At 41.4% G+C, this 102095-nt stretch overlaps 4 protein-coding genes across 4 annotated transcripts; 1 reads left to right on the top strand and 3 right to left on the bottom strand.

Annotated features, from left to right (window-relative positions):
- Window positions 1–1674: 1674 nt before the first annotated feature.
- LOC139468448 (alpha-L-fucosidase-like) lies at window positions 1675–12217 on the bottom strand. The gene is made up of 8 exons (XM_071250413.1): window positions 11831–12217; window positions 8604–8710; window positions 6855–6985; window positions 6160–6293; window positions 5767–5864; window positions 4396–4528; window positions 2860–3030; window positions 1675–2452 (listed from the first exon to the last, which is right to left on the bottom strand). The coding sequence occupies exons 1-8, from the start codon at window positions 12166–12168 to the stop codon at window positions 2197–2199; spliced, it is 1368 nt and encodes a 455-aa protein (XP_071106514.1). The 5' UTR covers window positions 12169–12217; the 3' UTR covers window positions 1675–2196.
- Window positions 12218–16446: 4229 nt separating this feature from the next.
- On the bottom strand, window positions 16447–17439 carry LOC139467772 (trace amine-associated receptor 4-like). Its single transcript, XM_071249279.1, has one exon. The coding sequence runs from the start codon at window positions 17437–17439 to the stop codon at window positions 16447–16449; it is 993 nt and encodes a 330-aa protein (XP_071105380.1).
- Window positions 17440–23571: 6132 nt separating this feature from the next.
- Window positions 23572–55119, bottom strand: LOC139468447 (uncharacterized). The gene is made up of 20 exons (XM_071250412.1): window positions 54859–55119; window positions 53237–53344; window positions 50389–50449; window positions 45165–45216; window positions 43908–44015; window positions 41045–41093; window positions 40460–40518; window positions 38553–38588; window positions 37156–37208; window positions 35748–35808; window positions 35175–35246; window positions 34946–35002; window positions 34564–34775; window positions 33775–33820; window positions 32392–32460; window positions 31712–31771; window positions 30561–30643; window positions 30304–30370; window positions 29766–29790; window positions 23572–27132 (listed from the first exon to the last, which is right to left on the bottom strand). The coding sequence occupies exons 1-20, from the start codon at window positions 54893–54895 to the stop codon at window positions 27098–27100; spliced, it is 1350 nt and encodes a 449-aa protein (XP_071106513.1). The 5' UTR covers window positions 54896–55119; the 3' UTR covers window positions 23572–27097.
- Window positions 55120–70769: 15650 nt separating this feature from the next.
- Window positions 70770–94049, top strand: LOC139467771 (uncharacterized). The gene is made up of 3 exons (XM_071249278.1): window positions 70770–71771; window positions 72107–72173; window positions 93610–94049. The coding sequence occupies exons 1-3, from the start codon at window positions 70770–70772 to the stop codon at window positions 94047–94049; spliced, it is 1509 nt and encodes a 502-aa protein (XP_071105379.1).
- Window positions 94050–102095: the final 8046 nt, after the last annotated feature.

The following is a 102095-nucleotide window of genomic DNA, read 5'->3' as shown; positions in this document are numbered from 1 at the left end:
TAATAATACGTTTGTGATTTATGTTAGTAATATACGTGAATGAGGAATGAGCTTAGAAAGGATGGCATTCGTTTATTATTATTTATGGACAAATCTACCTTATTTTTAAAAAGTTGTTAGTTATTTTATGGACATACGTTATTTCATGAAAATCACTGTTTTGTTTAACCTTTTTGGGAAGAAACTACAAATGGTATCTTTACCAAGAAATATCGGACCATTGTGTAAAATCAACAACATTGAACTGTGATAACAGCACTCATTAATCAAATACCAAGACATCCATTGGCGACTGTTGAGCCAAGAGTTCCTGCAGATGTTATTGCATTTTTTTATTTTTTATGTTTCCATGGCAACAAGATGCACTTAGGTTCTGTGAGGGTTTGTTTCCGTAGCATAACTCGTAAACCGTTCAATATTTTTTCATGAAACTTTGCAGGTTTGTCAGGTACATGCTGAACTGGTGCCTTTCGCTATTTAGAAACTTTTTACGTTTCCATGACAAGAAGGTTCCAAACTCTTCTTTTTTTTACAATTTCCATCTTGGTTAAAAATGGTTAGGGTTTGTTTAGATTTAATTATGTCATAAATTCTGCAACAGGGGCGGGGGATATAGGCACGTTAGTGGCAAACTCTTATTCTTGTAATGAACCATGTACACAAACTGTAGACTACAATAAACTGTGATTCAAGTATTCCATGTTTGTTTATCAGATAACCAGGAACATGTACGAGGCATAGACTAGTGCATATACACTGGACACCAGTAACACACATCCTGCATCGACAGAATATTGTATGTATAACACCGGACATGGGCTACAGACATTACTACTGTACATCACAGAAGGCTGTCTTGTCTGTGTAAGGGAAATGGTTGGTTGCTGGACTGAGACGATTCCACCCTCTCCAGGGGCACTGGTGCAGGTTTAGTCTGACCACCCTCTCCAGGGGCACTGGGGCAGGTTTAGTCTGACCACCCTCTCCAGGAGCACTGGGGCAAGTTTACTCTGACCACCCTTTCCTGGGGCACTGGTGCAGGTTTAGTCTGACCACCAACTCCAGGGGCACTGGGGGAGGTTTAGTCTGACCACCCTCTCCTTGGGCACTGGGGCAGGTTTAGTCTGACCACCCTCTCCTTGGGCACTGGGGCAGGTTTAGTCTGACCACCCTCTCCAGGGGCACTGGGGCAGGTTTAGTCTGACCACCCTCTCCAGGGGCACTTGGGCAGGTTTAGTCTGACTACCCTCTCCAGGGGCACTGGGGCAGGTTTAGTCTGACCACCCTCTCCAGGGGCACTGGTGCAAGTTTAGTCTGACCACCAACTCTAGGGGCACTGGTGCAGGTTTAGTCTGACCACCAACTCCTTGGGCACTGGGGCAGATTTAGTCTGACCACCCTCACCAGGGGCACTGGGCAGATTTAGTCTGACCACCCTCTCCAGGGGCACTGGGGCAGGTTTAGTCTGACCACCAACTCCAGGGGCACTGGTGCAGGTTTAGTCTGACCACCCTCACCTGGGGCACTGGGCAGGTTTAGTCTGACCACCCTCATCAGGGGCACATTTAGTCAAGTCTGACCACCCACTCCAGGGGCACTAGTGACTTCCACATGGGCAGATTGAGAAATGACATTCACAAGCAGACATCAAGTAGTGAAAGATGAACAATTCAATCACAGGAAGGCAACAAGGTTTATTCAATATACTTCATACAGAAACATGTAAACGTGGGTGAATCGAACAGTTTCCCAGCCTCCCTTCAAGGTACCACAACACCACCAGCATCACAGAAGACATCCACTGCTGTGTGGTGCAGCTCTGTCATGAAGACAAACTACGACCAGGTACTCAAGTCAATTAAACTTCTCGTGACATGATACATACTGCCATGGAATGAAGTGATTGTGTATCATATCCCTGGGTTTAATATTGCATGAATCAGCCTTCCTCATCCAGCTGCTCCAAGTGCCAGCACTACTTGAACCATAAGTGGCCCAACATCATAAGGCCTTCGAAGAGTTCATGTAAAACAAATAAATATGTACAACTTTTATATCTGTACAAAAACATATTTATCAACTTTGATTCATCAAAACATGTAAAAAGATAAGATCATAAACAAAATACTAAAATAGTTATAAAAGTTTTAAAGATGTGGATGTTGCGTCCTGAGCTATGTCCATGGAGCCAGTTGATCAGTTGGCTAGCCCCACCATCTTGAAGGTCCACCCCCACTGGCAGGGTATCCTGTTGAAAGGAATGGTCGGCAGGGTGATGGTGATCCCCCCTTGGGGGTTCTTGGTGTACTCAAACTGCCCCTCATACCCCAGCAAGGTGATGTTGGTGGCTGCCGACGGGATCGGGGCACCCAGCACCAACTGGGAGGTCATCGGCCACTTTAGGAGGATAGCGTACACGTCTAAACCAGCGGCACCCTTCTTGGCAGTGTACCTGGAAAACCATTCAAGTCAATTCTGCACCGCAGTTTCAAATAGGGACAAGAATCTGTAAAGAACAATGGTGGCAAATGGAAAAAGATTGTGGCCTTTACAAATGTACTTTGTTCTATTATGGGGACTGTCAGCCATGTTTGTTGTTTGTGAGATGTGTTTATAAAGTGGGGTAGACTCAAGGGGTCACCACAGTCGGTCTCATTTGTAACAATAAAGAGGTTGGCTAAAATTGGTTTTAAACTTGAGTAGCCTCCTTTGCCTTGGGTCATGGTCTTCACAGTCGGTCTCCTTCTAGTGCATGTCTTCTGTCCCCTGCCGTGATATTGCTGGAATATTGTTAACAGCGGCTAAAACCACACTCAATCACAGTTAACCGGTACATGAGCCACAAATCCATATACTGACCAGGCATCGGGGTTGACGGTATCGTTCTGGTACTGCCAGGTGGTTGTGCCGTAGATGCCCTCGCCGTTGACATCCAGCCACTGTCCCATCTGCCTCAGCCGCTCCTCATAGATGGGGGCGATCATCCCGTAGCTGGTGGGGCCCACGTTCACCAGCAGGTTCCCTCCACAACTACAGGCAGACAACACACCTCCATTGTAGCAATACTTGTACGTACTACAGGCAGACAACACACCTCCATTGTAGCAATACTTGTACGTACTACAGGCAGACAACACACCTGAATTGTAGCAATACTTGTATGTACTACAGGCAGACAACACATCTCCATTGTAGCAATACTTGTACATACTACAGGCAGACAACATACCTTAACTGTAGCAATACTTGTACGTACTACAGGCAGACAACATACCTCAACTGTAGCAATACTTGTACGTACTAAAGCAGACAACAGAGCTCAACTGTAGCAATACTTGTACATACTACAGGCAGACAACACACCTCAACTGTAGCAATACCTGTTTGTACTACAGGCAGCAACACACCTGAATTGTAGCAATACTTGTATGTAATTACAGGCAGACAACACATCTCAATTGTAGCAATACTTGTACATACTACAGGCAGACAACATACCTCAACTGTAGCAATACTTGTACGTACTAAAGCAGACAACAGAGCTCAACTGTAGCAATACTTGTGTGTACTACAGGCAGACAACACACCTCAATTGTAGCAATACTTGTACGTACTACAGGCAGACAACACACCTCAACTGTAGCAATACTTGTACGTACTACAGGCAGACAACACAATTCAACTGTAGCAATACTTGTACATACTACAGGCAGACAACACTCCTCAACAGTAACAATACTTGTACGTACTACAGGCAGACAACACACCTCAACTGTAGCAATACTTGTATGTACTACAGGCAGACAACACACCTCAACTGTAGCAATACTTGTATGTACTACAGGCAGACAACACACCTCAATTGTAGCAATATTTGTATGTACTACAGGTAGACAACATAGCTCAACTGTAGCAATACTTGTACGTACTACAGGCAGACAACATAGCTCAACTGTAGCAATACTTACTACATCCAGACAACATACCTCAGTTATAACAATACTTAGTAAAGATAAGACAGTCATATGGATGAACAACTTCTTTATTACAATTAGAGCGACATTTAGGTGTAGGTTCTTACACCGTTATCAATCACTGCCTGATAACAGTGTTAGGACCTACACCGCAACATTGCACCTAATTGTAATAAAGAAGTTCTTCATCCATATATCTTATCCTTACTTAGTACTCCAACTTCTAAATGCCTCTCAAAAGAAGTTACAGCAATAGTTATACTTACAGCAGTTGTTAATCATCACTATATTAGTGCATCACAGCATTATAGTATGTTTTAGTTTCTGGGTGTTTCTTGAATAAACCTTCTCAAGTCCATGGACATCGTGTGTGTCATACTAAACACCCCATAACTATACCCACACAAGGTTCACTACAAACCTGACAGTTTCCACAAGCAGTGAGATGAGTTCCTGCATACTGTACAGCTGGGCGATGTCCGCATCGCGCCGGAACCCCCACGACCCCTTGTCAATACTCATACAGTTCTCCCACTTGTGGCTCACTTTCTTCCCTGCAAACAAAGGAAACCATGATGTGAACCTTTGGACCTGTACTGTACCTTAGGACCTATACTATACTTTAGGACCTACACTGTACCTTAGGACCTGTACTGTACCTTAGGACCTGCACTGTACCTTAGGACCTGCACTGTACCTAAGACCTACACTGTACCTTAGGACCTGCACTGTACCTTAGGACCTGCACTGTACCTAAGACCTACAGTGTACCTTAGGACCTGCACTGTACCTTAGGACCTGCACTGTACCTAATACCTACACTGTACCTTAGGACCTGTAGTAATGAATGCTATGCTTCACAATCATTGGAAAATATTGATTAACAAGTATTTGTCACAAAGTGACCAAATGCCCCCCGCCTGTATATACACCATAGTACCAAATATAAAGACAATCCAGCGATTAGTTCTTTAGATATTGCGGCAACACCGTTTTCCAACTCCAAAAGCAGATTTGCCTGCTGTGACCTTGAAAATGTGGTCAAGGTCACCAAAACCGACTGGTGTCTGCGGAGTCTGTATATACACCATAGCTCCAAATATGAAAACAATCCAGTGTTTAGTTCTTGAGATATCGCGGCAACAAACAGGTGGGACGTACGGACGTACGTACTGGTGGTCGTAAATACTATATCCCCCGCTTCGCGCTATCGCGCGGCGGGGGACAAAAATCGGACTTATCAGGTCTAACCATTCAAAAATTAATAACATAATGAGTCATCCTTCACTCGATCCAACAGATGGGAATGTCAGAATTACTTCAACTGGACAGCATTATCAAGGCTGGCTTCAGGACGTCCTAAGTAAGTTCAATATAGCTGCCATCCATCTTACCTTGGCTGGCTGTCTCACCTGGGTTGTACTTGTCTCACCTGGGTTGTATTGGTCTCACCTGGGTTGTACTTGTCTCACCTGGGTTGTACTTGTCTCACCTGGGTTGTACTTGTCTCACCTGGGTTGTACTTGTCTCACCTGGGTTGTATTGGTCTCAGCTGGGTTGTACTTGTCTCACCTGGGTTGTATTTGTCTCACCTGGGTTGTACATGTCTCACCTGGGTTGTACTTGTCTCACCTGGGTTGTACTTGTCTCACCTGGGTTGTATTGGTCTCACCTGGGTTGAACTTGTCTCACCTGGGTTGTACTTGTCTCACCTGGGTTGTACTTGTCTCACCTGGGTTGTATTAGTCTCACCTGGGTTGTATTGGTCTCACCTGGGTTGTACTTGTCTCACCTGGGTTGTACTTGTCGTTGCAGTTCCAGAATCCCCCATGTTTGCAGCGTGTGTTGCTGCCCCAGCGATCGTTGACAACCACAGAGTCCTTCACTGGGCTGATTTGGTAAAACATACAATGGGAGAAGTGTTTACCTTTAGCTCTTAAAATAAATGAAATAGTCCAGGGATTTAATTGTTTATGACTTAATACCTTTTTTGCTATTTGGAGAAACTATGTAAGAAAGTTTCAGTATTATGACAAAAATATTATCAGGCAGTTCCATGTTGGGTTCATCTTTCTTGAGCTCATATACTCTGTCATCATTGTGATGCCGAGTAACAACAGCAGCCTTATCCCCCTGTCACACATCTGTGACCTCTCATACCCTACACACATCTGTGACCTCTCACCTCTCGTTGTACAGCCAAGCCAGGAAGTCAGTGGAGTTCCAGTACCAGTCGGGGGCCTCCCAGTCTCCGTCCGACCACACCACCTCCGGCTTGTACGCCTTCACCAGCTCATACAGCTCTGGCATGGCCTTGCTCTGTCACAGAAATAATCTTACAGCACCACGTGATGGGGTCACAATTACATTCCTACAGCACCAAGTGATGGGGTCACAATTACATTCCTACAGCACCAAGTGATGGGGTTACAATTACATTCCTACTGCACCAAGTGATGGGGTCACAATTACATTCCTACAGCACCAAGTGATGGGGTCACAATTACATTCCTACAGCACCAAGTGAAGGGGTCACAATTACATTCCTACAGCACCAAGTGATGGGGTCACAATTACATTCCTACAGCACCAAGTGATGGGGTCACAATTACATTCCTACAGCACCAAGTGATGGCCAATACGTCAAGCTTAACATGTCACCAGAGGTCACAAGGTTACACTGCCTGACCTTGGCCCTGTTTCACATGGTGACCTCAGCACCAGATGATCATGTCTGTGTTAGACGGTGGGAGTGTGTTTTCTCGTTCCTGCTGTCAAACACTTAGGACACAGCTGTTACAATACAGCTATAGTATGGTTAACTGCAGTATGAGAACACATCGCCTTATCAGTTCTGTGGTCAGCCTGCGGGGCACTCACCATGACGAAGTTGTTAGTCGTCCAGTTGTTTGCCTTGTCCTGGAGGTAAAGGGGGTGGAACCACTCCAGCAGGGAGTGGTAGATGCCAAAGTGGAGATCTGTGCTCTTCCTCACAGCAGCGGCCAGGTCACCTGACACCACATCATAGCTTACAGTGTTAACATAAACAACATGTCACAAAGTTCCAGTCTAGCCTTACAATAATTACAATATTTTTTGTATTTTTTATGAAAGCTGAATTATTGGGAACAAATTGGTTCTATATTCATCCAAACATCACTCCCATTCATGCTTTATGGACCTACTGACCTATTGATATGAAGCAGAACTAAACACAGTATCAATTCAAGTTTTAACTGGCAAAACCAATTTCTAAATAAACCCATCCCTTCAGTAAACCCATCTCCACAGTAAACCCATCCCCACAGTAAACCCATCCCTACAGTAAACCCATCTCTACAGTAAACCCATCCTTACAATAAACCCATCTCTACAGTAAACCCATCTCTACAGTAAACCCATCCCTACAGTAAACCCATCTCTACAGTAAACCCATCTCTATAGTAAACCCATCTCTACAGTAAACCCATCACCACAGTAATCCCATCTCTACAGTAAACCCATCTCTACAGTAAATCCATCTCTACAGTAAACCCATCTCTACAGTAAACCCATCTCTACAGTAAACCCATCCCTACAGTAAACCCATCTCTACAGTAAACCCATCCCTACAGTAAACCCATCTCTACAGTAAACCCATCCCTATCGTAAACCCATCTCTACAGTAACCCATCCTTACAATAAACCAATCTCTACAGTAAACCCATCTCTACAGTAACCCATCCTTACAATAAACCAATCTCTACAGTAAACCCATCTCTACAGTATACCCATCACCACAGTAATCCCATCTCTACAGTAAACCCATCTCTACAGTAAACCCATCCCTACAGTAAACCCATCTCTACAGTAAACCCATCCCTACAGTAAACCCATCTCTACAGTAAACCCATCCCTACAGTAAACCCATCTCTACAGTAAACCCATCCCTACAGTAAACCCATCTCTACAGTAAACCAATCCCTACAGTAAACCCATCTCTACAGTAAACCCATCTCTACAGTAAACCCATCTCTACAGTAAACCCATCCCTACAGTAAACCCATCTCTACAGTAAACCCATCCCTACAGTAAACCCATCTCTACAGTAAACCCATCCCTACAGTAAACCCATCTCTACAGTAAACCCATCCCTACAGTAAACCCATCTCTACAGTAAACCCATCCCTACAGTAAACCCATCTCTACAGTAACCCATCCTTACAATAAACCAATCTCTACAGTAAACCCATCTCTACAGTATACCCATCACCACAGTAATCCCATCTCTACAGTAAACCCATCTCTACAGTAAACCCATCTCTACAGTAAACCCATCCCTACAGTAAACCCATCTCTACAGTAAACCCATCCCTACAGTAAACCCATCTCTACAGTAAACCCATCCCTACAGTAAACCCATCTCTACAGTAAACCCATCCCCACACTAATCCCATCTCTACAGTAAACCCATCCCTACAGTAACCCATCTCCATAGTAAACCCATCCCTACAGTAAACCCATCTCTACAGTAAATCCGTCACCAGAGTAATCCCATCTCCACAGGAAGCCCATCTCCACAGGAAACCCTCACTACAGTTTGGCTGACACAGGTGCCCCTGGCTTGGAGTCTGTTTAGTAATGGCCTACCAACAAGGTCTCTGTTGGGTCCCACATCTTTTGCGTTCCAGTTGAATGAGTAGTTAGATGGCCAGTTGGTGAATCCCTCATGATGCTTGGTGACCAGAACAAGGTACCTGCAACAGGAACACTGACACTAACACCCATCAACACTGCATGGCACTCACTTATCTGTAACACCTGTAACGAGCTCCAACACTGCATGGCACTCACTCACCTGTAACACCCTTCCACACTGCATGACACTTACCTGTAACACCCTTCCACACTGCATGACACTCACTCACCTGTAACACCCTTCCACACTGCATGACACTCACCTGTAACACCCTTCCACACTGCATGACACTCACTCACCTGTAACACCCTTCCACACTGCATGACACTCACCTGTAACACCCTTCCACACTGCATGACACTCACCTGTAACACCCTTCCACACTGCATGACACTTACCTGTAACACCCTTCCACACTGCATGACACTCACTCACCTGTAACACCCTTCCACACTGCATGACACTCACCTGTAACACCTTTCCACACTGCATGACACTCACTCACCTGTAACACCCTTCCACACTGCATGACACTTACCTGTAACACCCTTTAACACTGCATGACACTCACCTGTAACACCGTTCCACACTGCATGACACTTACCTGTAACACCGTTCCACACTGCATGACACTTACCTGTAACACCCATCAACACTGCATGACACTCACTCACCTGTAACACCGTTCCACACTGCATGACACTCACCTGTAACACCGTTCCACACTGCATGACACTCACCTGTAACACCCTTCCACACTGCATGACACTCACTCACCTGTAACATCCTTCCACACTGCATGACACTCACCTGTAACACCCTTCCACACTGCATGACACTCACTCACCTGTAACACCCTTCCACACTGCATGACACTCACCTGTAACACCCTTCCACACTGCATGACACTCACCTGTAACACCCTTCCACACTGCATGACACTTACCTGTAACACCCTTCCACACTGCATGACACTCACTCACCTGTAACACCCTTCCACACTGCATGACACTCACCTGTAACACCCTTCCACACTGCATGACACTCACTCACCTGTAACACCCTTCCACACTGCATGACACTTACCTGTAACACCCTTTAACACTGCATGACACTCACCTGTAACACCGTTCTACACTGCATGACACTTACCTGTAACACCGTTCCACACTGCATGACACTTACCTGTAACACCCATCAACACTGCATGACACTCACTCACCTGTAACACCGTTCCACACTGCATGACACTCACCTGTAACACCGTTCCACACTGCATGACACTCACCTGTAACACCCTTCCACACTGCATGACACTCACTGACCTGTAACATCCTTCCACACTGCATGACACTCACCTGTAACACCCTTCCACACAGCATGACTCTCACCTGTAACGCCCTTCCACACTGCATGACACTTACCTGTAACACCCTTCCACACTGCATGACACTCACCTGTAACACCCTTCCACATTGCATGACACTTACCTGTAACACCCTTCCACACTGCATGACACTCACTCACCTGTAACACCCTTCCACACTGCATGACACTCACCTGTAACACCCTTCCACACTGCATGACACTCACCTGTAATACCCTTCCACACTGCATGACACTTACCTGTAACACCCTTCCACACTGCATGACACTCACTCACCTGTAACACCCTTCCACACTGCATGACACTCACCTGTAACACCCTTTAACACTGCATGACACTCACCTGTCACACCCTTCAAAACTGCACGACACTCACCTGTAACACCCTTCCACACTGCATGACACTCACCTGTAACACCCTTCCACACTGCATGACACTCACTCACCTGTAACACCCTTCAACACTGCATGACACTCACTCACCTGTAACACCCTTCAACACTGCATGACACTCACTCACCTGTAACACCCTTTAACACTGCATGACACTCACCTGTCACACCCTTCAAAACTGCACGACACTCACCTGTAACACCCTTCCACACTGCATGACACTCACTCACCTGTAACACCCTTCCACACTGCATGACACTCACTCACCTGTAACACCCTTTAACACTGCATGACACTCACTCACCTGTAACACCGTTCCACACTGCATGACTCTCACCTGTAACACCCTTCCACACTGCATGACACTCACTCACCTGTAACACCCTTCCACAGTGCATGACACTCACTCACCTGTAACACCCTTCCACACTGCATGACACTCACCTGTAACACCAATCAACACTGCATGACACTCACTCACCTGTTACACACTACATGACTTTCACTCATGTGTAACAGACTTAGCTACAACGTCCATGGTAAGTGTCACTGAGGCGGATCCGTTCCCATCATCGACTTAAGAAAACCCTGGGTATAGTATAGGATAAAGCATGCCCAAAGGGTTTGAATTTTTAGCCAAAACCGAGGAGCCGTGTTTTATTCAACTAATGAACCAACTAAATGCAAGAAATTCCAGAAAAAATAAGAAAACACTGACATACCTTATAGTGAAACAATACAGTGTATCGCAGTATAAAAGGAATTCGCTCAAAGTGTGCGAGAGAAAACCCACGTGCAAACATGGACTAGTTGGACTCATGGCATGATAAACTTAAAAAAACTTAACACGATATGTGAGGATGCAGGTTTCGATTCACATCATGGAATTTTCATGTTAAAAATAATTTTGACTTTTAACCAATCATCAAACACAATTTTGATTCAAGTTAATGAAATATTAATTGTAAAATACTAGGTATTACAAGTGAAATGCATTCATCAGGTCCCCGGCATTACACCGGAACACCCCGGGCATTGTTGATATATTGCCTGCCTTGTAAGTTTATCAACATTTAGAAGAACCTTCTGCTACTGTTGTGTGACGTTATAAGAGGCCACTAACAAGATCAGGTGGTCAGAATCGCTGACTTGGTTCATGCATGTCATCTTATCATAATTGCGTAAACAGATGCTCGTGATGTCAATCACTGGATTGTCTGATCCAGACAGTATTATTTACAGACCACCTAATTTAGCTGGGATATTGCTGAGTGTGGCGTTAAACAACAAAGAAAGAAAGAGTTCACACCATCGAGTATGCAGCTAGGGTAGACAATGAAGATGTATGCAGCAATCACAGTCACGCATCACTGAGCAGACGTTAAGCAGATATACCTACTTCGCACCCGATGCCTGGAATATGTCCGCCCAACGCGATGGGCTGTAGAACTCTGCCTTGAACTGTGGGGCGAAGTCAGCGTACGTGAAGTCTGGCCTGTAGTTCTCCATCATGAACAACACAACGTTGTACTGTTTGGCCATCTTCCATTGCTCCCAGAACCACTCGCTGCTGTAACTCGGTACGGAAAACACTCCCCAGTGGAGGAAAATACCAACCTTAGACTCATCGTACCACGACGGCAGAGGTCTGGCGTCAAGAGATTTCCAGTTGTTTTGGTATTTTACCCCTGCACACCCCGCGATTAAAAAAAAGCTCAGCAAAATCCACCTGGCCATTCTTCCTTGTTTCAGTGGTCGCGGTGTTGTACAAATCGCGGTCACATGATTTTCGTCAGGTGACACAGTCACGTGCGTATTATGAAAGCGTCTATAGAGATATAAACTGGGCTCCTGTCTTCTAACTGTAACGGATGATTATGCTTCGCACACGAACAGTGGAACCAGTTTTCTGACAATAAAAACCGGTTCCATGATTTGTTAGCGCAGCAAGCTTAGCGCTTTTAGGTAGACGCGAGCCCAGTCAATCTCCAAAACTTCGGAGTCAATATATCAGCGTCTATTATGCCATGTTATGTACTTACTATCAGCCACAACATTTGCCAGTTCGGACATGCATATGTTCTCGCAGAGGCATGGGTAATGACCTTCTGTAGTTTCTGGGCTCCGTCTATATATATCAAGTACTCGCAGCCAACTGGGAGCAATGAATTAACCAACTTATATTTAGAACGCTACTTTTCGACAGTCAAAGTATTTTTATATGCGGTAAAGATTTAAAATTTAGAATTGTCCGTTGTAAATACGGTGTGTTCAAGATTATCAAAGGAAAACCAAACCCCGAAAGGTATCCAGAAGTGAGTTCAAATTTAACTTCACATGGGAGTATCTCCGCCATATGCATGGTGACGTGAACACTTATATAGATAAACACCTGTCACAAAGGACTGTAAAATGTTAGCACAATATCACAAACTGAAGTCTAAAAATAAACTATTTCAAACATTAAAGCTGTAATCAACAAAACAGTCAGCATTAAAGTTCCTAACATATGCATGCGAGCTATAGGCCTCAAGCAACTCAAGTCAGACAACTACTGGGGACCATGGCATGACTGGAGCCATCACTCTAGTGACTGGTAGTTGTGGACAATAGTGGACTTTAATTAAAACATTGTTTAAATATTAAATGAATTAAAATTCCAGGGTTTTTTTGGCAGTGTACTTTGATACTACTAGGATTTACCTTCATCGTCACAGAAACATGTTTTCTCTAACAACAGTGATGGGGACAAAACGGCCATTTGGAGTGTCCATGTATCCTGCAAACTGTCCGAGTTTAAACTCATGAAAATGTCCCGAAAAGCTGTACCATAGTTTAAGTGTTATCAGGGTTGTGATCATGTAAAATAAAGCTGCTGTTTAAGCCCATTTGAAATACTAAGTCTAATTTCATTTCTTAAGACAATATAACTTATCTTGTTCTATCTGTATTACGTTTTGAACAGCGGTTAGAACACTTCATCAGTTTACCCGCAGTTTATGCACGTGAGAACCACCTACTGAATACTACTGTCCGTGTGTCTGAATGTCTTCTAAAGACGCAGCAATTTGTTCTGGCCATATCCTGCAGGTTGTAAATAATCGAGTCTGGGCCAGACAAACCAGTGGCTGAAATCATGAGCAGCGTACCACGTAATCGGGGCATCACCGGGAAGACTGTTTAGTGGCAGGATGTTTCACGGCCAACGCTTCGTTATGTTATCGATCGTTTAATCATTTGCGCATTCTGTCTGCTTGTCACGTCTTGCTATATGTGGGTACTTCCCTGGAAACGCATGTAGTTACTTCCTTGTATTGGGTGCTGGTATATATTACACAAGACAGTACCACCCCCTGATAGTAACGACACGCAGTATTCCGATAACCCCTTGCCTGGGAGATACGGAGGTCACCTGCGGGTCGCAGATAGAAGTCGGATAACGTGCACGGACTCTGGTCAGTGTGCTTCTACAATGTATCCTACATTTATCTTAGATATTCACGAATCTTGTGTCTGATGTGTGAAACAATTACCTAACTACTTGCCTTTGTCCCGTGCGGAGATAACTGACAGACAAGGAAAAGCACGTGGCTCTGGGATAAACAGAAATTCATCAAAATCGTCACAAACGTAACGCAACGCATATATGCAGGAAAGTGTCAATATTGGAGGCTAAGGACGAATCTAGGGAGTGGTACGAACGCAGTGGGGAACTACGAAAGCCCATTAGGACCAAATTGGTATTTTATGTTTTCTTTTAAAAGTCGTAATTACGACAAAAATGTCTCATAATTACAAATTTAGAAAAAGTCGTATTTTCGAGTTTTGAAAAGTCGTAATTACGAATATTTTCAAAAATTGCGAGTTTTGAAAAGTCGTAAATACGACTTTTTTCTCGGAATTACGACTTTTAAAAACAAAATACCAATATGGTCCTAATGGGTTCGAAGCTTTAGGCAATTGGGGACGCACAAAACGGTGACGTCATTATTGTAAGTGCACATGGATGCAGAAAAACCTGAGCAATAATTGAGCATGTAGACAAAGGATCCAAAAATACAGATTTGGCACATAAAACAAATCCTATTCTCACCTTGCATCTTTTAATATATCATATTTTTCACACCATTCATATACCATTCAAATACACTTATTCTCGAATTGTTGACGTCACTGCTGCTTACTGTGGATTTTAGTGGAAACAATAATTCACTGGGTACATGGTCCCTATGTGACGTACGCTCATACAGACTGTCTTATGCTACATCCCTAACGCTTTGGGAATAATGTGGCTGAAGAGCCGTCGTGACGAATAAGTGCAAGTATATCAATGACCATGTTAAAATTACACAGAGACCATGGACAGATTACACAGACCATGTACCGATCACACGGAGCTGGACCCTCGCCACCATTGCTTCGTTTCGTGAGTAACGTCCCGGTTTCCTTCTCTCGTATTCGTAACTGACCACGGAATACCGCTGGCTCAGGAGAGTAATCTCACAGTTTGCCTCAGCGTCTTTACATGCAATTCGGGCTGAAAACGAAACTGTGGCAGCGAATGGGTCCATGGTATTTATCGTAATGGAACAGAGTGAGTGAGTGAGTATGGTTTTACGCCGCTTTTAGCAATATTCCAGCAATATCACGGCGGGGGACACCAGAAATGGGCTTCACACATTGTACCCATATCGGGAATCGAACCCGGGTCTTCGGCGTGACGAGCTAACGCTTAAACCACTAGGCTACCTGACCGTCCCTTAATGGAACAGAGATATAACATCGTTGACACTGTGGTCTCCCTGGTGCCACCACACTGAACGCTATAGTCATATAACATCACTTGGGTTGTGCTGGGGCCAACACACTGAGCGTTATAGTCCTATAACATCACTTGGGTTGTGCAGGAGCCACCACGCTGAGCGTTATAGTCCTATAACATCACTTGGGTTGTGCAGGAGCCACCACGCTGAGCGTTATAGTCCTATAACATCACTTGGGTTGTGCAGGAGCCACCACGCTGAACGTTATAGTCCTATAACATCACTTGGGTTGTGCAGGAGCCACCACGCTGAACGCTATAGTCCTATAACATCACTTGGGTTGTGCAGGAGCCACCACGCTGAACGCTATAGTCTATCACATCACTTGGGTTGTGCTGGTGCCACCACGCTGAGCGTTATAGTCCTATAACATCACTTGGGTTGTGCAGGAGCCACCACGCTGAGCGTTATAGTCCTATAACATCACTTGGGTTGTGCAGGAGCCACCACGCTGAACGATAGAGGACTATCTATAACATCACTTGGGTTGTGCAGGAGCCACCACGCTGAACGCTATAGTCTATCACATCACTTGGGTTGTGCTGGTGCCACCATGCTGAGCGCTATAGTCCTATAACATCACTTGGGTTGTGCTGGTGCCACCACGCTGAGCGCTATAGTCCTGTAACATCACTTGGGTTGTGCTGGTGCCACCACCCTGAGCGCTATAGTCCTATAACATCACTTGGGTTGTGCTGGTGCCACCATGCTGAGCGCTATAGTCCTATAACATCACTTGGGTTGTGCCGGTGCCACCACGCTGAGCGCTATAGTCCTGTAACATCACTTGGGTTGTGCTGGTGCCACCACCCTGAGCGCTATAGTCCTATAACATCACTTGGGTTGTGCTGGTGCCACCACGCTGAACGCTATAGTCCTATAACATCACTTGGGTTGTGCTGGTGCCACCACGCTGAGCGCTATAGTCCTATAACATCACTTGGGTTGTGCTGGTGCCACCACGCTGAGCGTTATAGTCCTATAACATCATTTGGGTTGTGCTGGTGCCACCACGCTGAACGCTATAGTCCTATAACATCACTTGGGTTGTGCTGGTGCCACCACCCTGAGCGTTATAGTCCTATAACATCATTTGGGTTGTGCTGGTGCCACCACGCTGAACGCTATAGTACTTATAACATCACTTGGGTTGTGCTGGTGCCACCACGCTGAACGCTATAGTCATATAACATCATTTGGGTTGTGCTGTGCTTTGGCCACCACGCAGGTAGGCCGCCAGGGGGGCGGGGGTAGCTAGGTCGTCCAGGTCACTCTCCCCGCACCACATCTTCCTGGCAGCATCTCTGATGGGGCGGAAGGTGGCCACATACACCACCGGGTTGAGCACGCAGCTGATGTAGAACAAGAACCCCGCGGTCTGCCAGGCGACGGACGTCGAACTCCTGCCTGGGTCAGTCATGGAACCCACACACACTATTGGGAGGTTGCTGAGGAGGAATATTCCGGTTACTATCGCCATGGTAACTGCCAGTTTCACCTGAGGACGATATTGGGGGAGGTCGCCGAGCATCGACGGAGCGCAGCTCACCTTCCGACGCCTACGGACATCTCTGAGCATGAGGCAATACAAGACCACAGTACAGAAGAGAGACACCCACGGGACCACCACGTAGATGTAGAAGAGGTAGGACTTCCGCTGCATGTCGTACAGGATGCCGTCTTTACCGGTCTCAGTGACAAGGAAGGACAACGCGTACAGCAGGGAGATGAACCAGGAGCCAAGTTCAGACGCCATCACTTTAGTTTTTGTCACCACACGAACGTAATGGAGAGGCCGACATACGGCGAAATAGCGGTCAGTGGCGACAAACATTATACTTATGACTGATTTTAGGAAACACGTTAACGTCATCAGCATGAACAGCCTAAGCGCAGAGATGGTGAACGGGAAACAGCTCAGCGACACCATGGGGGTGACGAAGACGATGACTGTAACGGCTCTGAGGCTGTCACTGGCGGCCATGTTGAACATAATCCAGCCGGCGGGGGATCGCAGCTTCCGGTGCCGACACAGCAGCAGCAGCAGGATCCCGTTAGCCAGAAAAGACAGCACCCCAAGGAGCAGGTAGCTACCCCCTCCGGCCACGCGCTCCGCCAGGGGTGCCACGAGGAAGGTGGAGTTGCATGGGAAGCACCGGACGATGAAACCAACGCTGTCGTTCATTGTCACGGGTAGACGAGGAGGCGTGGCAGGTGAATCGGGTATTCCAAATTGTTCAGGGTGCATGTGCAGGAATGGCGGAGAAACAAGAGCGCGTGGTGTGGCGGCCTGGGTGCGCCGTGCAAGAAGGGAACCTCGTGAAGAACTAACACCCCTTGTGTTTTTCTCACTAGGCAGCAAGCATTGCGTTATTGGAAGCAACAGACGTAATTTGCATTGTTTTTCAGACGTGTCGTTACAATTGTTGGGGGCCAATGTCGATAGTTAACTGGGTGTTAATAATGAGACTCCTCTTTGACGCTACCTGTGAATAACTATGAGAAAATAGACGGTCGAGAGGAGACATTGCTCGTGGTATCGCTTTATCGCTCTCTTGCGGCGGTAACTGAAGGCGAGAAAGCGATGTTCCCTCCCAGCCATCATATCACTCTACGTGGAAACTCGGATCTGATGCACGTGAAGGCGTGGAAACATGATAACACGGCTACTACCAAGTATTGTCACGAATCCAATGCCGTAGTATTTTACTGAATAAATAAAATGTGAACACCTGTGTTAAAATCTGTGAGAGCTGAAAAAATCAATAATTTCTTCACATATAATTCATCTCTTATGCATTCAAGATAAAATGAGTGATATATTCAGCCCAGCAATATGACGCCGGGTTACACCCGGAATGGGCTTCACACATTGTACCCATGTAGGGAATCTAGCCCGAACGCGTAAGGTCAAAGGCAGGGTTATGTATCTTTTAGTTTACTCATGCTCCATCTTCAGACAATGCATGATGTTTGACATCCCGTCAGTGTTTGACTTCGTAGACGCGGTCACCCCAGTCAGTACATGTTTGTACACAAAATTCACTAGTATTTTTAAGTTTGTCATAATCGAAACATTTGAGAGGTATGTGGTCCCGTGCAGAGCGCGGTCACAAACCAGTGACGTCACGCAGCGCTGGCGGCGGAGAGTAGTGGAGGGGTGACCGCGCTCGGCAAGCTTGACCCCGAATTGAAGCTAAGGTTTCGGTCCTGACACACTCTGAAATACTTGGTGGATACGTGTATTAGTTGTGGAATTGCATGACTGAACTCAGCATGACGGCAGCATTGTGTGACTCTACACAGCTTTACCACATTGGGGCATGGATACCGTCAGATGTACACACTTTAACCAATCACAGCTGATGCATGAAACACGAGCTTTCAACGAATGTGATCGGGAAAGAGTAAATGAGTGTTCTGTTAAAAACGTTGTTTTCTTCAATGTATGCATCTTAATCTTTACTCTCAGGTGTAAATATACTCTAAGTGTTTCTGTATTAGAAGAGATTATCGACTACACGTGCCCGACGCCCAGGTAATGGTGGGCAAACTGTCGTCCGGATGCAGCTGATGATGTGTAATGAGTGGTTGATGGACTGTTTCAGCGGCTGTAACAGTCACTGGTTCCACACCTATTACCTGACATGAGTTGGTATGTAATGTACGTAAATCAATGAATATATATATAATGTAATTCAGATGACGTATCATGTTCTGGTGTATGAGGTGTGCTGAAATTGTGTTTAACGTCGCGTCCAAGATTAATGCACTTATATTGCGACGTGCATGCGCGAGTGTGTGTGGCTGCTTGTACTAGTCCGAACTGATGCCGATTTATAGTGCTAGCTCACTGAGATACCAGTTTAACATGAATACCCCACTCAGACACAGTATACTGACTCCGAGCCGACCAGTCCTTGTTTTAGCCCCTTAATGCCGAGCGCCAGACAGGGTAACGTCTTTTGGTATGACGCGGCTGGGGATCGAACCCCGGACCTTCCGCTCTCCGGGCGGATTCTGGTGTATGAATATATTAAACATATGGGATATTCTGGTGTATGAATATCCTCTATATATGTATAATGTAATTCAGATGACGTATGTTCTGGCGTATGCATATATCCTAGACAGATGTATAATGTAATTCAGATGACGAGACTACACTAGCTCCGCCAGGTGAGGACATAGTGCAGGAAGAAGTGGAGCCAGACGACCTGTGTCCCAAACGGCCCTCACTCCAATACACCACCAGGAAGGTTAACTACAATCGCCAGTGGAACAGGCCCGAAGAACCAAAACATACAGGGGAGTGTACCTCAATGCTAAAGTAGATACTGTCTGTGTGGTGATACTGTGTCTGTGTGTGGTAATACTGTGTCTGTGTGTGGTGATACTGTCTGTGTGTGGTGATACTGTGTCCGTGTGTGGTGCTACTGTGTCTGTGTGGTGATACTGTGTCCGTGTGTGGTGATACTGTGTCTGTGTGTGGTGATACTGTGTCTGTGTGTGATGATACTGTGTCTGTGTGGTGATACTGTGTCTGTGTGGTGATACTGTGTCTGTGTGTGGTGATACTGTGTCTGTGTGTGGTGATACTTTGTCTGTGTGTGGTGATACTATGTCTGTGTGTGGTGATACTGTGTGTGTGTGTGGTGATACTCTGTCAGTGTGGTGATACTGTCTGTGTGTGGTGATACTCTGCATGTGGTGATACTGTGTCTGTGTGTGGTGATACTGTGTGTGTGTGTGTGGTGATACTCTGTCTGTGTGGTGATACTGTCTGTGTGTGGTGATACTCTGCATGTGGTGATACTGTGTCTGTGTGTGGTGATACTGTGTCTGTGTATGGTGATACTGTCTGTGTGGTGATACTCTGTCTGTGTGTGGTGATCTGTGTCTGTGTGTGGTGATACTGTCTGTGTGTGGTGATATATACTGCCTGTGTGGTGATCTGTGTCTGTGTGTGGTGATCTGTGTCTGTGTGTGGTGATCTGTGTCTGTGTGTGGGGTGATACTGTCTGTGTGTGGTGATATATACTGCCTGTGTGGTGATCTGTGTCTGTGTGTGGTGATCTGTGTCTGTGTGTGGTGATATATACTGCCTGTGTGGTGATACTGTGTCTGTGTGTGGTGATACTGTCTGTGTGTGGTGATACTGTCTGTGTGTGGTGATACTGTCTGTGTGGTGATACTCTGTCTGTGTGTGGTGATACTGTGTCTGTGTGTGGTGATCTGTGTATGTGTGTGGTGTTACTGTCTGTGTGTGGTGATATATACTGTCTGTGTGGTGATACTGTGTCCGTGTGTGGTGATACTGTGTCTGTGTGGTGATACTGTGTCTGTGTGGTGATACTGTGTCTGTGTGTGGTGATACTGTGTCTCTGTGTGGTGATACTGTGGTTAGTTCTGTGTGGTGATACTGTCTCTGTGTGTGGTGATACTGTGTCTGTCTGTGGTGATACTGTGTCTGTGTGTGGTGATACTGTGTCTGTGTGTGGTGATACTGTGTCTGTGTGTGGTGATACTCTGTCTGTGTGTGGTGATCTGTGTCTGTGTGTGGTGATACTGTCTGTGTGTGGTGATATATACTGCCTGTGTGGTGATCTGTGTCTGTGTGTGGTGATCTGTGTCTGTGTGTGGTGATATATACTGCCTGTGTGGTGATACTGTGTCTGTGTGTGGTGATACTGTCTGTGTGTGGTGATACTGTGGTTAGTTCTGTGTGGTGATACTGTCTGTATGTGGTGATACTGTGTCTGTGTGTGGTGATACTGTGTCTGTGTGTGGTGATAGTGTGTCTGTACGTGGTGATACTGTGACTGTGTGGTGATACTGTGTCTGTGTGTGGTGATACTGTGTCTGTGTGTGGTGATACTGTGTCTGTGTGTGGTGATACTGTCTGTGTGTGGTGATACTGTGTCTGTGTGTGGTGATACTGTCTGTGTGTGGTGATACTGTGTCTGTGTGTGGTGATACTGTGTCTGTGTGTGGTGATACTGTGTCTGTGTGTGGTGATACTGTGTCTGTGTGTGGTGATACTGTGTCCGTGTGTGGTGATACTGTGTCTGTGTGTGGTGATACTGTGTCTGTGTGTGATGATACTGTGTCTGTGAGTAGTGATACTGTGTCTGTGTGTGGTGATACTGTGTCTGTGTGTGATGATACTGTGTCTGTGTGGTGATACTGTGTGTGTGTGGTGATACTGTGTCTGTGTGGTGATACTGTGTCTGTGTGGTGATACTGTGTCTGTGTGGTGATACTGTGTCTGTGTGTGGTGATACTGTGTCTGTGTGTGGTGATACTTTGTCTGTGTGTGGTGATACTGTGTCTGTGTGTGGTGATACTGTCTGTGTGTGGTGATACTGTGTCTGTGTGTGGTGATACTGTCTGTGTGTGGTGATACTGTGTCTGTGTGGTGATACTGTGTCTGTGTGTGGTGATACTGTGTCTGTGTGTGGTGATGTATACTGCCTGTGTGGTGATACTGTGTCTGTGTGTGGTGATACTGTCTGTGTGTGGTGATATATACTGCCTGTGTGGTGATACTGTGTCTGTGTGTGGTGATACTGTGTCTGTGTGTGGTGATATATACTGCCTGTGTGGTGATACTGTGTCTGTGTGTGGTGATACTGTCTGTGTGTGGTGATCTGTGTCTGTGTGTGGTGATACTGTCTGTGTGTGGTGATACTGTCTGTGTGTGGTGATACTGTCTGTGTGGTGATACTCTGTCTGTGTGTGGTGATCTGTGTCTGTGTGTGGTGTTACTGTCTGTGTGTGGTGATATATACTGTCTGTGTGGTGATACTGTGTCCGTGTGTGGTGATACTGTGTCTGTGTGGTGATACTGTGTCTGTGTGGTGATACTGTGTCTGTGTGTGGTGATACTGTGACTCTGTGTGGTGATACTGTGTCTGTTTGTGGTGATACTGTGGTTAGTTCTGTGTGGTGATACTGTGTCTGTGTGTGGTGATACTGTGTCTGTGTGTGGTGATACTGTGTCTGTGTGTGGTGATACTGTGTCTGTGTGTGGTGATCTGTGTCTGTGTGTGGTGATACTGTCTGTGTGTGGTGATATATACTGCCTGTGTGGTGATACTGTGTCTGTGTGGTGATACTGTGTCTGTGTGTGGTGATACTGTGACTCTGTGTGGTGATACTTTGTCTGTTTGTGGTGATACTGTGTCTGTGTGTGGTGATACTGTGTCTGTGTGTGGTGATACTGTGTCTGTGTGTGGTGATAGTGTGTCTGTACGTGGTGATACTGTGTCTGTGTGGTGATACTGTGTCTGTGTGTGGTGATACTGTGTCTGTGTGTGGTGATACTGTGTCTGTGTGTGGTGATACTGTCTGTGTGTGGTGATACTGTGTCTGTGTGTGGTGATATATACTGCCTGTGTGGTGATACTGTGTCTGTGTGTGGTGATATATACTGCCTGTGTGGTGATACTGTGTCTGTGTGTGGTGATACTCTGTCTGTGTGTGGTGATACTGTGTCTGTGTGTGGTGATACTGTGTCTCTGTGTGGTGATACTGTGTCTGTGTGTGGTGATACTGTCTGTGTGTGGTGATACTGTGTCTGTGTGTGGTGATATATACTGCCTGTGTGGTGATCTGTGTCTGTGTGTGGTGATACTGTCTGTGTGTGGTGATACAGTGTCTGTGTGTAGTGATACTGTGTCTGTGTGTGGTGATACTGTGTCTGTGTGTGATGATACTGTGTCTGTGTGGTGATACTGTGTCTGTGTGGTGATACTGTGTCTGAGTGTGGTGATACTGTGTCTGTGTGTGGTGATACTGTGTCTGTGTGTGGTGATCTGTGTCTGTGTGTGGTGATACTGTCTGTGTGTGGTGATATATACTGCCTGTGTGGTGATCTGTGTCTGTGTGTGGTGATACTGTCTGTGTGTGGTGATACTGTGTCTGTGTGTAGTGATACTGTGTCTGTGTGTGGTGATACTGTGTCTGTGTGTGGTGATACTGTGTCTGTGTGTGGTGATACTGTGTCTGTGTGTGGTGATACTGTGTCTGTGTGTGGTGAAACTGTGTCTGTGTGTGGTGATACTCTGTCTGTGTGGTGATACTGTGTCTGTGTGTGGTGATACTGTCTGTGTGGTGATACTGTGTCTGTGTGTGGTGATACTGTGTCTGTGTGTGGTGATACTGTGTCTGTGTGGGGTGATACTGTGTCTGTGTGTGGTGATACTGTCTGTGTTGTGATCTGTGTCTGTGTGTGGTGATACTGTCTGTGTGTGGTGATACTGTGGTTAGTTCTGTGTGGTGATACTGTGTATAAATAAAACAGTGACATGGAAGCTAAATGAAATATTTTTATTTCAACAGTAACAACCAACAGTTCCAGACAGGTGAGACTGAGAGCACGGTTGCTGGAGTAGATATATGAATACATCCAGGACAGTCACAGGACCAAGTCTACGAACATTACACTAGACAACGCTGGCTTCTGTGAAAGAGTTCTAACAAAGAACTAACAGATCAATACAGTCAACGTAGGGTATGCCTTTGATGGCTGCCAAACATCTCTGCAAATGTTGTTCTGTTTGACAACAAGCTGAATGAATACAAAGCTGAGAAAACTTATTCCCCGTGCTTGCCACTGGAATATGAAACTGACAACTCAATCAAGTACAAATACCTGTGTGTGCCAAGCTGTTGGAGATATTGTTTTGTAGTTTCACCCTCCATGCATACAATGAGACGATGCAGGCTGACAGCGTCAACAACATGGACCCACACAAAACAAACCCTCATTACACCAGCATCATAGCTACCAAGAATTCTTCACAATATATTTGTAAGTTCAAACTTACATTTATGAAGGAAACAACCCAAAATATGGCAGAGACACACAAGGTGATGCCAGGTGAGGGATCCCCACACTAGAATGGAACACCTACATATGTACAGAAACATTCTACCAAAAAGCAGCAGAACCCAAAACATAAACTTAACTCATTCCACATGTATGTGCTTCTCACAGCTGTAGCATACAACCAACAATAAACATTACCTGTACAAACTTTTCACTTCCACAATGTATCAATGACTTCATTATGAGCTGCCGCCTGCCTTCACTGATAACACAATAACACAGCTGTAGGGAATTATAAGTGAGTTACATCACACAGTAACACAACTGTAGGGAATTACCAGTGAGATACGTTAAACAGTAACACACAATATCACAGCTGTGGGGAATTACAAGTGAGATACATCAAACAGTACCACACACTATCACAGCTGTAGGGAATTACAAGTGAAATACATCAAACAGTAACACAACTGTAGGGAATTACCAGTGAGATACGTCAAACAGTAACACAACTGTAGGGAATTACAAGTGTGATACGTCAAACAGTAACACAACTGTAGGGAATTACCAGTGAGATACGTCAAACAGTAACACAACTGTAGGAAATTACAAGTGTGATACGTCAAACAGTAACACAACTGTAGGGAATTACCAGTGAGTCACGTCAAACAGTAAAACACAGTAACACAACTGTAGGGAATTACCAGTGAGTCACGTCAAACAGTAAAACACAGTAACACAACTGTAGGGAATATCCAGTGAGTCACGTCAAACAGTAACACAATATCACAACTGTAGGGAATTACCAGTACACTATGTCAAATAGTAACACACAGTAACACAACTGCAGGGAATTACCATTGAGATACATAAAACAGTTCCAGTAATAACAACTACACAACAGCAAAAAAAGGTATAACAGAAAAAAATATTGCACATATCATGGAATGCACAAAATGCTAGAACTTGTGTCAACTTTGGATACACAAGGTGAACTAAATAATTAGATCAAAATAATCATCAGAAATTCATTATAGAAACACAAAGTAACCAAAATGTTTGTGTCAAGTGTATATACATCATGCATATTGCCCAGTACAGAGTGACTCACATCCTCATCCTCACCACACAACTGAGATCCGATACAACCACTGGACAACACTGAAATCTTCACACACAGATAGCACACCAAAACGTACAGACATAATGCCAATGTGCTGGTGGGAATGTTGGACTGGAAATGGTTTGACATCAATGTCAAATTTTGCAAATATGGCAATTCCATGTGACTTCACTACACTAACACTGTCTCCACATACACCAGATCCAGGTACATCAGATCTATGTACATTGTGCCAATGTACACCAGCTCCATCGGTCTCATCTATGTGTATGCACATGTATTTACCTTTATTGTTTACTCCAATATCCAATCTGTGTTGTTGCCAACTTTGTTTTGTTTGTTTGTTGTTTAACGCCGCACTCAGCAATATTCCAGCTATATGATGGCGGTCTGTAAATAATCCAGTCTGGACCAGACAATCCAGTGATTGACATCATGAGCATCAATCCGCGCAATTGGGATATGATGACATGCATTAACCAAGTCAGCAAGCCTGTCCACCCAAACCTGTTAGTCGCCTGCATGGACTGCTGAAGACCTATTCTACCCGGATCTTCGGGGATTGTCTGCCAACTTGCTACTATTGCCAGCCATATGTACATATGGAGAGACCCACATAACCCTGCACCATCTGTGTTCTAAGATAGCATGGTCTCCACCCACCCCGAAACCATGCTCATCCGGGAACTAACCTCAGGGTGTGTGTCCTTCTTCTAACAGCATCAACACAGTAAACACTGCCCCACTGACAAACCTAGAAACATCATCAGGGTGAACCAGAATTCAAACCCAAGGGAAGCAACTGTGCACAGAGAACTGTAGCTCCATAGACAACTTTGCGCCCCCCTTGCCAAATTGTAAACTCCATTAGCACGATCAACATGGTGTTGATGAAATAAATAACTTGTGACACAAACTATGATGTCACCTTGACACTAACTATGGCGTCACAGTGACACGAACTATGGTGTCACAGTGACACGAACTATGGTGTCAAAGTGACCAAAAATATGATGTCACCGTTACACAAACTATGATGTCAGCGTGACACCAACTAGGACGTCACCGAGACACCAATTAGGACGTCACAGTGACATGAACTAGGATGTCACCGTGACACGAACTATGGTGTCACTGTGACACAAACTATGCTGTCACAGTGACACTAACTATGATGTCACAGTGACGCTAACAATGACGTCACGGTGACACAAACTATGATGTCACCGTGACACGAACTATGCTGTCACCGTGACACTAACTATGATGTCACCGTGACGCAAACTATGACGTCACGGTGACACAAACTATGGCGTCACGGTGACACAAACTATGGCGTCACCGTGACACAAACTATGATGTCACTGTGACACAAGGTATGATGTAACTGGCTTAAACATACCAACATTTTTTTAGATAAACATATAATATTTTTCACTTTATCATTGTAGTGGAATTTGCTGGAAACAGGTAATGAATCCGTCCAAATCATAGTGGTTGGCATCTCTGTAGACAGTTGATGTAAATCTGATGGTGCGCCTGTAATAGCCTGTTCAATGGTGTAGAGTAAAACTGATGCATATCCAGGAAAAATGACATGGGTCCTGCAATAACATCAGCAACATCTAGGCCATGCTGACTAGGACTGCAATAACGTCAGCAACATCTAGGCCATGCTGACTGGCACTGCAATAATGTCAGCAACATCTAGGCTGTGCTGACTGCCACTGCAATAACGTCAGCAACATCTAGTCTCTGCTGACTGAGACTGCAATAACGTCAGCAACATCTAAGCCATGCTGACTGGGGACGGTGGACAGAGTGGCAATCCGTGGCATGTTGTTCCTCACATTTGATTAGATCATTTTATATTCCATGATGAGTCCATCACAAGAACCAATGTGTTCTTTCAAAGCCTTGAGCTGAAATACAAGCATGTATCCATAATGTGCTGACATAACATACAACACACGACACACAACAACTTGAAAGCTGCCAGATTCAGATTTGTCTGTTGTTTCAAGTTGCACTCTGCAACACTCTATCTAAATAACAGCAGTCTGTAAATAATCAGGTCTGGACCAGGCAATCTAGTGATTGACATCATGGGCATCGATCCATCCAATTGGGATGCGATGACATGTAATCAAGTAAGTCACTGAGGCTGACCATCCGGTCCATAAAGTCATCTTTTATGACAAGGACTGGTCGCTGGGAACCATATTCTAACAGGTCTCACACATCAACTTGCTTTAAATATGAGGATACAATGTGATGACAATATACTTTACTATTAACATGATGAATACATCAAACAAAAAGTAACTGTGCTTCACATAAAGTTCAATAAAAATTAATATATTCCGAAATTAAAAGCATCTTTCAATACATATTTATGAAGTTATCAGCTTTAAGGTCGGGATTCCCAACTTGCACGTGTATGTTAATGCATGACGCACATTTTGGATGTTTGCTTGTTTGTTGGGAGCATGATACTCATAAACATGTTCTTGAAAGCTCACAATGATTGTTTAGCTATCAGCTCACAAAAACACTTTTGTTTAACTGTAAACAACGCTTATGCGATGCCATGGCTTGCTAAATATCAATCTGTACTTGCCGTGTGTATGTTGCAAACAGGAATGGCAAAAAAACCAAGTTGCAAGACATTTTAATGTTTATTGAAACACGATATTATCACTTTGGAGACGTTATTTGCAGCAGGGCAACACTCATCACTTGACATGGCTGGTTGTCCATGTGTGACGTCAAGTCAACAAGACAGCCATGTTCCGTTGGTGCAACCACTGAAGCGACACTCAACTTCCATATTAACAGCAAGGACAATTCCTGATTTGAGACCAATTAGAGGCAAAACCGTATACAACCAGTTGAAAGAGCTCAACATCCAGCCCCCTATGTCCAGTGATAAGCCCAATTGTGCTTCGTCACCATCAGGCACGCTTGGTGCAGACAGCATCTGAGGTTCAGACGACAGGACTGGGACAGTACACTGTTCACAGCTGAGTCCAGGTTTCATCTGGTATGGGGTCACATCACAACTCATTGGAGAACATAACTCACTTTTAATGGCAATTAATGGCATATGCTACCGGGACACCATTATTCAAGATCATATTCTACCCTTTGTGCAAATGCAGGGATATAACGTCCCGTTGCCCAGGATAATACACGACCATACATTGCACATGTTGTAACAGGCTTTTTAAGGCAACATAACATTGCTGTGCTGCCACGGCCGGCTGTTTCTCCAGACCTCTCTCCAGTAGAACACATCTGGACAGAGATGGAACAACTACGACAGGACCAGAACCAACCGGTAACATCAGCTCAGATGTGCCAATCTTTGATTGACATTTGGAACAACATCCCCCAGGCTGTTTTTAATTATCTGGTGTCTTCAATACACCGCCACTGCACCCCTGTATCAACGAAATGGTGGTAACATCCAATATTGGCATTGTTGAGTTGTTACACCACCCCTGTTTTAGGGCCTGTCGGTCTGTCTCCTGTTACCAGGTACGGGTCTTGTCAACACCCCTGTTTTAGGGCGTGTCGGTCTGTCTCCTGTTACCAGGTATGGGTCTTGTCAACACCCCTGTTTTAGGGCGTGTCGGTCTGTCTCCTGTTACCAGGTACGGGTCTTGTCAACACCCCTGTTTTAGGGCGTGTCACTCGGTCTCCTGTTACCAGGTATGGGTCTTGTCAGCACCCCTGTTTTAGGGCGCGTCGCTCTGTCTCCTGTTACCAGGCATGGGTCTTGTCAACACCCCTGTTTTAGGGCGTGTCGGTCTGTCTCCTGTTACCAGGTACGGGTCTTGTCAACACCCCTGTTTTAGGGCGTGTCGGTCTGTCTCTTGTTACCAGGTATGGGTCTTGTCAACACCCCTGTTTTAGGGCGTGTCGGTCTGTCTCCTGTTACCAGGTACGGGTCTTGTCAACACCCCTGTTTTAGGGCGTGTCACTCGGTCTCCTGTTACCAGGTATGGGTCTTGTCAGCACCCCTGTTTTAGGGCGCGTCGCTCTGTCTCCTGTTACCAGGCATGGGTCTTGTCAACACCCCTGTTTTAGGGCGTGTCGGTCTGTCTCCTGTTACCAGGTACGGGTCTTGTCAACACCCCTGTTTTAGGGCGTGTCGCTCTGTCTCCTGTTACCAGGTATGGGTCTTGTCAACACCCCTGTTTTAGGGCGTGTCGGTCTGTCTCCTGTTACCAGGTACGGGTCTTGTCAACACCCCTGTTTTAGGGCGTGTCGCTCTGTCTCCTGTTACCAGGTACGGGTCTTGTCAACACCCCTGTTTTAGGGCGTGTCACTCTGTCATGTGTTATGATAAGACATTGATCAGACGAATGACCAAATATCATGTTGTTATTTTCAGTAACATAAGAATTACACCACTTTATATGAAGCACAGTTTCCCCTAGTATATAGGAATAAATGCACTGAGCGTGTCCTGTTGTATGATACTGATACTTGATATTCACAATTTAAATTAGATTAAGTTCAGTCAATGAAAATAGTGGAAATATCTCACCTATACTGCATAGAATTACTTTGGTCTGAAAGAAAATGTACATACATTTATTGAGATAAGAAGTTTGTTGTGAGGAAATGTGATGTGGGAAGAGGGAGAGTGACCAACATCACTGGAACAAGGGGAGAGCCTGGTCACTGAGTGTGTTATTTCCTTTGTTGCTCACAACCAACACAGACAGTAAGTCCAATTTGCAGTGTAACTTTAATCTCACAAAAGTCAAAACTGAATTCTACTGTGGCAACATTAGGAGCTGCAAGGTATTGGTGTTTGCACATGAGTTTAACATTAGGAGCTGCAAGGTATTGGTGTTTGCACATGAGTTCAACATTAGGAGCTGCAAGGTATTTGTGTTTGCACATGAGTTTAACATTAGGAGCTGCAAGGTATTGGTGTTTGCACATGAGTTCAACATTAGGAGCTGCAAGGTATTGATGTTTGCACATGAGTTTAACATTAGGAGCTGCAAGGTATTGGTGTTTGCACATGAGTTGTACATTACGGCAAACCACTTATTAGTGATTTGCCTGCCACTCACCTCTTCTGCTGACGGCGAGTGGAACACGTGGCACACAAACCTCTTGGCCAAGTTACAGGTGGTCTCTCTGGAACACACCAAGCATACATGATCCAGCTGACGTCAGTGAGCAGTGTCAGAAGCAGACAACAGTTGAGTTTACCCATGATAAATTGTTTGTTTATAAAAACATCCAGGATTCTTAAATCGTACTTTATCTTGTATCTTCTTTGACAGAGTAAAGCCATGCTATGCTCACCCCGCTACATGCTACTCACCCTGCTATGTAACCAAAGTGCTGTAAGTAGTCTGTCCTCCGGCCGCATGCTGACACCTCTGTGTACGAGTGGTTGAGTAGTGCCTTCAAACATGATACAAACACAAGAATCAACCTGACCTCACATCAATGATACAAACACATCAATCAACATGACCTCACATCAATGATACAAATGTGACAATCAACATGACCTCACATCAATGATACAAATGCGACAATCAACATGACATCACACCAATGATACAAACGTGACAATCAACATGACCTCACACCAATGATACAAACATGACAATCAACATGACCTCACATCAATGATACAAACACATCAATCAACATGACCTCACAACAATGATACAAACACACCAATCAACATGACCTCACATGAATGATACAAACGCGACAATCAACATGACATCACATCTATGATACAAACACACCAATGAACATGACCTCACATGAATGATACAAACACAAGAATCAACCTGACATCACATCTATGATACAAACACACCAATCAACATGACCTCACATCTACGATACAAACGTGACAATCAACATGACCTCACATCTATGATACAAACACACCAATGAACATGACCTCACATGAATGATACAAACACAAGAATCAACCTGACATCACATCTATGATACAAACACACCAATCAACATGACCTCACATCTACGATACAAACGTGACAATCAACATGTCATCACATCTATGATACAAACACACCAATGAACATGACCTCACATGAATGATACAAACGCGATAATCAACATGACCTCGCATCTATGATACAAACACACCAATCAACATGACCTCCCATTTACGATACAAACATGACAATCAACCTGACCTAACATCAATGATACAAACGCGACAATCAACCTGACCTCACATCAATGATACAAACGCGACAATCAACATGACCTCACACCAATGATACAAACGCGACAATCATAACACTATACTATTGCAAGCCATCACTATTTTGATCAATCGTTTCACCCAATAGATATCCTCAGGACACTACTATAGGCAGTATCACTGTTGCAAGGTATCAATGGCTGGATCAGTCTTTACACCCTACTCAAAATCATCCGCCCATTTTACACCAGCAGCCCAGAAGTATACATGCCACGACCTACCTTCCCAGTCTCTGTGTCCGTCACAACGATGCCGGTCTCTGATGTCTCCACCGTCACTCCCTGGCAACAGCAGGAACAACATGTCATCACTTGGCAGACCTGACCATTATAGAGCCCTTGCAATCAGTTCAACACAGAGCAGGTATATTGGCTTGTGTGTGAGTGTCACATTTGCCCCAGCTAGGGCTTGATAACCTTACCAGGATTGTTCCTACACCTCCTCCATCAACTCCACCCCCACATTATTCCTCCTAGGGTTTGATCACCTAACCAGAACTGTTTACCCAAGCCTGTCCACCATCCTCACTCACTCCCCCTCACTAGTTCCTCCCTGGGGCTTGATCACCAATCCACACCCAGTTCCTCTAAACACCCCCAATCTTCCTCACGCTCTCCATCACCACACTAGTTTCCCTTCCCCTCCCCTCCCACCCCAACAGTAGCCCCTTCTGGGGCTACATCACCATACCAGAACTGTTGCCACCAACCTGTCCACCACCATCAGACACCCCACACAAATAGTCCAACATAGCTTCAATACTCTGGCAGTCCAATCTACACAATCTCCCATTACTGGAAATGAGTTTCAGAAACTTTTGTAACTAGAAATAATGTTTCTTAATTTCTTGATGAATGTTGACTTAAATTTGTTCACAGATAACAAACTTGTGGGCACCGACCTTCGGGTTCTTCCTGGAGGAGTTGATGATGTTGACAACAGCATCCTCTATTCTGTCAACTCTGCCATCCTGCAGTCAGAGAAAACACACTTTTAGTTACTCACTCATCATACAGCTCGTCACTCACTCATCACACAGCTCGTCACTCTCACATCGTACAGCTTGTCACTCACTCATCACACAGCTCGTCACTCACTCATCACACAGATCGTCACTCATCACACAGCTTGGCACTCATCACACAAGTCATCACTCACTCATCACACAACTCATCACTCACTCATCACACAGCTCGTCACTCATCACACAGCTCGTCACTCATCACACAGCTTGGCACTCATCACACAAGTCATCACTCACTCATCACACAGCTCATCACTCACTCATCACACAGCTCGTCACTCATCACACAACTCATCACTCACTCATCACACAGCTCATCACTCACTCATCACACAGCTCGTCACTCACTCATCACACAGCTCGTCACTCACTCATCACACAACTCATCACTCACTCATCACACAGCTCGTCACTCACTCATCACACAGCTCGTCACTCACTCATCACACAACTCATCACTCACTCATCACACAGCTCGTCACTCACTCATCACACAGCTCGTCACTCATCACACAACTCATCACTCACTCATCACACAGCTCGTCACTCACTCATCACACAGCTCATCACTCACTCATCACACAGCTCGTCACACACTTATCACGGAGCGCATCACTCACTCATGATACAGCTATCACTCGCTCATGTAAGGTGTATGTCAGTATCACAGCATGTCAGCCTACATTGTTTGATAGGCATTCCTTATGCATTATCTTGTTTAACAACAGTATAATAATCTATACGTATACCAACCTGTCACAATTACAGCATATAACAGCATTGTCTTATACATTTCCACTTTGTTGAAACCCACGGGTTTGGTTCTGACAAGTAGTTAACCTAGAAACATCATGAGGGAAAATCCCTGATCATACATTTGTGGCTCACCTTTAGAAGGGACATAACGCTGCACAGTGAGTGAGTGAGTTGGGTTTTATGCTGCTTTTAGCAATATTCCAGCTATATCATGGTGGGGGATTGACCATGAGTTTGGAATCTGTTTCAGCAGGTAATCGAGACTGATTATTCTGTGGTGGTGATGTTTTTCTGTGTTTTGTTTGGGGCATATGATGTTGTGTATGTTCAGTTCTTCCGTGCATGAAGTGAGGCAGCTAGTGTGGTTGCTGAAACAAGCCTGTTGCCAAGCCAATGTTTTGTACATAAGGAGAATGGTTTAACCTAGAACAGCTGACTTCACCCTCAAAGACATAACAACATTAAGAAATTAGCATAATGAAAAATAGCATAATGATGACTTACGGTTCCAAGGAATACCTCCCCCAGGTAGGTGACGGTGTACACAGCTCTGAAATAAGGACACAACACATGTAGTAGTTGCAGAATTATATCTATATAATTATGCAAAACAATATGTAACATGCACCGAAAGGCTTGCATCAGGCCTGTCTGTTCTTATTTCAGAATAAGTGCATTTGTTTACAAACAAGAAAAAGTCTGGTCACATGATAAGCCTACACCCACGGTGTGAAACTTCTCTCATGGAATAAGGCGATCAGAGTCAATTCAGCTCGGGGGTTATCAGCTATTGTTTGCAAACAATGCTGTAGAATGGTCAACATACTGGTCCTTTAAGTTTAAGCTTCATGGGGATTATGCTTTTAGAGATGTCATATACACATCAAACCTAGACAAACAATAGGTTCATATATCACAAAAAAGTATTAAATTTGTTATTACATTAAAATGAATACTTAATACTTATCCTGTCTAACACATTGCATTTTGTCTCTTTCCCTCCCTCCCCCTCAAAAAGAAGAAACTTTGCAAACACAACTGTCTGCAACACATTGCAACACATTTCACTTTTAATCAGCAACTGTCTGATCCGCATACAAAGTTTCAGGAATAAATATTTAAAGGTTCATGTGTTATGTTCCGGAAACATGGAGGCTGTTTCTAGATGTAAACTTTTGGTGGGAGAAAACAATGCAATGACAAGGCAAACATGCAATAATTTCCTTGGTATGTTATTCTCCTTCACTGGCATTGTCTCAGGAGAAGTCTACAACAGACAGGGGATGGTCTCACCTGCCATCCGGTCCGTGCACTGGTATCTCATCCTTCTCATCCTCTGGGAGGAGAGCATGGGCTGGCATCCGATGGTCACTGTTGTCGCTGTTCTGTTGCTGCTGCTGTCGTTGCCGTCTCAGTGTTTCATTGAGGATAGCTTGTGGATCCATGTCAAGCTGACGAAGCAGCTTTGTAATTGGACGAAATATCTGACCATGGGCATCCACACTCTGGCAAGAAATTAAATGTTTACATTCATTATTGCCATCGTGTGTTCTGGAGTGTCACTGGGGTTCTACATGTGTGAAGCCTGGGGAACAGGATGCAGGATTATCAGGCAACATTTCTCAGTAATTATATGTGGACTGATGATCTCCATCTAGGAGTGGTTGTGTCTTACCTTGACAAATCCTGCATATACTGGCAGTCCTCGGTACTGGTGAAACAGGTCTTGTACCTGCAGGAAACAAGCGTTGTATCCAATATTATATAATAAACAGATGGCAAACACATCATCTGTAATTTACCTTCCCACTCAAAATAGATTTTCGACTGAACATTGATGAATAATTCACTTTAATTACAATAGTTGACAGGATATGGGAAGCTGATAGAGAGGTAACACTTACCTTGCCCCTTTTGACCCCGCGCAGGCTCTCTCCAAACATGTCATCCATCACATCCCCCGGGGAAACCTTGCCCTGGACACAAACCAGCATCACATAGGGTTTCGCTTTGTAGTCAGCACTACTACATGTTACAGGTGTCACTAGCAGGGTGTTCAATGAGTTACAGGTGTCACTAGCAGGGTGTTCAATGAGTTACAGGTGTCACTAGCAGGGTGTACTACGAGTTACAGGTGTCACTAGCAGGGTGTTCAATGAGTTACAGGTGTCACTAGCAGGGTGTACTACAAGTTACAGGTGTCACGAGCAGGGTGTACAGGAGGTAAACGACAACAATAGGTGCAAGTTCAGTGTCAGAGTGTTTTACACTCATGCATATCACTTGGTATATAGGCCAGTGGCCAAGAACATAACAAACTGCCTGACTTCACAGCAAGATTTAAGCACAGGTAATGATAAAGACCATCACAATCTGACAACCTCAACACAGATAAAGTTTATCAAGATATATTGTTTGTTGCATAAACTTTATGCTAATCCTTTTCTTAGGATAAACATCTTGCTATGATGACTTACATCTTCTCCAGCAACTCCCTCTGCTTCCACATCCACCACAAGTAGGTAGCTGTTCACCTCCCTAAATAAACACAACACTTCGCAATTACTTGAACCTCCCATCAATAAATACAACACTTCACTGTTACTTCCTCCTCCCAATATAAATACAAAACTTTGCTATTACTTTTACCTCCCCAAATAAACACAACACTTCACTATTACTTTAACCTCCTTAAATAAACACAACACTTCACTATTACTTTAACCACCTTAAATAAACACAACACTTCACTATTACTTTTTAACCTCTCTTAATAAACACAACACTTCAATATTACATCCAACCTCCCTATATAAACACAACACTACACTATTACTTTAACCTCCCTCAATAAACACAACACTTCAGTATTCCATAGTTTCTATCATTTTCGCGCCCACACTGTCAAGGGGGTCTAAACGAGGCTTGTTAGGAACCACTTCAAAAGTTCTATGTTGGATAAAAAACATAATTCCTTGAATTATGAGATATAATCCCCACCCCACCCCTCCAAAAACACTTCATTCTGAACATGCTGAACTCCTGAGTTTAGTCATTTGAAGTTTATTTATTAGGTGTTGAAAATCATTTGCAGGATTTTTATAGGTCATATCTGCCATTCTACATTATGCACTGCACTGGAAGGACTAGTGAGTGAGTGAGTGAGTTGGGGTTAACGCTGCTTTTAACAGTATTCCAGTCATATCACGGCGTGTCAGCTTAATGTGGGAGGAAAGCCCCAAGTGATGCAGGTCCTAGAAGTTTACCACTTTGGTGAAACCCACGAGCACGGGTATGGTGCTGAGAAACCTAGAAATATAACCGGGGCGAACCGGGGTTTCGAACCCACAATCATAGGTTCCTGGCGTGTCCAAGGGACGTAACTCTGCACAGCGAATTGTGGCGCCTTAGACGACTGGACCACCCGTGCCCCCTCTGGAAGGACTAACCACTAGTGCCAGCACCCACAAAACTCTACCAGGTGTATTTAATGACAACTCCTAACAACATTTTAATAAAAATATGGTCAATGAAATAGGATTGATGTTTTTATTTTGTGTAGTTACTCTATAAAACAGAGATTTAAGTTGATTTTGTTGGATGAAAAACCTTGCAAGGCGATCAACTTCCCCACATCTCTAAACTTAAGGAATTAAGATTTTATTCAGACATCAAGCTTTTGAACTGGTCCCTAACAGTGACCTTGGTCAGTGCATCATCATCAACAATTCTGAAATCATGTTTCTAGTTCTGTCCAGGATTTCCAAGTTCCATGCCAAGTTTGAAGGGAGTGATGTAAACAGTGAACTGTACAAACACCACCACCCTCCATGGGACAGCATCACCATGGCATATCTAAGAATAATCTGACAAGAAGTTACTCACTGGAAATGGATTCCGAGGACATCACACGGGACAAACTCATACTCCCTGTACACCTACAACAGAGAGAATCAGTAAAGTATTGGAGGAATTACTGACCCACCCACAACACAGAGCATCCTTAAAGTATGGGAGTAATTACTGACCCACCCACAACACAGAGCATCCTTAAAGTATGGGAGTAATTTCTGACCAACCCACAACACAGAGCATCCTTAAAGTATGGGAGTAATTACTGACCCAGCCACATACAGAGCATCCTTAAAGTATGGGAGTAATTACTGACCCACCCACAACACAGAGCATCCTTAAAGTATGGGAGTAATTACTGACCAACCCACAACACAGAGCATCCTTAAAGTATGGGAGTAATTACTGACCCACCCACAACACAGAGTATCCTTAAAGTATGGGAGTAATTACTGACCAACCCACAACACAGAGCATCCTTAAAGTATGGGAGTAATTACTGACCCAGCCACAACACAGAGCATCCATAAAGTATGGGAGTAATTTCTGACCAACCCTCAACACAGAGCATCCATAAAGTAGGGGAGTAATTACTGACCCAGCCACAACACAGAGCATCCTTAAAGTATGGGAGTAATTACTGACCCAGCCACAACACAGAGCATCCTTAAAGTATGGGAGTAATTACTGACCAACCCACAACACAGAGCATCCTTAAAGTATGGGAGTAATTACTGACCCACCCACAACACAGAGCATCCTTAAAGTATGGGAGTAATTACTGACCCACCCACAACAGAGCATCCTTAAAGTATGGGAGTAATTACTGACCCACCCACAACACAGAGCATCCTTAAAGTATGGGAGTAATTACTGACCCACCCACAACACAGAGCATCCTTAAAGTATGGGAGTAATTACTAACCCAGCCACAACACAGAGCATCCTTAAAGTATGGGAGTAATTACTAACCCAGCCACAACACAGAGCATCCTTAAAGTATGGGAGTAATTTCTGACCAACCCACAACACAGAGCATCCATAAAGTATGGGAGTAATTACTGACCCAGCCACATACAGAGCATCCTTAAAGTATGGGAGTAATTACTGACCCAGCCACAACACAGAGCATCCTTAAAGTATGGGAGTAATTACTGACCCACTCACAACACAGAGCCACCTTAAAGTATGGGAGTAACTACTGACCCACCCACAACACAGAGCATCCATAAAGTATGGGAGTAATTACTGACCCACCCACATACAGAGCATCCATAAAGTATGGGAGTAATTACTGACCCACCCACATACAGAGCATCCATAAAGTATGGGAGTCAGTTGTTCTTCACATGACTGAACTTCAAACCCATGTGATGAGCACACTAACATTCCTACTCTCAGTGGCAAACAGTTACAAGAGGAAGACTTACTGGCATTTCCCAGCTGATGTCCAGAAAACTTGCATTCTGAAAATAGATAATTACACTTAAAAACATTAAAAAGATTGATTTGGTAAAATCAACGTACCAATGCAAACAAAGTCATTTTAAATGAAAATGAAAAACAAACTGTTAGGTATTGTAACTCGGGATCACATGGTACCCAAACTGTGGTAGGTGAGGGAACAGTATTTCAGTTACATCACAGTATGTCAGCCTAATGTTGGAGTATTTCAGGATCATATACAGGGATTATCCTGCAAATGTTTCCTATGAGAGAAAATCTCCCCTGGTCCAAAAGCAATGAAATATTTTGGCATGTGATGAGATTTTGCTAATTATCAGAGATTTTTTGCATTCAAACAGTGGAAACTGTATTTGATTTTCAGTATTTGTGACTCGAATTAGGTTGCAATTAATGATACTAGATTATGTACATTTATCCTCGCATTTCCTATTCTGGAACATGAATTATTCTACTTCAAATATTAAAAAATATGTGATTGTTACTGTATTGTCAAATGAAATCAAATACCAATTACATTATTATTTATGTATTTCTGTTCATGTCAACTTAAGGAGGTATTATGAGCAAGTTCAATTACAGACCGTTTAGCAGATATGTTCACCACGATCAGAGCTGTTTATTTCATTGGCATGCTAGAGATAACAATCTGCAGTTATCAAATTTCTTAGTCTTCGACAATGTGTGTTTAGATCATAATTTAATATATTCTAAGTGACGACCTGAAATAGCAACTCTTGTAAAAGGTGTAACAGTTTGTTGGTAAAAATATATCATTTACATTCAGGAATGAGATGAAACATGCTGCTTTTGTCAATTCCTCTGTCTATTACATACTGTAGTGTATAACGGTATCGAAAATCTTCCACCAGCGCTGTCAACAGGCAAAGTGAAAATCATCTAAAATATGATTGTTTGTGATCTGAAACTTATATATTATAATGGAGAAAAGAGTTGTAGGTATATCTATTTAGTTTTTTTTAGTTGTCATTCCAAAATCAAAATTTGCCTGTGTTTTGAATTTTCCACCCATGATTGTATTTTTCTCTTGAATTTTTCTCAGATTTAGGTGACAAAAGATGTTTCATAACTTTGGTGTTGTAGATCACTGTTTCAAATGTAATAAAATGTTTGTGTGCTTCCAAAGTCTTTATGTTGTAAAAACAAACACCCGTTTTGCAATCAGAGATCAACAATGTTGCACAATCCACCATTATCAGCTCATGCAAATCTCCATGCAGCGATATATTAATCGTTAAGCACAGTAAGAGTTTGCATGCAGTGTTGTGAGTATGCAACTTGCTGTTTCAATTGAAAACTTTTGACAATTGTAAATGCTATCGTGAAAGTTTAGATTTTTAGGTATGGTAGATAATATTATCCAAGCAATACAATATTTTCCATTTTTGAAGGAGAAGAGGAGAGAGCCAGTTGATGCAGTTGAACTATTAAAAGTGTAATAGTTTGATGTACGCGATTCTTAATCACGTTGAATGAATGTTGATGCGATATATAAGACAACATTATGATAAATATCAAAGAATCGCGGCCTAAGTCAATCCCTGTATATATCAAAGCCTGTCAGCTTAATGTGGCAAAAATGCTTGCGGTGACATCACTACAGCGAAATCGATTAGCATGGTGTTGTCTTACTGACAGAAGATCATAATCAGGCAATATTTGAGTTGAAGCAATGACCAGCATATCCTGGCAAAACAAAGGGACACAACTATGAACAGAAAACTGTGTCGCTGTAACCGATTGGGCAACCTGTGCCCTCAACACCTATTACATAAACTACATGAATGGATTAATGGAAAAGTTATCTATTCTTGTCTGAAAAGATTCCTGAATCAGGGTCAAATATTCCAACCTTCAGTAGAAGCCGGAAGGTCATGCCTTTCACTTCTTTCAAAAGTGACATCAGAATTTCTGTAAAACAGAAAAAAGCAACAAATTTGATTCAGAGATGAATGATGAAACTTACAGGTCAGTATTGGGCCAGGGTGACAACTTTATTGAAATCTACATGTCAGTATTGGGTCACAGTGACAACTTTATTGAAACCTAAATGTCACTATTGGGGTACAGTGACAACTTTATTGAAACCTACACGTCACTAATGGGCCACGGTGACAACTTTATTGAAATCTACATGTCACTATTGGGGCACAGTGACAACTTTATTAAAACCTACATGTCACTATTGGGGCACAGTGACAACTTTATTAAAACCTACATGTCACTATTGGGGCACAGTGACAACTTTATTAAAACCTACATGTCACTATTGGGGCACAGTGACAACTTTATTAAAACCTACATGTCACTATTGGGGCACAGTGACAACTTTATTAAAACCTACATGTCAGTATATGGGCGAGGTGACAGCTTTATTGAAACCTACAAATGTCTGTCCTGACCAGCTGAGATGCACATGAGTACACCTGCAACATACCTGCAAGTATTTCGTTTCCCAGGATGGATCTGTGAGGGTCATACCACATCTGTCAATAACAAAACCACATGTCAGACATATTCTGTAGACAGTAGGTGATATGTAATCTTTTTGCATGCAACAGGATGTTTTAGGGTGCCATACAATTTGTAAGAGTTCAGTGACATCCAGATCAGCCTATTATAGTCTGTATCACCTGGTATCATTTGTTACTATTTGCACAATATTTCAGTCATGCTTCGTAGATCCAAACCAAGGCATCTGTGGATGTCAAGTCCTCACAGTGACATGCACCCTGTCCAAAGTAGTTTTAATATATTGTTATTTCAACTGTAAATTATGATCGGCTAACAAGACAGCGCTTATTTTAATAACACTCCCTACATAGAAATCAGGTAACAAAGATAGTCAAGGTGTATACATAATATTTACACAAAAAATACCTTGGTGGTCAGGTATAACGCATGATCAGCTGTGTCTGGTCTTGACAGTCATAATGATGGGATTACACATAATATATGAAGCACTACATAATATATCATATGTAAGGGTTTGGTGTATTATTTAAGTTTAAATCAACCAGAATTAGCGATGAAAGTATGGGCAGACAGAAGAATTTCTTGATAGGCCTTAACATCTGTAAAGCACTGTATGAATATCATATCCTTTTATGTAATATAATAAATTGCTTCTAAATTGATCGTAATTGCAACAAACAAAGAAGTAGCATAGTAGTGACCACATGGACATCCTGGGCTGTCAGTTATGACTCTGTCAAATCTATGTCCGTGTAGGTCCCTGTCTCTGTGCCATATACCATACTCCCAGGTGTTCTCACAACGTAATGGAACAATCATGCCATCTGAATAGTGACAGCGTCGTCAGTGCAACAGAAACACCTCCATGGCGTTGTGCTCAACAGTGGGTGTGTGGCTTTGGGGTCTCAGTCCCTAGTTATCTGGCTATCAAATTTAACCAGTTTTAAATCTGAAGTTTTTCCTAATCAAATGTGGTCACAAGTTTTAATTGTTTTAAGTCCATTGATATTTGTTGAAAATATCATTCAGAAAGTATTCTCAGGCAACTTTGATGGTGTAAATGTAAATCCAGTAATAAGCCAGCCAGGCTAATCTGTTTAAAAAACACATTACTCCAAATTCCCTTGTCAACTACAACACATGCATCTATAGTTTAAAAAAGTCACAGACTGACACTGAGTTACCATTTCACCATGCCGCTTTCTACCTATCAAACATAACGCCTGCAAAAGTAGCTTTGATAATTGGTAATCTTTAACATGGCGTCGCAAAACTTTCCAGATGCAGTTAAGGCTATCGTTAGCTACTTGCAGGAATATCATGGCACAGAACCTTCCCTATTTACAGTATATATACATGCTACACTGTAAGTATTATGACATTTATCAGATGATGGCCTCCAGGTTATAACAATCAGAGACATTTCACTTGTCTGGGGGACATGTATCATCAAAGGTTAGGCTATAACTCTAGGTTTGATGTGGTGATTGTCTCACATGGGATGTAATATACGCATGGCCACTAGGATCTCAATACAGTGTACTGTTAACCTTACAGAACATGGTTATGATGAGCAGCCATCGTGTAGGGCATCTCTGCATCTGGTTAAGGAGTTCCTTAGATGTTTTCACAACATTGTCAGAACGGCCAAAGTGCAGATGATGGCACCTAAAGAAACTGACAATCATTATCAACTACACAAAATTTCAGTATACCTTCTGTCACATTCTAAACAAAGTTTATTTTATTTTCAATTTTAAGAAAATTAATTGTAATTGTTTTTTCTTGTGTTTAATAATCATGAGATTCACAACTTTCATGTTGATTGTAAAAAATCTACAATGTGCAGTAGCAAATGGCCTAGTTAAGCTTCCATTTGTAGGATCTTGGCTTCCAAACTGGTGATTCAGTTCACAACATGTCGATACCTCAGTGGTTTTAAATGCAATAATATAAAGAAAATCTACTGTCATTATTCTCCCTAAAACACAAACAGTTGATAATAATAATAATCCACTTGTCATGCGCTAATCCATCTACTAAGTAGTTGCACACAGCGCAACATGAGAGTTTATTTACAGTACATTATTTTGAAGAGATTTGTTTTGAGATTTGATTTGAAGGGTTGGAAAGAAGAAGATAGGTTACCATGCAAGTGTTTGGTGATGTTGAATATTGTGTGGCAGGAATAAAACATTGTTATTGTATTAAGCCTCTTTACCACATAAAGTTCTTAAAATCATCAAGCACTCTCACAAACGGTATCTACACATTGCAAGTTTTCATGGTCACACAGTCAGTGGTTAGTCAGTCGCACAGTGACAATAGTCGATCTAGTTCCCATTGAAACTAGTGGCGTAATTTCCATATGAACAAAATGACAATTGACTACTGATAACATTTCACCTTTGTCACTGATCACTGATAACTTTTTGTATCAGGATTACAAAATGCAGTCAGATATCCCACACAGCAACAGAATGTAGCAAGGTAAAATTTCTAACACATTTCGGCCAAATCCAACTGTTAACTCCAGAAGGCAAAAACCGTAGAGGTCTACAGGCAAAGGTATGGGAACTGATATCATGACTATCTTCGCTAAATTTCTTCACAATTTATATCTCCAAAATTGCCTTCACTTGTGAAAGGCCTCAGTTATGGTCCTTTTAAACACCAATATTCGGTCTTACACTGTTATTTTGATAATGATAACAATTACAGCCAAGCAATTTTTCAAGGTCCCTGATCGTTAATTCCAATTCCATCGAAACCAGACAAGGATGATAAGGTAAAGACAAGTAAATCATTAGCGTATAAACACTAACCTGCAACAACTGCTTGTCACGGCAGATGTGATGTACGATACCATCAAGTTTCTTTTTGACCAGACCCGCTCTGATGAACAAGCGTCCTTTCCCCTCGACTGTCTTGACCTGTAACAAACAAACCAGCATTCTACAACGTGAGCAAAACATTAAAACAATATGTACCTGAAACTATTCCACACAGTTATGAATTACATAATTACCTGGTACACTGTTGCTACTCTAGCACTATTACTTCATGGTAGGTCACAGACTTAAAACACTTCAAGTCCATGGGCATCTTTCAGGTTCGGAAGACATAATTCCAAGACAGCACCATTTTGAAACAGACAGTCCTATGGAATATCTTTGTTTGTTTGTTGTTTAACGCCACAGTCAGCAATATTCCAGCTATATGACGGCGGTCTGTAAATAATCGAGTCTGGACCAGACAATCCAGTGATTGATATCATGAGCATCGATCCAGGCAATTGGGATCGATGACAAGCATAGTTGCCTTTTACGTCAAGCATGGGTTGCTGAAGACCTATTCTACCCCGGATCTTCACAGGAACCTTTGGCCTATCTACATGAAGTTCAAGTTATAAGCACTTCCAGTTTAATGAATCACTTCTGGTTGCTGTTCAACTGAAAATGTGTTTCAGTGTATGAATGTCCTTTGCATTTGACATGACCTAGAAGAAAGTGCTTATGTTTTATTAATCAATCAAAAATGTTTTGTATTATGACTTAAAATCAAATATTTCATGACAATGTGGTTTCTGGTGACCTTAACTTTCATCAGAGGTGACCAAGAATCTTATCGAAATAAGTCCTTACTCAAGAGATCATATATTTAAATTTTGAAAAATTCCAATCATAAATGACTTAAATGACTTCCAGACACATGTTTACATAGCTTGTTGATTCTGATCAACTGGGGAATAGTGTACAGGTTCCAATGTTTACTGTTTGCATGGGTAAAATAGCATTATATTTACCAGCTTATAGATGACAACACCTGATCAGATGTGCAAATGAAACATGAAAAGTTAACCTGAATATGCAATCATCAATTACATGATACATCTGTCCCAAACTTCAGTCCTGAAGCCCCGGTGCAGGAAGTCTGGATTAGGCTGATTAAACTTGATGAAAAATCATGAATGTGGGAAACTGGGATGCAAATATTTTGAACATCCGAGGTTGAGACTGATCCCACTCTTTGTAAAATCAAAAACAAGGAAGAAGCCAGGCGCCTTGTTATGAGATATTTACCTTCTGGCAGTTGCGGACGTAGTCGATCACTTGTTCAAGTACTGGGTTGGCGCTGGAAGGAACACACAAGCAGCTTCATATGAAGTCATAAAAATATATCTCATTACTAATAAGAATCTCATTACTTCATCTAAGTAAAATCTAAATATGTTTTACATTTGTATACTTATCCTGCATTACTTCTTAATGCATTCACTGCTTTCTTTTCACAGAAAAATGAAGCTGTGTGATGTCCAGCTGAAGGAAAAGTTGTTCAAACCAGTAGTGAGGGTGACCCCCTCAAACAGAGCCCATGTGACTACGGAAATGATGACATTACAATTTTCACATTACCACTTGAATCTTAACAAATGAAGACATCTTGGGCAGGCAACTCTGAGACAGGCGAGCATTTAGACATAGTAATGCAGAATAAGTATACAAATGTAAAAAATATTTAGATTTTACAAAAATGTTTAACTTATTCTGAATTACTCCAATATGCATCTGTCCAGAGAAAGGATGAAAATATGAAGACGTCCAGCTAAAATGTAGCAATAGAAAATAACATGCTCTAGAGTCTAAAAACTGATTTCCCGAGCCAATGCTGGCAGCATTGAGACACTCCTATCGGGTGTGCAAACACTGCGCTAGTCAGGTAAAGCCGGCTCTGGACAGCTGGAGATGTTCTTGGTGTCCAGGATTGCTGACCTGCTGGACGATGACCAGAGGGCCCAAACTGTGTACATCTTCAACGTCTTCCAAGGCCACGTCCCTCAGGTAGCTTGCAAAGACCATGTCAGATCTCAAAAAGCATCCATGATGGCTCTTATGGAGAAAGAGCCATCGTAGAGGCGACCCTCAGGATCTCATGAGGATCGTTGTCTATAGGAGGATCAACATCACCAGCTTCATATGCCCGAAGAATGATGGCGCATAACCATAAGGATATGGTATTGCAACTGACTTCAGCCGTGGATGTCTTGGAGACAAGACTGAAAAGTCGTTTAATAGCACCATATAGAGTCTTAGAGCGACGCATTAAAACTCTCAGTGCACGCATCGGGTCCCGGGCACAGAAGGAGTTCCTCCTCATCTTCAACGCCAACAATCAAGGAGAGAGGAGGGATGATGAAGGACCTGTCAGGCTGTCCTGGGAGTTGATTCTTGGCAATGAAGTCCCAGCACAGTCAACTGCTCCCTGAGCCATTCCCTCAAACCGGACATGGGTAATGTCGAGTGAGTGTAGCTCGCTGACCCTTGCCACTGTAACCAACACCAAGAGGAAGATCGTCTTCTTGGTGAGGTTATAGAAGGAAGCTGCATGGAGAGGCTCGAATGGAGGTCAACGGAGAAACCAAAGTACCACATTCAGATTCCATGCTGGTGGAAGAAACTTGGTTTTGGAACCTTTTTTTTTCATATTCTCCGGAACTGCCAACACCGAGTTAATGGCCACCAGGTAGGTCATGATGGTGCTGCCCTTAAAGTGTCGCTTACTTCTCAGATACAACAGGAATTCAGACAAGAATTGAGGGGATGCTGCAGTGGGTTCTTGATGATTTTCCTTCAAAAAGATTCAAAAGTACGCCACTTATCATCATAAAGGCCCTGGGTCGAGGGTCTATGTGCCATGGCGATAAATGGCTTTCACTGCCGTCGTCGAATAACCGTAGCCCCCAAAGCCCTTTTGTAATGCACTAAGCATGCAGATGAAATCTGCTTGGCGTTGGGTGCATGGACTAGGAAGTTCGGCCACCCTGGTAGTTCTAGTGGATTGTTTTCTTGGTCAAAAATATGTTAAAGTTGGCCACCAGAAGTTGATGTTGCTCTCTGGGGAAGACCCATGGCGGGGGAGTTTGGGTCAGAGAAAACCTGATGACGAGGAGAGGCGATACCCGTAGTGCAAGATGTTTGTGATGTATGGGTCTACCAAGATAGTCCAATTCTGCCAGAAGGGATCTAATTTCCTACCTACAGGCGTGTCGACAACTTGGACAGCAAGGGATGGGAGGACCCAGTCGTTGTTGTCCCTTCCTTGGAACTTGCTACAGCCGGATTGATAAGAGCCTTGGGACTTCCCTCTTCCACATCCTTTCCCTCGAAAAGAAGACTGGTCTGGAGCCTGGTAGTGAATATATCCTTTGATCTAGAGGAATGAAGGTGGGCTGTGACCATATCGTGTCATTCTTGTCAACTCCTGCACCTAGCGAAGGAACCACTGCAGCAAGTCACTTCTGACAAAAGCTCCGATGTGTGCCCCTCTCAGGTGACGTCTCATAATGAGGCACAAACAGTTCCTCTGATGAGTCGGAGTGGTAACCCTGGGAATGACAGACGAAAGAGTGGCTCCTGGAACGTCTCTTGGATCCGGAGGACTTAGAAGTACACCTGGAGAAGGCTCCGGGTGAAGCTGAGCCATGGGAAGATCGAGCCCTACAAGATTGGTGTAGGTACAGGAGGCACTGGTAGAACAGGAGGCACTGGAGTCGTGGGAGGCGCCGGTGGAGCAGGAGGTGCCTGAGATGCGTAAGGAGCAAGAGGCGCTGGCTCATACTAAGGCCGTCGCCAAAAAAACAAGTGAAGCCAAAAAAAGGTGAAGGCAGGTGGAGCAGGAAGACCATAACCCTGTTGTGCAGCAGGCCCATTGGTGGGAGGCCCGGAGACACAGGCATTGGTGGGAGGCCCGGAGACGCAGACATTGGTTGGAGGCCCGGAGACGCAGACATTGGTGGGAGGCCCGGAGACGCAGACATTGGTGGGAGGCCCGGAGATGCAGACATTGGTTGGAGGCCCGGAGACCCAGACATTGGTGGGAGGCCCGGAGACGCAGACATTGGTGGGAGGCCCGGAGATGCAGACATTGGTGGGAGGCCCGGAGACACAGGCATTGGTGGGAGGCCCAGAGACACAGGCATTGGTGGGAGGCCCGGAGACACAGGAGGAGGTGGGAGGCTCGGAGACACAGGAGGAGGTGGGAGGCCCGGAGACACAGGCATTGGTGGGAGGCTCGGAGACACAGGAGGAGGTGGGAGGCTCGGAGACACAGGAGGAGGTGGGAGGCCCGGAGACACAGGAGGAGGTGGGAGGCCCGGAGACACAGGCATTGGTGGGAGGCCCAGAGACACAGGCATTGGTGGGAGGCCCGGAGACACAGACATTGGTGGGAGGCCCAGAGATGCAGACATTGGTGGGAGGCCCAGAGACACAGGCATTGGTGGGAGGCCCGGAGACGCAGACATTGGTGGGAGGCCCGGAGACACAGGCATTTGTGGGAGGCCCAGAGACACAGGCATTGGTGAGAGGCCCGGAGACACAGGCATTGGTGGGAGGCCCAGAGACACAGGCATTGGTGGGAGGCCCGGAGACACAGGCATTGGTGGGAGGCCCGGAGACGCAGACATTGGTGGGAGGCCCGGAGACACAGGCATTTGTGGGAGGCCCAGAGACACAGGCATTGGTGAGAGGCCCGGAGACACAGGCATTGGTGGGAGGCCCAGAGACACAGGCATTGGTGGGAGGCCCGGAGACACAGGCATTGGTGGGAGGCCCGGAGACGCAGACATTGGTGGGAGGCCCGGAGACACAGGCATTGGGGGGAGGCCCGGAGACGCAGACATTGGTGGGAGGCCCGCAGACACAGGCATTGGTGGGAGGCCCGGAGACACAGGCATTGGTGGGAGGCCTAGAGACACAGGCATTGGTGAGAGGCCCGGAGACACAGGCATTGGTGGGAGGCCCAGAGATGCAGACATTGGTGGGAGGCCCAGAGACACAGGCATTGGTGGGAGGCCCGGAGACGCAGACATTGGTGGGAGGCCCGGAGACACAGGCATTTGTGGGAGGCCCAGAGACACAGGCATTGGTGAGAGGCCGGGAGACACAGGCATTGGTGGGAGGCCCAGAGACACAGGCATTGGTGGGAGGCCCGGAGACACAGGCATTGGTGGGAGGCCCGGAGACGCAGACATTGGTGGGAGGCCCGGAGACACAGGCATTGGGGGGAGGCCCGGAGACGCAGACATTGGTGGGAGGCCCGCAGACACAGGCATTGGTGGGAGGCCCGGAGACACAGGCATTGGTGGGAGGCCCGGAGACACAGGCATTGGTTGGAGGCCCAGAGACACAGGCATTGGTGGGAGGCCCGGAGACACAGGCATTGGTGGGAGGCCTAGAGACGCAGACATTGGTGGGAGGCCCGGAGACACAGACATTGGTGGGAGGCCCGGAGACACATGAGGAGGTGCTGATGCTCAAAATTGGTGCAGTCAGAGGTGCCTGGGATGGCGGAGAAAGCAGCACAGTATCAGGTGCCCATCCCGATGTAGACAGCTGGGGCGTAACAACAGGGGTCTCTGGAGTCTCTTGTAGAATGGATTCCTGAGAGACTGACATCCTCCTTGTGTGTCCTAGGGTTTCCTGTGCAAGGCGCTTCCTGGATGCCTGGAGACTTTGCAAAGCTTGAGAGGGAAGAGGGGAAAAACAAAAGTAACACTTCTGTCCTGTCTAACAGATACCAGTGCAATCAAGACACCATGGACACCATGTCCTAAACTGACTTTTTTCCATGGCAACGGACACAATAGGCAAGCACAAATCTGCAATTTAAGTACACAAATATAACAGATAATGATACAATTATGCTAAATAACTGTATAAAGCAGAGGACAGGCTTCAGGTAACGCAATATACATGATTACCAAGCCATAAACAAGAATAAAAAACGTGTGCTCTGATGTATGAGACCACGCAAAATATTATAAATAGTGAGAATTACAGTGACTACAAGTCACCCTCACGTGCAAAATATTAATGCTATAGTAAATATAAATGGTAGACCTTGAAAACACTACTCGGATAATAAGAGATAATCATATATATTTCATAAACAATGAAAAACCACCAGGTTACATAAATTGACTGAACAAATTTACTGAATACAACTTGTAAGTCTGGTGACAAGTAGTAATGTGAAGATACGTGACATCATCACTTCCATGGTCACATGGGCACGGTGCGATGGGGTCTTCCTCACAACTGTATGGAAATTTTGTTTCTTCAGGTGAACCTCACACAGCTTCGTTTTTCTGTCAAACGAAAGCAGTAAATACACTAAGGAATGATGCATGATAAGTAAAAAAAATTATGTTTAGGAAATCTGTTATGTTTTGTGGTCATTGCTTAACTCAATTGCTCAAATTATTGGCAGTCATTTTAACGAATTGGGAAGTGCTGTGCTAGTTACCAGTGAGATATTCTGCTGATCCATGTCCAAAAGTCACACCGACTGAACCATCCGCTGTTATCTGGAACAACAATAACACAGATACAATGACTAGGATACAATGACTAGGATACAATGACTAGGATACAATGAATCAATGCCTATAAAATCAACCAGTATTTCAGCAGCTCACGATATAAATTGAGAGGTTTTCAAAAAGACTGATGACTAAAATATCAATGCTGACTGATATACCTATATATACATATATACATACATATGTGTTTTGGGAAGGTATATATCCTGTATTAGAAATAAACATTGTATATAGAGAGCCTCTTTATCATATTAATGTGATTGTCATTTTTTAATTCTGTCGTCAAAAACCTATTATCATCCTTCACAAACATAACCCAATTAAAATTTGCAAATTTACCTGGAATGTGCACATTAATATATATTATGTGAGAAGGTAAGTGATGTGTCAGTCAGACAATGACAACAGTCAATATATTTCCATCTGCAACCTGTTTCTGAGACCGTGGCATAACAACATAAAGGCAAAATAACAATTACCATGGTTACCACACATATTGTTTCTACCCTTTCGTGGTAATTCATCGGTCCTCTTGCTTGAGTAACTGCCCTTTATGAAAGGGAAGCTACTCTAACCCTAACGTAATGTTTGTCTAGAGTCTGCCTGGCCTTTGATAACGTTAGAGTGCAGAGTCAGAAGTACACACATATCTCCACATCTGAGCTGCAGGCAAGGCAGACTGACACACATATCTCCACATCAAGGCAGACTGACACACATATCTCAACATCAGAGCTGCAGGCAAGGCAGACTGACTGACACACATATCTCCACATCAAGGCAGACTGACACACATACCTCCACATCAAGGCAGACTGACACACATATCTCCACATCAAGGCAGACTGACACACATACCTCCACATCAAGGCAGACTGACACACATATCTCCACATCAAGGCAGACTGACACACATATCTCCACATCAAGGCAGACTGACACACATACCTCCACATCAAGGCAGACTGACACACATACCTCCACATCAGGACAGACTGACACACATACCTCCACATCAGAGTGACACACATACCTCCACATCAGGACAGACTGACACACATACCTCCACATCAGAGTGACACACATACCTCCACATCAGAGTGACACACATATCTCCACATCAGGACAGACTGACACACATATCTCCACATCAAGGCAGACCGACACACATACCTCCACATCAAGGCAGACCGACACACATACCTCCACATCAAGGCAGACCGACACACATATCTCCACATCAAGGCAGACTGACACACATACCTCCACATCAGGACAGACTGACACACATACCTCCACATCAGAGTGACACACATACCTCCACATCAGAGTGACACACATATCTCCACATCAGGACAGACTGACACACATATCTCCACATCAAGGCAGACTGACACACATATCTCCACATCAAGGCAGACTGACACACATACCTCCACATCAGGACAGACTGACACACATACCTCCACATCAAGGCAGACTGACACACATATCTCCACATCAAGGCAGACTGACACACATATCTCCACATCAGGACAGACTGACACACATATCTCCACATCAAGGCAGACTGACACACATATCTCAACATCAAGGCAGACGGACACAGATATCTCCACATCAAGGCAGACTGACACACAAACCTCCACATCAAGGCAGACTGACACACATATCTCCACATCAAGGCAGACTGACACACATATCTCCACATCAGGACAGACTGACACACATACCTCCACATCAAGGCAGACCGACACACATATCTCCACATCAAGGCAGACCGACACACATACCTCCACATCAAGGCAGACCGACACACATACCTCCACATCAAGGCAGACTGACACACATATCTCCACATCAAGGCAGACTGACACACATATCTCCACATCAAGGCAGACTGACACACATACCTCCACATCAAGGCAGACCGACACACATACCTCCACATCAAGGCAGAGTGACACACATATCTCCACATCAAGGCAGACCGACACACATATCTCCACATCAAGGCAGACCGACACACATACCTCCACATCAAGGCAGACTGACACACATATCTCCACATCAAGGCAGACTGACACACATATCTCCACATCAAGGCAGACTGACACACATATCTCAACATCAAGGCAGACTGACACACATATCTCCACATCAAGGCAGACTGACACACATACCTCCACATCAAGGCAGACTGACACACATATCTCAACATCAAGGCAGACTGACACACATATCTCCACATCAAGGCAGACTGACACACATACCTCCACATCAGACTGACACACATATATCCACATCAGACTGACACACATACCTCCACATCAAGGCAGACTGACACACTTATCTCCACATTAAGGCAGACTGACACACATATCTCCACATCAAGGCAGACTGACACACATATCTCCACATCAAGGCAGACTGACACACATATCTCCACATCAGACTGACACACATACCTCCACATCAGGACACAGCTCAAGGCTCTGGGCATATGGGCTTATGTTTGTCGAGTCACATGGAGTACAGATGTCAAGATATTGAATTCCTACAAACATACTTTATACAACAGTGCAGCATGTTTCTCAACATTTTCACGAACACCTTAGCAGTATCATGAGTATGTTTCTGAGCCCTAAGTAGAAAGTCCTGTCTGTGCAAACTGCTAACATCATGCATTGAGAATATATGCAAATCAAGAAACACATGTGCATCACCATATAAGAACTACAATTAAACTTTTGCATGGTTTCATTTACTAACTCATTAATCCACATCGAAAAATATCTTCCAGTGCTCGACAAAATGTCACCAGTTTGATATTTGAATCCCTGATGATGCTCTGCTCATTGTGAAGATCCAGCAGGGATCCTGAAATGGAGAAGAATATTTTTGATCAGCATATTCTTGAAATTATCCTAAAGGTTTTGGTGATGTTTCCATGGTTGCATACTTCATAAGAATTTAGAAGGTAGACCTTTGCTTTTACAGATAAACAGTTTAGTTTGCTACATCCTGAATATTGTGCAGCATTCACAATTCAGGGGATCCCCTGGTTCTTGAGATTTCTCTTGGATGGGGTCGGGTGGTCAGGCTCGCTGTCTTGGTTGATGCATGTCATCGTATCCCAAATGCGTTGACTGATGCTTATCAACGCCATCATATAGCTGGAATATGGACACTTATAAATACTCATTACATCAATCAGTACAGAGTAACCTATCAGTCAGTGATCATTCACTGTAACACCACAAAGTCAAGCATTATGTACAAGCAAAAAGGTCGTCCTATGCCTGGCATGATGCACCACACAACATTAACTGTGTTCTCTGCTGTCCAACTACTTTATGCTGAATGGGAGCTATTGAAAAAAAAAAATTAAAGTACAAAGTACATATTTACACACACAGACAAGTCATATGTGATTTCATTGTTATCTAAAAAGCAACAAACAACTGCCCTGATCCCACAATCAGTGTGTATGCATTTTGAAATCCCAGCTAGAGGACAAGCTATAGCTGTGACGTCATAGTGTAAAGACGTCCGACGTTTTATTGTTTATTGTTTTATTGTTTAACACCAGATTGTGTTCCCTAGTCTTTCCATATTGTTTTGTTTGTTTGTTTATTGCGTAACGCCGTACTCAACAATATTCCAGCTATACGACATCAGAATGAATGTCTCGATGGTAGATCTTCCTCGCTTTCTTGGCATCTGTCAATACTATTTTGACTAACCACTGTCTCATAACCATAGGGACGAATATGTTTAAAGTCATTGAGCGCAATTCAGCTTTAAATCAGTGGCATAATCAGGTGATGCCATGGCGAAAGCTAGTAATCTACCAAACACAATACAGTAACAATGGTCGTCTAAAAGTCAAATCTCAACTATGACGTCACGTCACGTGATGACAACTCTGCTTATTAACTCTCGCTAGTTTCTGAATACGAAAAGGTTTTAACGTTTCTTTGGTCACAAATACTGCCTTTAAAAAATGTTCCTTCAAGATACTTGTTTTAATATGCTTCATAAATGATTTAATCTCATATCTATAGTCTCCTTTAAGTAGAACATATTTCAAAGAGCTGATATTCAAATCTAGATCACACAGTTCACTGTACATCTATCTCATAATTAATGGATAATGTTCAAAGCAGAATCATCCATGGTTGATAAAGCAATATCACAAGCATCCCATTCTTTTAATGTGTAGCCCGAATGCTTGTGTCATGGTGCCCTGTTAGTGTTGACCAGTGCTGATGCTGTCAACCACTCGCTTGCCTGGTCAACGTCCAAATATTTACACGCAGCCGTGATAAACCCTGACTATTGCCGACAGCAGCGTAAATTACAAATTAATTTAGTTACAGATAATTACAAACCTTTTAATATTTTCAGAAGAGGATGAGAGACAGACATTTTCCTCAAAACACTCGGCCTGATTGTAGATGATTTATGCCATACAGACGAGTTGGCATAGATGTATAGTTTGTCCCTACACCAGAAAAGTTGATTGAACAACGGGCAAATATATTTCAAATATGGTATCAATACATTTAGTAAAGAGCACAGCAAAATAGATGACAATGATTTTGTTCATTACAGTTTCTGTAAAATATTCGATGACCGATCAACAGTCTGCCATTTATAATCAAAGGGGGGTAATTCTTGCACACAGGGGAAGTAATTCTATCCTTTTGCAGACCTCTAATTACGACAAGCGTCAACACTTTCCCCAGTCAACTGTGGTTCAGGGCTGGGGCTATTGCCTTTGATGATGCCTTTGTACCTAAACATCTATCACCCACGAGTCATGTGCCCATCAGGTAATATCATTTAAGTTTGTTAATTGTATTTTAGAATAAACCAGAATAAAAAAGCAATAGGAAATCATAAAACAAATCTAGGAAGGTTTTATATGAAGAAAACAAAATGTAAACATGATATGGTTGGATTGCTTTTACTATGAATTAATGTTTCATACGACAGCTTGATTAAGATGCATTTATGTGGGGGAGGATATTTTAGTCCAGTAAAGACAGTGTTTCGGATTAGTGAGATGTGTGCAAGTGTTACGTACGTCTCTTGGCGTCATACGATGACCACACAGGATCGAATACAATCTTCATTTTAAAATATTACAAGAATCAATCAATCAATCAATCAATCAATCAATCAATCAATCAATCAATCAATCAATCAATCAATCAATCAATCAATCAATCAATCAATCAATCAATCAATCAATCAATCAATCAATCAATCAATCAATCAATCAATATTTATTCAAGTACTTAAGAGGCCCCAGGCCTATAGTACATGTGACAGAGATGTTGCACACAATTTTAACAATTATTTACAGTTTTGGTTCTATATAACAGTGCGTGGAATATGTACATGGCTAAGTTTTGCATTATTAATTTATCTAGACTGTTTAACAATTGTCGGAATTTCACAATATTTGGATCGTTAAAGTAGTACACAGGAATATATTTTTTCTCACAGTGGAGTACAATGGACATACAAGTAAAAAGTGATATTCATCTTCTATATCGTGCCTATTACACATTTTACAGAATCTTTCTGACCTTGTTTTTTAGGTATCTCCCACTCTCGGTGCATAAATCATGGGATGAACATCGAAATCTTGCCAATGAATTGCGGTATTTCTTTATATTTACATAAAACAGATACTGTTCAGTGTATATATGAGTTTTCAACATTCTATAATATATACATTTATTCGATAATGTCAACGAAAATGACCACGATTGCAGATAAATATCTTTTAACCTCTGTAGAAAAGACTTGGTAAATACACTTTCAGATTGTACAAATTGATCATACCAAACATTTCCAAAACCACTATTGAATAACATATTTTTTAAATAAGTTACCCAGTTAGTCTTTCCGTTCGTATCGTATAACATCATCATATTGTAACATTTCTTAGGGTGAAATTCTCGATGAATTCATTTTATGAAGTGTCAGCCAGTACTTTATGACTTTCAGCTGTGAATATATAAATAGTGAGTGAGTGAGTGAGTGAGTTTGGTTTTACGCCGCTTTTAGCAATATTCCAGCAATATCACGGCGGGGGACACCAGAAATGGGCTTCACACATTGTACCCATGTCGGGATTCGAGCCCGGGTCTTCGGCGAGACGAGCGAACGCTTTAACCACTAGGCTACCCGACCGCCCCGAATATATGAATAGAGGAAATCTACCACGTTCTCCATAAACCATTGCGCTAGATGTGTTGGGTTTTACACCGAGCAATCTTTTACATGCAAATAAGTGGACCTTTTCGATATCATTAAATTGTTTTAATCCCATATTTCAGCACCGTGAAGTAATATTGGGTTAATTCTAACATCAAAGATCTTTAAGAATGACTTATAACTTATATCACCAAGGATATGCATATTCTTTAGTATACCAATTAAACCTTTTTGGCCTGAACTGATGCTTCTCTTACATGAATAGGCCAATTTAGATTGTTACTGAAATAAACACCCAAATATTTATAGTGTGTAGTCACATTCAAACTCTCACCTTTAAAGGACCATTTGTCATTTTTGGCAAGTTTGCAACCATTTTTGAATACAATAATTTTGGTTTTGACCCTATTAACAGTGAGTTTCCATGTATCACAGTCATTTTCTAAGACATCAATTGGCTCTTGCAAGTCACCAGCTGTGCTTGAGCACATGATAATATCATCTGCAAATAGAGTTGAACGACATCTGGATGTAATTGAATGCCGTTTGCACAATTGTTATGGATTTCCGATACTAATTCATTTATGAAAAAGGAAAATAAAAACGGACTCAATATACATCCTTGGCGGACGCCAAATATGCATCAAACATATCAGACATCAAACCCTTGTTCCGTACACACGTTTTAACATTTTCATACATACTAAATAATAACTTCAACATTTTGGAACCGAGTCCACGTGAGGTAAACCATCTCCATAGTTTACACCTGTGTATAGAATCAAATGCTTTAGAGAAGTCAACAAATAATCCGTAAAACTTCCCCCCTTTTTTTGCTGATATAGCGCTGTATCAGAGATTGCAATATATAGACATTATCAACTGTTGACTATCCTTTCCTAAATCCAGCCTGCGATTCCGAAATTTTATCCATGGTATTGGCCCAACACACAAGTCTCTTGTTAATAATACAAGAAAATATTTTACTGAAGATACACAAGAGAGTTCTCCCTCTGTAGTTGTTGACATCATAAGAAGCACCTGCTTTATGAAGCGGAATTAAAATACCAATAGACCATGTTTCCGGGAAGTATCCCTCTTCAAACATCACATTAAATGACAATTTTAGGTATGGGACAAGTAGATCAGCCGAATGTATAAAGATTCAGAAATGGTGTCATCTATTCCGGGAGATTTGTTGCATTTTAAATGATGGATGCTGTTTAATGTTTCCTCTTTTTGTATAGGCATATTGAGAATATCCTCTGTAATATCTTTAGTGACATCATCATTGGCACAGTCATCTTGTAAGATTCTCGGAAAGTCGTCCGGAACAGTTGATGTTTGCTCTCCAGCAAACAAATCTCTAAAATGTGCAAAAAAGTCCGCAATCTTAATATTATTTTGAACATAATTCTTACAATTCAAACTTTTTATCACAGACCAGAAATTCTTTGAGTTCTTAATATTATTCTCCATATATTGCTTTTTGTGTTCAAAATATGCATTCCGTTTTTGCCTGCATACAGCATTATATTTGTTTCTTGTGTAGTTCTAATCCTTGTGACTATCCTTATATTTTCTAAACCTATTCAATACTCCACATCTTTTACGTTTCAACAGTTCATATTCAGTATCAAACCATTCATTATTGTATTTACTTCTTCCAGCTGGCTTCTCCATATCATTTGCCGCGACACATAATGCATTTGTAATACAATCTATACTTCTATCAATGTCATTAAAATTCATATCCACAGATTTATCAAGTAATTCTTGTATATAGCCGGACAGCATATTTTCCCTAAATAATTCTAACTTTTTAGAGTCCCATTTAAATCTAAATGAATTGTGTAATACCAGTATTATTTACATTTTCGCAAGCTTCACTAGCTTTTAGCTTCAGGGTGAGCGGGAGATGAGGTGACTCTGCACGTGATTGAACAGAAAAGTCATTGGCAAGCTTAAACACTGCCGCAGATGCAATTATATAATCTAGTACACTTGCCCCATGTTGCCCAATGAATGTATAATCCCCAATTTCACGGTCAGTTCCTGATCTTCCGTTCATGACATGACTGTTGCGTAACGACACAACTCTAACAAACATTTACCAAAGTTGTTTACATTCTTATCACTTGAGAAACGATTTAAACAAAAATAATCGGACATAAAATGCCAGCTTGTGTGTCCTTGCCCCAGCGCTTCGATATATCCAATAATGTCATCTTCTACAAAATCCGACTTCGTTCCTGTTCTGGCATTATAAAAGAATCATTTCCGTCTATCAACGACGTTGGCAGATCAATTGAAAAACAACAACACTTTAATAAATGTTGATAAAATTCGCAATCATCAATCTTTCTAATTCAAACTACACTGCGTGTGCGATGCCTCTGACTTGGTATACACTGAGTGTGCGATGTCTCTGACTGGGTATACACTGTGTGTGCGATGTCTCTGACTGGGTATACACTGTGTGTGCGATGTCTCTGACTGGGTATACACTGTGTGTGCGATGTCTCTGACTGGGTATACACTGTGTGTGCGATGTCTCTGACTGGGTATACACTGAGTGTGCGATGGCTCTGACTGGGTTTCCACTGTGTGTGCCATGTCTTTGAGTGGGTATACACTGTGTGTGCGATGTCTCTGACTGGGTATACACTGTGTGTGCGATGTCTCTGACTGGGTATACACTTTGTGTGCGATGTCTCTGACTGGGTATACACTGTGTGTGCGATGTCTCTGACTGGGTATACACTTTGTGTGCGATGTCTCTGACTGGGTATACACTGTGTGTGCGATGTCTCTGACTGGGTATACACTGTGTGTGCGATGTCTCTGACTGGGTATACACTGTGTGTGCGATGTCTCTGACTGGGTATACACTGTGTGTGCGATGTCTCTGACTGGGTATACACTGTGTGTGCGATGTCTCTGACTGGGTATACACTGTGTGTGCGATGTCTCTGACTGGGTTTCCACTGTGTGTGCCATGTCTTTGAGTGGGTATACACTGTGTGTGCGATGTCTCTGACTGGGTATACACTTTATGTGCGATGTCTCTGACTGGGTATACACTGTGTGTGCGATGTCTCTGACTGGGTATACACTTTGTGTGCCATGTCTCTGACTAGGTATACACTGTGTGTGCGATGTCTCTGACTGGGTATACACTGTGTGTGCGATGTCTCTGACTGGGTATACAATGTGTGTGCGATGTCTCTGACTGGGTTTACACTGTGTGTGCGATGTCTCTGACTGAGCATACACTGTCAAGCTCCTCACAGAAAGGAAATAATTTATTTATTGTGCATTTCTTGATAACGCAAAGGCATTTGATAGTGTATGGCTTCCAGTTTCCACCCTTACCGACCTAGGCTGGTATTATGGAGTTACATTTTGGCTGGACTAACGAGTCTATGCATTGTCCAATCAAAAGCTCGCAACGATTCGTAAACTGTCTTGCAGATTTCGGTTGATTGCATTGCAGGATTTGCACCGCCAACCCGTTGTCAACAGATATTTTCCAAACCTTTTCATGTTTTTAATCAAGGTGTTCGCGTGATTTGATGCACTTCGCGATGTAAGACCCGTTTTATCACAATGTAGAGCTTGATCATCGATCAGATCGTCTTGACTGGGCGCCGCCATTTTGGTTGAAACAAATGCAAGTGACGGAATCGGATTGGTCCATAGGTGAGGCTCAGAAGGGACATAACTCATAATAACCACTGGTACGATCGAGCCCATGAATTCCAGCCTAGTTCGGCAAGGGTGGAAACTGGACTTTTAAAGTCAGTTGCCGCTCTTGCCTCGGGAAGATGGTAGAGAGTATGAATTGCTGGAAATACCACAGGGCTACTTCAGTAAAAACAACAACAGGGTCTACCAAGACTTACATCAAGCCAAGTTGTATTGGATAGTCTAGATCTTATAACATTTCAGGCATACATTGATAAACAAGCTCTGCTCTTATTTGGTAAACGGTGTCGATCTAGCTGTGACTTCTGTGGCAGGATGTATATATTTGGGATTATTTTAAAAGTAGTTTAGTGTAAACTTATCCAAAAAATAGGTATTTTATTGTATTTATTAAATTAGTTTACTTAGTCCACTAACTCACACCTCAGTAACATAATCTAACATGTGGTGATTGATTCTTTGTGCTAAGGCTACTGCGGTCTCAGCCTAGCTTATTGTTCTCTGCCGGTCAGCTTGGCCTGGCTTTGTATTTCCCGCGTCACATGACCACCTTGGTCATGTACTTCATACCTTTACTATGTGCACCATTTCTAGTCACAACTCTCACTGGTAAAGGACAGTTCAGTTTGGGGTGAGTTAAATATATTTATTATCATTGTACTTAGGTTTCTAGTATATATAATGTATTTTAGTACACTCATATTAAGTCATTTATGTTCCATAAGAACAGTATATCATGTATATGTTATAAACATGAATTATCAGTATATTCATGTTAGTGCAATATATATTTAAATATTGTAAGATGTTACCATTGAGGTATATGCAAAATGAGTGTACTAGATTTAAGCATGTATTGGTACTATTTTATCATGAAAGTGTAAAATATCAAAACATTATAATTGTTGATTTTATCATACATATGAAATGCCTAAAAATGTTGATTGTTATACTGCTAGATGAGTTTCACATGCCATGTATACAATGTATGTGATGTTTACCATACCAGCCTAGTGGTTAAAGCGTTCGCTCGTCACGCCGAAGACCCGGGTTCGATTCCCGACATGGGTACAATGTGTGAAGCCCATTTCTGGTGTCCCCCGCCGTGATATTGCTGGAATATTGCTAAAAGCGGCGTAAAACAATACTCAGTCAGTCAGTCAGTTTACCATACCAGTAAGATTCATGTAGTTATATATCATTTATCAGGTCACGTAAGATACTGGATGACCAGTTTTGATGACATCTGGTGGTTTGGCCTCCGTCCCTTAGACGAGGTGAGGGTTACTTCCCTTAGTTATACGTATATTTATGTCAACATGTCATGGCATAATTGTCTATACTATTGTAATGTTACATTGCTTAATATAGTATTATTTAATTGCTTTGTAGTGTATTCAGTGATATCATCCTCACTGAGGAGATATCCGCCATAACATGCTTTACCGTACTAAATGTAAAGTAAGCGTTCACATTATATCTTATTGATTGGTAAATCAAACACATGTAATAGATATATAATGGCAGTATTCTTTTAATGATCTATTGGTTATGATGTTTGCCTACATTTTGTAAATATTGTGTTTTAGGGTTTCTTCATCATCATCATAACCACTGATTGTGGACCATCATTGGAATAAATCCAGTTGTAAAAACAGCATGCTTTTGTGTCTCCATTACCCTGCAGAAGCCTCTGCGACACTTCTATTTCAGACAACTATTTATTGGAAGACTTGGGCAATACAAATGTCTACCGAATGTTTCAACATGCTGCGCCTTGTTCACAATTCGATCTGTTCCATGTCGTGAATGATTAAATAGCTAATTGTAATGTTCCCTGTAAATGTAAATGGACTAGTCTTGTAAATGAAAAGATATCAAATGAAGATTATTTAATGCTTGTGAAACATTCACTCAACATCAGTCAGGAATTCAGTTGATGTTATGAGTGAGAACAGTCCATTAGTTATACAAGATTTGATTACCACCATATGCTCATGGAATTTTAAACGGCTTGAAATAAAACAAAATGCGGATTCGGAAAATTATGACATATTTTCTGTTTAATAGAGACAATGTGTATGAATGCGCATGCTATTTTGCAAAATCTATTTACCGACTATGATATCTTTAGTTGCAATCCAAAACGTTATAAATCTCGTGGAAGGTTTTCAGGAGGAATATCAGTATGTATTAAACATAGTTTATCTACTTTTCTAGAGTGAGTTTACGGCCATAGCGATAATGCTCTATTCTTCAGGGTGAAGAATGAGTTGTCTACCATACATATTATCCTTGTGTTTGTTTACACCAACCCTGAGGGTTCACCAGCATATGCAAACAGTGCAGAGTGTGGAATTGACACGCTTGATTGTGAACTTACTGACATTCTTCATGATTATGGCGATTTATGCGAATTTATTTTATGTGGAGATTTCAATGCCAGGACTGGAAATCAGGTAGATTATATAATAAATGATGATGTTGATTATTTACCTATTGACATGGACTATAAAACCGATAACTTCTCTCGTCCTCGACAATCTCTAGATAAAGGCATAAACAACTATGGGTTATATTTATTAGATATGTGTAAGATACTTGGCATCCATATAGTTACTGGAAGATTTAAATCAGATATCGTAGGCAATTTGACTTATGTATCACGTTCTGGATGCAGCGTTGTTGACTATTTTATTATTTCTACTGATATTTTCATAATATAATGGATATGTCGGTTCTTCAACAAACTGAGTCAGACCATTTGCCAATCCTATGTACTCTGAAAAACATCCTGCCTTCAACTTGTCAACCCAATAAGAGGCCTGAAAATACTCATTTGTTAATAAGTCATACAGTTAGACACAGACTCACTGAAGATAGGATCACTTCGTATTAAAAATATTTATGAAGCACTGCGAGTAATGAAATGTTTAATGAATTTTCTATATTATTAGAAAATAATGTTGATACTGCTGTAGGAAAATTATGTGATATTTTAATTCATTGTGGTAAAAATGCAGGAGCATATGTTCCAGTAGCTACAAAGCACGATAAGCAACAACCGCCCTGGTTTGATATAGAGTGTACTAATCTAAAATCTAGAAAATATAGGTTGCTGAACAAGTTTAGAACATATAAATGTGATGTCAATTTACACCTTTATCTCAAGGCGGCTAAACATGGAGACTGTAAACGTTTCTGGACCTCAATAAAAAGGGTGATACGAGGTAATACATCTAGTTACTCCTTGTCACTAGAGTGAGTGAGTTGGGTTTAACGCCGCTTTTAACAGTATTCCAGTTATATCGCGGCGTGTCAGCTTAATGTGGGAGGAAAGCCCTAAGTGATGCACGTCTCAGACGTTTACCACTCCGGTGAAACCCACGAGCACGGGTATGGTGCTGACAAACCTAGAAACATAATCGGGGCGAACCAGGATTCGAACCCACAATCATAGGTTTCTGGCGTGCCCAAGGGACGCAGCTCTGCACAGCGAATCGCGGCGCCTTAGACGACTGGGCCACTTCTAACCAAAGGATGTCATGGGAAATTGACATCCTTGTACTATATTTGACGGCAAAATCGCGCCAATCGTGTTATATGCAGCAGAAATATGGGGCACAATATATAATGACGCAATTGACAAAGTAGCGTCGGTGTAGCGCCAGCGCAGCATACCCAGGGAACCAGGCTGTGCTGGCTGTACCACACAGATAAATAATGATATATAATTCCATTTGTATTACCATAAATGTATGATTCTTATTATTTTCTGTAATGTTATGTTAATTGTACCATATAGATATTATACGTGTAAATGTATAAATTATGTCAAAGTAAAATGACATGCCTAAGGTTATGATTGCTGAATATTTATCATGAATATAATCAAATGCGCACCATGTGATGATCAGTTGTAAGCTTATTATTATATTCAGTGTTTCAGGGTGTCAATTTGTCCTCAGCAACAGTCAACTATGAACTATTTGGATGCAGAATGTGATCAGCTTGTACAGAGATTCATCGACTCGATCAAAGCCAGCTATAGTTCTCTCATTTGAAGGGTGCATTTGTTCTGTTGGTGGCGAATAGTCATAATTGCATTATACTCTCCAGTAGATGCATCAAACATTTCTTTGAAATTTCAACTGATGTTTTAGTTATTTACTGAAGGTCACAGTAAAATGTATTTTGTATTCAGTAGTGTTGACTACATGCATCGTTATATAAGTGCATTGGCTCTGCGCGGTGTTTCATTGTGATGTGTATGAGTGGTGAGCTTTTTGTTTACATAAAGCTTGGATAAAACCTAAATCTTTCCTGAATCAATAACGTGTGTTACTCTTAGGCATCATGCATTAATATAAAGCATCATTCATTTATCTTAGGCAACATGCATTAATCCTAGGCAACTTGCATTAATCTTAGGCACCATGCATTAATCTTCGGCACCATGAATTAATTTTAGACATCATGCATTAATCTTAGACACCATGCATTAATTTTAGACATCGTGCATTAATCTTAGACATCATGCATTAATCTTAGACATTATGCATTAATCTTAGACATCATGCATTAATCCTAGGCAACTTGCATTAATGTTAGGCAAGATGCATTAATCTTAGGCAACATGCATTAATCTTAGACAACATGCATTAATCTTAGGCAACATGCATTAATCTTAGGCACCATGCATTAATCTTAGGCACCATGCATTAATCTTAGGCACCAGGCATAATTCTTAGACATCATGCATTAATCCTAGGCAACTTGCATTAATGTTAGGCAAGATGCATTAATCTTAGGCACCATGCATTAATCTAAGGCATCATGCATTAATCTAAGGCAACATGCATTAATCTTAGGCACCATGCATTAATTTTAAGCACCATGCATTAATCTTAGGCAGCATGCATTAATCTTAGGCAACATGCATTAATCTTAGGCATCATGCATTAATCTTAGACATTATGCATTTATCTTAGGCACCATGCATTTACTTAGGCATCATGCATTAATCTTAGACATTATGCATTAATCTTAGGCACCATGCATTAATCTTAGGCATCATGCATTAATTTTGGACACCATGCGTTAATCCTAGGCATCATGCATTAATCTGAGGCACCATGCAATAATCTTAGGGATCATGCATTAATTTTAGGCATCATGCATTCATTGTAGGCATCATGCATTCATTTTAGACATCATGCATTAATCTTAGACATCATGCATTAATCTTAGGCACCATGCATTTACTTAGGCATCATGCATTAATCTTAGACATTATGCATTAATCTTAGGCACCATGCATTAATCTTAGGCGTCATGCATTAATCTTAGGCACCATGCATTAATCTTAGGCATCATGCATTAATCTTAGGCATCATGTATTAATCTTAGGCACCATGCATTAATCTTAGGCATCATGCATTAATCTTTGACATCATGCATTAATTTTAGACATCATGCATTAATCTTAGACATCATGCATTAATTTTAGGCATCATGCATTAATCTTTGACATCATGCATTAATCTTAGGCATCATGCATTAATCTTAGGCACCATGCATTAATCTTAGGCATCATGCATTAATCTTAGACATCACGCATTAATTTTAGGCATCATGCATTACTTTGAGGCATCATGCATTAATCTTAGACATTAATCTTAGACAGCATGCATTAATTTTAGTCATCATGCATTAGTTGTAGGCATCATGCATTAATCTTAGACATCATGCATTAATCTTAGGCATCATGCATTAATCTTAGGCACCATGCATTAATCTTAGACATCATGCATTAATTTTAGACATCATGCATTAATCTTAGACTTCATGCATTAATCTATGACATCATGCATTAATCTTAGGCATCATGCTTTAATCTTAGGCATCATGCATTAATCTTAGACATCATGCATTAATCTTAGGCACCATGCATTAATCTTAGGCACCATGCATTAATCTTAGGCATCATGCATTATTCTTAGGCATCATGCATTAATCTTAGACATTATGCATTAATCTTAGGCACCATGCATTAATCTTAGGCGTCATGCATTCATCTTAGGCACCATGCATTAATCTTAGGCATCATGCATTAATCTTAGGCATCATGTATTAATCTTAGGCACCATGCATTAATCTTAGGCATCATGCATTAATCTTTGACATCATGCATTAATTTTAGACATCATGCATTAATCTTAGACATCATGCATTAATTTTAGGCATCATGCATTAATCTTTGACATGATGCATTAATCTTAGGCATCATGCATTAATCTTAGGCACCATGCATTAATCTTAGGCATCATGCATTAATCTTAGACATCACGCATTAATTTTAGGCATCATGCATTACTTTGAGGCATCATGCATTAATCTTAGACATTAATCTTAGACAGCATGCATTAATTTTAGTCATCATGCATTAGTTGTAGGCATCATGCATTAATCTTAGACATCATGCATTAATCTTAGGCATCATGCATTAATCTTAGACATCATGTATTAATTTTAGACATCATGCATTAATCTTAGACATCATGCATTAATCTTAGACATCATGCATTAATCTTAGGCACCATGCATTAATCTTAGACATCATGCATTAATTTTAGACATCATGCATTAATCTTAGACTTCATGCATTAATCTATGACATCATGCATTAATCTTAGGCATCATGCTTTAATCTTAGGCATCATGCATTAATCTTAGACATCATGCATTAATCTTAGGCACCATGCATTAATCTTAGGCATCATGCATTAATCTTAGGCATCATGCATTATTCTTAGGCATCATGCATTAATTTTAGGCATCATGCATTAATCATACGAAGGTTATTCATATCCAGAAATCAAGAATGACTAACTGGCAGGACTCTCTCCTTTTCGCGAACAAATACACCCGTATGACATTGTCGGAAGCGTCCAACCGACTCTGCTTTTGGCAAAAAGTGAGTGAGTATGGTTTATCGCTGCATTTAGCAATATTCCAGCAATATCCTCGCCGTGATATTGCTGGAATATTGCTAAAAGCGGCGTAAAACCATACTCACTCATTCACTCGTCACACCGAAGACCCGTTTTCGATTCCTGACATGGGTACAATGTGTGAAGCCCATTTCTTGGGTCCACCACCGTGATATTGCTGAAATATTGCTTAACACGGCGTAAAATAATACTCACTCACTCATTCGTAGCCACATACATACACGTACTTGGTCATAAAGGTGACAACAGCGCTGACGCCACATTGCACTTGATCCTCTTCGTCTTAGTGACACTTGTTAATATGAACTCTACTCAGAACATCTGTCCTTGATTATATCTACTCTGTCCAAAATGGAACTCAGTAAGTTGGGTGACATGATGGAACTGTTTAGAAAGATGGGGACGGCTCCCTCAGATGATACTGCGGAGGATTTGTAGGCTTGGCTACACAGCATGTCTATCAGGAAGGTAGTGCTAAAAGATGGAAGACTCATCTGATACCGCCAACAAGCCACAGCCATCTGACATCCGTGTCTAACCAGCATTTCCCAGATTGCCATTCTTCAGTGGAGAACACGGGAAAGAAGCAAAGTACGATCTCTGACTATTTGAGAGGGATTGCCTTCTAGAGAGTAAAACATACAGCCCCAAGGTAATACTGCAAATCCTTCGCAAATCAATACATGATCTCAATGCTACTGTCGAAGCCATTCAAAAGGTGCATAGTCAAAGGGCACCCCCAAATGAAACTCGCAATAACTGTTCAACGAGTAGGCTTTGCGTATCTTTTAAGTTACGTGTGGTATGCATTAATGCTCAGCTTGCAAAATATCAAACTTTTCAGTAGTGTATTTACCGACGTCGAGGTGAACGTTACGTCAATCATTGTGTCATGGCAGAAGATCGGTTCGGGGCCGACAGCGTTATGGTATGGGATGGGATTACAGCAAGACAGAGGACCCGTTTGATAGTGGTAGAGGGAAATCTCAATGGACAGCGCTACCGCGACGAGATCATCGGCCCTGTTGTTCTACCGTTTTTGCGTCGTCATGGCCCAGGCATTACCTTTCAACATGACAACGCCCGGCCTCATATTGCTCGAATTGTTCAGGATTCTCTTCAACAAAACAACGTGAATGTCATCCCCTGGCCGGCTCGCTAACCTGATCTCTCACCAATCGAGCACATGTGGGATTAGATGGATGGCCGCCTTCGACGTCAACCACGTGTTCCACAGACACTCCAGGAACTTCGAAACATGCTCCAGCAGATATGGACAGATATCCATAAGGCCTGGTCCATTCCATGAGACGAAGATGTGTTGCTTGCATCGCAACCAGAGGTGGACACACGTGCTATTGATTTGTAAATTGACATTTTGGCATGTTCATGTTTTTGGGTGTGTTTTTTTTTTATGAAATCACGCATTTTCTGAAGTCAGTATGGCAATTTAAACCAAGTATATCATGAAAATCACATTGTTAATTCATATAAGTCGTGATTATTCATACTATCGTCGTGGTTTGTGTTTATTCTGTATGTAACAGCCGAAATATTTTCATTTTTCATTTACTGTTATTATTTTCTTACAAATGATTATCAGCACACTGTCCCTGTCACATTTGGTGACCTTTGCACTTACTACAAATTTTACTATCACATTTCACAATATTTATTTTCGTTTTTCTCTGGTCATATTTAACCGAAAATGACAAATGAAACATTCTTCGATTAAGAAGATCGCCAACCTTTGCCAAGGCATATATATGAAGGCAATGTAAACCTTGTTTATATTAAAATAGCAATAAGTTGTGTTGAGGTCGGGCGAAACGCGCCATGTTTGATTTTCGAACGTCTGCTAGCATCATGACACGGGATTTGTTTTATCGAATATGGTAAATAATCAACGAAACCACTTGAAATTAGGATTGGTGAATAGTTATAAGTCTTAAATTGTTTCCTGCAAATGTTATAACATGACACGTTAGATTAACCCGGATGTCCGTATTTCTGCATCTGCATCTGCATAAATTATTAAATCGAATTTGTCCTCAATTAAAATTTAGATATCGCAGATACGAGTATTGAAATCAATTTGCATTAATTTAACGATTTAAAAAGGTTCCTCACATGAAACGCAAACCACCTTCAATAACCTAATTCAGGTAAGTTCAAGAAAAGGTACAAATTTTGTGTTTGCTTTAGTCTTAACCTCGATATGATTGAACATATCAGGATATTTTTACATAGTTATTTGCCATTTCCTAGCAGGAATAAATATGCCAAATATTTCTTCAGTTGTCCCATGTTTAATGAAGCAACGACTGTTTAAAAATCTAAAACAATTCAGCACGCTAAAGGTTAAAGGGCAAGCAGCTTTGGCTTCCATGGAATTGTTGCTTTTTGGAACATTACGTTGGAGTTCATCCTTACTATCAGAGTTCTACAGTACCACTCAACACGATGACGAGGTCGTGGGCAACCCAGAGTTGCTGGTTGGGGAGGTTGTTGTTCCATCTTACTGAACTGAAGCACATCTCACAAGAGGAACAGACCCGTGAAGATCCGGGATAGAATAGATCTTCAGCAACCCATGCTATGCTTGTGGTAAAAGGCGCCAAACGGGATTGGGTGGTCAGGCTCGCTGACTTGGTTGATGCATGTCATCGATCCCAATTGCGTGGATCGATACTCATGATATTAATCACTGGATTGTCTGGTTCAGACTTGATTATTTACAGACCGGTACATGGCCTACGGTTCACTGATGAACATGACATACGGTACATTGGTGAACATGGCCTACGGGCTACTGATAAACATGACATACAGTCTACTGATGAACATGACATTCGGTCTACAGAAGAACATTATATACGGTCTACTGATGAACATGACATACGATCTACTGATGAACATGACATACGATCTACTGATGAACATGACATACGATCTACTGATGAACATGACACACGGTCTACAGATGAACATGACACACGGTCTACTGATAAACATGACATACGGTCCACTAATGAACATGACATACGGTCTACAGATGAACATGGCATACGGTCTACAGATGAACATGACATACGGTCTACAGATGAACATGGCATACGGTCTACAGATGAACATGACATCCGGTCTACAGATGAACATGGCATACGGTCTACAGATGAACATGATGTACGGTCTACAGATGAACATGACATACGGTCTACAGATGAACATGACATACGGTCTACAGATGAACATGACATACGGTCTACAGATGAACATGATATGCGGTCTACAGATGAACATGATATACGGTCTACAGATGAACACGACAAAAGGTTTCACTGATGAACATGACATACGGTCTACAGATGAACACGACATCCGGTCTACAGATGAACATGATATGCGGTCTACAGATGAACATGATATACGGTCTACAGATGAACATGACATACGGTCTACAGATGAACATGACATACGGTCTACAGATGAACATGACATACGGTCTACAGATGAACATGATATACGGTCTACTGGTGAACATGACATACGGTCTACAGATGAACACGATATACGGTCTACAGATGAACACGATATACGGTCTACAGATGAACATGACATACGGTCTACAGATGAACATGATATACGGTCTACAGATGAACATGATATACGGTCTACAGATGAACATGATATACGGTCTACAGATGAACATGATATACGGTCTACAGATGAACATGGCATACGGTCTACAGATGAACATGATATACGGTCTACAGATGAACATGACATATGGTCTACAGATGAACACGACATACGGTCCACTGATGAACATGACATACGGTCTACAGATGAACACGACATACGGTCTACAGATGAACATGATATGCGGTCTACAGATGAACATGATATACGGTCTACAGATGAACACGACATACGGTCTACTGATGAACACGACATACGGTCCACTGATGAACATGACATACGGTCTACAGATGAACACGACATACGGTCTACAGATGAACATGACATACGGTCTACAGATGAACATGATATACGGTCTACAGATGAACATGACATACGGTCTACAGATGAACATGACATACGGTCTACAGATGAACACGACATACGGTCTACAGATGAACATGACATACGGTCTACAGATGAACACGACATACGGTCTACAGATGAACACGACATACGGTCTACAGATGAACATGACATATGGTCTACAGATGAACACGACATACGGTCTACAGATGAACACGACATACGGTCTACAGATGAACACGACATACGGTCTACAGATGAACACGACATACGGTCTACAGATGAACACGACATACGGTCTACTGGTGAACATGACATACGGTCTACAGATGAACTTGGCATGGCCTTTCGCCGATATAAAATGTCACTTTTCCCCGACGCCTATATATAATGTCACTTTTCCCCGACAGACTGTGTTGTTTGCCATTGCTGGGCCACATGAATCTCACACTTACGTCCAAGCTGTCATTTGGTGTTAAATCTGCCAAAAGCATCTGTTTGACTAATGGGAAAATGGGTTATATTACATTTCGAGGTTTGCGATTTATTATTTTCGTAATATATAAATTAGACCTTGTATTAGCATTACCTCAAGTTTCGCTACTGTTTAGTGATAATAATGTGGCATGTGTTCTGACAGCTGTTGTGTTTTATTGATGTATCCCGGTCCCCGACGACGACCCTCATCTCCTCATCAATGTCTGGTGGTCAGGAGGATTTGTCCCCACAACACACCAGGAAAACATCCGGGCATAATGGTTTACCAAGACACCCAATTTGGCGAAAATCGCGTGTTTCTCTTGAAGGCATTCTGAATTTGTGTGTGTTTCCATTCAGACAGAAGAATCATATAACGAAAGCAGAATGGCTTTGCCATTTTAGAGAGGTTTTTGCAAATGACAATGTTTTTCTCCTCACTTAGATGATGAAAATGAACTCAGTTCTAATCAGTTTACAGATATTGATGCATTCATACTAAATTCTACAATAACTGAACCTGAAATTACATCATCAATAAATAAGTTAAAAAAAGGAAAATCTGCCGGGCACGATCAAGTGCTGATAGAAATGCTTACGTGGTCCCGATTGGATATAATGCCTTTTCTCCAGAAATGTTTCAACAAACTCTTGATAATCAAATATTTCCAAGCAGTTGGTCTTGTTCAGAAATAGTCCCTCTACAAAAAAAAAGCGACCCGAGAAACCCTGACAACTACAGGGGGATCTCATTAATGAGTATTCTGGGGAACATTTTTACCTCTGTTTTGAATAACAGGCTGACTAACTGGGCGAATATGAGAGATAAGATACCGGAAGTTCAAGTGGTTTTACATTATATGCTGCAATTCAAAAATGTCAAACACGTCGTCAACACAAGGTTTACGTTGCTTTTATTGTTTTTAAAAAGGCATTTGATACAGTTGATCGTTATAAATTATGGTGTTGTTTAAGAAAAGCTGGACTACAAGGGAAGATGTTTAATATACTACAATCAATGTATTCAAATATCAAGTCATGTGTACGTAGTGATTATGGTGTTACTGATTTTATCGATTGCCCATCTGGTTTACGTCAGGGATGTATATTGAGTCCTCTGTTATTTTCGATTTTCATTAGCGAATTATATTATGAAATCTCAAGTAACGGTAAGCATGGTATACAGATGTATCCTGACATCCTTGAACTTCTTATGCTCTTTTTTGCCGATGATGTTATTTTACTAGCTGAAAGTGTTATTGGTCTACAGAATCAGTTGAATGTATTAGATAAATATACTAAGGAATGGAATTTATCTGTAAATTTAGATAAGACAGAAATTATAGTATTCAGAAAAGGGGGTCCTCTAAATTTTAAGGAAAGATGGTACTTAAATGGACAACAAATTAATGTAGTTATTGGTTATAAGTATCTCGGCATAATGTTTAAATTCAACACTGAATATGGACAAAAGTGTATCTGACTTATCACTGCGAGGGAAACGAGCTTGACTTAATATAATGTCTGTTTCACATAAACTTGGAGTTATTACACCAAAAGTATTTTTCAAATTATTTGATTCTCAAATACAGCCAATTCTATTGTATGGATCTGAAGTGTGGGGTTACCGAAGATATGAATGTTTAGAAAGAATTCACCTACTGGCATGTAAAAAGTTTCTTCGCGTTGGAATAGCAACACCAAATAATGATATATGGAGAATGTGGAAGATACCCACTGTACATTAATTCGCAAATAAAGTGTTTAAAATATTGGTTTAATATCATCCGTATGCCAGCACATCGGCTTCCGAAAAAAGCTTATAACATGCTCTTTCATTTAGATAGTATCGGTAAGGTTGCATGGGTATCGCATATTAGGACACTATTATTCTCACATGGATATGGGTATATATGGCTTAACCAATCTGTTGGTGATCAACATTTATTTCTAAATGATTTTCGTAAAATAGCAATAAATATGTTCTATCAAGGGTGGCAATGCAACTTGGAAAACAGTTCACGTTATGATTTGTACAGAACATTTAAGACTTTTTTAGAGCCAGAAAAATATCTATCAGTTTTAACAAATAGTCACCTAAGAAATGCATATATTAAATACAGACTTGGCTTGTCAAAACTTATGATTAATTATGGGCGGAATATATCACTTGAAAGAATACAAAGATTTTGTCCATTCTGTTACTCTGCTATAGAAGACGAAATACATTTTACCTTCGAATGTCCTTATTATGCAGAACTACGGACTAAATATATACCAGAATGTTTCTTATCTAAGACGAGTAGAATAGCGTTTGTTTCTATTTTGTCATCGAATGATGCTGACGTAATGTTTAAACTGTCTTTATTTGTAAAACATGGGATGGAACTACGAAATAACATGTTGAGTGGAAATTCAGAATTTTAATTACCTTACCCTAGAAAGTCCTGATGATTATCACCGATTGTTTAATGAATGTTATATTTTTATAAGTTTTGTTGTATCTCACAATCTGTAAATTCTGACCCACTGTATTTATCTGAACTTGTATATGGGCCGATGGCCTTTGATACAATAAACGTCTTTGACTTTGACTTGACATTCTTTCATAATATTCCCTATTATCAAATATCAAAATTCAAATACCTGCGGTGGATTTCGATGTGATATGTCGGCACTTTCCATTAATTGCAAACACATAATCACACACTTGAATGTACATCATATATCCTATTGGTGGCAGCAGCCGGATGGATAAATTACACATCTTCCAGTGTTAAATACAAAGTAGACACAATAAATGTGAGGGCAGACACCTGCTTTGCTTTATTGTAATGGCGACGTTTTGGCATAGATCCTTGTACCGTTGTCAAGCAATAATGAATAATGAACATGGTGCAGAATATATATGTTATAGTAATCGGGAAACTCCGATGTTAATGGCCACCCTCCACGGATAACAGTATGAAACGACCACTGTCCCTAAAGGTAACAGTATGAAACTGTCATTGTCCCTGAAGGTGACAGTATGAAACTGTCATTGTCCCTGAAGGTGACAGTATGAAACGACCATTGTCCCCGAAGGTAACAGTATGAAACGACCATTGTCCCCGAAGGTAACAGTATGAAACTGTCATTGTCCCTGAAGGTGACAATATGAAACGACAATTGTCCCTGTGGGTAACAGTCTTAAACTGTCAATGTCCCTGGGTAACAGTCTTAAACTGATAATGTCCCTGGGTAACAGTATGAAACTATCTCTGACCCTGTGGGTAACAGAATGAAACTGTCAATGTCCCTGTGGGTAACAGTCTGAAACTGTCAATGTCCCTGTGGGTAACAGTCTTAAACTGTCAATGTCCCTGGGTAACAGTATGAAACTATCTCTGACCCTGTGGGTAACAGTATGAAACTGTCAATGTCCCTGTGGGTAACAATCTGAAACTGTCAATGTCCCTGTGGGTAACAGTCTTAAACTGTCAATGTCCCTGTGGGTAACAGTCTTAAACTGTCAATGTCCCTGGGTAACAGTATGAAACTATCTCTGACCCTGTGGGTAACAGAATGAAACTGTGGGTAACAGTATGAAACTGTCAATGTCCCTGTAGGTAACAATCTTAAACTGTCAATGTCCCTAGGTAACAGTCTTAAACTGTCAATGTCCCTGTGGGTAACATTATGAAACTGTCAATGTCCCTGTGGGTAACATTATGAAACTGTCAATGTCCCTGTGGGTAACAGTCTTAAACTGTCAATGTCCCTGTGGGTAACAGTCTTAAACTGTCAATGTCCCTGGGTAACAGTATGAAACTATCTCTGACCCTGTGGGTAACAGAATGAAACTGTGGGTAACAGTATGAAACTATCAATGTACTTGTTTGTAACAGAATGAAACTACCAATGTCCCTGTGGTTAACAGTGTGAAACTACAAATGTCTCTGGGTAAAGGTGTGACACTATCAGGGTCCCTGTGGGTAACAGTACGAAACTACCATTTTTTTCTGGGTAACAGTATGAAACTATCTCTGACCCTGTGAGTAACAGAATGAAACTATCAATGTCCCCGTGTAACAGTATGAAACTATCAACTCCTTGTGGTTAAGATTATGAAACTATCAATGTTCATATGGCTAACGGCGTGAAACTGCCCATGTCCCTATTCCTAATCTTATAAAGCAATCACTGTCCCTGGGGAACAGTATGAAACTATCCCTACAGGTCACACGAGGGGGAACGTTGGGACTGATTGCAGTAGAACCAAATACACAACCAGACAGCAAATGTCTGTGAAAGATGACAAGACTGTATGACAAGAGGTGTAACAAGAGGTGTGACAGGAGGTAGAACAAGACTACATAACAAGACCCTATGACAAGACCGTATGACAAGACTGTATGACAAGACTGTATGACAAGAGGTGTAACAAGAGGTGTGCCAGAAGGTAAAACAAGACTACATGACAAGACTGTATGACAAGACTGATGACAAGACTGATGACAAGAGATATGGCAAGACTGTATGACAGGAGGTATGGCAAGACTGTATGACAGGAGGTGTAACAAGAGTTGTGACAGGAGGTAGAACAAGACTACATACCAAGACTCTATGACACGACCGTATGACAAGACTGTATGACAAGACTGTATGACAAGACTGATGACAAGAGATATGGCAAGAGGTATGACAAGACTGAATGACAGGAGGTATGGCAAGACTGTATGACAGGAGGTGTAACAAGAGTTGTGACAGGAGGTAGAACAAGACTACATAACAAGACCCTATGACAAGACCGTATGACAAGACTGTATGACAAGACTGTATGACAAGACTGATGACAAGAGATATGGCAAGAGGTATGACAAGACTGAATGACAGGAGGTATGGCAAGACTGTATGACAGAAGGTGTAACAAGAGTTGTGACAGGAGGTAGAACAAGACTACATAACAAGACCCTATGACAAGACCCTATGACAAGACCGTATGACAAGACTGTATGACAAGACTGAATGACAAGAGATATGACAAGACTGTATGACAAGACTGATGACAAGACCGTATGACAAGACCGTATGACAAGACTGTATGACAAGACTGATGGCAAGAGATATGGTAAGAGGTATGACAAGACTGTATGACAAGACTGTATGACAAGACTGATGACAAGACCGTATGACAAGACTGTATGACAAGACTGTATGACAAGACTGTATGACAGGAGGTATGGCAAGACTGTATGACAGGAGGTATGGCAAGACTGTATGACAGGAGGTGTAACAAGAGGTGAGTGAGTGAGTGAGTATGGTTTTACGCCGCCTTTAATAATATTCCAGCAATATCACGGCGGGGGACACCAGAAATGGGCTTCACACGTTGTACCCATGTCGGGAATCGAACCCGGGTCTTCGGCGTGACGAGCGAACGCTTTACCCACTAGACTACCCGACCGCCCCTTAACAAGAGGTGTGACAAGAGGTAGAACAAGACTACCTAACAAGACCATATGACAAGACCGTATGACAAGACTGTATGACAAGACTGTATGACAAGAGGTGTAACAAGAGGTGTGACAGGAGGTAGAACAAGACTACCTAAAAAGACCGTATGACAAGACTGTATGACAAGAAGTATGACAAGAGGGATAATAAGATGTATGACAAGAGGTATGACAAGACTGTGAGAAAAGACTGTGTACCAAGATTGTGTGCCAAGGTTGTACAAGACCGTATGACAAGATTGTATGACAAGAAGGGTGACAGGACGATATGACAAGACTTTAGACAGGACACTATGACAAGAGGGGTGAAAAGTGGGATCGGGGTTAATCATTAATTGTTTCCTTGATTGGCAGCATGGATTACAGACAACCTGAGTGAATCATGGATGGTGCATCCAGCCATAAAACTCTGTCTAACCCGACAACTGTCTAACCCGACATCTGTTTAACCCGGAATTTGCCCCGATCCCAAGCGTTGTCAGATTGCAGACTGTCTACTGTATTTCGTGAAGAAGGGTGACACCATAACTGGTCACACTATTGATAAGTTGTTATTATTGCTTTAAGTGTTTAAGAGTTCTCCTTCTGCCTTAGCAATTTCGGCTGACCTGTCCCTCTTTGGGACTCATGTGTGTGAGTAGGGTACACATATCTATTGTGAGTTTGGTATTCACATAATTTCTGTTTTTGTATTGATATGATTTCTATTGTCGTATATTAATATAATTTCATTTTTATCTTTGGCTGCTCTGTTTATATACGTTTGAGTAGCTGTCCATCTCTCAGAAATAGAGTTAGTTCGGCCTTTGCTATTGCATCTCTTGGCTTTAGGAGATCTATGACAGGTAGCGGATCTAACTGCTGTTCTTGTTTTAACCGAGCCCGGGCTAGGGCGTGGTCTTGCCATTCCAGTAACAAGTGAGCAATGGATTCAGCCTGATTGCAAGATGAACAAACCATGTCATAGTGATTTTTGTGACCGAGTCTGAGGCGCGAGATGGCAATTTCAACTTTCATTTCATTTGAGTATGATTTTGGCTTTGTTGGATCCTCGGTTGAATTTTGTATAGCCATCTGCCGATCTTACTTGTCCCACTGGGCTTGCGATCTTTGTGCTATAGAGGCTTTGATCTCCGCTTTGTCTAGAGCTAGCTTCGCCAGTGTGTCTGCTTTTTTATTTCCATGAATATCTATGTGAGAGGGGATCCAACACAGCTGCACCTGTTGCATTGGTCTGATAGTTTTGTTCATTCGTATTGAATATTATTGACTATGTTTGAGTTCCTGCCGTTGATGGCTTAAAGTGCACTTAGCGAGTTTGATAGGACGACTGCCTTTGCTTCCGGAAGTTCCAATATGAGTTTGAGTGCATGATGAAATGCCTCCAATTTAGCAGTGAATGCTGACTGATCGTCAGGCAGCTGAACCGAATGTGCTTGGGGTTTTGATAGTGATCCCCTAACCGGCACTGTTGTTGATAGGATTCTTGGATCCATCAGTGTATATATGGGCCCAGCTGTCCCAGGTACTTTGAATTTTAGTGATAGCTACTGATCGTAGTATGGTTGGGTTTTCATTTTTAGTGACTTCTGGTGTTAGAGCAGTGTCAACTTTGGGAGTTGTTAAAGTCCAGGGAGGGTGTAACCCTTTGTTATGACATTTTGGTGGCTGAATGTCATCACAATTGTGACTTCGAATGAGTTCTCGTGCTAATATCCCAGATGGCTTTAGTGAGGATTTTTCCGAGCTAGGGCTTCATCTCGGGTGTTTTTGTCTTGCCATATCTTTTTGACCAAAGGGTTTGATGTTCGTTCCCAGAACGATACCATTGCCTGCTCTCTTCCTAGTTTCAATGTGAGTTGTCCCGTATCTACTTGTAGTGCTTCTAGTGAAGCGCATGTGGTCAGCATTAGGGGCTTTGTCGAGGCAGCTCAAGACAGTATTAGATGCTGCGTGAAAGGCCTCACAACCATAGTCTATTTTTGATCTGATAAGTGATATGTAGAGGTCCGGCTGAGTGTCCCTCGGGTGTTCCTGAAATTGCCCGTAATATGTTCAGGTCTTTTTGACAGCTGTTTTCCACATATTCTATATGTTTGCGCCAAGTGAGGTATTGGTCAAGGCTCACCTCAAGAAATATTGCAGATTTTTCGAATTTGATTGGTTTGCCTTTTATGGAGACACGGGACATCATAGCATCTTTCCCACTGCGTTTGAATAGAACTTCAACAGTTTTTTTCATTTGAAAGGGTAAATTCCCATTTATTGCACCATTGATCTACTAGAAGAAGAAGTCTTTATTTGTACCAAGGCCACTGGCCCATATACAATACATACATTTGAAATAGTGTGGTACATGAAAAAAGGTAATGTCAGGTACAAATTTACAGGTTTACAGGCTTTTCATAATTACGTCTTCTTTCATAGCTGTAATACAGGTATTTACATAGTTTTCCAAGTAATTGTTTACACGAAGATGACAGTAGCGTTTTAAATTTATGCATATTTGGATTATTGCAAAATGTTGTTGGTAAATACAGATGTCTAATATCGTTGTAATATTCACATTCTAAAGTAAAATGATATTCATTCTCTATACTTGTTTCACATATGGGGCAGAGTCGTAAACGTAAGTCAATATCAGCCCATCTACCTTCGTTTACCTTAAGTCTTAGTAGCCCGGCTCTAAGCCTTATCAAAACATTTCGATATTTTATTTCAGTAATAATGGAAAGGTATTTTTCTGGTTCCAGGAGACTTTTAAATTCTTTATACAGAATGTACCTAGAACTAGCCTTGATAGAACTATTCCATGATTGGTAGAACATATTTATCAAAACGTTTTTAAAACTATTCATGAATGATGGTTTGTCGCCAACAGCTTGACTGAGCCAAACTACTCCGAATCCGTGAGAAAATAATATGGAACGAATAGAAGAGGCATAGTTATGACGACCACACTTGTCGTTATATACAAGCATATTATAAGATTTTCTTGGTATCCTATCTTCGTCCAGGACTGACTGGAGTTTTTTCGGATTTGTAAAATATCTCTGTGCTTTACCCATATTGCTCTGTCATCAGCGAATTTAGAAGTTTGGGTAGGAGAGTTGACATGATGAAAAATATCATTGATCATGATGTTAAACAGGGTTGGGCTTATAGTGCTGCCTTGTGGCGTGCCATTGTCCAGTGACATAGGATCAGATCGATTGTTCCTTACTGTAACTGATGGCGACCTGTCTTGCAGGAAGCTGTCTATGAAGTTTGCCATGTTCCCTTCTACTCCATTTTGTGCTAGTTTTGTGAGTCCTTCATGCCATACCACATCAAAGCTTTGCTGAAGACCAGAAATAGTGCGACTAGATATTGTCTGTTTAATTGAGCTTTTTTTATTTCATTTTCCAGTCTTAGAATATGATCTAGACATGAGTGTCCCTTCCTGAAGCCGCTTTGGTCATGTTTGATGTGGTTGCCAGTTTCAAGGAGATGCATAAGCCTTTTTGTAACCATGGCTTCCATAGCTTTGCACATGTTTGAGATCGGTCAATAAGGGTTTGGTAGGGCTTCGTCTTTCCATGGCTTTAGAAGCGGGATAACTGCCATATGTTTCCATGCTTTTGGGACTTCTCCTTTGGACCATATCGTGTTATACAACTCAGTGAGTAAGCTCTTGGTTTGATCAGGTAGGTTTTTCAATATCTCGTAGCTGGTTGTGTCAAGACCAGGTACTGTGCCTATTCTATGTTGTATCGCGTCCTCAATCTGCCTCAGTAAATATTATATTGTATACAAGATGCTTGCTTTGCGGCTGTTTTGATATCTTTAGCATAAGCATTTTCCTCTTTGAAATCCTTGCTTCAATTTTTGTTGCTGCTGACAGATGAGAAGTGCTCGTAGAATCTTGGCGTTCTCTTTGACTGTATGGGCGTTGGCTAACTGGGGAATTTTTGTAGGTTTACGCTACCCATGATTGCGTTATTTTGCTCCAAACTGTTTTAGCATTTGTTTTTTCATTTAGAGATTTGCAGAAGGTCTGCCATGCCTCTTTTTAGAATGGTCTATGAGGTGTCTTACTTTTGTCCTGGCCGCTCGGACTTTGGTGAAGGCTTATTATCCTTTTTTACCTATTTAGGGCTTTCTTTCTCACTCTCTTAGCTTTTGTTATTTCCCTGTTCCGCCACGGTACCGGAGTTTTGCCAGTTTTATGGTCTTTTTAAAAAAAAAGATTTTTCAACTGCGGCAATAATTGCTGGGGTGAGATGTTGGCAAAAAGAAATCAGGATTATCCGAGGCAATTTCTGAGGATTCGAATGATATACATTCCTTCCTGAATGTAGGCCAATCATCCTTTGTATAGTCCAATGTGGGCAGAGGATTTGGCTGTTTCTTTACTTGTGGTGGGCTACCTATGAAGGTGACCGCTTCCCCAAGTGTCATCATGGACGTGTCATTGGCAATGTGAGGCGAGGTTGTGGGTGGCAATTGTGAGATCCATTGAACTCCACCTGTTGTGGACTTGGTCATAAGGTGCGTGACTGCCGTTGTTCAGAGTTATGAGATCGTAGTCTTCAACCCATTTCTCTGACATTTTGCAATATTTGCATGAATCATTCGTGTCTTCCAATAGAGGACTGTGGGCATTAAATTCACCAAGGATTATCCCGTTTTGCCTACTATTTGAGCTAATCTCGTAAGTTCTTCCATATTTGTTTCATGGGTAACCCTGTGGTATATGCCAGCCATGCGTAATTCATTGCCATTTGCCAGTTTTAGGGAGATTTGTTTTAGGTACAGCTTTCGTGGACAAGGGTGATTAGTCCTCCTCCCTTGTTGCCAGGCATCAGTCATTTTCTATATTGGGTGTACCCAGGTAGTGTGAATTTCACTGCGTGTAGTCTCCTGTATGAGACTGACATGCGGCTTTATCACCTGTTGTTTTGACGAGTGCAATCAGTTCATTAACGTGGCTCTTAAGGCCATTTGCGTTCCACTGTAATAAAATCAAGTCCATGATTGTTTAGATGAGTGCTTATTGAATTTTATTTTATCCTATTTAGGAACTGGTTCTTTGTTCCTGTGTTTTACGGTATTTTGGAAGCCAGTTTGCAGGTGGCTCTGGTTTTGGCACTCTAGTTTCTGCTTGTAATTTGGATCAATGCCGTGGCAATGAACTCTACAACTTTGTTTTTACTATGGATTGACGAGCATCAGGACATGAAGAAAACCGTTAAAGAGTTGTACAAATCAGCCAGCCGTGCTTTGTCTTCGTTAATATCTAAGTTTTATTCTGCTGGGGGTATGTCTTATGATGGTTTTATGAAACTGTATGAAAGTCTTGTTGTCGGTTTGAATGTCGGTAATGTTCTATGGCTCTGGTATATGGGGATTGAACGTTTATAGAGAAGTTAACCTAATCCAAAATAGAGCCTGTAAATTCTGTCTTGATGTTAATACACGTACCTCCAATATAGCCACTAATTGAAACATGGGTCTCTCCTTCCCGTTTGTGAAATTACATGTTAATTTTTATCAGACTGTACATCAAGACTAACAACAGTACAGTAACGATTTGATTAAGAAAACGTTTACTATGTCTAAGTCTTATAAAAGTTCATGGATTACTAAAGTTGTTTAAATTGCCTGTAGTCTTAATATCTATCATGTTTTAACTGCTCCAATGTCCCGACAGAAAAAAAAATTGCCCATATTAAAAACGTTTTCATAAAAAATATGAACTGAGATGGAGAAGAGAGCTTTGGAATGATACGCATAACGTTAATCGCAAAAAACTAAGAACTTACAGGCAATTTCATGATCGTAAAGTTGTTTCTCCTAATGTTTTAAATACAGGGACCACCGTCGCATTTTAGCTAGTTTTAGATCTGGATCTTTATCCCTTGCAATGGAAACAGGACGTTTTACAACTCCACCAACCCTTTTAGAAAATAGAATCTGCCCGCACTGTTTTAAATTTGTTCACCAAAAGTCTGTCGAGGATGAATTTCACTTTTTAATGTTATGCCCATTATATATGATGATCTTAGAAGTATTTTACTTAGAGAATGTATTGTTTGAAACCCGTTATTTGAAAATATTAGCGTTGATGACGCTTTCATTTATATTTTAAAATGAAAAGAAATTCAGCCTTTGTTAGCCAGTACACTTTTAAAGATGTTTAAACGTAAGCAATCATTTGGTTTAAACATATTTATTTTCACAAAAGTGTGAAAATGGATTGGTAAACAAACGAAGCGCATATGTTAATACCGCTCCATTACACATAGGACAAATTACAATGAATACATAAATGAAGGTTAGATGTAACAAATAAATTGTACATGCCAAGCTAGATGTGTTTATATAATAAATATATTTGCAGTTTATTTTAAACAATCATTTAACTGAAAATCTGTCAGTTTTTAATATAAAGTGTTGAATAGAATCTAATATCAGCATTTGCTCTTCCTTACTCAAATCTGAATTTCCGCATAGCACTGTTTGTAAAGAATAACCATGTTGGCAAAAAATACATTTCATTTCGAAGAGCATAGTAATTTGTTCACACAAGCAATCATTTAGCTTTCAGTGTATGCAAATTTTATTGTCAATGTACTTTATAGTATGTAATGTATATAATGTTTTATCGTGTCATATAAGCCTAATGGCTGGGTGTTACTTTAAAATATGCCAAAGAACATGCATATGCTCTTTTGTAACACATGACACGTTAATAAAATAACTCTCTCTCTCTCTCTATGTTCTGAGCCTTCTGTTTAGCATGAGCTGGTGTTTTCTTTGCCTGACTGATTCGTTGGCAGTGTGCCTCAGTTTGAGAATTAGAAGGCATGGGGTTTGATTTTGGGGCTTGGATCTTTTTCCCCTTGCATTTTGCACTGGCTCTGTGTCTGTGAGCAGGCGGATCAGTGCTCACTGATTCGATTGTTTGCTCAGTGCTCACAGATTCCATTGTTTGCTCAGCAGTGATCAGTCGTCGCTTGGGATTTTTCGACCTCAGTGGGTTAAATAGATTTGGATTCGGATTGCTGAGTAGGTATTTTATTTATGCGTTTGCTTATGATCAAACGTTTTAGACATTTCGGCGCCAAGGATGAATGATCCTCTTTCCTGCAGTTTGTAAACCATGTGTTGCAGTTTTCTTTGCAAGAAACTCGGGATCAGTCATTGCAGTTGGGTGTCCTGTCAGTTGCAGCCAACGGCAACGGTGTATTCCAGCAGGACAACTCTCGACCGCATACAGCACAGATCACAAGAGCCTACACAACAACAACGTTGATGTTCTCCCCTGGCCCTCCAGGTCACCGGATTTGAACCCGATGGAGCACCTATGGGATGAATAGGATGGACGGCTACACCGACGTCAACCACAACCCCAGACGTTGCAGCAGTTGGCTTTTGCGTTGCAGGCCAAGTGGGCTACCATTTCCCAGGATTTGATTCGCATTCTCATTTCTTCCATGGGCAGATGTCAGGCCGCTATCGATTCCAACGGGGGACATACACGTTATTGATGGTAGCTGACATTCACCTTGGACTTTTCCTATGTACTGATAACTGAGATGACTACAATCACCAAGTGTTCTCTCCACATCGTTTTGGCTCAATACCTTGTACGGTTCCTCGTACAAATGTATTTTCCTACCTCGCACAAATCTGGTTTTTCGTTTGGTTTTTTTAAGAGTATATATGCATGTCAGTTCAGTTCAGTTTGAAAATCGAAATGAGTTATTCTCTAGCAGTAAAGTTTTATATTTCTACAATAATGATTTGTTTACGAAATGAGTAATGGTTGATGACAACATCTGGTGTTACAAAATATCAAAAAGAATGTTGAAAATGCTGCAGAAATAATTCTCGGGTTTCCAACGAAACATATTACATTGGGCGTAAATTACAAAATGGCGGTAATGTTTGAGTTTTGTTTGTTTGGTCATATTTAATATTGACCCGGCCACATGCTTTAGTAAGAGGTAAGATAGTGCGTATAAACATATTTTATTTAGGAAACAATAGTTAAAACTAGTTAGCTGAACAGACAACTTAATATTTATATTTCCCTTCAAAATAGCACGCGTTTTAATACACAATTGATGTGCTTGTGCTTGCTTGCTCTACTTGATCTGTTTGCATCATTGGATACTATAGACCATATCAAATTTTTTCACACTGGGTCAGATTTTGGTCATATCATCTCTAAGCGATTACTGAGCTATCATTGCTACGCCGATGATACGCAACTGATGAAGGCTTTCATGCCATCTGAAACTGAAACAGAGCTTCAAAGATTGGAAGATTGCACCAGAACCATTAAGTCGTGGATGAATGAAAACTAACTAAAATTAAACGACAACAGGACAGAGACTGTATTGATTGGTAGTAGAACAAAGCTTGAGAAAATGGGAGTTAGCAACATACTAGTTGGTGATTCCAACATCCCATTCTCAAAATCAGTAAAAAGTTTTGGCGTTTATCTGGACAGTGGACTAACTATAGAACAACACGTAAGCCATGTCTCAAAGTCCTGCTTCTTTCATCTCCGCAACATTGGAAGCGTTCGACATCTACTCACAAAAGAAGCTGCACACACATTGGCTAGATCTTTAGTCAGTTCACGGGTTTTATATTGCAGCATTCTCACGAGTAACATCACAAATGATCAACTCCACAGGCTCCAACGTGTACAAAATACAGCAGCACGTATCGTCATGAAGACATCAAAATGGACTCCAGTAACACCTGCTCTGACGTCGCTGCACTGGTTACCACTCAAAGCCAGAATGGAATTCAATATTCTAACTCTGGCCTTCAAATGCTACATGGAAACAGCCCCATTATATCTTACCGAACTACTGCCTATATACAAGCCTTCCAGATCTCTCCGTTCTCGAATAACCACCTGTTACAAGTCCCGGAAACCCGTCTAAAAACCTTTGGTCAGAGAAGTTTCCAGTTCTGAGCTTCTTCGCTATGGAACAAACTACAATCTGATCTTAAGCTGTCGCCATCGCTTTCATCCTTTAAGGCTCATCTGAAAACACACCTTGTCAGACAACACTATCAACTCTACTCGCCTTTCATTAGCATTATTTGCTAAAACTATGTAGCGCCATGAGCATTAACTTGGTGCATGGAATCTGGCGCAGTATAAATGGACTTATTACATGTTATACTTGCCTCCAAGACAGACGAGCTTTGTTTTAAATGGTCCATGGAGCCGTCGTATACACGTGGAATGGATAAATGCTGTGTACAGTACTGTGTGGAATGGAATACGATATTGAAATAATGATGTGTTCATTTGGCGAGGCATTTCAAAACATAGTGCAAGAGGAGGCGTTGAAGATCTTCTTTAGTTGACCACAAAGTATACTGAAAGGCACTGTACACGTGTACCACGTGCTGTTCATGCATGATGTGATATTTCATTGTGAAATTTCACATTTTGCGCACCGATGCAAAGCGCCAGTGCTGTAAATGTAAAAGCTTGACGTACTTTTAAACACATTCTTGAAAAAAAACAGTCTCTATATATTGACACATTTCACATTTATCCAAATGTCCATAAGTTTGTAGATCTTTTAACTTCATCTAATGATACTAAGTTATGTAACCTGTGAACATATGTTTATCACGCGATATCCCATAGAAACGGAATTGTTAGTTAACAACCACGTCACCTATATGTAAATACGTATTGTACTATAGGCCTGTGGCCTTTTAAGTACTGAATAAAACTGATTGACACATTTCAAAAAGAAAATTGATGGACCATATGATGACGTTATATACATATTGTAAGTGCTGTGTAAACATTGGACACTGGATATATCTTACCTATATACACAGATGTGATATGAGGACCAGAAGGTCATAAACGTTCCATATTTGCATTCTGAATAGGTAGTGAACTTGTTGAAATGAGAATAATTTAGCATAGTCTTGAGACCATTCAAATTAGTTTTTGTAGATGTATAAATTTGTTAAAATTAAAATTAAGTTGAGTACGTCATTTCGTTTTTCCTTAAATTCAAATATGACATTTTGCTGATCTACTTCCAGTTTTGTTCCAGAACTGTTACCTATCCATTCCTTCAAGCTGTGCTACAACGGTTTTACATGAGTACAGTACATTCCAACAACAGGTAGATATTCAACTTCAACATCGCAAATATTGTACAAAATAGTGATGGTTTTATTTTAGTGATGTATAAATTGTTCTATGGAACACTCGGTATTGAAACCATTTAATTTGATGCTATCAATTGCTCGAAAAGCAATGAAATTACATGTTTTCAATAAATCCACCGTTATTTCGGGGTTAATTTCATTTCCCTTCTTGTTTCACCGCGAATTTTGTCTTTTAAATTAAGATTATTCACTAAATTTGAATAAAATTTCTTTCATCCTTTGTCTTCATTATATAGTATCTTTAAAAAATAGCTTATTTTCTAATTTGATATTATCATTTACTTGTAGATTTAACCGTGCTAAAATAAATTTGGAACCGAACGCGCAGCGTGAGTTTTCAAATGTTTAATTTAGTGCGGTTAAACCTTCAGGTAACCTAGCTCTACTTTGAAAACACCGTATGTTTATCTCCATTCTACCATGACTAAATAAACCGAGAACTCTTTGGTGTTAGCAAATATTTTGAGCTAAGTGGCATGGGTTGTGCCTAGTTTTTTGAGTGGGTTGTCGATTTGAAATACGGAATCACCGACAACAGCCTGTGAATAAAACATGGCGCTGTGTATGCTCAAGCAGTTTGTTGACACCTTAATATTTCACTCGAACACATGACAGGCGTTGAAAGCATATAAGCAGGGCAACTTGGTAAGGTAACATGAAGTGGGCATCCCTAGAGAAAACTAAGTTTGCACAAGGCTTTCATGCTACACCACACGTCACCATTATATCACGTCATATCGCTCAATTTGACGCAAGTGTTGTGACGTCACAGTTTATACAGAAAAGCGCCAGATGTCAAGCTCTGGGCCCACTAGCACAAAGCGATCTTAGCGTTCAGACTATTGACCTTTTTCACACTTCGCTACTTCCGGTTTGAAAGCGAGGCTTGGAGAGCAGAAGGTGAAGGCTGGATAGCACATGAAACACATGGAGATGTCAACAAGACACGCAATCGGGACAAACTGTGACATTTTAACCATCCCGGTACATTTATCGTAAGTATTGAACATTATTCTTATTCTTATCATTGACAAACTATTCTATTGTTATCTGGTCTCCTTACTGATATAAATTTGAGTCTGGCCGTTCTGTTGTTGTTTCAATTTAAAATATCCATAACCTCCTGGTAACTCCCAGTGCAGTTTATGGTACCTGAACAGACTTAATACAAATGCTCCTGAGATCTTGTAAAGAATAATTCATTGTTTACACACCATTAAGCCAAACTATTAATTGTTAGTTTAAATAACTTTGCGGATTGTATTTGAAGTCGAAATATTGACCTTTTGACCAAATCTAGATATATGTCAGAACTAACTGAATTGATATGTTGATATAATGTATCAAATTGTAACCTACTGAGAATTTACATTCGTAACAAATCAGAATTTTGCATCCGTTGCGTATTTGATGTAAATTGTGATGGACTCAAATGCATCCCAATAAAATATTAGACCTCTAGATCTACTGTTATTTTGATTGTCAATGTTGACAGATTAGAAAGCATGAGGTGTAATATTTCAACTGAATTATTACATAAAGGGTGTGTTAATATTTGAAGTACAGTAGAGTTTGATCTGCAATTTTGTAAACAATATTTCTTCCAAAATGATATCAACATTACTGTACCAAATTAATCATGTCATGAAATGAACAAAAACCCAACTAATTAATGGCCAGTAAATGTTCAATCTACATTTGATCTTTACATAATTTACAGAAACAGATAACTCTTTAACAGTCTGTATTCAAATATTTCAAATGCATGAATTGATATTGACATTACTATAAACTTAAAGTATAAACAGAATTAATTTTAATTCCCATGCGTATTACAATCATAACTCATTTATTCCCTTTGTTTAATTGTGAAACCCATCTGATTTTATGTCTACAAACATGTTTTGAAACTGTTAAAACAAAATAATTTCTTTTGTGCAAACAATTGCCATGTATTATTGATTATTAATCATATTAATTTATATGTAAGAATATAGTTGTGCTTACTGTGTCATTTTGCAATAATTATATTGTTATGATGTAATAGTTTACTATTGTTAACAATCTTTAGAACTTTAGTTTATTTCAATCAAGTCAAGTGGTGTGATAATTTTTATAATTTTTATAATTCAATCAAAACGAGAAATATAAAAAAATATAAATACATGGAAGAAATTTGTTTTCCTTGTCAAATAACGATGATAGCATGAGTTTATCTCATCTTGTGATCTGACAAAGTTAATATTTCCAAGTCAAGATATCAACTTTAGTAAACCACAAGAAGAGATAAAAATTTGATCTGACCAAAAAAATTCAAGTCTTATATTTTCTTTGTGATCTTCATGACCTTACTCAGAAAACCATAGTGTCAATAAGGCACTCTAGCGAAAGTATGTTTTCAGCATGGTCAGACTAAATAAAGTATTTCATGATAGATACCGGTAATACAAATATCAAAACGTGTTTCTTTATAACAAGAGTGAATTTCTGTGTGACATTGATATAAAGAGCTGTAGTACACTGCCATTAAATTGATGCATCTGTTGTGTTTACTGTTTACACAGAATATACTGTTTGAGTTTTAGACATATCAGATGAATTGATGCCTTCAAGATTGTTCTAAAGTAGCATGTAATGTCACACTGTGATTAATTTTCCTTAAATTTCTCTATTTCAGAAGAATGTTGTTTTCTAAATAAGCAATATTTTGAGAGAAGGTGAATATGCATTGTTTATAAACAAATTATGGAAGTAGAAATATTCTTACAATATTATTGAATTATTCATTTCAGGCTTTGAGTTCAGCGAGTAAACACAATGAAGTACTAGTATCCGGTGATGGATGTCTGGAGGAGCTTTCTGCTGACAGAAATACACTGGTTACAAAGTGCGTCCTGTCAAAGGACGATGAAGTGAAAAGCCATATTCATTCAATCAACAAATGTGCTTCCTTTCACATTTCACTTAAGTAGGACGAGGAAGTGAAAAGCCTTATTCACTCACAAAACAAAATGGCCAATATTTATCAGACACTAAAAAAGCACATTGTACCATTTGTTTACAAGCAAGAAAAATATTTTCTCCTGGAATTTAATTAGGTGCTTTTGCCTGACAAAGAGACCCGGTCCATGTTATGTTTGTTTTTCTTTATTAAACATTAGAAATCCAGATTGTTCCATCAACATAATTTGTACCGATACATATATTTTATCTTGGCTTGATTACCAATTGAAGTTGATTCCTTTGTTTCTTTTGTTATTTTATCTGTACTCATATCTGATCAAGACATTTTCAAACTATTCAGGATAAATGTATTAGTAGCTTCCTTTTGATATACAATTACCTATCATCATACAGGATTAGGTCAGGGTGTTCAAGAAGTTGGTGTTTGTATCAATTCTTATATTTCTTCAATTTCATGCATTATTTATATTTATCAATTTTAAGTTTCCTTTTAACCTATTTTAAACAGTTCACACATTATTACTTTTGTCGTGCACTGTGCAATCTCAATCGGTAATAATCGGTTACATAAGTGATGTTTGAAGAACAAGTAAAGTATCATCTGTTATTGTACACACTGAATAGAGTTATCGCCCTTCTGAATATTTATTTTGACACACGAGTTATTTTGTGAACTAATTTCATTTACATCGTAATATGTTTAGATGAAAATCATAGCTGAAAAAGTGTTTTTTTCATGGCAAAACAACAGTGCGTTGTGCAGCAAACACCACTATGAAACGTGAAATAAACATGATCGACGATCTCGAGTTCGCCAAACCACGCATTGACTGAGCAAATTTGCAAAAGTACACTGACGTGTTTCATGTAATGCAGTTGATTTACGATACAAAACTTCTGTCATTGAATGTACTGTCACATTGTACCTATATGCCGACGAGGTAACGATAAAGCAATCGATTTCTGAAATACGTATCTCGACATGCACCTTTCGATTCACTTCCGGGATCCTGACAGCAAAATGCTAATTCCAGTGTATTACAGGCATATTTTAGTTGGACCTCAGGATTAAATGTGAAATATCTTCTGTATTAGATACAGAGGATACCATTTTTTGTTTGTTTGAAATGTCCATCAGTGAAATCCAAGATTGCGAAAGTGTGAAAAAGGTCAATCGTAAGACTATGTCAAAGCATGGGACTTACGATCACCTCAGTGTCAAGATCACTTTGTGCAAGTGGGCCCTGTTGTCCCCAAAACTAAAATACATTCTCTTTGTATACTCAATAACAAAAGTTCCTGTAACACCAATATTTCAGTGTATTTTTCAAACAAGTAAAGTTTGGCTTTCAAAATTGTAGTACATGTATGGAATCAAGTCACAAAAACTCAACTGCCGCAGAAAAGCATGCATTTCCATGCAAAATTGACTTTTATGCAAGCCCCATGCATTTTACTACCCAAAAATGGGTATAAAAACATGTGCGTTAACGGGATTCCATTTGCATTGTTTAGCATCGTGCTGACACCAACCACTTAGAAAAACAACAAAATTAGGCAATTATTCAACATTACGAAATGCCACGCCTGTCCGAAAATGAGCGTCTGCGAGCTATTGGTATGCTTGAAGCAGGATCGAGTCAACGTGATGTTGCAAGACAATTTAACGTCCACAGAAACACCATTTGGTGTTTATGGCTACGTTGGCAACACACGAAAGCAGTCAGAGACCATCCTCGGAGTGGCAGGCCACACGTAACCAATAATCGACAAGACAACTGGATTCGAACAACACACCTACGAAATCGATTCCAGCCAGCAACAGTGACTGCAAGAAGCATCCCTGGCCTTCGACGAATATCTTCACAAATCGTACGTGCTGCCTCAGATGTGAAGGGATTGTCGCCAGAAGACCCGCCAGACGTCCAATTTTGACAGGAAACCACCGTCAAGCACGTCTAATGTGGTGCAGACAGCGTTTACGCTGGACGGCCATGCAGTGGGGACAAGTTCGATTCACTGACGAGTCTCGTTTTCACCTCAGCCACAGCGATGGACGGATTCGAGGTGAACGTTACGTCAATCATTGTGTCATGGCAGAAGATCGGTTCGGGGGCGGCAGCGTTATGTTAGTGGGTGGTATTACAGCAAGACAGAGGACCCGTTTGATAGTGATAGAGGGAAATCTCAATGGACAGCGCTACCGCGACGAGATCATCGGCCCTGTTGTTCTACCGTTTTTGCGTCGTCATGGCCCAGGCATTACCTTTCAACATGACAACGCCCGACCTTATATTGCTCGACTTGTTCGGGATTCTCTTCCACAAAACAACGTGAATGTCATCCCCTGGCCGGCTCGCTAACCTGATCTCTCACCAAACGAGTACATGTGGGATTAGATGGATGGCTGGCTTCAACGTCAACCACGTGTTCCACATACACTCAAGGAACTTCGAAACATGCTCCAGCAGATATGGACAGATATCCCACAGGACTTTGTGCGACGCCTGGTCCATTTCAGACGAAGATGTATTGCTTGCATCGCAACCAGAGGTGGACACACACGCTATTGATTTGTAAATTGACATTTTGGCATGTACATGTTTTTTAATGAAATCACGCATTTTCTGAAGTCAGTATGGCAAATTAAACTATTTGAACACTTACAGGAGTATTTTATCTGTTGCAAAACGAAATTGTTTCAGATTTGGAAAAAAACAGAACTTTGCATTAAATCATATTCAATGTCAGAGGAACTTTTGTTGTTCAGTATAGATTTCTATCGTGTTTTCGGCATGAACGGTTTTGCCACACATCCGCTTTTTTGTAACCTGTATTTATAGACATTATCATTTAAATATGCCTACTGACAATGACTGAAAAAAGTACTATTCTATAAAACTAGATGTTTCAATCTGAGGGGGTTTATTGTGATTTATTGGCTAATCTGGTGATGGGAGGAAGAGGACCCTGCACCGGAATCACCTCTTGCCTATAGGATCCATCCCTATTTTCATCAAGGCATCTGCTACGCCAAAGCAAACACCAGTGCCAAGTTCCAAAAGACCAATTCCAATCGAACCAGCCACTGGATTATCAAAATCACTAGACCAAGAGGACACTGAGGACAGTGAGTCAGTAGAGGAAGCTCCATTGATCATTCCAGCATTTCCTGATGAACACACTTTCATCAGTAGGAGTACTGTTGAAGAGAATACATCTACCTCACAGACAACTGGTGACGACCAGGTGTCTACTGAGGCAGATGGTAATGCTTCTGGTGGTGACGACCATGTGCAGGTCGACATGGATGTAGAATGCACAGAACCTGAAGACATTGATTCAGAACAAGTAGACTCATCTGGAGGTGAATCACTTCCTGTAAATCCTGATTTGTCCAAAGACCAATACCACTCCCACGACGCTCTGGACGCGTAACTAGGAAGCCTGCCTGGCAGACGTCTGGAAAATATGTGATGCGCCAGACTCCTGATCCAGATTGGCAGCAGAAGAGTCGACACATAGAACAGCTAGTGGCTACAGGCGTCATTGGTCACATCAGCAGTGGTATATCCAAAGCACTACTTTCTCTCGTTGATGAACAACCAGAATGACGTGGACGTCATTTTCACAGGAGGGAAGAATGTGGCAGTTACATATTTTGAATATTTCTTGTATTTTACCTTTTAAGTATAATTCATGTACATTACTAAATGCAGTTGTAGGAATTTTATTTTATTGCTCAGCGTACTTTAAACACTAAACTATTAGTCACAGCACTCTTACTAAGCGTGCTTACTGCATGGTTTGTTTGTGAATGTCACACCCCGTGAACTAACACAATAGCCTCAGCCCTCTCCCTACTCAAGCCTTTTGTCTATATGGCCAGCTTGGGTACTCAGCCATGCTGGGTGCTGGACACCTAAGGTCTGTGGTCACTCCAAATATACCTCTCCAAGGATAAAGATATATATTCACGTGGTTTTTTTCACAAGGATCGTTTTGGGGAACCTTAGATCAAATTCCAAGTTTAGTATTTTATTATTGAATTTAGGATTTTATTCATTTAATTGTATTTGCAATATTGTAGATATGGTTAGTTATATGTGTGTTTAGACACGAATACACGGAATGTGGATTCGTAATTATTATTGAGTTTAACAACCAAATAAGTATCCTACATTCTTTAAAACCTGTATGAGCATTAAACTAAAAAGTAAGATTAGTAGTTTTAGAAATAATAGAGTTTATTTGTGATATAAGAGGTAAGGCTGAGCAAGCATGCATAAATGAATGAAAGTAAGCCTAAATGAATGAATGAAAGTAAACATAAATGAATGCATGCATGAATGCATGTGGCATTATAAAGTATTACTATTGTGTATTGTTATTTCCTCTGCAGACGGGTTTTGCACTACTGTGCAGAAACTTAGCGCGGCATCGTCCCTAGGTGTGATATCAACCCAGGCCCACACACCTGGTAGGTTTACATGTCGTTTACATGTCGTTATCTAGTGTATGCATTTGATCATATATCAAGACAGAATACTTTTCTAATTAACATGTACGTAATAGTTATCACCACACTTTACGAGGTGTAGTGGCCAATATCCCTACACTTTTGCTGTAAGGGTTCCAAAGGCACGTGACGGAGAAAACGTGAGGTATTCTCACCAGAAGTTTGGCGTGCACACGTTTGAGAAGCTGTTTAAGAAAATATGCGACAAAGCTGGTATAACAGGACATCACACTGGTCATTCTGGCAAGGTAAATATTATTACATTAACATCTCATTTAACCGTTGTACTGCTGAAATAATCTTTAGTGTGACGTAAAACTCCAACTCCTCCTCCACTCCTCCGTTGAATACATTTTACTCTGAATTTAATAAGAGTAATTCAGCCTTCAGCATGACAAGGAATATAAATGTATTTGCATGATCGTATTATATAGCGCCATAAATGCGTATATGTCCATTTTTCACAATTAATCTTAGCGTTTCATGTAACAAACAGCAACTCGCCTGATTCACAACAAACTGGACGAACAGCTGGTTCAAGAAAGGACGGGCCACAGAAGTCTAGCTGTGAAAGCGTACAATCACACGAGCGAAACACAGCAGAAAGAAATATCGGATCTCCTCCAGCCGCCAAAGCCCAAGGAATCAGAGATTGAACCGAAGACATCGCCTCCGAAGTCTCCAGTTGCAACTTGCACTTTGCCTGACAAGTCGATGCAAAGCCTGTTACCATTAAATGTACGAAACGAAACGGTGACAGTTTTGAAATTATGTTCTAATTTTGGGACAATGCTAATGAAAACCTTGATGACATTTTTTTCTACACACAATGGGAATGGTCAAAAGTGGAGTGATATCGCTGATATCACTACACTTTGGAATAAAGTGGAGTGATATCGCTGATATCACTACACTTTTGGGAATGTATTGGGAAATGAACCGAGAGTTTTAACAAAAGAAACTATGGCAACGAGACCGGAAGTGGGGTATAAATAAATATATTCTACCCAGTGCATTTACAACAATACTTTGTACTGTATCTCATCATACTAGTATGCATATGAATTATATGTTTATATCTGTGTTTATGATATGTGTATATTGTTTTATATGTGCTATATTGTATACCTGATTTTTTCAGGGTGGTTTCCTTTTAAAATACATTCACAATTTCTGCAAATACATATTGGCCATTGACGAACACCGTAGTGTCTGTGGTCTGTGGGCATCGGACCAAGTTCTGCTACACATGTAGTTTCTGGAAAAAAAATAGACGTACAATTGACCATTGGGCTCGTTGGGAAACGTTTAAAATTAGAAATAGTTGACATCTAGGAATGGCAAAGTTAAAACAAACGTAATTTGGCCAAGAAGTTTAACTTCAGCCTCCGTTATATCGACGATCTGATATCGTTCAATAACAATCAAATAGCCAATTCCCTTCCACTGATTTACCCACCTGAACTAGAAATAAAGGGAGACGAGTGAGATCACCTGATATGTTCCATAGTTAGATCTATGCATAAAGATTCAGAGAGACTAAACACTCTCCACAACACTGTGTGACAAGAGGAATGACTTAAACTTTTGAATAGTTAACTTTCCGTTTATGTCGAGCAATATTCCAGCAGCCCCAGCCTTTGGTGTTTACATTTAGATCATTTATCATTTGGGCTTTGTAGTTTCTTGTTCGTCAAAATCTTAGGTATTTCTGAAACAGACTCAAAACATGACATTGGCAGTTCGCTGATTAGAAAGACTTATATTTTGATACGTTATATATACAACAGTGCCCAACACTTGTATTTCTGGCATAACAATGGATGCGGTACATCCATTCCTCCAATGACAGTTCTCCGTGTGAAAGAAAAACCACACAGCGGCTGACGTACAGGTGTTGCCAGGCATTTAGAGTCTGCAGCTTTGGCTGTGTGGACGTGAGGAAGGCGTTTTTCCACTGCAAGGTGAGATTGAAAGTGTGATTGGTAACTTAAATGTAAAAACACGCTGGGCCTGGGGAAAATGTGTGCTTTTGAAGGTGTGATTATTAACACAATCATAGAACCATTTACCCTGGGTCAAAAGTGTTCGCTTGAAGGTGCGATTATTAACGCAGTCATAGAACCACTTACCCTGAGTCAAAAGTGTGGGCTTGAAGGCTTTATTGTTAACATAAACATAGAACCACTTTACCCTGGGTCAAAAGTGTTCGCTTGAAGGTGCGATTATTAACACATTCATAGAACCACTTACCCTGAGTCAAAAGTGTGCGCTTGAAGGTGCGATTATTAACACAATCATAGAATCACTTACCCTGGGTCAAAAGTGTGGACTTGAAGGCTTTATTGTTAACATAAACATAGAATCACTTCACCCTTGGTTAAAAGTGTGTGCTTGAAGGTGCGATTATTAACACAATCATAGAACCACTTCACCCTTGGACAAAAGTGTGTTTGAAGGTGCAATAATTTACGCAGTCATAGAACCACTTGACCCTTGGTCAAAAGTGTGCGTTTGAAAGTGCGATTCTTAACACAATCATAGAATCACATCACCCTTGGTCAAAAGTGTGCGTTTGAAGGTGCAATTCTTAACACAGTCATAGAATCACATCACCCTTGGACAAAAGTGTGGACTTGAAGGTGCGATTCTGAACGCAGTCATAGAACCACTTCACCCTGGGTCAAAAGAGTGTGCTTGAAGGTGCGATTATTAACGCAGTCATAGAACCATTTACCCTGGGTCAAAAGTGTGCGCTTGAAGGTGCGATTGTTAACGCAGTCATAGTACCATTTACCCTGTGTCAAAAGTGTGGGCTTGAAGGCTTTATTGTTAACTTAAACATAGAACCACTTCACCCTTGGTCAAAAGTGTGTGTTTGAAAGTGCGATTATTAACACAATCATAGAACCACTTCACCCTTGGTCAAAAGTGTGCGTTTGAGGGTGCGATTCTTTACACAATCATAGAATCACATCACCCTTGGTCAAAAGTGTGGGCTTGAAGGTGCGATTATTAACACAATCATAGAATCACATCACCCTTGGTCAAAAGTGTGCGTTTGAAGGTGCGATTATTAACACAATCATAGAATCACATCACCCTTGGTCAAAAGTGGTGGCTTGAAGGTGCGATTATTAACACAATCATAGAATCACTTACCCTGGGTCAAATGTGTGGGCTTGAAGGCTTTATTGTTAACATAAACATAGAACCACTTCACCCTTGGTCAAAAGTGTGTGCTTCAAGGTGCGATTATTAACGCAGTCATAGAACCACTTTACCCTGGGTCAAAAGTGTGGGCTTGAAGGTGCGATTATTGACCTAAACAAGAATCACTTCACCATGGTTCAAAAGTATGCGCTTGAAGGTGCGATTATTACCATAAACAAAAACCACTTCATCCTTGTTGAAAAGTGTGCGCTTAAACGTGAGCTTATTGACATAAACAAGAACAACTTCACCCTGGGTCAAAAGTGTGCGTTTGAAGGTGCGATTGTTAATACAAACATGAAGCACTTCACCCTCGGCCAAAAGCGTGGGCTTAAAGGTGCGATTATTAACACAATCATAGAACCACTTCACCCTGCGTCAAAAGTGTGCGCTTGAAGGTGCGATTATTAAAGCAGTCATAGAACCACTTTACCCTGGGTCAAAAGTGTGGGCTTGAAGATGCGTTTATTAACATAAACAAGAATCACTTCACCGTGGGTCAAAAGTATGCGCTTGAAGGTGCGATTATTAACATAAACAAGAACCACTTCACCCTTAGTGAAAAGTGTGCGCTTAAAACAGCGATTATCAACACATTCATGGAACCACTTACCCTTGGTCAAAAGTATGCGCTTGAAGGTGCGATTATTGACATAAACAAGAACCACTTCACCCTTGGACAAAAGTGTGCGCTTGAAGGTGCGATTATTAACACAATCATAGAACCACTTCACCCTTGGTCAAAAGTGTGTTTGAAGGTGCAATAATTAACGCAGTCATAGAACCACTTGACCCTTGGTCAAGAGTGTGCGTTTGAAAGTGCGATTCTTAACACAATCATAGAATCACATCACCCTTGGTCAAAAGTGTGCGTTTGAAGGTGCAATTCTTAACACAATCATAGAATCGCATCACCCTTGGACAAAAGTGTGGACTTGAAGGTGCGATTATTAACGCAGTCATAGAACCACTTCACCCTGGGTCAAAAGAGTGTGCTTGAAGGTGCGATTATTAACGCAGTCATAGAACCATTTACCCTGGGTCAAAAGTGTGCGCTTGAAGGTGCGATTGTTAACGCAGTCATTGTACCATTTACCCTGTGTCAAAAGTGTGGGCTTGAAGGCTTTATTGTTAACTTAAACATAGAACCACTTCACCCTTGGTCAAAAGTGTGTGTTTGAAAGTGCGATTATTAACACAATCATAGAACCACTTCACCCTTGGTCAAAAGTGTGCGTTTGAGGTTGCGATTCTTAACACAATCATAGAATCACATCACCCTTGGTCAAAAGTGTGGGCTTGAAGGTGCGATTATTAACACAATCATAGAATCACATCACCCTTGGTCAAAAGTGTGCGTTTGAAGGTGCGATTATTAACACAATCATAGAATCACATCACCCTTGGTCAAAAGTGTGCGCTTGAAGGTGCGATTATTGACATAAACAAGAACCACTTCACCCTTGGACAAAAGTGTGTGCTTGAAGGTGCGATTATTAACACAATCATAGAACCACTTCACCCTTGGTCAAAAGTGTGTTTGAAGGTGCAATAATTAACGCAGTCATAGAACCACTTGACCCTTGGTCAAGAGTGTGCGTTTGAAAGTGCGATTCTTAACACAATCATAGAATCACATCACCCTTGGTCAAAAGTGTGCGTTTGAAGGTGCAATTCTTAACACAATCATAGAATCACATCACCCTTGGACAAAAGTGTGGACTTGAAGGTGCGATTATTAACGCAGTCATAGAACCACTTCACCCTGGGTCAAAAGAGTGTGCTTGAAGGTGCGATTATTAAAGCAGTCATAGAACCATTTACCCTGGGTCAAAAGTGTGCGCTTGAAGGTGCGATTGTTAACGCAGTCATTGTACCATTTACCCTGTGTCAAAAGTGTGGGCTTGAAGGCTTTATTGTTAACTTAAACATAGAACCACTTCACCCTTGGTCAAAAGTGTGTGTTTGAAAGTGCGATTATTAACACAATCATAGAACCACTTCACCCTTGGTCAAAAGTGTGCGTTTGAGGTTGCGATTCTTAACACAATCATAGAATCACATCACCCTTGGTCAAAAGTGTGGGCTTGAAGGTGCGATTATTAACACAATCATAGAATCACATCACCCTTGGTCAAAAGTGTGCGTTTGAAGGTGCGATTATTAACACAATCATAGAATCACATCACCCTTGGTCAAAAGTGTGCGCTTGAAGGTGCGATTATTAACACAATCATAGAATCACTTACCCTGGGTCAAATGTGTGGGCTTGAAGGCTTTATTGTTAACATAAACACAGAACCACTTCACCCTTGGTCAAAAGTGTGTGCTTCAAGGTGCGATTATTAACGCAGTCATAGAACCACTTTACCCTGGGTCAAAAGTGTGGGCTTGAAGGTGCGATTATTGACCTAAACAAGAATCACTTCACCATGGCTCAAAAGTATGCGCTTGAAGGTGCGATTATTACCATAAACAAAAACCACTTCATCCTTGTTGAAAAGTGTGCGCTTAAACGTGAGCTTATTGACATAAACAAGAACAACTTCACCCTGGGTCAAAAGTGTGCGTTTGAAGGTGCGATTGTTAATACAAACATGAAGCACTTCACCCTCGGCCAAAAGCGTGGGCTTAAAGGTGCGATTATTAACACAATCATAGAACCACTTCACCCTGCGTCAAAAGTGTGCGCTTGAAGGTGCGATTATTAAAGCAGTCATAGAACCACTTTACCCTGGGTCAAAAGTGTGGGCTTGAAGGTGCGTTTATTAACATAAACAAGAATCACTTCACCGTGGGTCAAAAGTATGCGCTTGAAGGTGCGATTATTAACATAAACAAGAACCACTTCACCCTTAGTGAAAAGTGTGCGCTTAAAACAGCGATTATCAACACATTCATGGAACCACTTACCCTTGGTCAAAAGTGTGCGCTTGAAGGTGCGATTATTGACATAAACAAGAACCACTTCACCCTTGGTCAAAAGTGTGCGCTTGAAGGTGTGATTATTAACACAATCATAGAACCACTTCATCCTGGGTCAAAAGTATGCGCTTGAAGGTGCGATTATTAACATAAACATAAAACCACTTACCCTTGGTCAAAAGTGTGCGCTTGAAGGTGCGATTATTGACATAAACAAGAACCACTTCACCCTTGGTCAAAAGTGTTCGCTTGAAGGTGAGATTATTGACATAAACAAGAACCACTTCACCCTTGGTCAAAAGTGTGCGTTTGAAGGTGCGATTGTTAACATAAACATAAAACCATTTACCCTGGGTCAAAAGTGTGCGCTTGAAGGTGCGAATATTAACACAATCATAGAACCACTTCACCCTGTGTCAAAAGTGTGGGTTTGAAGGTGCGATTATTAACACAATCAAAGAACCACTTCACACTAGGGTCAAAAGTGTGCGCTTGAAGGTGTGATTATTATAAAATTAATCATATTGCTGATAAATGCAGGGATTAAAAAGAAAATAGAAAAACGAGCTGATTGTAAACTCTAGGAATTCGGGGAAACCCTGGAAAATAGGTCCAGCAAACGTTCACACGATCAATTTCACCAAAACAATTTCAAATCGTGTGAACTTGTGTCCGTTCATGTGTGTGAACCCCAAATATCCGATCACGTGACTACCCATCAGCATACAAGAAACAGTGTAAACTTTAAAGTATTATCGCGAATCTATTATAAGGTCAACGCCAGAGAAAAACCAGTCTCGACTATCCAACGGAACTGATTCCTTTGA

This window comes from Haliotis cracherodii, unplaced genomic scaffold (assembly GCF_022045235.1).
Source record: "Haliotis cracherodii isolate W230 unplaced genomic scaffold, xgHalCrac1.p SCAF_2, whole genome shotgun sequence".
In the NCBI taxonomy this organism is placed as follows: domain Eukaryota; kingdom Metazoa; phylum Mollusca; class Gastropoda; order Lepetellida; family Haliotidae; genus Haliotis; species Haliotis cracherodii.
The sequence above is the reverse complement of the archived record's forward strand: the minus strand, read 5'-3'. Positions and strand labels throughout refer to the sequence as shown.

Excerpts from the sequence above, each read along its gene's own strand:
- LOC139468448 (XM_071250413.1), bottom strand. The coding sequence starts at position 12,168 with ATGGCCAGGTGGATTTTGCTGAGCTTTTTTTTAATCGCGGGGTGTGCA. Across the intron at positions 6,986-8,603 it reads ACCCAACAGAGACCTTGTTG|GTGACCTGGCCGCTGCTGTG; the intron begins GTAGGCCATTAC and ends ATGTGGTGTCAG. Across the intron at positions 6,294-6,854 it reads CGACTAACAACTTCGTCATG|AGCAAGGCCATGCCAGAGCT; the intron begins GTGAGTGCCCCG and ends TTTCTGTGACAG.
- LOC139467772 (XM_071249279.1), bottom strand. The coding sequence starts at position 17,439 with ATGAACGACAGCGTTGGTTTCATCGTCCGGTGCTTCCCATGCAACTCC.
- LOC139468447 (XM_071250412.1), bottom strand. The coding sequence starts at position 54,895 with ATGTCTGTCTCTCATCCTCTTCTGAAAATATTAAAAG. Across the intron at positions 50,450-53,236 it reads TTTTCGATGTGGATTAATGA|ATAACAGCGGATGGTTCAGT; the intron begins GTTAGTAAATGA and ends TTGTTGTTCCAG. Across the intron at positions 31,772-32,391 it reads CCTCCAGGAAGAACCCGAAG|GGAGTGACGGTGGAGACATC; the intron begins GTCGGTGCCCAC and ends TGCTGTTGCCAG.
- LOC139467771 (XM_071249278.1), top strand. The coding sequence starts at position 70,770 with ATGACATACGGTCTACAGATGAACACGACATCCGGTCTACAGATGAAC. Across the intron at positions 71,772-72,106 it reads ACACGACATACGGTCTACTG|CTGTTGTGTTTTATTGATGT; the intron begins GTGAACATGACA and ends GTGTTCTGACAG. Across the intron at positions 72,174-93,609 it reads CTCCTCATCAATGTCTGGTG|GATCCATCCCTATTTTCATC; the intron begins GTCAGGAGGATT and ends TCTTGCCTATAG.